The following is a 143,613-nucleotide window of genomic DNA, read 5'->3' as shown; positions in this document are numbered from 1 at the left end:
TTAGAAGTAGAAATTCCACCCAGTTGCAGCCAGGCTGTTGCTGCCCAGGCAGTGGAGGGGCATTTCCACTTTCTAGGAGCTTGTCCTTTCCAACACTGAGAGGCCTTTTGTCACCTTCACAAGTCATCAGATTTATGAGAAATCTTCCCATTCCCAGAGTGGCTCTGCCATCAGCCATTTTACTCTGCTCTTTCCTCTGACTTTCTTCTCTCTTGGCTATAGTAGGAAAATCTGCTCCAATAAACATGACGTTGTTAATATATGTAAAGCATTTAGAAGAATGCTTCCTATGTATTAAGAGCTATTATCATTAATATTATTGTTGTTACTGCCACCATCTTGGATTAGAAGCTGAAACCCAGCCGAGCCTCTGATTTTTCTCTGGTTATGCTGGGTGGCTTAAGAAAATCCAAATTATCTAGAAATGAGGTAGAAAATACTTGGTTTCCTCTCCATTTTGTGGCCATGGTCAGCCCAAAGAGCCTTAAAAAGGTCAAAGTATTATCACTGTAGTATATTTACTTGTTGGAGCTTTAACATCCCCTCTCTGGATTCCTGACTTGGCAGTGGGATGGATAACCCAGAAATCTCTGCATAGAATGATGCACAGCCATCCAGTGTTTACCAAACAGTAGCTCGATGTGGGACAGTAATAAACATCATAGCTCACATTATTGAGCACTTTAGTATGTGCCAAATAGTGTTCTAAGTGCTTTTATATATACTATTTCATCTATTCTTCATAAAAATCCTGCGTGTAGGACTATTATCCTCGTTTTATAAATGAAGAAACAATCATAAAGAGGTTAGGTAACTTGCCTAAAGCCACAAAGATAATAAGTGGAAGAGCCAGGCTGTGTACCCAGGCAGTCTGATCCCATAGCCTTTGCTAATAACCACCTCACTGTGCTGATAGGGAGAACCCTGGATCTGAGATGGTCCAGTTTTGATCTCAGCTCCTCCACTCCATCGTTTAACAAGTCTAATGATCTTGGGGAAATTACTCAACTTTTCTGAACCTGTCTACTCATCTGTAAGATAGGGATGGTACACTACACTGGTGCTCAAGATGGAAGAGGAAAGTTGTGCCTCCTTGGGGTCCTAGTCTGGGGTGGAGAAGGAAGAGAGAAGAGGACTAACATGGGACCAAACCATTACAATATAATATAAGAAATGCCACTGTAGAGGAATGTACAGAGAAAGGAACATCTTCCGAGCTGGGGCAGGGCGAAGTCAGAGGAGCTTCAAGCTTCCAGTAACGTTTGTGTTTGGTATCGAAAGACAAGATGGGGGAGTTCCCTGGCAGTCCAGTGGTTAGGACTTGGCACTCTCACTGCCAGGGACTCGGGTTCTATCCCTGGTCAGGGAACTAGGATCCCGCAAGCCATTCAGTGCGGCCAAAAAAAAAAAAAAAAAAAGACAAGATGGAATTGGATGAGGTGGACAGAGGGAACAAGTTTCCAGGCAGAAGGAATAGCATGAGTACAGGTACTGGAGCCTGGAAGAGCTTGGCAGTCTGTGTTCAGGTAACGGCTAGAGGATCGGTTTGCAGCTGGAGATTGAGGATGAGGTAGGAACTGATGGTGGCGAATACATTGCAGAGCGGGGCACAAAAGCCTTCAGATGTCAGTATGTTCTGCGCCATCAAGACACAGACACAGTAGGAAGAGAGGGGATTAACCAAGATGGTGGAGTAGAAGGACGTGCTCTCACTCCCTCTTGCGAGACCACCAGAATCACAACTGGCTGCTGGACAATCATAGACAGGAAGACCCTGGACTTCACCAAGGAGGATACCCCACGTCCAAGGACAGAGGAGAAGCCACAGTGAGACGGTAGGAGGGGCGCAATCAGAGTAAAATCAAATCCCATAACTGCTGGGTGGGTGGCTCACAGACTGGCGAACACTTATACCACAGAAGTCCACCCACTGGAGTGAAGGTTCTGAGCCCCACGTCAGGCTTCCCAACCTGGGGGTCCGGCTACGGGAGGAGGAATTCCTAGAGAATCAGACTTTGAAGCCTAGTGGGAATTGATTGCAGGACTTTGACAGGACTGGGGGAAACAGAGACCCCACTCTTGGAGGGCACACACAAAGTAATGTGTGCATCGGGACCCAGGGGAAGGAGCAGTGACCCTGGGGGAGACTGAACCAGACCTACCTGCTGGTGTTGGGGGGTCTCCTGCAGAGGCGAGTGGTGGCTCTGTTTCACCGTGGGGATAAGGACACTGGCAGCAGAGGTTCTGGGAAGTTCTCCTTGGCGTGAGCCCTCCCAGAGTCTGCCATTAACCCCACCAAAGAGCCCAGGTAGGCTCCAGTGTTGGGTTGCCTCAGGCAAAACAACCAACAGGGAGGGAACCCAGCCCCACCCATCAACAGTCAAGTGGATTAAGGTTTTACTGAGCTCTGACCGCCACAGCAACAGGGAGGGAACCCAGCCCCACCCATCAACAGTCAAGTGGATTAAGGTTTTACTGAGCTCTGACCGCCACAGCAACAGTCAGCTCTACCCACCACCAGAGCCTCCCATCAAGCCTCTTAGATAGCCTCAACCACCAGAGGGCAGACAACAGAAGCAAGAAAAACTACAATCCTGCAGCCTGTGGACCAAAAACCACAGTTACAGAAAGATAGAGAAGATGAAAAGGCAGAGGGCTATGTACCAGATGAAGGAACAAGAAAAAACCCCAGAAAAACAACTAAATGAAGTGGAGATAGGCAACCTTCCAGAAAAAGAATTCAGAATAATGATAGTGAAGATGATCCAGGACCTCGGAATAAGAATGGAGGCAAAGATTGAGAAGATGCAAGAAATGATTAACAAAGACCTAGAAGAATTAAAGAACAAACAAACAGAGATGACCAATACAGTAACTGAAATGAAAACTACACTAGAAGGAATCAATAGCAGAATAACTGAGGCAGAAGAACGGATAAGTGACCTGGAAGACAGAATGGTGGAATTCACTGCTGCGGAACAGACTAAAGAAAAAAGAATGAAAAGAAATGAAGACAGCCTAAGAGACCTCTGGGACAACATTAAACGCAACAACATTCGCATTATAGGGGTCCCAGAAGGAGAAGAGAGAGAGAAAGGACCAGAGAAAATATTTGAAGAGATTATAGTCGAAAACTTCCCTAACATGGGAAAGGAAATAGCCACCCAAGTCCAGGAAGCGCAGAGAGTCCCATACAGAATAAACCCAAGGAGAAACACGCCGAGACACATAGTAATCAAAGTGGCAAAAATCAAAGACAAAGAAAAATTATTGAAAGCAGCAAGGGAAAAACGACAAATAACATACAAGGGAACTCCCATAAGGTTAACAGCTGATTTCTCAGCAGAAACTCTGCAAGCCAGAAGGGAGTGGCATGATATACTTAAAGTGATGAAAGGGAAGAACCTACAACCAAGATTACTCTACCCGGCAAGGATCTCATTTAGATTTGATGGAGAAATCAAAAGCTTTACAGACAAGCAAAAGCTACGAGAATTCAGCACCACCAAACCAGCTCTACAACAAATGCTAAAGGAACTTCTCTAAGTGGGAAACACAAGAGAAGAAAAGGACCTACAAAAACAAACCCAAAACAATTAAGAAAATGGTCATAGGAACATACATATCGATAATTACCTTAAACGTGAATGGATTAAATGCCCCAACCAAAAGACATAGACTGGCTGAATGGATACAAAAACAAGACCCATATATATGCTATCTGCAAGAGACCCACTTTAGACCTAGGGACACATACAGACTGAAAGTGAGGGGATGGAAAAAGATATTCCATGCAAATGGAAATCAAAAGAAAGCTGGAGTAGCTATACTCATATCAGATAAAATAGACTTTAAAATAAAGAATGTTACAAGAGACAAGGAAGGACTCTACATAATGATCCAGGGATCAATCCAAGAAGAAGATATAACAATTATATATGCACCCAACATAGGAGCACCTCAATACATAAGGCAACTGCTAACAGCTATAAAAGAGGAAGTCGACAGTAACACAATAATAGTGGGGGACTTTAACACTTCACTTACACCAATGGACAGATCATCCAAAATGAAAATAAATAAGGAAACAGAAGCTTTAAATGACACAATAGACCAGATAGATTTAATTGATATATATAGGACATTCCATCCAAAAACAGCAGATTACACGTTCTTCTCAAGTGCGCACGGAACATTCTCCAGGGTAGATCACATCTTGGGTCACAAATCAAGCCTCAGTAAATTTAAGAAAATTGAAATCATATCAAGCATCTTTTCTGACCACAACGCTATGAGATTAGAAATGAATTACAGGGAAAAAAACGTAAAAAAGACAAACACATGGAGGCTAAACAATACGTTACTAAACCAAGAGATCACTGAAGAAATCAAAGAGGAAATAAAAAAATACCTAGAGACAAATGACAATGAAAACACGACGACCCAAAACCTATGGGATGCAGCAAAAGCGGTTCTAAGAGGGAAGTTTATAGCTATACAAGCCTACCGAAAGAAACAAGAAAAATCTCAAGTAAACAATCTAACCTTACACCTAAAGAAACTAGAGAAAGAAGAACAAACAAAACCCAAAGTTAGCAGAAGGAAAGAAATCATAAAGATCAGAGCAGAAATAAATGAAATAGAAACAAAGAAAACAATAGCAAAGATCAATAAAACTAAGAGTTGGTTCTTTGAGAAGATAAACAAAATTGATAAGCCATTAGCCAGACTCATCAAGAAAAAGAGGGAGAGGACTCAAATCAATAAAATCAGAAATGAAAAAGGAGAAGTTTCAACAGACACCGCAGAAATACAAAGCATCCTAAGAGACTACTACAAGCAACTTTATGCCAACAAAATGGACAACCTGGAAGAAATGGACAAATTCTTAGAAAGGTATAACCTTCCAAGACTGAATCAGGAAGAAATAGAAAATATGAACAGACCAATCACAAGTAATGAAATTGAAACTGTGATTAAAAATCTTCCAACAAACAAAAGTCCAGGACCAGATGACTTCACAGGTGAATTCTATCAAACATTTAGAGAAGAGCTAACACCCATCCTTCTCAAACTCTTCCAAAAAATTGCAGAGGAAGGAACACTCCCAAACTCATTCTATGAGGCCACCATCACCCTGATACCAAAACCAGACAAAGACACTACAAAAAAAGAAAATTACAGACCAATATCACTGATGAATATAGATGCAAAAATCCTCAACAAAATACTAGCAAACAGAATCCAACAACACATTAAAAGGATCATACACCACGATCAAGTGGGATTTATCCCAGGGATGCAAGGATTCTTCAATATACGCAAATCAATCAATGTGATACACCATATTAACAAATTGAAGAATAAAAACCATATGATCATCTCAATAGATGCAGAAAAAGCTTTTGACAAAATTCAACACCCATTTCTGATAAAAACTCTCCAGAAAGTGGGCATAGAGGGAACCTACCTCAACATAATAAAGGCCATATATGACAAACCCACAGCAAACATCATTCTCAATGGTGAAAAACTGAAAGCATTTCCTCTAAGATCAGGAACGAGACAAGGATGTCCACTCTCACCACTATTATTCAACATAGTTCTGGAAGTCCTAGCCACGGCAATCAGAGAAGAAAAAGAAATAAAAGGAATACAAATTGGAAAAGAAGAAGTAAAACTGTCACTGTTTGCGGATGACATGATACTATACATAGAGAATCCTAAAACTGCCACCAGAAAACTGCTAGAGCTAATTAATGACTATGGTAAAGTTGCAGGATACAAAATTAATGCACAGAAATCTCTTGCATTCCTATACACTAATGATGAAAAATCTGAAAGAGAAATTATGGAAACACTCCCATTTACCATTGCAACAAAAAGAATAAAATACCTAGGAATAAACCTACCTAGGGAGACAAAAGACCTGTATGCAGAAAACTATAAGACACTGATGAAAGAAATTAAAGATGATACCAACAGATGGAGAGATATACCATGTTCTTGGATTGGAAGAATCAACATTGTGAAAATGAGTATACTACCCAAAGCAATCTACAGATTCAATGCAATCCCTATCAAATTACCAATGGCAGTTTTTACAGAACTAGAACAAATCATCCTAAAATTTGTATGGAGACACAAAAGACCCCGAATAGCCAAAGCAGTCTTGAGGCAAAAAAATGGAGCTGGAGGAATCAGACTCCCTGACTTCAGACTATACTACAAAGCTACAGTAATCAAGACAATATGGTACTGGCACAAAAACAGAAACATAGATCAATGGAACAAGATAGAAAGCCCAGAGAATAACCCACGCACCTATGGTCAACTAATCTATGACAAAGGAGGCAAAGATATACAATGGAGAAAAGACAGTCTCTTTAATAAGTGGTGCTGGGAAAACTGGACAGCTACATGTAAAAGAATGAAATTAGAATACTCCCTAACACCATACACAAAAATAAACTCAAAATGGATTCGAGACCTAAATATAAGACTGGACACTATAAAACTCTTAGAGGAAAACATAGGAAGAACACTCTTTGACATAAATCACAGCAAGATCTTTTTTGATCCACCTCCTAGAGTAATGGAAATAAAAACAAAAATAAACAAGTGGGACCTAATGAAACTTCAAAGCTTTTGCACAGCAAAGGAAACCATAAACAAGACGAAAAGACAACCCTCAGAATGGGAGAAAATATTTGCAAATGAATCAACGGACAAAGGATTAATCTCCAAAATATATAAACAGCTCATTCAGCTCAATATTAAAGAAACAAACACCCCAATCCAAAAATGGGCAGAAGACCTAAATAGACATTTCTCCAAAGAAGACATACAGACGGCCACGAAGCACATGAAAAGATGCTCAACATCACTAATTATTAGAGAAATGCAAATCAAAACTACAATGAGGTATCACCTCACTCCTGTTAGAATGGGCATCATCAGAAAATCTACAAACAACAAATGCTGGAGAGGGTGTGGAGAAAAGGGAACCCTCTTGCACTGTTGGTGGGAATGTAAATTGATACAGCCACTATGGAGAACAATATGGAGGTTCCTTAAAAAACTAAAAATAGAATTACCATATGACCCAGCAATCCCACTACTGGGCATATACCCAGAGAAAACCGTAATTCAAAAAGACACATGCACCCGAATGTTCATTGCAGCACTATTTACAATAGCCAGGTCATGGAAGCAACCTAAATGCCCATCAGCAGACGAATGGATAAAGAAGTTGTGGTACATATATACAATGGAATATTACTCAGCCATAAAAAGGAACCTAATTGAGTCATTTGTTGAGACGTGGATGGATCTAGAGACTGTCATACAGAGTGAAGTAAGTCAGAAAGAGAAAACAAATATCGTGTATTAATGCATGTATGTGGAACCTAGAAAAATGGTACAGATGAGCCAGTTTGCAGGGCAGAAGTTGAGACACAGATGTAGAGAATGGACATATGGACACCAAGGGGGGAAAACTGCGGTGAGGTGGGGATGGTGGTGTGCTGAATTGGGCGATTGGGATTGACATGTATACAGCAATGTGTATAAAATTGATGCCTAATAAGAACCTGCAGTATAAAAAAACAAACAAAACAACTAATACTAAACTTTCATTGGGTTATTTGTATGGAAATATGTTAATATAAATGTTTCAGACATTACATGAAATTTCTAAAAATCTTATATGTTCTGGTATAATGTTATAAGTAATAATCCTAGTTATTACTTTAAAATGTATATCTCAGAAATAATTAATTTTCTTGTCAACTGCATTATTATGAACTTTCATCAAATCTTTAACCGTGGTCATTTTTAAGTCTTTTGTCATTTACAGACAGTTCTGGGTGTACTCTGATGATTTTGCAAATATGTTCCTATAAAAGGGTTCCATCTTCAAGAAATTCATGGAAAAGACTCTGACAAGTACAGGTTTCTGGTAACTGACTGTACTGCTGAACTGAATGAATAAGCATTTTCAGAACTCTAATGAAAAACTGATGAACTCATAAAAGTGCTAACAAAAGATCAAGATAAAAAAAAATTAATTACATGGGACTGAGTGAACTGATGAGGATGAGTATAATTTTTGTGACTTTCTGTCTGAATTTAAAAAAAAAAAAAAATCCCACAAGGACTCAGAGGCAAAGAATATACAAATCAATTTTCACTGCAAAGTAAAGGAGCTGTTACAGTGGAGGATTACTGGACTGAATGTTAATATTATGACATAGTATGAGTGTGTTTCATGTTTGGTAATTGCAATCATCGTTGCTTTTGTTGTGGTCATCCATGTACAATGCTTGGTGTCAGTCTATTTATCTCTTGTAAAAATAAAATACAGTGTGTGTGTGTGAAAAAAAAAAAAAGACACAGACACATTTAAAAACAAAACTTAATGAAATTAAGTAAATTTAACAATAAAAAAATGCTCTACTTTTTTAATTGAACTATAATTCAGGTACCATAAAATTCACCATTTTACAGTGTACAATTCGGCAGTTTATAGTGTGTTCACAAGGTTGTACACCTCTCTCTAATTCCAGAACATCTTCACTCCAAAAAGAAGCCTACTACCTGCTAGCAGTCACCCCCACCCCCCCACAAGCCATCCTGCCCAGTCCTCATCCTCCAGCAACCCCTGCTCTACTTTCTGTCTCTATGGATTTGCCTATTCTGGACATTTCATATCAATCACACTAAGTTTGACCTTTTGTTTCTGGCTTCTTTTACTAGGCATAATGTTTTCGAGATTCATCTATGTTGTAGAGTGTACCAGTATTTCATTCCTTTTTACGGCTGAATAACCTCCTTTTGCATGGTTATACCGCATTCTGTTTATCCATTCATCAGTTGGTGGACATTTGGGTCATTTCCACCTTTTGGCTGTTATGGATAATGCTGCTATGAACATTCATGTGCAGGTTTTTGTTTGATACCTGTTTTAAGTTCTTTGGGAGTGTATACCTGGGAGTGAAATTGTGGGTAACTCTGAGTTTAACCACTTGAGGAACCTACCAGACTGTTTCCACAGTGGCTGCACCTCTGCATCCCACCAGCAACACGAGTTCCAACTTCTCCACATCCTTGCTAACACTTGTTATCCCCCCTCCCCTTTTTAAAATTATTGCCATTCTAGTGGGGAAAAGTGATATCTCATTGTGGTTTTGATTTGCATTTTCCTAATGACTAATGAAAAGATGTTGAACATCTTTTCATGTGCTTTTTGGCCATTTGTTTACCTTCTTTGGAGAAACGTTTATGCAGTCCTTTGCCCATTTTTTAATTGGTTTGTTTGTCTGTATTGTAATAGTTCTTATATATTCTGGGTAATAGACTTTTATCAGATATATGAGATATTTTCTTCCCATCTGTGAGTTGTGTTTTCACTTTCTTGATAGTCTTTTGATGCACGAAAGTTTTTAATTTTGATGAAGTCTAGTTAATCTGTTTTTTCTTTGGTTACTTGTGCTTTTGGTGTTATATTTTGTGGGTTTTTTTTTTTTTTTGGTGTTGTATTTTGCATGTGTATATCTAGCTGTCCCAGCACCATTTGTTGAAAGACTATCCTTTCCCCACTGAATGGTCTTGGTACCCCTGTCAAAAATCAAATGACCATAGATGTATGAATTTATTTCTGGACTCTCAATTCTGTTCCAATGATATATGTGTTTATCATTATGCCAGCACTATATTATTTTTATTAATATAACTTTGTGAATGCTCTACTTTTATTACCCTAGATGTGCTTCTGATATGTAGTACATTTGTGTATTGTGATTAGTATTTTGTATTTTCATTTTTTTTTTTGGAGCATGTACTTCTGTGTGGATCATTTATATAATTAGTACCCTTGTCATTTAAAATAATTATGAAGTGTTTGTTTTATTGCCTTACTGTGCTGTGCTTGCTTTTGTCAAACTCTTATGTCACCCTGTTTTCTGGGTTGGTTTTTACTCTTTTAGATAGCCTTGTTTGCACTGTTTTTTCTGGACCCAGACTCATTAGCCTCACCCCCTGGATGTCAGGGAATGCTGGCTGCGTTTTTTTTTTTTTTTTTTTGGCTGCGTTTTTTAATTCATGCTGACAGAAACTTGGACCACTCCCACCTGCCTCAGCCCAGACCCACTACTTCCTGCCAGTTGTGAATTGAATTTCTGACCTCTTTCTTGAACCAGAGCTCTCCAGAGGTCAGGAGTGGCACCAGCCTTAGGATCTGCTGAATACTTTTTTGTAAATTACTATCCCTGAGATGTCATACTGATGAGGAGACACGTGGGAAAAAACTATCTTTTGAACTTCTCTCATGCTGCCAAAACAAGCACCTACAAGTGCTGTTTCCATATGTAATATGTCCCTGTCTTTAGAAAGGAGGAGCTCCCAGAGAGGATGGGACTTGTTCAGGTTGCCCAGTGACCACACAGTGCTACTAGGAACAGAATTTGTCCCTCACTCCCATGGATGCTCATCTCATCATCCTAACCAAACACTCCTTTCCTATTGGGCAACAGAAGATAGAATTTACATCTCAGTAGTTTCCCCAGGGGAGGTCTTGAGTTTCTTCTTCCCTGCTCTTGTGAATAACCAGGTAAGGAGACCCAGCGAAATGACTTGCACGCATTGTGCTGCTCTTTAACAGATCAAGATCATTGGCTCTGGCAGCAGACCTGTGAGATAAGGGGCAGGAGAGAAAGTCCACAGCTTCAGGGTGTCCTGAGCTCTTTAGGGATTTTGGATGAGCAGAGATGCCCCGTTTTCTCCCATAACAAATAGGATATCTTCTGTGAAACTTGGCTCTAGCAGTTATTGACCAACCTGTTGGTATATATAAACTTTTCCTATGGGAATTTTCAAACAGATGCAAAAGTCGAGAGGATAATGTAATGAATTACCAGGTACCTGTCACCCAGCTTGTGGAATTATCAATACATGGCCAATCGTGTTTAATCTCTACCCCCTTTCGCTCCCTCTCCCCACTGGATTATTTTGAACCAAAATTAGTATATTGATCAAGTTTTCAGTTTCTACTTATTCTTGAAGCGGTTTCCCTCAGATGTTAGGATGTGAGCTCTCATTTAGATTGCTTTTAGCAGCTTCATTGGCCCCGTCGTTCTCTCTCTGGCGGTGTTGTTGTATTGGCAGAATCACAGGAATTTTCTGGCCTCAAACTCTGTTCTTTTGTGCCTCCCACTCCCGGTGTCCTGGGAACCTGTCATGCCTCTTCCCTGTGATCCCAGTGCCTGGACCTCCACTCATCAGCTCTCCCAGGTCGTCATCCCTTACGTTGGAGGCTAAGAATTTCTCTATATGAGGGTCTAGGCTGGCATGTAGAAGGTGCTTAATAACGAGTTGTTGATGACTGACTGGATGTATTCTGTTTGGCTTTCCACTCACCTGAACCTCACACTCAGCTGTTTTAACAGTGCACTTGGTTCTGTGTATCTTAAATGAGGAGGAACTTACCTGAGCCTCACCACCGCTTCTGTCCAGCTGCAGTCTGGATTTTCCTGGCTCCCCCTGCTGGCCGCTCCTGGGCAGCTGCATATAGGTGCCTCTGGTGGCATAAGACTGGAGCCGGAGCCAAGTTCTGCCAAGGGAAAGTAGAACATTGTTGTGAAGTTCCCCGGGCCAGTCCAGGCAGGTGTCAGGAGGAGAAGAGCAGCTTGAGAACCGTTCTGGGAAGGGCAGCTTTCTGGGTAAGGGACAGGGAAGGTGGGCCACTGCCCACAAAGTCAGGAGGGCAGGGTTGAGGCCTCAGCACTGGAAGACCACATGGGCCCGTAAATGAGCTGGTCCTTGTGTGGGGACTGGGGCCTATACTGACAATAGAGATGAGCTCCTTCTCCCCTTAAGACAAAGCAGCCTGGGGTCAGACATGGTCACCAGGCAGGCAGAGGGGCTACAGAGTTTTATCTCAGCCTCTGTGAAAATTGAGGCCAGGAGGGTGGTGAACGTAGGTGGGAGCATCCCCAGAGTTCACGGTCCCACGTGGGATACATGACCCCACCTCCTAGCTCTTAAGACAAGTAATGACTCTGCGGAACTCTGGGTGCATGTTTCTGTGGGGGCTCCTTCCTCCACCGTCTGTAAGTATAATAAATTCCCCACACCTGTCCACCCCTTCCATCACATTTCTTGGTTATTTACATGTATTTGTCTTTTCCACAGCACAACTTCCCAGAAAGTGGGCTGTGGCAGGATGCATCTCGCCTGACTCCAGCCAGCTGCAGGTGTCTGGAAGAGGGTTGAAGATGGTCAGATGCTAAGGGCAGAGCCCCTCTTCTTCTCTCCAACCCCAAGCCCCAAGTGCCAGGGTAATTGCACGCTGAGCTGAACATGGAAAATGGGCTTTTGTTCCCTTTCAGGGTATAGCGTTTCCCCAATACACAAGGAAGGGAACCCAATCCAGAAGAACCCCAGGGCATGAAAATTGCCATTGGACTTGGGCAGGTATAACTATGAAGCAGTCCTTATAATGAAATGTTTGGAAGGAATTAATTTCTGTGCGGGGTGGTGGGGATGGAGCGGTGGACAGTGGACTGCATTCTAATGGGGGAAGGCAGACCATACACTTATATAAGTATATAGTGTGTCAGGGGTGCTAGGTACTAAGAAGGAAAAAGAATCAGGGGAAAGGGATAAGGTAGGAGTATGTCGTTTTAAATTTGGTGGTCAGGGAGAACAGCCCTGCTGAAGTGAGGCAGCAAGCCCTGTGACTACCTGGAGAAAAAATATTCCAGGCAGGGGACAGCAAGTGCAGAGGCCCCGAGGCAGGCACGTGCTTGCTTGTGAGAGGAACAGCGAGGAGACCAGTGTGTCTGGAGCCGGGCGAGGGAGGGAGGGTCAGAGAGAGAACCAGGGGCCAGGTCATGAGGGGCCTTGTACACCTCGGTGAGGGATTTGGATTCGCTCTGAGTGAGATGGAAAGCCGTCAGAGGGTCTGGAGCCCAGAGTAACATGAACCAACTGATGTCTAAAAAGACTCGCTCTGGCTGCTGAGACTGATCACAGGAGGCAAAGGCGGGGAAGGGGGACCAACTGGAGGACGGAGAGAGGTGAGGTGGACTGGATGGAGTAGTAGCAGAAGTGAAGGAGCACTTGACTTGCAGATACGGTTGAATGGACAGCCAGCAGGGCCTGCAGGTGGAGTGAATGTTGGATGTGAGAGGAGGAGAGAGCCCGGGCTGCCTGCAGAGGCCTGGCCTGCATCCCCAGGAGTCCGTGCTACCCTTTACTGAGGTGAGGGGTCTGGAGAACAGTAGGTCTGAGGGAAAATTCACCAGTTCTGTTTTTACGTTCTGCGAGTGAAGGTATCCACTTCAAATAACAGTAGATGTTTCAAAGAATAGGCTCCCCAAAGGAATAATAATAGCTAAAGACATTTACGTTGTGCTTTACAGTTGACAGTGTTCCCAGTCATGTTATCTTACTCTGTTTTCACGTCACCCACATAAGGGAGTTCATTTTCTTTCCATTTTGCAGGTAAGAAAGCTGAGATTCAGAAGGGTTCTGCACAAGAGAGCCAATTTTTGGATGCTGCCACGCAGAGAGAGACAACAGCCAGCCAGTCTTGAAGAGCAGCAGCCAACCAACAGAGAGACGGCCACTTCCCCATGGCCTCCCGGTCCCTGTCCACAGCCCCGCCGCAGACGGGAGCAGGGGGGTAGTGGCAGAGGACAGACCGCCCTCTGCCACCCTCCACTCAGGCCACCAGGGCCATGGCCACGTCTAGCTTCCCTGGGAGTGGAGGCCGAGAGCTTTGAAGGAGAGCTTGACCTGGACATTTTTAAGTGAGTATTTTTATTTGTATAAACATTTTAAATGAATCTGAGAAACCAGAAGGAGACTATTCTAATTTCTGAAAGTAGTTGAGAATCTATGGTGTCCGTCATTAAGCTAGCCAGTGAGAAAGAGGGCTTAGACATGGTGTTACTAAGGGCAGCTATTGAAAGATATAAAAAAGGATTCACATTTATACAGGATGAGATGCCCCAATAAACCAGTTGCAAGTGCATTTTCTTCCACTCTTTTTCCACGCATCTTTTTAACATTGTTCAGATCTTACCACCTAGGCAATTTTATTTTCTCATAACCTGCTGTTTTTTCATAACCACTTTTTTTTTTTAGTTGTTTTGTTTGTTTGTTTTTCTATACTGCAGGTTCTTATTAGTCATCAATTTTATACACATCAGTGTATACATGTCAATCCCAATCACCCAATTCAGCACACCACCATCCCCACCCCACCGCAGTTTTCCCCCCTTGGTGTCCATATGTCTGTTCTCTACATCTGTGTCTCAACTTCTGCCCTGCAAACTGGCTCATCTGTACCATTTTTCTAGGTTCCACATACATGCGTTAATATACGATATTTGTTTTTCTCTTTCTGACTTACTTCACTCTGTATGACAGTCTCTAGATCCATCCACGTCTCAACAAATGACTCAGTTTCATTCCTTTTTATGGCGGAGTAATATTCCATTGTATATATGTACCACAACTTCTTTATCCATTCGTCTGTCGATGGGCATTTAGGTTGCTTCCATGACCTGGCTGTTGTAAATAGTGCTGCAATGAACATTGGGGTGCATGTGTCTTTTTGAATTATGGTTTTCTCTGGGTATACGCCCAGTAGTGGGATTGCTGGATCATATGGTAGTTCTATTTTTAGTTTTTTAAGGAACCTCCATATTGTTCTCCATAGTGGCTGTATCAATTTACATTCCCACCAACAGTGCAAGAGGGTTCCCTTTTCTCCACACCCTCTCCAGCATTTGTTGTTTGTAGATTTTCTGATGATGCCCATTCTAACTGGTGTGAGGTGATACCTCATTGTAGTTTTGATTTGCATTTCTCTAATAATTAGTGATGTTGAGCATCTTTTCATGTGCTTCTTGGCCATCTGTATGTCTTCTTTGAAGAAATGTCTATTTAGGTCTTCTGCCCATTTTTGGATTGGGGTGTTTGTTTCTTTAATATTGAGCTGAATGAGCTGTTTATATATTTTGGAGATTAATCCTTTATCCGTTGAATCGTTTGCAAATATTTTCTCCCATTCTGAGGGTTGTCTTTTCGTCTTGTTTATGGTTTCCTTTGCTGTGCAAAAGCTTTTAAGTTTCATTAGGTCCCATTTGTTTATTTTTGTTTTTATTTCCATTACTCTAGGAGGTGGATCAAAAAAGATCTTGCTGTGATTTATGTCAAAGAGTGTTCTTCCTATGTTTTCCTCTAAGAGTTTTATAGTGTCTGGTCTTACATTTAGGTCTTGAATCCATTTTGAGTTCATTTTTGTGTATGGTGTTAGGGAGTGTTCTAATTTCATTCTTTTACATGTAGCTGTCCAGTTTTCCCAGCACCACTTATTGAAGAGACTGTCTTCTCTCCATTGTATATCTTTGCCTCCTTTGTCATAGATTAGTTGACCATAGGTGCGTGGGTTTATCTCTGGGCTTTCTATCTTGTTCCATTGATCTATGTTTCTGTTTTTGTGCCAGTACCATATTGTCTTGATTACTGTAGCTTTGTAGTATAGTCTGAAGTCAGGGAGTCTGATTCCTCCAGCTCCGTTTTCTTCCCTCAAGACTGCTTTGGCTATTCGGGGTCTTTTGTGTCTCCATACAAATTTTAGGATGATTTGTTCTAGTTCTGTAAAAACTGCCATTGGTAATTTGATAGGGATTGCATTGAATCTGTAGATTGCTTTGGGTAGTATACTCATTTTCACAATATTGATTCTTCCAATCCAAGAACATGGTATATCTCTCCATCTGTTGGTATCATCGTTAATTTCTTTCATCAGTGTCTTATAGTTTTCTGCATACAGGTCTTTTGTCTCCCTAGGTAGGTTTATTCCTAGGTATTTTATTCTTTTTGTTGCAGTGGTAAATGGGAGTGTTTCCATAATTTCTCTTTCAGATTTTTCATCATTAGTGTATAGGAATGCAAGAGATTTCTGTGCATTAATTTTGTATCCTGCAACTTTACCAAATTCATTGATTAGCTCTAGTAGTTTTCCGGTGGCATTTTTAGGATTCTCTATGTATAGTATCATGTCATCTGCAAACAGTGACAGTTTTACTTCTTCTTTTCCAATTTGTATTCCTTTTATTTCTTTTTCTTCTCTGATTGCCGTGGCTAGGACTTCCAAAACTATGTTGAATAATAGTGGTGAGAGTGGACATCCTTGTCTCGTTCCTGATCTTAGAGGAAATGCTTTCAGTTTTTCACCATTGAGAATGATGTTTGCTGTGGGTTTGTCGTATATGGCCTTTATTATGTTGAGGTAGGTTCCCTCTATGCCCACTTTCTGGAGAGTTTTTATCATAAATGGGTGTTGAATTTTGTCAAAAGCTTTTTCTGCATCTATTGAGATGATCATATGGTTTTTATTCTTCAATTTGTTAATATGGTGTATCACATTGATTGATTTGCGTATATTGAAGAATCCTTGCATCCCTGGGATAAATCCTACTTGATCATGGTGTATGATCCTTTTAATGTGTTGTTGGATTCTGTTTGCTAGTATTTTGTTGAGGATTTTTGCATCTATGTTCATCAGTGCTGTTGGTCTGTAATTTTCTTTTTTTGTAGTATCTTTGTCTGGTTTTGGTATCAGGGTGATGGTGGCCTCATAGAATGAGTTTGGGAGTGTTCCTTCCTCTGCAATTTTTTGGAAGAGTTTGAGAAGGATGGGTGTTAGCTCTTCTCTAAATGTTTGATAGAATTCAGCTGTGAAGCCATCTGGTCCTGGACTTTTGTTTGTTGGAAGATTTTTAATCACAGTTTCAATTTCATTACTTGTGATTGGTCCGTTCATATTTTCTATTTCTTCCTGGTTCAGTCTTGGAAGGTTATACCTTTCTAAGAATTTGTCCATTTCTTCCAGGTTGTCCATTTTATTGGCATAGAGTTGCTTGTAATAGTCTCTTAGGATGCTTTGTATTTCTGCGGTGTCTGTTGTAACTTCTCCTTTTTCATTTCTGATTTTATTGATTTGAGTCCTCTCCCTCTTTTTCTTGATGAGTCTGGCTAATGGTTTATCAATTTTGTTTATCTTCTCAAAGAACCAGCTTTTAGTTTTGTTGACCTTTGCTATTGTTTTCTTTGTTTCTATTTCATTTATTTCTGCTCTGATCTTTATGATTTCTTTCCTTCTGCTAACTTTGGGTTTTGTTTGTTCTTCTTTCTCTAGTTCCTTTAGGTGTAAGGTTAGATTGTTTACTTGAGATTTTTCTTGTTTCTTTCGGTAGGCTTGTATAGCTATAAACTTCCCTCTTAGAACTGCTTTTGCTGCATCCCATAGGTTTTGGATCATCGTGTTTTCATTGTCATTTGTCTCTAGGTATTTTTTGATTTCCTCTTTGATTTCTTCAGTGATCTCTTGGTTATTTAGTAACGTATTGTTTAGCCTCCATGTGTTTGTGTTTTTTACATTTTTTTCCCTGTAATTCACTTCTAATCTCATAGCGTTGTGGTCAGAAAAGATGCTTGATATGATTTCAATTTTCTTAAATTTACTGAGGCTTGATTTGTGACCCAAGATGTGATCTATCCTGGAGAATGTTCCGTGCACATTTGAGAAGAAAGTGTAATCTGCTGTTTTTGGATGGAATGTCCTATAAATATCAATTAAATCTATCTGGTCTATAGTGTCATTTAAAGCTTCTGTTTCCTTATTTATTTTCATTTTGGATGATCTGTCCATTGGTGTAAGTGAGGTGTTAAAGTCCCCCACTATTATTGTGTTACTGTCGATTTCCTCTTTTATAGCTGTTAGCAGTTGCCTTATGTATTGAGGTGCTCCTATGTTGGGTGCATATATATTTATAATTGTTATATCTTCTTCTTGGATTGATCCCTTGATCATTATGTAGTGTCCTTCCTTGTCTCTTGTAACATTCTTTATTTTAAAGTCTATTTTATCTGATATGAGTATAGCTATTCCAGCTTTCTTTTGATTTCCATTTGCATGGAATATCTTTTTCCATCCCCTCACTTTCAGTCTGCATGTGTCCCTAGGTCTGAAGTGGGTCTCTTGTAGACAGCATATATATGGGTCTTGTTTTTGTATCCATTCAGCAAACCTGTGTCTTTTGGTTGGAGCATTTAATCCATTCACGTTTAAGGTAATTATCGATATGTATGTTCCTATGACCATTTTCTTAATTGTTTTGGGTTTGTTTTTGTAGGTCCTTTTCTTCTCTTGTGTTTCCCACTTAGAGAAGTTCCTTTAGCATTTGTTGTAGAGCTGGTTTGGTGGTGCTGAATTCTCGTAGCTTTTGCTTGTCTGTAAGGCTTTTGATTTCTCCATCAAATCTGAATGAGATCCTTGCTGGGTAGAGTAATCTTGGTTGTAGGTTCTTCCCTTTCATCACTTTAAGTATATCATGCCACTCCCTTCTGGCTTGTAGAGTTTCTGCTGAGAAATCAGCTGTTAACCTTATGGGAGTTCCCTTGTATGTTATTTGTCGTTTTTCCCTTGCTGCTTTCAATAATTTTTCTTTGTCTTTAATTTTTGCCAATTTGATTACCATGTGTCACGGCGTGTTTCTCCTTGGGTTTATCCTGTATGGGACTCGCTGTGCTTCCTGTACTTGGGTGGCTATTTCCTTTCCCACGTTAGGGAAGTTTTCGACTATAATCTCTTCAAATATTTTCTCTGGTCCTTTCTCTCTCTCTTCTCCTTCTGGGACCCCTATAATGCGAATGTTGTTGCGTTTAATGTTGTCCCAGAGGTCTCTTAGGCTGTCTTCATTTCTTTTCATTCTTTTTTCTTTAGTCTGTTCCGCAGCAGTGAATTCCACCATTCTGTCTTCCAGGTCACTTATCCGTTCTTCTGCCTCAGTTATTCTGCTATTGATTCCTTCTAGTGTAGTTTTCATTTCAGTTATTGTATTGTTCATCTCTGTTTGTTTGTTCTTTAATTCTTCTAGGTCTTTGTTAAACATTTCTTGCATCTTCTTAATCTTTGCCTCCATTCTTATTCCGAGGTCCTGGATCATCTTCACTATCATTATTCTGAATTCTTTTTCTGGAAGGTTGCCTATCTCCACTTCATTTAGTTGTTTTTCTGGGGTTTTATCTTGTTCCTTCATCTGGTATATAGCCCTCTGCCTTTTCATCTTGTCTATCTTTCTGTGAATGTGGTTTTTGGTCCACAGGCTGCAGGATTATAGTTTTTCTTGCTTCTGCTGTCTGCCCTCTGGTGGTTGAGGCTATCTAAGAGGCTTGATGGGAGGCTCTGGTGGTAGGTAGAGTTGACTGTTGCTGTGGTGGTCAGAGCTCAGTAAAACTTTAATCCACTTGACTGTTGATGGGTGGGGCTGGGTTCCCTCCCTGTTGGTTGTTTTGCCTGAGGCAACCCAACACTGGAGCCTACCTGGGCTCTTTGGTGGGGCTAATGGCAGACTCTGGGAGGGCTCACGCCAAGGAGTATTTCCCAGAACTTCTGCTGCCAGTGTCCTTGTCCCCATGGTGAAACAGAGCCACCCCCTGCCTCTGCAGGAGACCTTCCAACACTAGCAGGTAGGTCTGCTTCAGTCTCCCCTGAGGTCACTGCTCCTTCCCCTGGGTCCCGATGTGCACACTATTTTGTGTGCGCCCTCCAAGAGTGGGGTCTCTGTTTCCCCCAGTCCTGTCGAAGTCCTGCAATCAGTTCCCACTAGGCTTCAAAGTCTGATTCTCTATGAATTCCTCCTCCCGTTGCTGGACCCCCAGGTTGGGAAGCCTGACGTGGGGCCCAGAACCTTCACTCCAGCGGGTGGACTTCTGTGGTATAACTGTTCGCCGGTCTGTGAGTCACCCACCCACCAGTTATGGGATTTGATTTTACTCTGACTGCGCCCCCTCCTACCGTCTCATTGTGGCTTCTCCTTTGTCTTTGGATGTGGGGTATCTTTTTTGGTGAGTTCCAGTGTCTTCCTGTCGATGATTGTCCAGCAGCTAGTTGTGATTCTCGTGTTCTCGCAAGAGGGAGTGAGAGCACGTCCTTCTACTCTGCCATCTTGGTTCCTCTCCTCATAACCACTTTTAATATAAACATTTCCCTCTATGATATTGAACATTGTTGTAATCATTTTTAAGTGGCTGTGTATTAGCCAGCTATTTAGGCTGCTTTCACATTTTACGTACATCTTTGTGTCTTAAGCTCATTAGTATCACTTTGTTAGATAGCTTCTCACAAGTAGAATTACTGGTTTAAAGGATATGAACATTTTTAGACTCTTGATAAATTCTAACAAATTATTTTCCAAAAAAGTTCTGCTGTCAGTACAGGAAAGTAAGAGTGAGCCCTGGAGCCGAGATCTGCTGACTCTAAATCTCAGGCTTTTTATTCTGGGCTAGATATATGAGCCTCGGTTTTCTTATCTGTGAAATGGGGATGACTGCCCCATTCACAGTCACGAGAATCAGAAAAACCATGTGCTGAATAAATGGGGGGGAGTTACTATTTTAATGAGAGAAGATTTGTTATTTAAAGCTGGCTGCAGGGACTTCCCTGGTGGCGCAGTGGTTAAGAATCCACCTGCCAATGCAGGGGACATGGGTTCGAGTCCTGGTCCAGGAAGATCCCATATGCCACGGAGCAACTAAGCCCATGCACCACAACTACTGAGCCTGCGCTCTAGAGCCCGCAAGCCACAACTACTGAAGCCCATGTGCCTAGAGCCCACGCACCACAACGAAGAGTAGCCCCTGCTCGCCACAACTAGAGAAAACCCGCACACAGCTATGAAGACCCAACGCAGCCAAAAATAAAATTAATTAATTAATTTTTAAAAAGCTGGCTGCAGTAGTCCTCTTAGGAAAATGTCTTTGTTCAGACGTTGGAGCATGATCTGCCCCGACCAGCTCTTCTTCACTGTCTGATTGCTGGCTGACTTTTTCTAGCAGCTCCTACACAGTCTGAAATGGCCCTTTTCTCGCTTGATGACATGAAGGCATCTGTCACTTTGTCAGCTGGTATTTGGACTTCAAGAGCAGGTTTGCCCACCTCCTCCCTTCTCTGAGCACCCCCGCCCCCCCCCCCGTTTCTCCCACACCCATCCCTACATCTCCGAGTCCTAAGCATGCTCCAGGGTCCTGCTCTAATGCCACCACCTTCTCAGACCTTCTCCAAACCATCGTAGCATTTACTTTCTTTCCCCTCTCATGTCACGTTCTCTCTTGTGGTTCAGACATTTGCTTATGTGTGTGTCCCATGTCCTGTCCTGCTTTGTGTGTTTAAGCTCCTTGAGAGCAGGAATTCAGTCCTTCCTGGCACAGTCGCCCACTCAGAACATCTGTCAAATAAATCAGCAGCTGCTAAGTGCCAAGCACTATTCTAGGTTTTGGGAATACAGAAAACAAATTATCTATCTTTGCACGAACCCCGTTTGCTGGAACACCTGGCCTCATATGGGGAGATAGATCCATAAAAGCATGATGTAAAAGTAATATGTGCAGAACAGGGAGCTGGCACAGAGGAGATGGCACACAGTGATGGGGCCCTGGGACCCACAGTCAGACAGTTCAGGATTCGGATCTTAATTCTGCCACTGCACAGCTGTGTGACATGGGCAATTACTTGACCTCTCTGGGCCTCAGTGAGATTAAACAGTACCTACTCCACAGGGTTGTTGATGTACGTGAGGGCCCTGGCACAGTTCGTGGCACAAAGCAATGATGTGAGGATGAAAGTTGCCTCCTCCTGGAGGGGGCGGGGAAAACTTTGTAGGCAAGGGGCCACTTGAGCTGAATAAGATGAATAAGAGTTCTTCAGGGAGACAGGAGATATGGACTTTACAGGTGGAGGAAACGACATGAAAAAGCAAATAGTTTATCACCATCCAGAGAAAAGCTTAAAAAAAAAGTAAACGCGGGCCCTGCCACGCGTGGAGTTTGTGCTTTTCAGTGTGGACACCAGGACATCCAGCAGGCTCAGGGCACAGATTCTGATTCGGAAGAGGAGAGAATCAGAAGAGAACGAATGCCCTTGAAGGAGGGAGAGGTGAGGACAGCCTCGCAGGTCCGTCCTCAGAGCCGCAGGCCTCGGCCTCTGCCCGGTGCAGACTGGCCCCGGGTGGGGCACCAGGCTGAGTGCAGGCCACAGGCTTTCGCTGAAGCAAAAGTCAGTGATTTTCCTGTTGTGGCATCCACAGCGATACAAAGAGTTTTATTCAGAGGTGCCTACCTCCGCACTGCCTTGTCTTCAAAAGAGTCTTGTTTTCTTAGGACAGATTCATCTCTTAGATGAATGTTTGGTGTTTCCTTTCACACGGTTTAGCGAGAGATGCAGGTCCAGATAGACATTCTGCCCCCCTCGCTCTCCCCAGTGAGCCTCAGGGTCCAACAGGCACCTCGGGAGGTCCCAGAAGGGTCAGGCCGGTGGCCACGAAGAGAAGGGTAGAGGTGGGGTGTGTAAAGACTGGAGTCATGGAGGCCTGCTGCCAGGTGCTGGGCAGCTGGCATGGTTACAGGAACTGGAAGGAACTGGCGGGGCTCTGGGGATAACTTTAGGGCGAGTCTGGCCTCACCACTCAACATAAGAGAAGGCACGCCTGTGGAATTTCCTCCTGCAAGGCACTCAAGAGAACTGAAATTCTGAACTCACTGCCAAAACTGGCAGCTCTCACTTCATCCCTGGTGCCTCTGAGCACAAGCCTTCGGGGAAAGCCAGGAAGAACAAGAGCAGACAAGAACAGGACTCGGTCTCTGACCTCATTCCCCACTTCTCCCATTCCCACATCTGCCAGCTCCCCACCTACCCTCTTCCCTCTGTCCTGCCTCCTCTGCCCCTGACCCCAAAAGAGATATGAATGAAAACAGAATGACCAGCAAACTGGGCAGGCAGTTCTTGTTCTGGGCGCACTAGGCTCTCCTTTGTGTGGGCTCTGGAGTTCCTTAGAACGCCCTTGTTTGGGGGACGTGGCATTGCACTCTGCAGGGATCAATGATCGGCAGACCAAGAAATCACAAGCTCTGGGTGTCAGATCCATTTTACTCACATAAACCGTGAGCTTATGTCCCATAGGTTGGGACCCGAATCTGGGGGAAATCTGAGCTCTGAAGCCAGGAGAGGCCCGGAGAAGCAGAAAGAGAAGCTGGTCGTGAGTGGTGGTTGGTAAGACTCGGGCTGTACAAGAGCCAGCCTGCACCTGGTTTTGTACAGCCAATGAGGTTTATATTTTTAAATGGTTGGGGAAAAAAATCAAAAGAAGAATATTTTGTAACACGTAAAAAGTATATGACATTCAAATTTCAGTATCCATCAATGAAGGTTTGTTGGAACCGAGCCATGTCTGTGCCTGGCTACTCCTGTACAGCAGAGTGGAACTGCTGTGACAGTGGCCACACGGCTCACAAAGCTGATGATGTTCACCCTCTAGCTCTTTACAGAAGTTTGCCTGTCCCTGCTCTTGTGCATTTTTGTGCGGGTGTAGTCTGGTGGAGGAGATAATAATGCGGGCAAAGTAAAAGGGAGCTTTCTGAGTGTTTCCTAATTTGCTTTACAGGTACCAGCCTGTGTAATCCTCACAGCAGCTGCGAGAATAAGAGCTGCACCTGCCAGAGGCCACCCGGTTAGAAAGAGGTGGTGCTGGGATCTGCATCCACTGGCCATCTCTGGAGACCACCATGAGCCAGGGCCCCTGGTGACAGCCCAGGGAAGGGGCAGGTGCGGCGCCGTGGAAGGTCGGAGGAGGGCAGAGGCAAAGAAGGCCATGGAAACGGTAAGACTCAGACACACAGGGCTGTGAAGGAAGAGCCTTCCAGGTGGAGGGTGTTCCAGGGTAAAGGCTTGGGGCTGGGGCCAGGTGGGACTTGCTGAGAAGGGGAGGGTCTGAGTGTGGAGCCGAGCAGCAAGGACATGCCCCAGCGTAGGGTCGCAATGAAGACGCAGACTCTGGGCCTGGGTTCAGGTCCTTACAGTACCACTCAAAGCCATGTGTTTGGGGCAAGTTGCTTAATTGTAATAACAGCACGTACCTCTTTGGGAGATTGGAGGGCAAACAGATTTATAAGTGTAAAGTGTTTAGAAGGGTGCCTGGCGCTTAGTACCATTGTTGTTATGCTTATTGTTGTTAAGCACAGGATGTGACTCCAGGTTGGCCCAAATAAAGGCCTGATATGTGGAAAACAAGAGCACAAGTCGGGGCTTGTGCTTGGGGCATCCCTAGTAGAAAGTGTGGGATTGGAGCAGGGAAATCCAGAGGAGGCAACCTGCTGTGGAGAGTTCATTTTGGGGACCCCCACAGGCTCTGGAGAGAGAAAGGCAGAGACTAGAAACAGGGGGCCAGGGAAGGGGCCGGGGTTCTCTCACGCCCAGAGGATGCACCGGATGTGTGTGATTCAGCCTTGTTACAACCTTGCAAGTCTGTGCTGTCGTCCCCACTTCACAGAGGGGAGGCCAAGGCCTGGAGAGTCGCCACAGCTGTAAAAGTATCTCAGAAGCACCTCCTGAGACTGGCCACAGGCCCACAGGCCCCGCCCACTCCCGGCTGTCAGTGGTCACGTTTCTTTGTAACCATATGTGCCGGGGTCCCTTGGTGCCACGGGGCCTTCCTGTGGGTAATCACTGCCCTGGGGAGGTGAGGCCAGTGCTCCTGCCTTGGCCCAGGCCATGGGGCAGTGGCTGGACAGGCTTCCTGGTGTGACAGGTCTGCCCAGAGCAAGTCAACCAGGCTGCTGGTGGTGCCAGGAACACCTTCGTTCAGTGGGGGCCTAGGGAGGCTCTGGAGCCCAGAGGGTCAGTCTCAGGATGAAGAGTGTGTTCACTCACTCAGCTCTCTGGGCACTCCCTCTGGCACTGACCCTGACTTCCTCTGTGGCTTTTTTCTGCTGCCCTGTGCTGGCCCCTGTCCTGGGGGACTGGGAGAGTAGAGAGCCTGCTCTGCACCAGCCACAGTAGTGGGCATTTTCATGTGTATAGAGACACTGTCACTGGAGCTTGGGAACAGAGATTCTTTAGTCAGAGAACAGACCTGTGTTTGAATCCTGGCTCAGCCCGTTCCTATGTGATGGGGGTGGGAGCCGGGTGGGGTAGGGCTGGGGTAGGGCGAGGGTGGGGCAGGGCAGGGATGCTTCCACCTCTCAGCCTGTTTGCTCATTTGCAGGAGGGGGAGTAATGGAACCCACCTCACAGGCTGTGCTGAGAATTAGGCACAGAGCTTAGCTCAGGCCTCCTTAGTCTTCACAGCCTGTTTTACTGGTGAGGAAACTGAGGCTCAGAAATTTGCCCAGGGTTGCGGGTGGGCAGATGGTGGGGCTGGACAGCCAGAGCTTAGGGCCTTCACCTTTGACCAGGACAAGAGGAGCCGCCCCGCCGTTATGCACCACATTCTGCACAGCTTTTCTCCCCACGGCCCGAGGAGCCCGAGGAGACGCCAGGCTGGGGGCCAGGGGCCTCTGCTTGCTGCCCAGGCCTCAGTGAGTAGTGCTTGCTCTGTCGTCCCGCTCCTGCCAGGTGACAGATACTGTGGATAGGCGCCTGCCTGTCCACAGATGTGACCAGGGCTTTTGTGGAGGCAGGACCGAGAATGTCTCCAATGAAGACCTTGGTTCAAGGCCTGGTTCTCTGCTTTAATGCCCACTGGGTGTCCCCAGCTGGCAGATTCTGTGGTGGTCACAAGGCTGCCCGTCCACAGGACCTCAGCATTCTAGGCCTGCCCTTTCCTCTGACACTCACCCCAAAGGGCCCAAAGCCTCCATCCCGCACGCTCCACAGAGCCCAGCAACTTACCCAAGATTTCATGTAGATGCTTAGAGTTTTAAAAAAAAAAAAAAATCCAGTTGGGGGAAGTGTGGAAGGCGGGGGCAAAATAGCTGAAGGGGATTAAGAGGTAGAAACTCCAGTTATAAAACAAGCCACAGGGATGTAATACACAGCTCAAGAAATACGGTCAGTAATGTTGTGATAACTTTGTATGGGGACAGGTGGTTATTAGACTTATCCTGGTGATAGTTTCTTTTTTTTTTAAGATTTTTTTTAAATTTTATTTATTTATTTATTTTTGGCTGTGTTGGGTCTTCATTGCTGCATGCGGATTTCTCTAGTTGCAGTGAGTGGGGGCTACTGTTCATTGGGGTGCAGGGGCTTCTCATTGTGGTGGCTTCTCTTGTTGCAGAGCACGGGTTCTAGGCACGCGGGCTTCAGTAGTTGTGGTGCATGGGCTCAGCAGTTGTGGTGCGTGGGCTCAGCAGTTGTGGCTTGCGGGCTCTAGAGCGCAGGCTCAGTAGTTGTGGTGCATGGGCTTAGTTGCTCCGTGGCATGTGGGATCTTCCTGGACCAGGGCTCGAACCCATGTCCCCTGCATTGGCAGGCGGATTCTTAACCACTGTACCACCAGGGAAGCCCTGGTGACGGTTTCTTAATGTAGGCAAACCTCAAATTATGCAGTACACCTGAAACTGACATAATGTATGTCAACTATATTTCAATTAAAAAAAAAAAAAAAAGACATCCAGCTCAGTCTTTGCCTTTAAGCCAGAACAATGTTATTACTAATATTAATGTGGGTCTAAATCATTTTGTGCTTTGTTTGCTCCTCCTGGTCTGTTTATTTTTCTCCCCTTTGTCACTCTTTTCTTTTCTACCTGTTTGGAGCTTAAATGCTGTTTCTGTTAGTTCGGGATTTCCCTCGACACCCAGGCTGCCAACAGTCTGTCCGTGCCCTCGTGCTCTGACTCTTGCTCCCATTAGTTCTCCATTGTGCTCACTTCTTGTCTATTTGCTGTTCTCTTTCCCCTTGTCCTCGTACATTCACACTAAGGGTACAGCAGCCTTTTACTTGACCCCTGGGTAACACAGGGTTGGGGGGGACTCAAGTTGCTGAGCTTCTTAGAGCCACCCTGAGAGTTTTCTCCCTGCCCACATCCCCCCTTAGGTCCTAGCTTCTTTGGTCCTCTCTGGCTCCAGGTCTCCCTCCCAGAGTCCCACCCCCACCTCTAACCAGCCTGGTCCACCTACCTGCTCTCCCGCCATCACTATCCCTCCCTTGCCTGTTTCTCTCCTTGGATGTCTCCCTATCTGAACTCTTTGGTTAAATCTGCTTACCGGTTCCCTCTCTCCCTTTAAGCTCCACAAGGGTGTCCCATGCACCACTGTGCCCCAGGGTCTGGGGCACAGAGCAGTGAAGACCAGGAGAGAGCAGGTAGGTGGATGGTGGCAGCTGAGTCTGCAGGGGAAGCACCCACCTGTCAATCCCAGTGGGACTGGTGCAGTGAAGAGGAAGAGAGGTCTCCTGGGATCCCACCCAACCCAGGTGCAGGGGCACAGACTGCCCACCCTCTGGGTCCCAGAGAAAAACCAGACTCAGGGGAGCAGGCAGAGTAACGTACTAACATTTTTAATACAGTCTGATCAGATCAACTCACATCACAGGGTCAACCTGGGCTTGCTCACGTGTGATACAACCGAGGTGTATGATGTCCCCACCTGCCAGCTCTCCTGCCTTCCAACAGCACTGAAACCCCCTCCCTCCCTGACCAGACTGGCATTTCTTAAATTTTGCATAAAACTATTTCTTCCATAGACTCCAAACATCAACTAGCCAAGTTAATTATGGTACATCTAAACAAAGTTTAATCCTAAACCCTAACGTGTGACTGCGGTTTACAAAGAGCTCTGTATCACCTGGGATAACTTTCAGTAGCAATTCACTACAACTGGTCCTAAAAAATAATAACAATAATAATAATAATTAGAGAATTAAAACCCAACAGCAAGTTGAATGGTTAAAATCACCTAAGAACTGGAATTTGGGGTAGGAGTGTCCTCGATTGCTAAGCTTGTCCTAGTGGCAAAATGCTAGCCTTCAAGCGGGGCTCAGAAAGGTCTGGGGCCCTCCAGGTCAAAGGTCAAGCTCAGGGGGCTCTCAGAGGACACTCACCCCATGGTCCACGGGATGCTGTAGGCTTCCAGCTTCCTTAAAAACAGTTGGGCATCAGCATTGTGTAAGTGGGCGCAGACCCTACTGTGGTATCTTTTGAGGGATATGAGAAGGGGGAATGAGGGATTAGAGAAGGGGCAGGGGACCAAAATCACCAAGGTCCCAGAATGCTGTCAGGTGCCGGTGTGGAACTGGGGTCACTTAAGACTGAGCACCAGGGGCTCCAGCTTCCGCCCGTTAAGAGAAACCAGCCCTGGTGTTGCCTTGGAGGCCTGTGTAGTGTTTTCTGCCCTCATCCCATACCGGGTCTCGCAGATATTTCTGCCGAGTATCAGATGAGAATCTATTTCTAAAGACCATTGGGAGATAGGGGTGGGTGACAGGGCTGGAGGGGGAGTTAAAAATGAATAAAAATCTCTCAGCTACAGAACCCAAAGACACCACTTCCCTCCGCATTCACAGCATTTCTCAGCGGTCCCCGGTGGCCGTTTCTGCCGGGACGCAGCATCTGCCTCACTTGCCCTCAGGCCCCATGGGCTGCTGGTCGACCTCGGGATCTACCAGAGATGATGCAAACGCCGACTGAACAATCTGAAACCCAAAGGACTCGAGGAGAGACATGTTCTGCTGGGGAGAGAAAGGCGAGCCAAGGGCAGGGCCCAGGTCCCCCAGGGGACCCCCGAGGGCCCGGACATGCACCTTCTGGATGTGTTTGTTCAAGTAGGACTTGGAGCGGAAGAAGCTCCCGCACTCGGGGCAGGGGTACTTCTTCTCCCCGTCAGACTCCATTTTGTTTTTGGGGACCGCCATGTCACAGGAGAAGGATCCATTGGTGCTCTGTTTCTCGGGCGTCTTCAGGTCGCTGGCATCCGAGAGGTCGCCGTAGGAGTCGGAGCTCTCAATCGGATCCTGATGTGAGCATTTCTGGCCTTCTAGGAGGAAACAGAACACAGAGGAGCGGTGAGGCCAGGCTATGGGGATGCCCCCTCGGAGGGGTCGCCAGGGGCCAGCTCACAGGCTCGTGGAGGGCAGCCGATGGCCAGCCACCGCCCAGCAGAACCCACAGAGGTTCAGCTGGTCAGTCAGGGAGCCTGGCGTGCCTACAGGGGTGAGACAGCAGGGCCTGGGGCTGCCAGCCTCCCTCGCCGCGGACTCTTCATGCAGGCGCACGTGTACTGCTCACCACCATCTCGGCCTGCTTCAAGGAAGGGTATGGAGAGGGGACCTCCTCTGTCTCCACCCAGGACAACCCAAGACCCCCAGCTCCTAGGCGCTCTCTTGGGTGCCTCTGAGGGTAAAACAGCTGTTGTGATGATGCTGAGCAGGTACGTCAGTGGCCTCACCTCTGCAGCAGACTGGCTGCAACCTAGCAAGGCAGAACCAGAGCCGCGGGCTCCTCAACCCAGGCAGACCCTATCGACGGCTGAGTCAGAGCCAGTCCTTTTCCCAACGCTGCAAACACAAGCCCTGCCCTCACTGCCTCTGCCTGCCAGAAGCCTTCCAGGCCAAGTTGCCAAAGCACACAGCTTAGAAGGAACTAAACAACTCAATCGGCCAGCTGTCCCTACACAGGGCCCAGAACAAGCTGGTCCTCGAGACAGCCCTCACTGATCTGCCTTGCCCGGCCCACACGTGAATCCTCCACAATGAGCTCCTTCCCGCCTGGGTTCAGAGCGCCATGCCGGGAAGGGAAGTCGGTGATGGGAGCGTGGAGCATGCCATCTCTGCCATCTGCCAAGCCCCTGGCGTCATCCCCAAGGCAACAACAACTTGAAAAACCACACAACAACCCGAATCACCAAGTGGAGGTGGGGCCTAGGGAGCTCTACGCAAACCAACTCGGAGTCGGCACCATGCATCTCACAAACGCGGCCAGAGGCTCTCCGGAAAGGGCTGGTCACAGCAACCAACCACCCCTACCGAGGGGGAAGCCAGACCTTGGCTCCCCCTGCCCACATGGTCAAAGGAGAAGAAAGCATTCAGCCACAGCTCCACGCCATCCTTAAAGGGCCACAGGCAATGGACAGGCCCAAAGGCTCATCATGCAGGGCTCCTCTTCCTGCCCTGGGCCCGGGTCGTCCCTGCAGGGCTCTGGACGTGGGGGCTGGCCAGGAGCGAGGCGGGTGCTGGGGAAGAGGAGGCGGGGGCTGGATCTCGGCAGGGCCCTAAAGCCTCACTCACCGCCCTGGAGTGAGATTCCCCACTGTGACTTTTGTCCTGGAGGCCACTGCCACTCAGATCTCGAGCCTCCTTGAGGCGGCCAGCAAGCCAGCAGCCTTCACGCCTCCCCACGCCCGGCCCAGCGCCCCCACAACACAGCCTGCGCAGAGAAGCAAAGTGCAGAGCAAGGGGTCGCTTGCCTTTGTTGCCATAGGTCCTGGCGCAGTGGAACGCTGCTCCCCCATTCGGGATGGGCTCCTGGTGCCTGGAGACCTGGGGAAGGGGAACACCGTGGTGGGTTTTAACATGGACCTTTAAGTAGGAGGCAGAGGAGAAACCTAAACAAGACAAAAGGAGATGAGATCCCGCAGCCGGCACACAGACACCTCTCTGCTTCCCCCACGCCTCTCCTCTGGCCGCACTGGCTAGCACTCCTAGAAGGGGCCCCTCCTTGGCTCAAAGGCGCTGCAACCACAGGAGCCACCTGGCTCAGGAGGGAGGGTGGCACTGTCCTCGAGTCGGCTTCTCTGCAGAGCCCGCTCTGCAAGGCTGTGGAGGCTGCCTGGAGGGATGGCCTGAGATCCCACTCCAGCCAGGGCCAGAGGCCAACTGCCTCGGCTCACTTGGCACCTCAGTAACAAGTGGTCTGAACGGATGGTCCACAGCCCCGGACCAGCTGCAGGGACCACGGCTAGAAACACTGTCAGGAAAGTACATGGGGCTCCAGGGCAGCCACGGGACTCCAGCCGGCAGAACGCCGCTGAACACGTGTGAAGGCAAACCATCTGCGCAAGAAGCCAGACAGAGGCAAGATGAAATCCCAAAGAAATGCCTCCGGGAGTCCCCCTTCTTCTACCTGTTAAGACATGCTCTATTTTGCAAACTTTCTCACCTTTAGAATAACTGGGTTTAGTAACTGTTTAGACCTTTTGAAGAACAATGAAAATAGGAAGTTATGTTAAAGGGGGTGTGCAGTCATCTCTTATTCACGGTGGTCTTCTTGGTTCGGTTTTGGAGGATCCAACAGGTTCACTTAAGGGAGAAGGAATAGGCACAATCCTTGTCTTTATTTTGGGGGAGGGGCAATCCAACCTTCTGGGATCTGCTCCAGACCCACCCAGATGCTCCAGTCAGTTTGAGCCTCGAGATGCCTCAGGCTGGGAAGAGTGATCTCGGGCCAATTTCCACAGCAGCCATGAGTCCGAGGAGATGGAACCAGGTGGGCCAGTCAAAGGATTTCCACTTGGGTTTCCGCAGGAAGGAGCTGGGACATCAAATCCTCCCATACTCAAGGATCCAAAAGTGCCTTCGGCAGGAACCAAAACTTTTCGGCAAAAGGCCCACTTGGGGCGCTATGCCTAGATGGTGTTCCTTCAGTCCACTCCAGATGCAGCTGACACATCCTCGGGTACTTTCATTCCCTCGTTAAATTACAGTCACGGGGTAGCAGTGGGATCCACTACTAATGGGCCAGAGGCTGGAGAGTACTGTGTAATGTCTGCACAAGACTTGTTTGAAAAAAGTCTGAATTGGCCTGGGCTTTCGAATGCTACTGGAACTACAATAAAGGTCACCTTCAGCGAGTGACAGAAGTGTGCAGGCCCAGCGCACCGCGTGCATCACTCTGTGCTTTGCAGCCACATGTACAGCTGCTAAATGGCACAGCCTGGACTCTAGCCCCAGGACCATGTGCCACCATGTGGTCCTTCACCACTGGGCAGACTCTCTAATAGTCTCTGTGTCTTGGTCCTGGCCCTAGAAACATCCCTTCAACTTTTGCAGTAGGCTCCATTATCACCATTTACATTCCTGTATCTCTCTGCCATGTTGGTGGATTAGAATGAAAGCTGCTGGTAGACAGGCTGACCTGTGGGAATCTTATTCAACAAACATCCCCCCGATGGTAGCAGCTGGTGGTTCTGGAGGGAAATGGAGGGCTGGGTGAATCTTCCTTCCTTTCCTGACAAAGAAGACCCTCCTGGACCAGATGCTGCTGTCCTGCCCTGCCTGGTAGAGCACGATGTCCTGCGCTGTGACCAACTGGTCTGCCTGGGGCCAAGCAGGGGACAGACTGACATACGAGGGTCCCATATAAACACTCCTCGGAGGAAGACTGTGGTCAGGAAGGAGCAGATGAGACTCACAGGACAGAGGATCTCAGCCCTGCCCCATGGATGGCGCTGCGGCCCTGGCAACCAACAGAAATATCAGGACTTTCCGACTGATGCGATGATACCACTTTAGAAGGGAATTTTTTTCTTTGTTTTTTAATCCCTTGCGGGGCCCTCTGAAGTGGTTTGAAGCTCTCTGCACGGTGCACCACGGCAGGGCCACTGCAATCAAGAGGGACGGGAAAGGAAGGAAGGAGCACGAGGAACTATTATATTTACTCCTTGAGGGAAAAGCTATGCTGGGGAACACAGCAGATGCTCAATGAAAACTCACTGTCTTCTCCCGAAAAACGGTCTGGGGACCACGTGGCAGGGTCCCCTTGACGCTGCCCCAGCTGCAGACTACTTACTATCTATAGCAAAACCACATGGCAGGTGGTAGGCGTGGATCCACAGTTGCCACCTAAAGCCCAGAATTTAAACACAGAGCAGCTCAGCAGCCAAGTTTTGGGGTAAAACAGAAGCCGAGTTTCTGTGAACATATCTCTGAAGCCAGACGCATTTGGCCAGAATTCTAAACTCACCTGCCCGTTCACCACTGATTAACCAAGAACCAAAGAGGAAGCTTGATACAAGCATCAGAGTGATGGGGACACTGAGCACACACGTGACTCCACCACCACCGACAGGCCACCCTCTCTCGTGCTCCAGATACGGAGAATATGCTACCACGAGGCTACTGCTCCTCCACTGCATTTTCTTGCCTGGTGTGCTGTAATTCGCACTCTGGAAGCAAACCCTCCTTGGCAGCTTCCACATCTGTGCAGGCGTCAGGGACGGCTTTCTTCTTGTCCACACCTTGGTGGGGCTGTGCCCAACTGAGCCGTGCTGGAGGGGGGGCACCAAGTAGGCTTGGGTCAGCTCAGTCCAGGGATGGCAGGCTGTCTGCGTCTACCACTGGCACTTGCCTCTGGCTGGAAAGAAGGCTTTCTCTACCCTTTAAGCAGATATTTGAGTGCAAGTGTTGTCTCGGTCAAAGACAGAATCCCAATACGCTTTCCTGCTCCCTCCCTCATACACATCTACACAAAGACCCGGGCTACAGAAACTTAAAAAGAAGGGAAATCGTGGCAATCTACCAGGTCTTTCCCACTGTTCAACTCAACTGATTTCCTCAACTTGAACGTGAGGAAACAGGCTTTTGTTGCCATCATACCCCTCCCACTGCAAGTTATCTTCTCTGCAGATGGGATGGTCTACGTCCTGATATGTCTCCAGGACAAAGACAAGGTCATCTGTCTCCAGTGTGGGGCTGGGCCACCAGCTACATCTCCTCTCCCCCATTCTTCACAGGCAAGAGTTGTTCGTGTGGTTGAAAGTAGGCAGATGGATGGGTGGTTAAGCTGATTGCTTAAGAATTGCTGGGACTGGAGGATCTCAGGGCACCTGGATATTCACCTGATCCGGCCTCACCTGCTAACCGGCTGGCTGAACGTTAGCCTTTGCTTGAACCCTTGTAGAGAGAACATCCATTTATTCCTGCAGCTCCTTCTGTAGTCACAGCCTTGAAAGGACGGCCCAGAGCTCCCTGCATTCTGATTCCAGTGTCTCAGTGTCTTGGCGGCCTATCCTCTTCCTGGAAAAACTGCCTTCCCCTTCCTCTTCTTTTTTTGGAGGGGAAGGGAGGTGTCTTTTCCCATTTCTGCCGAAGAAATGAGTCCAGAAGTAGAATCCTGCTCCTTCTCTTCTGATGAAGACGAAAATTGTTTTCTCTTCCTTCTGAGGATCCAGGGTAGTTTAGACTAGAGCCCTCTTCTGTCTTCTTGGAGGAATGGGACTTCCTGCTCCGACTCTGGTACCCAAAGCTGGGTTTTTCTGTTTTGGCTTTTGGGTTTTTTTTTTTTTTGGCCATGCCACGCAGCTTGTGGGATCCTCCTTCCCTGACCAGGGACTGAACCCAGGCCCTCGGCAGCGAGAACGCGGAGTCCTAACCACTGGACTGCCAGGGAATTCCCCCAAAGCTGTTTTGCTTACGACCCAGATCTAGCGTTGGCTTTTCTGAGGAAAGGTGGGCTCTGGTTTTACTCTCCAGGCACCCCCACCCTGGCCACGTGGCCTGTGGCTGCTGCCCAAGTCCTCTTTACCAGCCCAGGGAAAACAAATCCTGACGTACAATAGTTGTTGGCTTTGCCACATCAGCTGTCTCCTAACTGGGTCGACTTTCCCTGCTATTCCCGGCTGCTCGCAGCTCTTCTTTCCTCCTGAGCGGGGCCCACAGGGGCTGTGGCCCTGGGTCCCCCACTCAGCTCCCCGCCACTTTGTAATCCAGGCTTTATCTCCGTTTCCTCATTGGCATCCTCCTCCGCCCTAACTGGTTTACCGCCTCTGGTCTCTGACCCCAACTCTCAAGCTGAGAACTTCAACCTTGAAACCCCGACAGAACACCCGCTGACAGCACCGTTGCAGCAGGTCTCGAGTTAGTTGGGGGCGCAGTCAGGAAGCCACGGGATGAAGTGAGACAAGGAACCATCTCTTCCTAGAGCTGGGCAGCCACAGCCTGATGGCTCTCTCCACACACAGCCCCACTGCTAGCTCCCCGGAGGAAGCTCCTGCCAGAAAGGGCTCTATTGACATATCAGAAAATAGGACAGATGCTTAAGCAGCTTTTCTGACCACCTCCCTGCTTCCACAGCAGGTTTCCTGGTGGTACAAACGTTGACATCGAATGGCCTTCAAGGCAAACCCCAGGTGTGCAGTCCCCGGGAGGAACCCAGCTCAGGGCACCAAGAGAACACCCAGCCACTCAGCAGGCTCCCTCCACCAGCAACCTCAGGGCATGTGGAGATAGCACAGGACTCAAAGTTTCCAGCCAAGGACTGCAGGGGGCTTGCACCTGGTCCAAATCAGAGTGTCAGCGAGCTGTGTCTTTCCTGACAGTTACGAAGTGTAAGGAGGGCCTCCCAAGTGTGCTGCTGCCTGCAGGGTTCAGAGAACTTTCACCTACCTTGTCTCCCGGGATCCTCACAGCAACCCTGTGAGGTGGGCAAGGGGGATGTTCTCAACCCCGTTTAGAGATGAAGAGACTGAGCCTTCGAGAGGGGAAGGGAGAGTTCAAGGTCACACAGGAGGGTGAGGTGGGAGGGGCCAGCTAAACCCTGGGTCCCCTGCCTCCTGGCTTAGTGCTCAGTCCACTAAGCCACACTCAAGACTTCCAGAAGTGTTGCGACAAGAGTGTCCCAGGAGATAGGACTCTCCAGCCACGTCCCCACCTGGCCAAAGCAAGCACACCATGCAGAAGCATCCTCACGCTCACCAGACAGCTGCCCCAGCTCCTTCAGCATGTAAGGCGCAGCCTCCTCCACTGACGCTGCTTGCAAAACACGAACCTCAGCCCTTCCAGCAGCCAACGAGCCCTGGCAGAAGCTCAGGGACAGGCCAGACTTCATCCAACACAACACCAGGGCCACAGATGCCACCTAGGCCAACCTCGGCCTCAAGCACGCTGCCCTGCTCAGAGCACCTGCCACTTTCCGCTCTCGTCAAGGCCACAATCTACCTGGGCCTGGGCTCTTCTGACCATTTGTGCTAGAAAGTTTCAGCCCTTGTCCATCTCCAGACTCGACGTCCTTACCTGGCTGCTGACTTTCACGTGCCAGTGGATCAGCCAGCAAAGCTCTTGAGCAGGACCCCTCATTCTCCCACCTCTTGGGGCCTAATGACTCCCACCAACCTCAGCAGTTCAGCGCATCCATCCTGCCCCCTGGGCAGCAGGTGTGTCATGGGCCCAAGCTTGGGAACAACACTCTCTGCTGTTCCCACTTGCTGAGCTCCTGGGAACTCCCGTTCCAAGCACCCCAGGTTTCTTGGAAAGGAAAGGGTGACAAACAGCTAGCTGGGGGATAAGGTGTTTATCGCTCAGTGGGAAGGGAGGGAGGGCTGGCCGTGCAGAGTGGAGCCTGAGGCAGGGTGGTCAGACACCCCTCGGCCTCCCACATGGGCTCAGGCCCATCCCCTGGACATGAGGAAATAGCAGGGAGATTACCTCGGTTACAGATACTGCAGAAGTTGCTGGGCCCCTCGCTGTGCTTCTTCAGGTGGTCTGCCATGTACGCCGCCCTCAAGTACTTCCCGCATACCTGGCAGGGCACCTTGTCTTCGTGACAGGCCAGGTGGGAGCGCAGACGGTCTCGGGTGGCAAAAGAAGCATTGCAGGTCTGAGGGCAGAAAGGAAAACGGGGTGAGGTAAAAGCTGGCGTCCACACCCAACTCCCTACCAAGCACACTGTGGCACAAAGCCATTTCTGGCCAACACAGGGACTCCCTGTATAAAGAGAACTTGAGAATGCGGCCAGGCTTCCTCCCCAGATGCCAAGTAAGCCGCTCCTACCCCCCATGGTCTTCCCCACAGGACCCCTGAGCTAGGATCACTGGTTCCCACCGTCCCCCAACATGCACATTACATGGCAGGCTGAGTTCTGCAAAACAAAAGAGCTAGGGGTTTTTCATTCTTAAACATTTAAGAACTGATGTTAGTTGCATTGGCTGTCAGTGAATTTACAGAAGAGCTATTGGCATATAAACGGAACAGTCTTCACCTTCTCCACCCTGGGTTTCCCCTGGTTGCTTTATACAAAGAATCCAATTTACTCACTTTATTCAAAAGCGACATTAATCGTGGCCACAGGGAAATGGAAAGGAAAGGCAGGACAGAACACAGAGATTACTCTTCATAATATCCGTGTGCGTTTGTATTGAGAAAGCAGCCCATAAAGTGACAGTGTCAATTTTGCAAATGTGAAAATTAGCAGAGAATGAGGGCCGGAGGCTCCGGGGGCATCTGTGGAACCCCAGTGCTGGTGCCAACAAGGATGGCACCACCCTGCACTGACCAGTGCCCCCCACCGTGCCAGGCAGGCCCCAGGCTCCACCTTCAGAGGCCTTCGTCGCATGCAGTGCATCCTCACGGTGGCCCTCGAGGCAGGCCGTGCTCTCACCCCACCGGCCAGGAGCTGCAGTCAGTACCACACCCTGGGAAGGCAGCCCCGGGTCCACCCCCAACATCTCTCCCCCAGCCCGGGCCTGCATGGCTGCCCAGCCGTGGAGGTCATGGAACATCGGGAAAGCCCTCAGGAGAGTTGAATCTGGTGACCTTCACTATTTTGGATCTACGGATGTGTCTCAGGAGTTCTAGTCAAGGTTAACTCATTTCTTTTCTCTGTACGTGTCTGTTTACTACTTGAGAGCCACAAAAGAAAGCAACATTCACCTTTAATTGCATCACAGACCGAACATTAACCCACTGAAGACCCGCCACCCCATTAACTGGCTAGAATGGAGGTGTTCCTGCGGCTCCACTGAACAGAAACAGATCCTGAGATCCTGAGACCTTAAGGTAAGTGTCTGAACACTGTCACCATGTACAACGTCTGTCTATTGCTTTACTGTACAATCAGAGCGAGAAACAAATGCATTCGATGCTGTGGAGGTAGAAGACACCGTGGTTGCTACCCCAACCCCAAATGTCTGCATCAGGACCAGCTGAGCTCTTCTTAGTCGTTATCTTTTGAATAAATGTTACACATTTGAATAGAAGAATTTATGCTAATAAAATACAGTTGACCCTTGAACAGTTTTCCAGGGTTTGAACTGAACGAGGCCACTTATACGCGAATTTTTTTTCAACAGTAAATACTACGGTAGGTGGTACACCATCTGCAGTTTGCTGAACCCGCGGATGTGGAACCGCGGACGTGGAGGAATCGCATACACAGAGGGCCGACACTAAGTTGTATGTGTATTTTTGACTGCTCGGAGGGTCGACGCCCCTAACCTCCATGTTGTTCAAGGGTCAAGTGTACTGCTTTCATGTTGTATATATTGGGTTTATTCATCTGACAAATGAGGGAGCTAAGTTTAGAGAGTAATTTGCACAAAGCACAGGGCTCAGCTACTAGAGAAAGCAACACCCTGCCACTGCCAGGCCAGTGCCCTACCAATCCTCCTGGCCACCCTGGGGTATTCCCCTCCACCCCGATTTACAGCCGGGCAGACAGAGGTCCTGAGAGGACTCGGGGCAGCTGGACTGAGAACCAGGCCCTGAGCATGTGTTCTTACCACCTCCAGCCTCAGCAGAGGTAGCTTCTGGTGAAAGGTGTGGATAGGTTTTATCAGTGTACTTGGTAGCCAGGGCTGTCCTGAGAGAGGTGACAGGATCTGTGCAGGGAAACTTGAGCACTTAGGTGACTCAGAAAGCACCATGGGTGCTTGGTCTCATGGCCACAGGTGGGCCCCCCGTCAGGGACCCTGTGACCCAATCATAGGCCACAGTGGGTGGAAAACTGAATCTTCCCCCAGCCCCACCAGACTGTAAACCAGAGTAAGGGGTGCCGTGAACACCTGCGGGAGAGAGGGGTGCACCTGTCGATTTATCTGGGGACGAGAGCCGGCTTGGCTGGACAGCGACCTGAGGACCACCGCCACAATGACAAGAGGCAGTGCGGTCTACACTGCAGAACTCAAAGGAGCCAACCACGGACCAGGTGTAAGAAAATGCAGCTGAAAGCACACATTCAGGATCCCACCTTCTGTGGCCCCTGGGAGAGGGTGCCACTAGAGGGATGTGAAAGAGATGCCTTGTTTCTCTTGCCAACTTTCTTTTGGGATGTGTCCCGTAAAGCACTGCCTGTCATACTTTGCTAACGAAAGATAATGGACAGCCAGACCTCAATTATCCAAAAGTGGATTATCCATTTGGGGGATTAGCTAAGCAAAATTAAAACCGCAGACCAGGCTGAGTTCTCCCACCCTGTCCTCCATTGATTATCTCTCAAGGAATGAAAGCAAACTTTAGCCTGAGCAAACATAATTAGGAATGTAAATCTGCTGCTGGGAAAACAAAACAAAACACAAACGCAACAAAAACTATCACCGTGTTACAAAGCCAAGCTGAAATGGTGGTTGGCTTCTCTGTGCCAGGATTGACCCTTTGTGGCTGGAGTACCCAAGGCTTTCTGGAGGAACTGTGAAAGTGCCCAAGTCCGAGTCTAGGCCTGCCAGAAGTTCAGACAACACCGAACATAAAAGGTCTGGTCACTTAACCCAGGAGAGAAAGGAGAGAAAGGCTGAGGAGAGAGATGGGTCTCAAAGAAGGGGGCGCCCAGAACCTCCATGCTGGGGCCACTCAAGAGAAAAACACTTCCTGTCCTGGAGGCAGGGAGAAGGCAGAGGGACCCTGACGGGATCAGCACCCCAATCGATCGCCGGTGGTGCTGGGAACGGCCGCCTCGCCCCCAGCCCTGCGCACAGGCAGCCTGCTATTGCTGGAAGCACACCTGCCAGGTCCTGGCCCAGCCCCCAGAGAGGTTCATCACCACTCAACACTGAGCCCCAGCCAGGCTCCCTTCCCTCCCTGCCAGTTTCTCCCTGTCCCAGACTTCCGAATGCTTTTCTTCCCAAGGGTTGAACAGCTCAGGAATGGGGCCTCAGTGGTACCACGGGCACCGGTGCACACCTACTCTTGGTGGCCTTTGAGCCTGGCAGCCTCAGGGGGTATCTTAAGTAGTCTTTTCCATAGCCTTGGAAAAGTCTGAGGGCAATGCATGTGGGCTCAGCACCATGGGCCTTGCTGGCCCCCTTCTTCTCAAGGGTGTCAGCTCCCTTATTCGCACTTCAATTCCTAATGAGTTATCCCTCCAGCCCAAACCGCCCCAACCAGCCCCCGAGAAGTGGGGCCACTGGGAGCAATGGGAGAGGTCTGAGCTGTTCTAGCCTCTCGGCTTCAGGCTGAACTCCATCTGGGGTCAATGTCCCAGTCCACAGCACTAACAGATCGAGCAGCATTGGGGCATCTGGGCCATTTAAGGACACTCAGGCCAAACCCCAAGGAGACTTGCGTGTCACTGCCAAGCCTGAGCCCCCATGCCCCCACGTTCGGAGGGCCTTTCCCCTCAAGCTGTGGCACCCGTCTCTATAACTGGCCCCTACTGTCTCCTCTGTGGCATCAGGAGGGACCGAGAGGTATGGCCCATGCCCAACTCTGCCAGGGGCTAAAGGAACCAACTCCCAGAGAGCTGTCTCTTCACCTCTGATACTTTCAGCAGACACACCATGCAAAAGAGATGCCCCTGCTGTTACAAAGCCCAGGCACACCTGGCCAGCCAGCTCAGAGCCTGAGAGGCAGCACGTCTTCACCTGCACCTGCCAGGTCACTGTTAGGGGAGTTCTGGCTGTGGGGCTGGAGGCAGGGCCAGCAGGCTTGTGAGAGTGTGTGTGTCGGAGGGGCAGGGCAGGAGCAGGCTCGTACACCAAGGGACAGTGATGTCAGTGTTATGACACAGACCAAGGACAAAACACACAAAGCCTCAAATGTTAGAATGAAAACTTTTATCATCACTCCTATTATCCCCGCAGAGCCCGCGGGGGCTGAAGGGCACACCACTGGGATCCGACGGAGGTCTACATCTGCTTTATCAGCACCCAAAGCCATATATTGTGATGACCCAATGTAAAGCTACTGGTTAATCTAGTTCCTGAGCAGACCTGCTAATAAACCTCAAAACCACAAAAGTCTAATTCACAAGCCAGAAATGAAAGCGGACCTGTGTGAGTGGGAAGGGACAAGGGCAGCATGGTTGGCCCAGTTGGAGTTGCGCCGGAGTCTCCTCTGGAGGAGGATTCACTCCCAGAGTTGGGGGAGGGGTGGCCAGGCTGCATTCTAGAAACCCCTTAGGGGAGGTGATGCCAGGGGAGGGGAAGCATGTAAGCCGGTGGCTTAGTTCCTAGGAAAGCATCAACCTCCAGGCAAGGACAGACACCCAGGGGTGCCGTCTGCTAAAGAGGGAAAACAAGGCAAGAGAGCCCAGAAAGAAACGAGACCATGGGGAGGACCCAGGAAGGAGCCTTTTGCTACCCCTATTTGGGGTCCTTAAGCTGGGAAAGAGTCCAAGTCACCCAGGGAGGAGCTGGGCATGGTGGGCAGGGACCACTCTGCTGGCCTCTCCCAAAAGCAGGGGGCTCAGACCACTGCCACTGCCGTTCCCCTCCACAGAAAACCCTCTCGGGAGGCCCCGGCTAGCCCACAGGCCACTGGGTAAAGGCCCGGCTGCCCTCTGGGGCAGTCCAACCCTGCCTCAGATAGCCCGGCGGGGCTGGGCAGAAGAGAGCGTTGCTGGAGGGTGCCGGGCCCAGGTTTTCGAGGGCTGGGAAGGATTTTTTTAGAGAAAGGGAAAAGGCGGTGTCAGGAACCGAATGGGACGACCTCCACAAAGCAGGCTGGGCAAAGTCCCATGATGGCAGGTCGCTAGGAAGAGATTCCAGGGGCGGCAGGCCGCTGCTGCTCCCAACCCACACCTGGAAAAAGGGCAGAGAGTGCAGGTTACCCCCCCAGGCCACCGGGCATGCCCCCACTGCCCTCTGGGCTCCTCCTACTCTGCTGGGCTGCTCAGCACACTACCTGGGAGAGTCAGAATGTGCTCCGTGATGAGAGACAGAGGGAGAGGAGGCAGCGAGGCACAGGCGCATCCCAGCAGGCCCACCCCTGGTCGCCTGGCCCCTGGGGGCTCTCTGCCCCACCTACAGCACGTCCATCCCTCCCTATTATCGGTCTCCCCAGACCCTCGTCCTTGCCACCAACAGGATAAAGAGAAGCAGGTCACCCCACCAGACGTTGCAATAAGCACCCCACAACTCTGTCTCCCACTCAGATGGTGGGAACTTGGCCCAGGAAAGGGGGGACGACCAAGGAGAAGATAGAAGTGTGTTTCCCACCCACACAGGAATGCTCAGTGGCCAGGAGAGGAAGCTCAATTTTCTGGGCATCACAGAGCCCCCAGATATTCAAGCAGACAAACCAAGGGTGAGAATCTTGCCCAGCCTCCCCTACCTACTGCTACACAAAGAGCTCTCAAGGACAGGAAACCACCTTGCTTTCCAGTTCTCAGAAGCCCTTGGCTGTGTGCACACGTGGCTCAGGATGGGTTAAGCAGGTGCCAGTGATCGTACCACTCCCTGCCTCCTTCACTCCCACCCCCGCGGCCTGGTGCCCTGAGCTGAGGGGACCCAGAAGGAGCTCCAACTCAGGTCAGGCTGCCGGGCATACAAGGGGAAGAGTTGTTGGCTGGACCACCAGGAGCCCTCAAGAAGCCATTCCCACCCCACGGTGGCCCCTGCAAACTGCTGGGAACCAGAAGCCGGACCCAGTGGGGTGCCAGTGCCCCCAGGACGACACTTGTGCAATGTGGCCCACCATCCAAGGAGCTGGCAAACGCCAGGAGAGGAAAGCCAAGCAACAGAGCAAAGACAGAGACGGGTTGGAAACCAGGACCCAGCGACCAGGAAGGAGGGGACATCAGCGGTGGGAGGGAGGGGGCTGGGGGAGAACAAAGGAGGAGAGCAGACAGACGGTGGGGGGACAGAGGGGGAGGTGTGCACAGCGGTGGTCAGTCAGCCAGCCCAGCACGCACAGCAGCTGGCTCACGGCCGTAGCTGTGAGGACAGCAGCATTCTCTTTCAGCCCATCTCTGCCCCGGCCCAGCCCCTACCTGACACTTGTGAGGCCGCTCAGAAGTGTGCACCTGCTTGATATGTCCGTTCAAGTGATCAGGCCTAGAAAAGAGAACCAAGAGAGACTTTAAAACAAGACCTTAAGAGAGGGGGCTACAAACTTGGCCAGACCCCTGCCCCCACAAGGCTGGAGAGGACTCCCTCACCCCACCCCAGCATGACAAAGAAAAGTCACCACCCAGCTCTGGCTCCTGAGGCCCAGGCCTCTCTGCCCTGGATTTCTCTAGAGGGGGAAGGGGAGTGAGCATTTGTCTCTGACCTTGCCTACCCGCCTCCCCCCACCAGAAACTCAATGATATCTAGGACCCAAGGAGGGGGCTTTAGAATGAGACTGGGCTGCCTTACTGCAGCCTTTCCGGGAGGGGGTATGTGTGATTCATTGTCCAGACTAAAGCCCCTTAGAAACTCAGCATTCCCCTCCCCCAGCCTCTCCCGCCACAGCAGCCAATGAATGCCACCCGGATGGAATTCAGTCCCCAGAGGCCAAGGGATGAAGCCTTTAAGCCTCCAGCTGGGCTGGTAAACCAGATGCCCGACAGAGCAGGTGGGCAGGGGCTGCCTGACCGGTAAGACTGGTTCCTGCTTGGGGCCCCTCTGAGGGAGTTCTCCATCCCTACGTTCATACACACAAGGCCCTCAGTACCCAGGCAAGTTAAAACGAGCCTTTTATTCTGAATATTCTCTTAAGAGGAAAAACAACCCTCTGCTTGCAGACAAGTCTTCAGTTCCTTATCAGGCTCACTAAAAAGTCAATCTAAAACGACATCCTGCTCTCCTTCCTCTCTGTCCAGTGAACATAAAGGGGATCTGTGGGTTCAGGTGGGCTCTGGAGCCACCAGGTCAGAGCAGATCAAAGGCTTCGCTGTTCAGAAGAGACTCTGGGTGCCCAGCTCTGTGCCCCGTGATTCCGGGACTGTGAGAGGCAGGGCCGGAGTCTGCTGACCCAGGATTGCCAGTGCTGTGCGGGGGGACATGGAGGCGTGGGAGCGTAAGGAGTCCCAGATGCACTTGTTTCAGTCCCTCCCCCGGCAGCCATTCAAGCGGGGAAAGTCGCTGGAGGAGCCTGGCCTCCCGCCCCCAGAGGGGGCCCCTTGCCTGGTGCCGGAAACACAAAGGGAGCCCAGGGAGAAGAATGGTGAGGCCCGGTGGCTGCGGCCTGAGGAATCTGGCCCCTTCCCACAGGCCCCAAGGAAGAGAGACGGTAGGGCACGCCTAGTGCCACAGAACTTCCCTGAGGGAAGAGAAAGCCATTCTTGGCCACATCATCTCAAAATCAGGGCCGTTAAAACACTCTCCCCAAACCTGACATGGCCCTGCAAGGTCAAGTGAGCCCCCTGCAAGTGTCACACTCCCAGCTCTTGTAGAGGAGCTATTCCATGAGTTAGGAATAGGACAAGTCATGGGGGGGTGGGCACCATTCCTCACCTGGAGAAGCCTTTCCCACAGCTCTGGCAGATGTAGGGCTTGCCCACGGACCCATCGTGGGACCGCACGTGGTAGGACATGCGATCTTTCCTCTTGAACCGCAGCCCACACACGGGGCAGGAATAGGGCTTCTCCCCCGAGTGGGACAGCTTGTGCCGATTGAGATGGTACACATCACGAAAGATCTTGCCGCAGATCTCGCAGGCCACCTGCTTCCTGGTCCGGCTCCTCTTTCGGGGGCCGTCGGGGTCCTCAGAGATGGGTAGCCCATTCTCACCCAGCCTTGGAGGAGGAAGGTCGATGTAGCCCAGCTGGAGGCTGGTGACACCATGCTGGGCCTCGTGCTGCCGGAGCCGGTTGGCATCAGTGAACACCTTCCCACACAGGCCACATGGAAGGATGCCTGCCTCCCTCAGGCCCCCTGGGGACCCGAACATTGAGTCCAGCAGGTTGGCCTTCCTTGGGCGGCCCCGGCCTCGCTTGCCAGTCAGGGGAGGGGCACTGGATGCCACATTGGGGAATGGGGAAGTCAGCAGTTGGGGGGACAGGGGTCCGGCCACCATGGGCAAGCGGTCCACCCCAGGTAACACAGGCAGGGAGGCTTGGCTCGCAATGGCTGCACCAGCCGCCCGAGCTGCCTCCTCCTCAGGCTGCATGCTGCCTGCGATGCCATTGCTGTTGGCTGCCAAGGCTGCCCCATTGGTCATGTCCAAAGGGAAACCCAAGTCCGAGGTCCCAGGGGGACGAAACAGCATGATGTCGGCCCGGGCAGGGGGCACCAGGATCTGCACATTGGACTGTTTGATGACTTCCTGGCAGATCTCAATGACCGACCTCATCAGCAGAAACTTGGCGGCCGTCATAAGCTCGGGGAAGCTCTCCAGGCGAACCACAATGCGGGAAGTGTAGGCGAAGTCCAGGATGTCCCCGAACACCTTGGAGCTGATGGTGTGCATCTCCAGCTCCCGGCTGCCCCCAGCCCCACTACCCGGGGCCGCCGCTGCGCCCCCCACGTCAGCGGGACCCCCGTCCGCAGCTCCGCCGTCGCCCAACTGGGCGCTAAACACCGACTCAAAGTACTCGCTGCAGGCAGCCAGCACCGCGCGGTGCGCTGGGAAGCTCTCGTCGCCCACCCGCAGGAGCACGTCGCAGAAGCGCCCGCCGTTTTTGCGCTGCTGGTTCAGGTTGTGCAGCATCTCCGTGCTGTGTCTGCTCACCTGGTAGGTGTAGCAGCCCGACGGGCCGCAGGAAGCGTCGTTCACTCGCTCCATGGCCGCCGCCCCCTCCCCACAAACCGGGCCGCGTCACTTGCCAGCCCCACTCCCTTCCCCTAGGCAGCAAGAAGCGGGGTGCAACGAATGTGTCTACACTCCCCACACGTGCCGGCCCGGGGCTCTGTAGTCTCGCAGGTGCGCGGAGCGCACACGCCCCCTGCCCGGAACGGACTGTCTAGGCGGCAGGGCACACCACCTCCCACATAGCTGCCCCCACCCCTGCTGGATCGTGCACTCCTCTCTCCTCTCCGCCCGCCCGCCTCCCCTTCTCGGTCTACCTCCGGGGGGTACGCGAGCACAGAGGTGCGCCCCTCCCGCAAACGCGCCTGCCACCTCCCCTCCCGCCCGCCAGGCGGCGCCGGCGCGCAGCCAAGGGGGCGCGCGCGCGCGCGCAGGGAGGAGGAGGAGGAGGGGTTTGTCGCGCAGGCGCGCGCGCCGCGGTTTTTCCCGGGCCCGCTGGGGGCGCGCGCTGCGTCCCCTGCAAAGCGCGAGCCGGGGCGGGGGCGCCGGAGCGGAGGAAACAAAAGGCTAAGGCTAAGGCGGCGGCGGGGCGCGCACCGGGGCGGCAGCGCGGGCCGGGTCCCGGAGCTTGGCGGGCGGAGTCGGTAGCGAAGGCTGGAGCGGGCGGGCGGCGGCAGCGGTAGGGCGGGCCCTTTCCCGGGCCGAGCGAAGGCGGTGGCGGAGCGGCGGCGCTGCGGCCCCGGGCTCCGTGTGTTCGGAGCGGAGGAAAGATGGCAGCGGCTGCACTTCCTCTTGCACTTTCACCCCTGGGGGGAGGAGAAGGAGGGGGCGATACCAACAACACCCCCCCTCCGCTTGCAGAAAAAAAAAAGAAACGGCGAGCTCGGCTTGGGGGGCCCCCGGCGCCCCCGGCCCTGCACGTGCGCACCCGAATCCCTGGCCCGGACCGCCCAGCGCTGCAAACTTTCCACTTTCTTTGTGCCGAGCGCCCCCCCCTCACCCAGCCGAGGATGCACGTCCCCCCTTCCCTATTTATACACCCCCCCCGCAGCTCCGCTCCCCCCCGCTTCCTGCCCCCCCTCCCCAGTCCCCTGCTCCGCCAATGCTAGCGCAGACTGAGCCCCCGTCCGGCCCCCGCCTCGCCACCCCGCCCGCGGGGCCGGGGGCTGCAGTCTCAGCCCCCCCGGACCAATGCAAACGAAGCGCCTAGCCAGCAAACCAGCTCCCACTGCCCCTCCCTCCCCGCCAAGAGTGGCGGAAAGCGGACGGGGCGGGGGGTGGGGGGAGACCGAGGGGGGCAGATGTGGGCCCCCCAGCCAGCGATGTGCACCCGTAAGTCGAGCGGGCGTTGGCTACCCTTCGGAGACCCCCTTCGATGCCCGAAATCCCCAGAAGTCGCCTGCAAGCGCCTCCCCGCTACCAACCCCAGAGAGGGCTCGGGGTCCTAGCTGGGGGCAGGCCGAACCTTCGGAGCTGCTTCTGGACCCCGCGCACTGACTGAACTGAGGGGGCTGCGCGCCCGGAAGAGCTGGGGATACGAGGCCATCGTCCACCCTCTCCCCCAAACCGCCACACGCCAAGCTTTGTGCCCCAGGGAGCGGAAAGTAACCAGCTCGGGGAGGCGACAACATAGAGGCACGGGCGATGGGAAGGGGCAGGGATCCCCGCGCACCCTAGGGAAATGGGGGTACTGGATCCTCCAGGGAGCACCCTTTGGCCTCCTGAGGTCGGGAGCATCCCTGGCGCCCGCAGCCCAGCGAGTCGCCGAGCGCTCGGGCCATGAGCCCCGCCGGCGGGCCTGGGCGCTTTGTCCCGGCCGTCCGGGAGATGCTGCCGCGCGCGGGTTGGACACAGAGGTTCATCTCTCTGGGAAGAGCTGGCGGCCGCTGCCAGGCAGCCCAACTTGGAGCCCTGGGCTGCAGGCACCGCGTGTACGGGCGGGAAGTTCCCACAGTTGCAAAGAGGGAGCGAAGTATGTGTTCCAAACTTTCCACGGTTCCAAACTGAGCGCTTCCATTAAGAAAAGCGGTGTGCGGGGGAAAAGCATTCTGGGTATTAGCATGCAAATGAACGGGCCAGGCTTCCAGCTCCGCTCGGGATTCCCACCGCCGCGCGCCCTGCTTGCGCAGAGCCACGCGCGCCCACGGGTTCCGGGGGTGGCGCTGCGGGAGGACCCGAGTTCGAATTCGACACCACTTCTCTCTGGTTGCGTGTTTTGGTGACGGTCACTTGGCCTCTCTGAGCCTTAGTTAAACACAGTTTCCTAATATGTAAACCGGGGACAGCAGCACCTGTCTCTTGAAGTGGTGAGGTCTGCACAGCACATAATTCTGGGCTGGGTCTCTCTCCTTACACAACTCCGCCCTTCCTGGGTCGTAGTAGGTACCAAATGCCTGTTGGAGAAAATAAATGATGAAGCTTAGAGGACTGAGGGAAGTTCCCCGGACCCGGAGTCAGGCGATCTGTGTTCTAAGCCCAAACTAGCTGTGCCACCTCGGGCTAGTGCCCTAACCTCTCTGACCCACAGCTCAGATTCTTTGGTGGATTCTGGGAACCGGCAATTTTTGTGTTTGAGAGCAGCCACAAAGAAAGAGGGATCTGATTATTGAGGGCCTACAGTATACACACAGACTCTCTCCAAGGTAAATATATTCCCATTCTACCAATGAAGAAACAGGAAAATGAATGACTTGCCCAAGGCCACACAGATAGTGGTGGAGCCAGGAATCCAACCGGTTAACCCGGGTGTGCCCCTTCCTTGCCAGTGGCTTCTGAACCCCCTCAGTGTCTCCACATGAACCAGGAATTGGTTCCCAGTCTGCCGTGCTTAGAAAACAGGGTGCTGAGATGTTCCTCCCAGAGGGGCCACGCTGTGAACATGGGTTCACAGAGTGCTCTCAGAACACTGATCCACAGTGCTCTGAGGAAAACAGGGAAGATGCACCAGCCCCATTTTGCAGAGAGGAAGCCTGAGGCTCAGGGAGCTTGAGTGAGTGGCCTAGGATCCTACCATGAGGAAGTAGCCAGACACAAATCCAGATCTCAGTCCTGACCGCAACTGGGAGCTTTTTCCTGCATGTCATCTTGGCGGTGTAATTGTGTGGGAGGGCTGTGATGATCTCCCAATTTCATCTATAACTGAACCTTCAGTCTTGCCTATCTCTTAGGCTCTTTCTCTTTCTTTTTTTTTTGTAATTGAGGTGAAATTCACATAACATAATATTAACCATTTTAAAGTGTGTAATTCAGCAGCACTTATTACATTCCCAATATTGTGCAAACAAGACCTCTGTCAAGTTCCAAGACACTTCTGTTCCTAAAAGAAAATTCTGTCCCCAATCCCCACTTCCTCCAGCCCCTGGCAACCACCAATCTGCATTCTGTTTCTGTGGATTTACCTGTTCTAGATATTTAATATAAATGGAATCATACAATATTTGATCTTTTGAGTCTGGCTCTTTTCACTTAGCATAATGTTTTCGAGGTTCATCCACGTTGTAGCACTGTTATTCCTTTTTATGGCTGAATTCCACCATATGGATATACTACCTTTCCTTTATTCATCCGTTGATGGGCTTATGATTATTGTGAATAGTACCACTATGAACATTCGAGTACAAGTATTTGTTTAAGTATCTGTTTTCAGTTCTCTTGGGTATATACCTACCAGTGGAATTGGTATCATATGATAATCTATGATAATTCTGTGTTTAACTTTTCCACAGTGGCTGCACCATTTTATATTACTACCACACACGTCTTTTTATGAGCAATTTTAAAGCTGATCAAACCTCTCATTTTATGAATAAACATGCTGAAGCCCAGAGAGATTAAGTAACTTGCCCAAGGTCACACAGCAAGGTTCAGACTAGAACCAAACTTTCCAGAGTCCCTAGCCTTCCACCCACTAAGAGCCTCCCAACCTCCTTCGAAGACCTGAACTACTTGCCTGAGCATTCACTGATTTGACAAACCTGTCCAGTGAACAACTAAGTTAACTGTATTATGAAGCTCCTTCTCTTCCCTCAACATCTGTTGAAAGAGCCCACCGCCATGTTCCCAATTTCCAGGCCGCACCTTGACAAGATGCAGAGCTCACAATCCCTGCGTCTGCCTCCTGCTGCTGGCCTGGCAGGCCCTCTTCTGTTGCCATGGAAACCACGCACCTCCGTTTTGGCAGTGCACCAGCTGGACAGCGAACTGAGAGCATCCTTGTCTCCCAAGCTAAGTGGAGCTTCAAGGTTACTTGCTCACCAGATCCGTATTTATTGAGCACCTACTAAGCACCAGTTCTTCAGATTTTTAAAAATTTGTTTGTTTTGGATGCTAGGGATACAGCAGTGAACAAATTAGACCATGGACCATGCCCTCAAGGAGCCCACAGCCTAGGGGAGGAGACAGACAAAAAACACAAGGACATGAAAAAGGCTTCTCCTGGCTCTCCTCCCCCATTCTTCAAATTCTCCCATCCTTCCAAGCCCTGCTCAAAACCCACTTCCTCTGGGGTATCCTCTCCACAAGCCCAGATCCAAGTGATAGCTCCTCTCATCTCTCACAGTGCTTATTTTTTTTTCCCCCTGATTGCAAAAGTGATAATGTGCGTTGTAGGAAATTGTAGACAATGCATGAAAACACAAAGAAAAAAAAAAGATTCCTTATAATTTCATCACCAAGAGTTAAGTGCTGCCAACATTTCCTTCTGGTCTTTTTCCCCTTCTACATATGTATAATTTTTTTTTTAAATAATTGGGTCCTATTTTATATACTGCTTTATAATCTTGCCTCATAACAATATATTTTCTTCCCAACATGTTTCGGTGTTCATGTTTGGGAACGGGGTTAACAATAACAGCGAACATTTATTGAACACTAACTGCCAGGTGTGGTACTGAGAGCATTACTTGGTTTACCCTCTGTGATTCTCGAAACTCCCCTGTGAGGTACCTACTCTGGGGTTCTCATCTTACAGATAAGGGCACTGGGCAACTGCCAGATGAGAAAGGGACAGGGATGGCCGAGTGTGCATAAGACAAAGTGGCACCTAGACCCCGGCCACTCCTGGGGCCTTCCCCATGAACCCAGGCTGCCAGGCTTTGGTTGAGTGATTGGCCATGAGCCAGGGACCCAACAGGAGGGGGTGATGGAGGGGCACCCTCTTTTCTGCCGGACAAGAAGAAAGCACCCTTCTCACCTTTATCAGGCTTGCTTAGAAGGCCTGTGACGCCAGTGCCCTTCCTTTGCTGACTCTTCAGTGCTGGGCTGTGTTTGACTTCCTAATAACAATAGGAAGATCATTCATTGAGCCATCATGGCACCTCGTGCAGGAGCGGAGCTCAGGGTTTGGAGCCAGACAGACAGTGTAGCTTTGGGTGAACTGTGCCAGAAGTTTAGTGCCCCCAGCCCTCCTCTGAGGATAGGCTTACTGCCCTCTTTTTATAGGTAAGGTAACTGGGAAGTTAGGTGGTTCGTCCAAGCCTGCACTGGTGGAGGGTGGGGTCCAAGTTGAGTACAGCCCTCCCTGAGTCCAACAGCCAGTCTCTTAACACCGAACCCTGGGCCTCTTTTCTTTCTTGACTATTGGGTTTCCTTTGTGACTGGGAAGTGTGCAAATCATATGCCTGTTCTGGAGGCCTAGCTTTTTGAGCTTCACTGAGGATCCTGAAAGAGGCCCAGGAGTTCCTGCCTCCCCACCCCCACCCGGCTTATCTCGACCCCTCTGTGCTGTGGTCTCCAGGGCCTGACAGGGACCCTATGGGCTGTGGTTTATCATCAGGCATATTTCCTGCCTCTTTGTCACCAGCAGGACTTTCTTTCACTTAATCAGGAACAAAAAAAAGCAAAAAAACTTTCTATGTAATTGTTTTATTTTTTCTATATGCAAATCTATGAGGACTTTCTTTTTTGTTCCTAATTAACTGAAGGAGAGTTATGGTGCCACTGGTGACATGGGGACAAGAAACATGGCAGATGATAAACTGTTGCACGTGCGCACGCGTGCACACACACACACGTACGTGAAAGACAAGTGGCCAACCAAAGAAAATTGGCTCCAGAAGCCAGAGAGGGAGTTAATATCCTTAACATGGAAAAAGTTCTTAAAGTGCAATTAAAAAGTAAACATCATCCCAATTTAGGGTATTTGTTTTACTGTTTTTTTTTTTTTGGCTGCATTGGGTCTTCATTGCTGCGCACGGACTTTCTTTAGTTGTGGCGAGCGGGGGCTACTCTTCGTTGCAATGCGCGGGCTTTTCATTGTGGTGGCTTCTCTTGTCGCGGAGCACGGGCTCTAGGCACGCGGGCTTCAGTAGTTGTGGCGCGCAGGCTCAGTAGTTGTGGTGCACGGGTTTAGTTGCTCCGCGGCATGTGGGATCTTCCCGGACCAGGCATCGAACCCGTGTTCCCTGCACTGGCAGGCGGATTCTTAACCACAGCGGCACCAGGGAAGTCCCTGTTTCACTGCTTTTTAAGCATTTTGTGAACTTGAAATTTTTCAAAATAAATTAATTAATTAAAAAAAGAAATCTGCACTGCACAATATTGTGAATTAGTAAATGTCACTGAATTACGTATGTTAAAACGGTGAGTTTGGGGAAGGGTGGGGGGAAGAGATAGGGAGTTTGGGATCGACATGTACACACTGCTATATTTAAAATGGATAACCAACAGGAACCTACTGTATAGCACAGGGAACTCTGCTCAGTTTCATGTGGCAGCCTGGATGGGAGGGGAGTTTGAGGGAGAATGGATACATGGATATGTATGGCTGAGTCCCTTTGCTGTGCACCTGAAACTATCACAACATTGTTAATTGGCTATACTCCAATATAAAATAAAAAGTTTTAAAAAATGGTGAGTGTTTTTCTAAAGGAACCATTTTTTAAAAATAAATTTATTTATTTTTGGCTGCGTTGGGTTTTTGTCACTGCGCGCAGGCTTTCTCTAGTCGCGGCGAGCGGGGGCTACTCTTCGTTTCGGTGCGGGGGCTTCTCATTGCAGTGGCTTGTCTTTGTTCCAGAGCACAGGCTCTAGGCGCGCGGGTTTCAGTAGTTGTGGCACATGGGCTTAGTTCCTCTGTGGCATGTGGGATTTTCCCGGACCAGGGCTCGAACCCGTGTCCCGTGCATTGGCGGGCGGATTCTTAACCACTGCGCCACCAGGGAAGTCCAAAAACGTTGAATTTTATGTTATGTGAATCTTACTTTAATTTAAAAAAATTTTTTTAAAGAAAACCCTAAAGGAAAAAATGTGCAAAGGGCACAAGGAAGCAACGCACAAAAAGAGGAAATGCAAATGGCCTGTAAAAACCAAACACTATTTCCAGTGTACTAATTGGTCTCTGTTTAAATGTGGCTTCCCCAGACACCATAAGTAGTTAACTCCTCCTATGTTTCCAGTAGTGCCCAAAGCTGCCCCTTTCCCCTTTTCACAACACCTCTGACACCACTACTTCTCAGTGTAATAACTACTCCTTAAATTGTCTTCTTTCCCACTAGACAGAGGCTCCCATGGCAGAGACTCCTCCTATCTTGTCCCCACAGTATCTCCACTGACCAGCACAGTGCATGTGAACTCATAAATACTTGAATGAATCTATGAAAAAATCATTTTTGGCTATCAAATTATCAAATATTTTGCTAACTGCTATTATGGCTGCAAGGGCCCAAAAGGACCCTTATACCCTGCTGCTGAGAGGGTACACTGGTGCAGCTTTCTGGAAAGCAGTCAAGGGCAATATGTTTTAAAAGCGTAGGAAATACACTTACCCTTTGATCCAGCAATTTCATATGTTGGAATGAAATGATGAAATAAGCACAGCTGTGCTCTAAGAGGTATATTCAGGAATAGGCTTCCTTGGTGGCGCAGTGGTTAAGAATCCACCTGCCAATGCAGGGGACACGGGTTCGAGCCCTGGTCCAGGAAGATCCCACATGCCGCGGAGAAACTAAGCCCGTGTGCCACAGCTACTGAGCCTGTGCTCTAGAGTCCGCGTGCCACAGCTACTGAAGCCCGTGCTCCGCAACAAGAGAAGCCCACACACTGCAAGGAAGAGTAGCCCCCGCTCACAGCAACTAGCGAAAGCCCACGCGCAGCAACAAAGACCCAATGTGGCCAAAAATAAATAATAAAATAAAATAAATAAATTTATTTTAAAAAAAGATGTAGGTTCAAGAATGTTCACTGGAGCACTGTTTCTAATAATGAAAACTGGAAATCATCAGTTGGTTGCATGAAGAAAGGTGATGGTGCTTGGGTTGAATTAAGCTTTTAGCTGGAGATTCCATGGTAACATGTGGCCCAACCACCAGCTCCTTTTGAGCACTCTGTGTCAGCGCAACCAGACTATAAGGCAGGATGGTCCCTGGGTCACTCCCGTTCCCCAGCCCTTGGCACAGGACACAGATCCTGGCGCACCCTCGGTGCTCAAAACAAAATATGTTTGTTGAACTGAACTGACCTCAATGGAGAGACCACAGGGTGACTTCCCATGGATCTCCATGCTGGGTCTCTATCTCGGACTTTTCCCACATCACTGACCTCCTCTGAGCCTCAGTTTCCTTACCAACAAGCTGGCTCAAAAAAGGTAACTCTCATTATTATGGCTTGCCATGGTGGTGGTCAGCCTGGCTTGGATGCAGCCAAATTCTACACAAACGGAATCTTGAACTAGTACTGATTCTTGGGTGAAGTAAGATGAAGAAAGAGAAAAGATTCAATCTATCATTTTTATTTTTATTGTTTATTTTTCCCGAAAAGGATTATTTGGAAAATGAAGAAAAGCAGAAAGAAAAGGGAAAAAAAATTACCCACAGCCCCATCACCCAAACAGAAGTACTAAAATGTTGGTGTATTTTTGTCTAGCCTTTTTTCCCCCCATTTTTTTCGTATTGTGGTAAAATACACATAACATGAAATTCGCCATCCTAACCATTTTTCAGTGTACGGTTCAGTGGTTCTAAATACATTCATAATGTTGTGCAACCATCACTGCCATCCATCTCTGTAGCTCTTTTCATCTTGTAAAGCTGAAACTCTGTACTCATTAAACAATAACTTCCCATTCCCTCCTCTTCCCAGCCCCTGGCGACCACCAATCTACTGTCTGCCTCTATGATTTTGACTCCTCCAAGCGCCTCATATAAGTGGAATCATACTGTATTTGTCTTTCTGTGGCTGGCTTATTTCACTTAGCATAATGTCCTCAGGGTTCATCCATGTTGTAGCCTATGTCAGAATTTCCTTCCTTTTTGAGGCTGACTCATATTCCATTGTGTGGATAGACCATATTTTACTTACCCATTTATCCATTGATGGACACATGGGTTACTTCCACATTTAGCTGTTGTGAATAATGAATGCTGCTATGAACATGGGTGTATAAATACGCTTTTTTTCTATTCCAATGCACAGGTTTTAAAAAAAGTGATACTAATGAATACATGCAATTTTATCCTGATTCTTAAAGTACCCGTATATCATGAATACACTGCATGTTACCACTGGGGCTGGAGGCAGGTATGTTTGTGGGGCAGCTTCACCTCTTACCTTAAACGTTTCTGGAGTGTTTTCTTTTATTTTTATAGTGAAAAGGGATCACTTTTGTAGTTTGAAAAGCAATGAGGAATCCATAATATCATGAGTACTTTTCAAGTCATTACATAAACATTAAAAAATAAAATAAGTACAGGTTTTCACTCCCTGCAGAGTTTCCTACTGCGTGGATGGTAGTACCTTGACTCTTTCATCAGTTTCCATGTTGGAAATTTAGGTTGTGTTCTTTTTCTTTTTCTTTGCTGTTAGAGTCAGCACTCAGATGAACATCTTTGCACATCAAACATAGCAGAAGTTTTTAAATGATCAACTGATTTTGTACGTTAGGCTGGAAATAGAGGGAGACAGTTTGTCGGGCCAATGTGCTTTCACAAGGTGTTTTTTATTGGGGGGGAGGGGTGGGATATAAATAGAATTTGGGCAGGGGGCTTACAACAAAAGAAATTTATTCAGAAGTCCAAAACTTAGATTTTAAAAAATTTATTTATTTATTTATTTTGGCCGCACCAGGACTTAGTTGCAGCACCTGGGATCTTCGTTGTGGCATGCGAACTCTTAGTTGAAGCATGCATGCAGGATCTAGTTCCCTGACCAGGGATCGAACCCAGGCCTCCTGCATTAGAAGCATGGAGTCCTACCCACTGGACCACGAGGGCAGTCCCCTAGAACTTGGATTTTAAAATAAGAATTATCATATAAATTACCAGAGTTCAGCTAAATGAGCCTTACCTCCACTCTGGCTCAGAAATTTGGGGTGTCAATCCAAACTGGTTAGTGGTGACTCACCTCAGTCCTGAGCTGGGGTGAGGGGTTGGCGGGGGTGGGGGACAGGACACCTGCAGAAGCTTGCAATCCACCGTCCACATTTACAAAACCCCTGCCAAGCCCCTTGCGGTTCCCTCCTAGGGCGACTCCCAAGCTCCATCTGTGCAGGCCTGACATTGTAAGATTCATGTGCAGAACCTGGAAAGTTGAGGTGATGGGGTAAACCCACATCCTCAGGGCTTCCAGTCTCCCTTGATTCTGAAAACCCCTTTCTAGCAACTGAGGTACAGAAAATAGGAAGAGCATCAGCTTCTTGTCAGGCAAGGAGGTCTGAATCCCCTTCCAGCTGTGAGATTTGGGGTCAATTTACTTTACTTCCCAGAGCCTAGGGGGTTCTTACAGAGATGAGTGAGAGTATTGTTATGCACATTGTAAATGCCTAATCAAATGGTATCTATTTTGTTGATGTCTTTGTTGTTGTTGTTGTTACCTGCAATTCAGTGTTAAATGCCCTGATGAGGGAAGCACAAGGATTAGAACTCATATCAGGGATGATGGAAATCAGCCTTGGGGTGCCAGGGCAGGCTTCCTACAGGGAGCCATGGCCAAATGCTGAGCGGTAAAGAAGGAAGGGCCCAGGGTATTTCTCTTCTGGCAGCTGGACCCTTCTGAGTGAGAATATAGCAGGGATTCCCAAACCTGTTGGGATGGGGGTGGGGGTGGGGGGTTACTTGAGACTCTGGGGACAGCAGCCCAGCGGGAACTGCTACTTCATTCTGTGAGAGGCACCTGGCATACAGTAGGCCCTCAACCTTCACGACAGGCACAAGAATCGCTGGTTTTCTGGTTCCTGGCTTGCGCTCTAAAAGAAACACAGGATTGGAAGTCGGACCTTGGAAACTAGCTGGAGTCTCCAGTCTCTGTGACCTTAAGTCCCTTCCCCTCTCAAGGATTCAGTTTCTTCACCTATAAAACCAGAGCGTTGACCTAGATCAAGGGTCTCAAACTCACGTGCCTCCAGGGGCCAGGCTGACTTGGTGAGGTGTGTGAGGCAAGCGGGAACTGCAGGGTGAGGCAGGCGCCACCACACAGGGGCAACCAGGGTCCAGCGGGTCGTGGGAATAAGGGCCCAGTGTTGTCAGGTCTTTCCATTTTTCATGAGAATCTAGAAATCTGGAAATCTCCCATTTTTAAATGTGTGTCAAGTAGTCCAAAATTTTTAGTGAACATTGTGCTGCTGAAACAGGCCAGAGGGCCTGAGTGGGCCTCCAGTCCCCAGTTTATCATCCCTGGAGTGGGTCCTTTCAGAGGAATCCCGTTACTCACAGTTTGCCATTGGATGTGCCGGGAAATGGCTCTTGGAATTCCCTGGTGGACATTTCTCCCCCATTGGGATGTAATATATGATCTTGGGCCAGGAGGTCAAATGCTTTGAGCCTGCAGGCTGTACTCCCATCTCAAAAGCGTTCTGAGATGGGGCCTGGGCCTCGAAACAAGTCCCTGGTTGCCTCTGAGAAACTTAGAGCTTTCTTAGAAATTCCTAGAAACCCTGCAAAATCTCCTATCCTTGAAAGACTCATCCGATCCACCAGATCCAGGGTGGCCGGCAAACGAAATGTGGTCAGTTGGAACTTAGATTCACAGGATGTAAGCCTAGACTGAGCCTTAGGTATCATCTACTTCAGTCCTCCTTTAACAGACCCCAAGTGGGAAGCAATCTGCCCCAAATCCAAAGGGACCCAGATCCCTGCAAAAGGGACAGTGGTCACTCGTGAGCACGTAGGAGCCAGACAGGCCTGGGTTTAAATCTTGACTTTGTCACTTCCCAACTCCTTTTCTTTTGTTTTTATTTTAATTTTTTTAAAAGTTGGACTTTTTTTGGATGACCAGTATACCTTAACATTTGGGACTGTTAGTCTAATGCAGATTCGAATTTAGAGATGCCAACTCCTTTTTCTAGATAAAAAAGTCTGTTCCATAATCCACTTCTGTTTCTTGCCTCTACACATTTGCTTTTGCTGTCCCTCTATTAGGAATTCCCCTTTCCCTACATTTTTCTCTTCTAGAAAAACATCCTGCTTGTTGTTAAACAGTCAACACAGATTTCAGCTCCGTTGTGAAGACTTTCATGTATCTATTCATTTGCATAGGTAATACATTCAAAGTTCATATGGAATGAAATCTTTTTTCCTTTCTTTTTTTTTAAAGATTTTCTTTTTTTTTGATGTGGACCATTTTTAAAGTCTTTATTGAATTTGCTACAACATTGCTTCTGTTTTATATTTGGTTTTTTGGCTGCAAGGCATGTGGGATCTTAGCTCCCCGACCAGGGATCGAACCCGTACCCCTTGAATTGGAAGGAGAAGTCTTAACCACTGGACCGCCAGGGAAGTCCCCATCTGTCTTTCTTTTTTAATTGAAGTGTAGTTAATTTACAGTGTGTTAGTTTCAAGTGTACAGCAAAGTGATTCAGTATATGTTCGGTATGCATATATTCTTTTTTCAGAGTCTTTTCCATTATAGATTATTACAAGATATTGAGCGTAGTTCCCTGTGCTGTACAGTAAGTCCTTGTTATCTATTTTATACATAGTAGTGTGTATATGTTAAGAATGAAGTCTTTCTTGATCTCTAGCCTTTATTCCAGTATCTTTTTTTTTTTTTTTAATTTATTTTTGTCCACGTTGGGTGTTTGTTGCTGCATGCGGGCTTTATCTAGTTTCGGAGAGCGGAGGCTACTCTTTGTTGCGGTGCGCGGGCTTCTCATTGCGGTGGCTTCTCTTGTTGCAGAGCACGGACGGGCTCTAGGCATGTGGCTCGCAGGGTCTAGAGCACAGGCTCAGTAGTTGTCGCGCAAGGGCTTAGTTGCTCCGCAGCATGTGGGATCTTCGGGGACCAGGGCTCGAACCCATGTCCCCTGCATTGGCAGGCGGATTCTTAACCACTGCGCCACCAGGGAAGCCCTATTCTAGTATCTATGAATTCTACTATCATTAAACTACCACAGTTCCCCGTATGGGGTCTTGCAATGAAGGGGGAATGGTTGTGAAAATTAAGATTCCTCTCTGGGATGAAATACTATGCAGCATTTAAAATGAAGTGGAACGGACTTTGGAAGTGGAAGCTCTTTTGGAAACAAACAGCAAAGACGTATTCAAACTAGCTTAAGTGAAGAGAATATGAATTTACCAGAAGGGCACTGTCACATCTCACCGAATCCAAAAGTAATGGGTGCTTCAGGAGGCTTAGCACAAGACATGGGAGTCCTGAGAATCAGTTAGAGCTCTTTCGGTTGCAGGTAACAAAGTCAACTCAAGCTCCTTAAATAAAAAAGGACTTCACGGGGCTTCCCTCATGGCGCAGCATTTAAGAATCCACCTGCCAGTGCAGGGGACTTGGGTTCAAGCCCTGGTCGGGGAAGATCCCACATGCCACGGAGCTACTAAGCCCGTGAGCCACAACTACTGAGCCCGTGTGCCACAACTACTGAAACCCATGCACCACAACTACTGAAGCCCACACGCCTAGAGCCCATGCTCCTCAACAAGAGAAGCCACCACAGTGAGAAGCCCGTGCACTGAAACGAAGAGCAGCCTCCACTCGCTGCAACTAGAGAAAACCCATGTGCAGCAACGAAGACCCAATGCAGCCAAAAATAAAACAAATAAATTTATAAAAAAAAAAAAAAAAAAAAGGACTTCACTTGAAAGACCCCACTGTGTCTCCTGGAACCCACAAGCAGGAATGCCAGCGGGCCCAGAAGGAGGGAGAAGAGAACTTTGGGGACCAACGAAGGCCTTTCTCGCCATCATTTGTCACAGACATGCTTTTCCCAGGCTGCGTGCAGACCAGATTCTCTGCTTCTTTGGTCTAGAATATGTCTGCTCCCTAGTTTCCAAATGCCACATGTGTAGTTCCAGCCATGGAGAAATTCCTGGGGGAAGGTCTCACTGGCCAGACTTGGATCTGCTGCCACGTGGGTCCAGTCAGCTGTGGTCAAAGGCAAGATCACATGGTGCAAATATGGCTGCCAGGAGCCAGCCCTCATCTCTTCTTTCTCCCAAGCAATCTTGCCCTCTACAGATTGGTTTTCTCTATCTATACAGGCACATGGCACAAGAGGGCTACAGTATGGATCCCAAATTTTGTCATTTTCCTCATCCCAGTCGTACTAGAAACCAACCAGAACTGCTGAACCCCAATGCTTAGTCCCTTGGAAAGAGAATTGGATGAGCCCAATTCAGGTATCTTATTCACCCTGGTACCATGCCCTGTGGCCAGGAGAAAGGAAGGGGTCCTGTCCTAACAAATGACTCCCCACTGTGGGGAGAGGGCAGTTCTCAGAAAATGTGGATTGTTATGAACTGGTCATATACCTTACAAGATGAGGGGTCTTCCTGGTGCAATTACATCGTGTCATAGCTGCTAAGCTGCTAAGCTTGAAAGCATCTTCACAAATGAGGGGCTAGCTTTGCTATGTTGCATTGGAACACCAGAAAAACTGGGGCATCTTTTCCTTTTAAGGACATAAGGATGAGAAACCTTTGTGCACACTGACTAATTCAGTCTGGCCAACATATTGAGTATTTACCTTGAGCTAGACACTCTACTGGGCCCTGACCATCCAAAGACGATCAGATATCATCTCCACTCAGTAGAGCCTGCCCCTGCCCCCAATACTGTGTTTATATTAGTCAAGTTCATTTAGAAATCTGTTATGTCCGACACAGCCTGCTTTGCAACTTCCATCTGACTGCATTAGGAGGCACTAAATTGCATGAATTCATCTGAGAGTTGAGATCACAGGAACTAATAATGTACTTGATCTTCTTACTTGGAATCATCATTTTTTAAAACAAAAATATTATGAAGGCCATTGACGGTGGTGAAATTAATATCCGGTTGGGATTTCCCAGGCAGCTGCGGAGGCCTGTCATCATGGAGCAGAATCTGGGCCAGACACACTCGTGATCCTCTCCAGTGTCTGCCTTGGCTCCTCGTGTTACTAATGGTTCTGCTGAAGGCATGAGGGGAACACACTCAATGCAGGACGCAGACCCATCTGGATACCAGTCCAGATCCTTCCATTTATGAGCTGGGCACTGTGAGTGGCTCATCTCCCCTCTCTGAGCCTCAGAGAAAAGGGCGCAGAACCAGGGACTCGCTGCCACAAGTTCTGGGTGGAGCCAGGGATTTCAGTGAGCAGCAAAAGGAAATTTGCACATATTGCTTCGTTAGATAGTTTCTGAATTAACTACGGAGAGCTTACGTATATCTTATGATTTTTAAAACAAATTTTAAAGATTCTGAGTAGAACGGACAAAGACAAATTAAAAAAGAAAAATTGATGGGACTTTCCTGGCAGTCCAGTGGTTGAGACTTTGCCTTCCAGTGCAGGGGGTATGGGTTCGATCCCTGGTCAGGGAGCTAAGATCCCACATGGCTTGTGGCCGAAAAACCAAAACAAAAAAAAAAACAAAAAAAAAAAACAGAAGCAATGTTGTAACAAATCCAATAAAGACCTTTAAAAAATGGTCCTCGTCAAAAAAAAAATCTTAAAAAAAAAAAAGTTGAGCATCAGCTTTTAACATATGTAGGTACATGTTGCTGCTAATATCATTTTGAATTAAAGCTAAATAAACTGTGCTGCTGTCTCAGCCAGGTTTTTTTCTCTTCTTTTATCTCATGTGCCTCACTCGGAAGCCGAGATAGATCCCCGGGTTTTTCTCTAGGCTGCCTCCAGGGCCAGCTCTCTAATCTGCAGGAGCCGGTGCAAAATGAAAATTCAGGGCCCCTTGTACAAAAGACAGGAAGAAAAGTGCTGTTGAAAGTAATAGCATGTAAGGCTTTCTCCTTTCTTCTGTGGTCTCTCTATTATCTCAACTTGTCATGGTGTTTTTCATTTGCTATTTAATGTTGTTCTAAGGAAAGAAAAAATAAAATTGTAAATTATCAGCATGAATTTTACCATTTGTGTTCACATTGTGCAATGCCAGTTTTATTTTATTTTATTTTTAATATAAATTTATTTGTTTTTTTGGCTGCACTGGGTCTTCGTTGCTGCACGCGGGCTTTCTCTAGTTGCGACGAGTGGGGGCTACTCTTCATTGCGGTGCATGGTCTTCTCATTGCGGTGGCTTCTCTTGTTGCAGAGTTTTAGGTGCGCAGGCTTCAGTAGTTGTGGCATGCGGGCTCAGTAGTTGTGGCTCACGGGCTCTAGAGCGCAGGCTCAGTAGTTGTGGGGCACGGGCTTAGTTGCTCCGCGGCATGTGGGATCTTCCGGGACCAGAGCACGAACCCATGTCCCCTGCTTTAGCAGGCAGATTCTTAACCACTGTGCCACCAGGGAAGTCCCTCAATGCCAGTTTTAAATGCAAACATCTATAAGAGTTTAGCTCACGTGTGGAATCACTGAATTACACAGTTTGCATTTTGTAACTTGTCCATGCGTTTGTATCTTGTGCTTGCCACAGCAGTGGAAGTGCTGCACAGAATATACTCAACTGTTTTTATTTCGCTTCTTGAGACGTGCACGTTCCAGCCACAGCTTACTGATGAGTCAGGGAAGACTGGAAGGAAAAGGAACTCTGGGTTGCTCTGTCTTTTCTTTTCCTTCTGCTGTCATCTTCAGCATAAGTAGTTGGCTAACACAAAGGCACATGAGTAAGAGAGAATATGATAGGGTTCTTTGGTCATTCATCTTTCTTAGAACATTGGCGCCTTCTTTCTGCATTCAAGCAAGTCCCAACTCAAATGGAAGGCATGGCCTCTCAGGGCTATGTCTCCACTTATTCTCAGAGTAACCCTTTTACCTTGTGCTTGCCTTGAGTCTCGCTGAATTCCCATGCAGCGTGGGTCCACTGCAATCTGTGCTCACCGGGCATCGAGAATGCTGGGACAATTCTCAACGTATCAGTATACATCCTTATACATAAGCAAACCCATTGTTGTACTTCTCTCCTCTGCTGACTGTCCATGGGCCTTCACTTACAAAACACCAGTTCAAAGATAAATTAAGAATTTCAAGACAGTGACAGCAGAGCATTAAACTCCAAGTGCGAGGCCCTTCTGGGGGAGGGCCCCGTGGGACTATATAGGTCGCACATCCGTGATGCCAGTGTGGCTGTTCCCCACCTCAGCGCAGTGGAGCCTACACTAACCACAGCAGTCAAGTGCAGAGAGCTTTGGATGGGGAGCTAGGAGTCGTGTTCTGGCTCCAGTGATGCTGCTAGTTTGGGCAGGACCTCACGAGGTTCCAGATACACCTATAAGATTATTTTCTGCCAGTGCCAAAGCCCACCCCAGCCTCCTCTCAGTCTCAGGTCTCAGCTTAAACACCACCTCCTTACAGAGGCCTCCCCTGACCACCCCAACAAATCCCACCCCCAATATTTTTTCTATCACTATCCCCTCTTTATTTCCGTCATAACACTTCTTCAAATTGTGATTATATATTGATTCGTGTGTTTGGGTTTTTTCCTGCCTCCGCCACCAGAGTGTCAGCTCTTCCAGGCCAGGCAATACGTTGGTTGTAGCACAGAGCAGGTGCTCGGAAAACACCTGTTTGAAGGAGAGGTGAGCTCCAGGAGTATATCCCCGCAGGGACTCTGATGAACCACGATTGTCAATGAAGAGAAAAGGTGCTCATGATATATATTGAGTTCAAAGAAACAAGGGAAACAAAACTGGATATAAAGAATGATTCCCGGGACTTCTCTGGTGGTGCAGTGGTTAAGAATCTGCCTGCCAATTCAGCGGACACGGGTTCGAGCCCTGGTCCGGGAAGATCCCATATGCCGTGGAGCAACTAAGCCCATGAGCCACAACTACTGAGCCTGCGCTCTAGAGCCTGCGAGCCACAACTACTGACCCCGTGTGCCACAACTACTGAAGCCCGCCCACCTAGAGCCTGTGCTCCGCAGCAAGAGAAGCCACCGCAATGAGAAGGCCACGCACCACAACGAAGAATAGCCCCCGGTCACAACAACTAGAGAAAGCCCGCGTGCAGCAAGACCCAACACAGCCAAAAATAAATAAAATAATTTATATATTTTTTAAAAATCATTATTTAATTATTAAAAAAAAAAAACAAACAGACTCACAGACATAGAAAACAAACTTATGGTTACCAAAGGGGAAAGGGCGGGGAGGGATAAATTAGGAATTTGGGGTTAACAGATACACACTACTGTATATAAAATAGGTAAACAACATAGCACAGGGAACTATATTCAATATCTTATAATAACCTATAATGGAAAAAGATCTGGAAAAGAATATGTATATATATGTATAACTGAATAACATTGTTGTACTGTGAAACCTTGTAAATCAAGTATACTCCAATTAAAAAAAAAAGAATGAGTCCCAATTTTGTCTAGAGAAAAGTAAATGCAGAGAAAAATGTCTGCAGGATACATGGATAAATGCTAAGTGGTGGGATTATATGTGATTTTCATTTTCTTCTTTTTGTATATCCGTGTTTTCTGTTTTGAAGATTTGTTTCTGTATTGAATATTTATTATTTTTGTAATGAGAAAAAAATCAAACTACTCCATGTGTGCATTGAAAGAAGCCCTAGAAGGAAATTAAAAAATAATCAAAAAATAATGATAGTGGATACTGGAGCTGTAGGTGTTTGATATTGTTTTCCTTATACATTTTTGTATATGTCTGCAAGAAGACTTTTTTTTTTTTTTGACCCTGCCTTGCAGCCTGTGGGATCTTAGTTCCCTGACCAGGGATTGAACCCAGGGCCCGGCTGTGAAAGGGCCGAGTCCTAATCACTGGACAACCAGGGAATTCCCAAGAAGACATTTGTTAAAATAATAATTTAAACATAATTTAAAAAATTAAAATCAGTTAATTAATTAAAAAGCAAACAAAGAACTGATGAATCCTACCTTTTCCAGGGATGTATTCCATTTCATGGGTCTAGGTTCAATGGAGTCGTGTGTTCCTATTGAGATAGATTTGGGAAAGAGAATGGTCAGGCGACGGTCATAGGATTTTACACTTTTGACACAGAAGGGCAACACGGGACCATCCATAGAGGCATAGAGTCAAAATCCCTCATTTCAACTGACTCCTTAAGATGTGTACAATTACAGTCCATTGGTATTTCTATTACTATTTTTAATATACAATTTTAAATTTCAGAAGCAATATTCTGTACATACTTGTTTTAACAGGTGAAACTATCTTTTTTAAAAAATATTTATTTATTTGGCTGTGCCAGGTCTTAGTTGCGGCACTCGGGATCTGCGGCATGCGGGATCTAGTTCCCCAACCAGGGATCAAACCCGGGCCCTCTGCATTGGGAGCAAGGAGCTTTAACCACTGGACCACCAGGGAAGTCCCCAGAGGTGAAACTATCTTAATCATCTCTTCCCACTAGCCTCTCTTTCCACCCCATGAATGTAACCAGGTTTTGCAGCCCAGTGTGTGTCCTTCTACCTCTTTCTCCACACCCATACACATATCTGTGGATAAATATAACTACATGTATGTATAGGATTTTTGAAAAACAGACTTTAACTTTTAGGACCGTTTTAGATTTACAGAAAATCTGAGGAGAGAGTATAGAGAGTTCCCATATACCCCACACCCAGTTTCCCCTATTATGAACGTCTTATATTAGTAAGGTACATTTATTACAATGAACGAACATTATTGATACATTATCATTAACTAACGTCCATGGTTTAAGATTTCCTTCATTTTTACCTAACGTCCTAGATCCCATCCAGGACACCACATTATATTGAATTGTCATGTCTCCTTAGGCTCCTCTTGGCTGTGACAGCTTCCCAGACTTTCCATGTTTTTGATGACGACAGTTTTGAGGAGTATCTGTCAGGTATTTTGTAAAATGTCCCTCTACTGGGATTTGTCTGATGTTTTTCTCATAATTAGACTGAGGTTATGGCTTTGGAGGAGGAAGACCACCATTCATCACATCATATCCAGGGTACATACCATCTACATGACTTATCACTGTTGAGGTTGACCTTGATCACCTGGTTGAGACAGTGTTTTCAGGGTTCTCCAGGGTCAAGCTACCACCTCCCTCCATATATGCTATACTCTTTAGAAGGAAGTCAGTATGTAGAGCCCACACCTAAGTAGTGGGGACTTCTCGTGGACAGAGTACCTACGTAAATCATTTGGCATTCTGCACAGATTTGTCACTTCTCCCCATGTATTTATTAACCAATAATTTATACCAGTATGGACTCATGGATATTTATTATTTATACTTTGGCTATATGCTTCTTTTCCTTTTTTTTAAATAAATAAATAAATGTATTTATTTTTGGCTGAGCTGAGTCTTTGTTGCTGCACACGGGCTTTCTCTAGTTGCGGCGAGTGGGGGCTACTATTCGTTGCGGTGCGTGGGTTTCTCATTGCAGTGGCTTCTCTTGATGTGGAGCACGGGCTCTAGGCACGCAGACTCCAGTAGTTGTGGCTCGTGGGCTCTAGAGCGCAGGCTCAGTAGTTGTGGCGCACAGGCTTAGTTGCTCCATGGCATGTGGGATCATCCTGGGCCGGGGCTCGAACCTGTGTCCCCTGCACTGGCAGGCAGATTCTTAACCACTGTGCCACCAGGGAAGCCCTATACTTCTTTATTTATCTTATTGCTCAAATTGTTCTAGCTTTGGCCATTGGGAACTTGTATCTGCAGGATTTTATCTGAGGTTTTTTGTTTGTATTTTCATAAAAATTAGGTAAACTGTACCTATTACTCTATAAATTAATTTTCCACCTAAAAATAAAAGTATCATGTATATCCCACCTAGTTAAAAAAAATAAAGATCTTACTCATTCCTTTTTAGTATCTATGTATAATTCTATATTGTTCATATACAGAATGGATTCTACTGTTTTCTTACTGATGGACTTTGGATTGTTTCAGGTTTTTGTTGTTTTTTTTTTTTGGGGAACTGCCAACAGTACTGCCATAAACATTCTTGTACTTATTCAGGAATTATATGATAGATTCCCCAAAGTGGGAATGCAGGGTCAAAGGGCATGTATGTTTTAAATTTTAGTAAATACTGTCATTTTATTTCCCAAAAGGATTATAACAATTCACCTTTCTGGTAGCAAGGAATGAGAATGCTCCTTTTTCCCACATTCTCACTAGCACTGGATGTCATTTCTCTATTTTTATCAATATAATGGGGACAAAATGTTATCTCATTGTTTCTTTAATTGGAATTCCCCTGGTCAGTAGACAGGGTAAGCAGTTTTTCCTATATTTACTATTTGGGTTTTCTCTTCTTGGAATTGCCTGTTCATATCCTTTGCTCTCTCCTCTGTTGGATTGTTCATCTTTTTTTCACAACAATTTGTAGAGGCTTTTTTGTATAGTAAGAATGATAAACCTTTGTCTTTCATATGTGTTGTAAGTATTTTTTACCAGTTGGTTATTTATATTTGATGTTGTTTTGAGTGTCTCCTGCAGTCCAGGAGACATGCAACAAAATATGTTGTTTTGTAGTTAAATTTGCCAGTCATTTCCTTTAAGGCCCCTGGGTTTGTCTTATTTTAGGAGGCTTCGCTCACCTAAGGTTTTATAAATGTTTTCCTAAAGTTTCTTCTAATAGTTTTGATTGTAGTCCTTTTAAAAAGATTTAATATTGTACCATTTCATGTAAAACGTGACACTCTTATAATAATATAATGCCATTTACACCCCCAATATTGTCCTTTGTGCTAAGAGTCTTATGTTTCATGAGCATATACAAAACTCACAATACAGTATTACTGTTTTTGCTTTAAATAGTTGTCTTTTTAAGAAAATGCAAAAGACAAAATTTTCCAGTTTTACTAAGACATAATTAATATGTAATTTAAAAGACAATTTTAAAAATATTGATCTACATATTTGTTATTTCCAGTGCTCTTCATTCCTTTTTGCTCATCTGAGTTCCATCTGGAGAATTTCCTTGAGCATTTCTTGTGGCTGGCAGTGAACTCTCTTCAGCTTTCGTTTATCTGAGCACGTCTTTATTTCACCCTCATTTTCTTAGAATTTTTTTTTTTTTTTTTGCCTCACCACTCGGCTTGCGGGATCTTAGTTCCCTGACCAGGGATTGAACCCAGGCTCTCGGTAGTGAAAGTGCGGAGTCCTAACCACTGGACCGCCAGAGAATTCACTCCTAGAATATTTTTACTGGATAGAATTCTATTGTATATTCTAGAGAACACTTTCTCTATTTCAGCACTTTAAAGACCTTGCTCTGGTGTCTTCTTGCATCTGTTTCTGATGAGAAGTGAGTTGTCATTTGTATTGTTTTCCCCCATATGTCTTTTTTCCTCTGGCTGCTGCTTAGACTTTCTCTTTATCCATGGTTTTCAGCCCTTTGGGTATTATGTTCCTAGGTGTGTGTTTGTATTTATCCTACTTGAGGTTTGCTGAGCTTCTTGGATCTGTAGGATGATGTTTTCTGCCAAATTTGGGAAATTTTGCCCCTTATTTCTTTGCATGGTTTTTCTACCCTATTATCTCCCCTTCCCTTCTGGGCTCCTGATACAGGTATGTTACAGTTTGATATTGTCCTGTGGGACACTAAGACTACGTTCATTTTTTTCCCCCAATTTTTTTCTCTTTGTTTTTCAATTTAGATAATTTCTATTGATTCTTCAAGTTTAAGCTTTTCTCTGCACTTTTTAATGTTCTGTTGACTTTATAAGGTGAAATTTTCATTTCAGATATTATACTTATCTGTTTTATAAATCCCATTTTTAAAATATTTTCCATGTCTCTGCTAAGATGTTCCCTCATTATGTCCACTTCTTCCTTTAAATCCTCAAACATGTTTATAATAGTTGTGTTAAATCCTTTCTGCTCATTCCAACATCTAGGTCCTCTTGGGGTCTTTTTCTATTGATTTTTTTCTCTAGACTATGTATCTCACTTTCCTTCATCTTTGCACAGGTAATAATTTTTTATTGCATGGAAGACATGAATGATACATTGTAGGGAGTCTGGATTTTCCTGCATTCTTTTCAAGGGTTTTGAGTTTTGGTCTGGCAGGTAGTTAAGTTACTGATGGAGCCTCTTGTTCCTTTCAGGTTTGGTTTTAAGTTGTGTTTGGGAGAGTCTCTTTTGGTTTTGTCTTTGGTCCTTGGGCATGGCCTTTACTCTAGGACTTAGTTCTTACTCCTAAAGCGTGGCCTTTTGGGAGTCTCAACTGAATGCCCCAAATGTTCAGCACGTCCACTGTGGCTGGGCTTGAACTCCATGTTCTAATATTGAGCAAACTTCGGTATCTCTGTTCAGCTCTCAGCCCTGAGCAGTTGCTCTCTGCTGAGCCTCACAGAGTCTCACTCTGTACACACAGAACCCACAGCCCAGCCTTCTTTGGCCAAAGAATCAAGAGGAATTCCTGTGTAGACTTTTGCCTCCTCCCACCCGCTGTTGTGCTGCTCCTGTACCCTGACCTGCAAATTCCTGGTGCTTCAGCAGCCCCAAATACTGATGTCTGCCTTTTCAGCTCAGGGAGACCACTCCTTTGCTTGGGATCCACTGCAGTTGGGAAATTGTCACCAGGCAGAAAGCCAGGACAAACATGGGGCTCATCTTGTCTATTTCCCTTTTCTCAAGGATCACAGTCTGTGTTGCCTGTTTTCCAAAGCCTGAAAGCAATCGCCTCTGATTTTGTCCAGTCTTATAGTTGATTAGAATTAAAGGATTAGTTCCTCATCATTGGAAGTGGAAGTCCTACTTTCCCTGTCTTTTCGTAAACATATTTTTGGAGGTATAATTGACATACAGTACATATGTAAAGTGTACAGCTGATGAGTTTTGATTTATGAATATCCCCATGGAACCATCACCATAATAAAGAAATGAAGATAATGAACATATCTGTAACCCCCAAGTTTCCTCTTGTTTTTTAAAATTGAAGACGTCTCAGCTGTAAAACCATCTGAACCTGGTGCCTTCTAAAATGATTGATTACTTTTCCAAACTCTTTAGAGTTACATACTGGTCTATTTAGGTCTTCTTTCTCTGCTGGGGGAATTGTAGTATTTTATTTTTTTGCCAGGAATGACAATATTTCCTTAGATTTTCTAATCCTTTGGTATAGAGTTACACAGAATAGCCTTTTGTAATCATTTTAATTGCTATTATTAGTGGTTATATGTCCTTTCTGACTCATGGTTACTCTTTATTATTATTTTTCTATCCTTTACCCATGTTTCAGGCTTGCCAGGATATTTTTCCTTTCTATTTTATTGGGCCTTTCAAATCCTTTCAACTGTTTTGACAAACTGTTATTTTATTAATTGTTTTTAGAATTTTCTTTCTACTTTACATTGTTCTTGTACTAATTTTAAATTTTGAATATGTTACTCATTTATCTTTTTTAAAATAATTAAAACCAATTTCCTCTGAGTACAACTTTAGCAGTATTCCTATGGTTTTGTATGAAACGTTTTATTCATAAGATTATAGATAATTTGAAATTTCACTTTTTATTATTTATTTATTTATTTATTTATTTATGTATAGTTGAGTTACAATATTATATTAGTTTCAGGTGTACAACATAGTGATTCAATTTTTTAATAGAGTATACTCCATTTATTTATTTAATTTATTTTTTAATTTTTTGGCCACGCTGTGTGGCTTGCAGAATTTTAGTTCCCCGACCAGGGATTGAACCCAGGCCCCCAGCAGTGGAAGCATGGAGTCCTAACCACTGTACCATCAGGGAATTCCCAATACGCTATTTAAATTTATTACAAAATAATGGCTCTATTTCCCTGTGCTGTACAATATATTTTTGTTGCTTACTTATTTTATACATAGTAGTTTGTATCTCTTAATACTATACCTCTATCTTGCCCCTGAAATTTCACTTTTTAAAATTTATTTAGGAAAGTGTTTCTTAATTTCCAAGTGGTTACATTTTCCTCATATTTTTGTTGCTGATATTTAGTTTAATTGGATTCTGTTCAGAGAAAACAGCCTATATACTCTCTACTATTTGGACTATTTAGAAAATTAAAAAAATACAATTCAATGGTTTTTAGTATATTCACAATGTTGTGCAGCTATCTCCACAATCAAGTTTATAACGTTTTCATCGCCTCTAAAAGAACCCCCTTCCCTTTAGCAGTCATCAACTCACCATTCCCACCCCACCCCCAAGTCCTAGGCAGCTACTAATCTACTTTATGTCTCCATAGATTTTCCTGTCCTGGACATTTCATATAAAAGAAATCTTATAATATATGGTCTTTTGCGACTGGCTTCTTTCACTCAATATAACGTGTTTAAGGTTTTGCGTATTGTAGCATGCACCAGTACTTCATTCCTTTTTATTACTGAATAATATTCCATTTTATTGATATATCACATTTTATTTATCCATCATCAGTTGATAGATATGTGGATTATTTCCACTTTTTACCTATTATGAACAATGCTCTTTTTCTTCTTGTTTGCATTTATCTGGCACATCTTTAACCATCTATGTATCAGTCTATTTTCATTCTTTTATTTTTAACCTTTCTTTGTCAATTGTTTAGGTGTTTTTTTCATATTTAAGATCCAGCTAGATTTTTTAAAAATCCAAATTTCTGTTTTTGAAAGGGGAATTCAGTCTCTTTATTGTATGATAACAGATATATTGGATGTTATTCCTTTCATTCTATTTTGTGCTTACTATTTATTCTACCTTATTATTTTCTCTTTTCTTTTTCCTTACTTTTGCTGCCTTAATCACATTCCTTATCCCTCCTGTTATTTTAGAAGATCTCCTATACTTTTCAATTCTACCACTGTTACCTTCCCATTGCTTGCTAACATCAGAATCGAATGTCTATTTCTTTATTAACATACCACAATTAAATATGAGTAAGCCTTTGGAGGCACATTTATTTCTCTATTCTACATCCATTTTGCTAAACTAGGTTGACATTTCTAGTCCAGGGTTTTCATAAGATTTCTCATTAGTTCATTTATTCAGTTTTGAGCATACTTAGAACAAACAATACACATTTTGGGATATTTTTACAATTTTCTCAGAAGAAGGTTAAGGAAGGAAAGTGAATTATCTTTTAGCAAAGCACTGTTTGCTCTTTACCCAAAAAATGACTGCCCATGCTGACCGTATTCACAATCTCAGGTGAGCAGGCTGTCTGTTGATGTTTAGGAATGATTTCCTGTTTTGGGACATCCTTAGCACACACACTCGCTCCAGCCCAGTGGCACTTGTGAAGCCCACAGATGTGTGCTGTGCTTCCCTCTTCCCTGCCTTTGCTCATCTGCCTGGAATGTTCCCTTTTTTTCATCTCCATCTTCCCGGGCAAATCTCGTGCAGAGCCGTTTTCTGACCCAAACCAGATGTAAGCACTTCCTTCTTTGAACCCCACAAGGTACCTTGTTTGTATCTCTTCTGACACTTGCCTCACTCACTGGGCTTTGCATTACTGAGTTTTGGGTATCTTCATACCTTTACTCCTCTCCTGGGGGTTAAAAGGCATCTTACCTTTGTATCCCCAGTGCCTAGCACAGTCCCTCGCACATAACATGTACTGAACTGAAATGACTAGACTATTATATGGGTCAAGGAATCACCCACTTGAATGGCAGAAGAGGCAGACTTTTACTTAGTGAAGACTTTTGTGTATTTTCATTTTTTTGCATCTAAGAGGCAAAGTGTTTGTAGAGAATTGTCTTCATCATGCCCTAGATGTGCACATTCTTGAGAATCCCCCATCTAAAAGCAAAACATACATCACTCACTAGTGGTATTAATACCTATCCTTCATGGAGGGCTTCCCACCCTCTACTGTTAGGGTATGTGGGAATTTCGATCTGTTTAGAAGCTAAGCTTAAAAAAGTGGTAACATGGATTTTTCATGTATCATTATCCTGTTATTTCTCCTGCCACCAACCAGACACAGGTGTTTAGCTCTCAATTACTATGCTGTCTGTAATAAGGTATAAATGCTCATTTAGGAAAGAAAAAATATCTTTCCTGCTTCTTCTTAAAAAGTTTTTTTTCCTGTCCCCTTGCTTTTATTTCCATTTGTTTAATAAATATGTTTCAAGGGCTTGCTGTAGCTGCCCCAATGCTGGTGTTGGAGATTTATGCTGCTCCTCCCTCGTGGGCTCAGGGGTTGGTGGGAAGTCAGAGGAGTAACCAAGCAGGGTGATTGTGCTCTGATGGGGTAAGAACCTGGGGCAGCCATCGGTGGGCCTCTACCCAAGCTTGAGTTCCAAGGAAAGCATCTCAGAGACTGTGTGGATCAGAAAAGATGTGGGTGGTAGAAGGAAAGGGTGGGAGAAAAGCATACTGAGCAGAAAACACAAGTGCAGAGAACACCTGCCCATTTGAAGAACCAGTTATTTCAGAATGATTGGAGTGTCCTGGCAAGAGACAAAGCTTTTCTCTCTGTCCTTCCTCTGTTTCATTAATTTTTTTTTTTAAGAAATACAGTGCCAAGGCACTAGTGGTTTAGCCCTACGGCAAACAGGCCCTCTGTTGTGGTTAGTGCCCAGCAGACCTGGCTCTGGCTCTTAGGAGCTGAGCTTAAAGGCCTGGCCTTGGCTTCCCAACCTAGATACTTCTTAAGTGCAGGGACAGTGTCTGATTAACTCTCTGCTCTGTTCTCAGACCTGGTACAGTGCCAAACAGCAGTAGGAGCTCAGTCAATATTTGTTGGATGAATAAGATGGCCACCCAGGGCCCTGGGGGAGGTCAATATTACCCTTTGGCACAATCCTGACAGTTTTGGGCCCCTAAGGTGGGTCCTGGGGTGTCTTTGAGCAATGAAGTGGTTAACTTAGCCGCAGGCTTCCTGTGACAGATTTGCTAAGTAGAACCTACTCACAGAGCATCATACCCTTGATATTGTCAGCCAATTAATTCCTTAAATACTCTAAGTTAGCAAAGTCCTGCTGATTTGATTTTATCTGTCTTTTAAGACTGATCTTTGATCATATCCCATTCCAGCTGGACTTCCTCTCCTCTCCTTCCCTCCTCCATTACTGACAGTGTGGGATCTAATTACCTCATCACTCCTTAATTTATTTATGAAAAGACTGAGGTTAAAGAAAAGAAAGAAACTCCTGAGCCCTTCGGGACCTTCTGTAAAAGCTTGACTTTTCCCATTCCCTCCCTTGTGCCGGATATAACCTCCTTTTGTGTCTCTGGCAAGTTGGAATTGGTCTTACTTACAAATTTAGATAAATAAACTTCCCTCCCAGGGCTGAGTGGGGCCCAGCCCTGCAGGTTAAGCCTGGCCTGCGGACTCCCGATGGATCAATCAATCTATCAACAAGAACTCATTGATCCCACAGGAAGCAGCTTTCAAAATCAGCACACAGCTCCTGGGCGTCCTGGCATCCTCTTCACAAGACACTTGGGGAAGAGGAGTCTTTTGAAATTTTAAATTCTATTATAATTATTACACAAATAATACATGGATATGTTAATCTTTAAAAAAAATTGAACGACACAGTAATATGTGGAATAACAAGTGAAAGGCTTTCTCTGCCTTTCCTTGCATCCTATCCCACTGTCAACAGTTTGAGATTGTATCCTTTTATTCATACCATTTAACAATGCGCTTTCCGACATGTACACCTATATAAATAAACATCTAATTTTAAAACTAACATAAATGGGATCACAACCTAGTGCAGTTCTACCATTTTTTTTTTTTTAAACAATATGTCCTGGACATCCTTCCAGTCAGACCACACAGATCTATTTTTTAACGGCTGAAATAATATTTCACAGCACAGAGGTACCACTATTTATTTATCCTTCACATAGTTTCGAATTTTTCAGTATTTCAAGGACCAGTTCTCTGGGAATTATCCAGTCAATCATGCATTTATTGTGGGCTCACTATGTGCCGCGCACTCTACTCGGGGTTGGGGGTAAACAAGACAAACACCTAAAAATAGTTTTGAGTGATGGAAAGGGGGCATTTTCTTTTCCCAAGAAGACAGGCTGAAGATCGGTCTCTACATCGACCCAGGAGGCCGAGGAGTCCCCCGCCGTGTCTTCCCAGCAGTGAAAGGGGCCCCAGGACCCGTCGGTGCCGGCGAAGAAGACGGGTGGACGCCGCGAGTGCGCTTTTCAGGAAGAGGGCCAGAGAGCTGCAAGCCTGCAGCGAAGAGTCGCTCATCACACACTACGCGCCGGGGGCTGGGCACGGAGCAGGACGCGGGGCGCAAGTCCGGCGGGGCGGGGCCGAGCAGCGCGCGACCCTCGGCGCGCTCTGGGAGGTAAGGACCGGGGCGGCCTCTCTGGCCCCGACTCCCGCGGGCTCTATGACACTGCGTTGGCTCGCGGGACGGGGCGCGGTTGGCTGAGGAGGAGGAGACCACTTCACGCTGTATATGTCTCAGTAAGCCTCGCGCGGAACTCTCGCGAGAAATAGGAAGTACCGCGCTTGCGCACTGCTGTAGCGTCTGGTGGCTGTTGAAGGTGCGCCGGCGGGTGTGCGAAGGGAGACTGTCCGTGTGGAGGCCGCTGCGCCCCCCGCGACTCACCACCATGAGCAGCACTTTAGCTAAGATCGCGGAGATCGAAGCCGAGGTAATGGGCGCTCGAACACTCCGTCCGAGCGTTCCTCTTCGGCGGCGTCTCTCCTGCCTGAACTTCCCTCAGCCTCCTCAGGACCGGGCCCGCGTTCCCCGACTCCCCTCAGCCCGGGCCAGCGTTCTACACCTGTGCGCCTTAGTCAGTGCCCCTTTCCAGCGTTCTGCTCCTGTCTGAACATTGTTTCTCTCAGTTTTCTCTTTTTATGTGAGCAACACTGAATCCTATCCCCCCACTTCTGCCCTGACCTGCTCGCGTACTTCAGTATCTTTCCTTATCGTCCCTCGAACCGCCCTCCCCTTCCCCAGTCTCTACTTTGATGACCCCCTTTCCCAGAGTATTGCTCCCGGGAATATGATCTGGATGTAAATTGTCATCTGCGGTGGCTGTTGATTCCACCTGGATTGTTGTGTGATTGTATGGTCTGAAGTGCTCAGAGCTCTTTAAAATCGGTTGGGGCACACCAGGTACAAGCAGTTGAAAAGGAATCAGCAACTGAGTTTTAGTCTAATCTGTGAATGCTGATTGTAATGACCTTGGTCATGTTTCTTCTGTTTGGGCCTCAGCTGTTTGCTCTGTAATGCGGGGAATGGTCTGGGTGATGGAGAGAATGGATTTTTACTCTTTTAAGTCTGACTTAAAATGGGTCTATTGAAGTTAGTAGGACCTAGATAAAAAACATCATTCTCTCAGAGCTGGGGGAGCATTCATTCTGGATGTTTTAACTTGTAGGAACTGCTTCTGATTTATGGCTGTGATTCCTCCCTTATAGATGGCTCGGACGCAAAAGAACAAGGCTACAGCACACCATCTAGGGCTGCTTAAGGCTCGCCTTGCTAAGCTTCGCAGGGAGCTCATTACTCCAAAAGGTGGTGGTGGTGGTGGACCAGGAGAAGGTTTGTGTTTTGCTTCGACTTTCTTTTTTTGGTGTAATTTTTATTAAAGTAATAAAGGCATATGGTTTAAAACTAATTTAAAATTTTATATCAAAGTTGATTTGTGTTTCCTAAGCCTAAGTTCTTGAATTGTATTTATTTTATTTTATTCTACTGATTTCTTTCTTTTTCTTTTTTTTTTGGCCATGCCACGCGGCTTGTGGGATCTTAGTTCCCTGAGCAGGGATCGAACCTGGGCCCTGGCAGCGAAAGCACTGAGTCCTAACCACTGGACCACCAGGGAATTCTCAATTTTACTGATTTCAAAGGCGAATGAATATTCTCTAAGTGAACTAGGGTTTTATTTATGTATATCCTGTACTGATCCAAAATAGATTTACGTTGGCTCACTGAAATATGTAAATAAATAGTCAACAAGATAAAGGAAATTGATACAAAGGGAAATGAAGGTAGAAAGAATAAGTTGAAGCCAAGAGATAAAGTTAGGATGAAAAGTAATGTCATAAGGTCTGTACTCTTCTTAGAGAAGGGCCACAAATTTGGCTTTGAATTTGTTTGCAACCCATTGTAAGAAAAGAAAACTCTGTCAGTGACACAGTCCCCAGAGTTTGTAAGAAAAAAAAAGAAACCGATTTTTTAGATCAGTGGTTATATAATATTTGGGCCCTAAATACTGTGGGTACTAGAAAGGTATATAACATGTAGAGGTGTAAAGTTTTTACATCAAACACTCCATTAAATATTGTGAATTGCTATGGGGGAATTTTGTGTGCTTAAGGTCTACCCTAGAGATAAACTGTAAAAAGTTGGAGAAATAGGTTCTAGAGGGATAGGCAACCAGAATGTAAAAGGAATTACATGAGTCTCAACACTCCCAAGGATAACTTTCCTCCTCTTTTTTATATTTGTTGATGTTTTAGGATTTGACGTTGCCAAGACAGGTGATGCTCGAATTGGGTTTGTGGGTTTTCCATCTGTGGGGAAGTCAACACTGCTCAGTAACCTGGCAGGGGTATATTCCGAGGTGGCAGCCTATGAGTTCACTACTCTGACCACTGTACCTGGTGTCATCAGATACAAAGGTGCCAAGATCCAGGTGAGTCAGGCCTGCAGGCCAAGGAAGGGAAGAAATCAATTCTTTGTTTCATTTAAAAAACACTTATTTGGAGCTCTCTATACGCCAGGCCTGATCTTTGATCTACCAGGCCCTCAGTGTCTAGTAGGGGAGATAGAGCAGTACATAAAAACAATAATACAGTGGGATATCGTTTGTGAAAACACAGAGAAAGGAAGGACTCCTTTTTCCACCTGAGGATGGAGGTGGGGGAAGGTCTGGTAAGACAGAAAAAGCTTCATGTAGAAAGTGACAATGGGGTGGGTTTTGAAGTTCAAATAGAATTTCACCAGCCGGAGAATGTAAAGGACAGTTTTAAGCAGCCGTAACCGTGAACAGCCTGCTGTGGTGTGAGCTTAGCTGTGGGACAGGGAGTGGTAGAAACTGAATCTGGAAAGGTAGGTTGGAGCTGAATTATGAAGGATCTTATGTGCCTGCTTAGGAAGTTGAATTTTATCTTGTACATAGCTAGGAGCCATCAGAAACTTTAATAAATACCATGATCAGACCCTTTTTAGAAAATAATTCTTATCTGTGAGGCTTAATGAAGTTGTCGTCTTCAGAAGTTCTCAGATAGATGATAGATTTAGGGCTCCCAAATGAGGAGTCCGCTTGGGTATGAAAGAAGGTATGTGTAAAATATAATGGAACACATTCTGTTTTGGTCCACAGCTAAGAAGGTAAGGTTCTGAATTTCATGGCATTTGAATCTAGACTAGAGGTTCCCAAAATTTCTAGGTTCACAGCACCCTTAGTGTCTCAGCAATTATTTCCTGACAGCTTTTCTGGTCCCAGTAATTTTTTATGGTGCTCCAGGCCAAAAGAAATAACCTAATGGTTCTGTTTGTTAAATAGTTAGATTCAAACAATTATTTATGTCCTTACAGCTACAGTTATTTACTAATGGGATATGGGCACTGTTGGGTACCATATAACTTCTCAAATTTTGGAATCAGATTGGATACTGCCACATTTGTTTCCTTTTCCACACTGATTTTTGTGTGGTGCTTATTTTTTACCATAGTAATCGCTGAAAAATCCAACTTCCCAAAGATTCGGATCTGATGTGATTGAAAGCAGTGTAGTAGGATCTAATGGTGAAATTGTGAGCTTCTTGGATTTAGTAGTTCCCTTAGTGCCTGACAGATATTAAGAACTGCTGTTTCTCTTGAAAATTTAGAACGCCCCGAGTGCCTTGGCACATCGTTTGGAAACTCTTGGTGTAGGCATTTGTTTTCCCTCTTGCTGAGCTACACAGTGAGTTGTGAAGTACATTCATCTTCTTTATTATAGAATCTGAAGTAGGGAAGGACCAGTGTCCTGGTGGTATTTTCAGTGGCTTTTTTTCTTTCTGGTTAGGTACCCATGCAGATACTGTTAGGACATGTACCTTTCTAGGACTCCATGTCCAAATGTATATAGTAACAAGAATGAGGACACTTGGGCATATCTGGACCATTGTTTAATTTCATCTGGTTTCAGAGTCTTTGGCAGCTCAGAGAGTAACCTCTTTCCTGATGAGATGTTATGGCACCTCTCTCAGGGCTTCTGGGTATATCAGAATAAATAGCCACTTAACCCCTCTCTTTCCTTGTCTTTTCCTCAAAACCTTCATTTATTTCAGTCTCTTGACCTTTTCAGGTTTTTTTCTTCCTTTTTTCCATGGTACTTTCTTTTCCGTCTGTGCCCTCTGCCTCTGTTTTTCCTTCTGACTTTCTCCAGAAACCAAGTTAAGTAAACATACTAGTAGGTGTGTTTAACTGGATTAAAATGCCCTCAAATGTTTTTTTAAAAGGCTGTTTTGTGGCAGAGGACTCATTATCTGTGACTTGGTGAGGAATGGTGTACAAAATTAGAACCGCCTAATAAGAATTATAAAGAGGTAGAGTTCTGTTTTTTTTGTTGTTGTTGTTTGGAAAGAAGATCTTTTTAACAATAAAGGTGCCTAAAAATGGAATGGTACCTCTTGAGGTAATTAATTACTATGTCTGGAGGTGTTCAAGTAATGGCTGAACCACCACTTAACCAGGGATGTACATATGTATACATATATATGTGTATACATATATATATGTGTGTGTGTGTGTGTATATATATATATGTATATATATAGACTTGTACATGTACCTGCTTTAATCTCTGAAGGCATTTGAGTTTGAAGTAGATTAACATACAATTCTTAAAATCCTACAGTTACATGATTTGAAGAAATATTTTTTATTTTCTCATCTCTTAGTTGGTTGTAATCTGAAATTCAGAAATGTAAAGCATAGACTGTTTTTATTGGATGAAATTTAGTTGCCACATTCAAATAGTTCAATGTAATTTTAAATATTTAAATAGTTTAATGTAATTTTAAATATTTCCCTCTCAAGAAAAGCTAAAGTTAACTTGCTTTTACATTTGTAGGGGCTTCAATAAATTTCTCCACCATGGTCAGCTGCCATGGTTAGAAAGCTCGTGCTCTCTTGTCTCAGTATAAAGCCTTTTGCTGATGGAATACTTTTTTTTTTTTTAAGCAGACAGGGATTTACAAAGTGATGGAAGTAGATTACAGAGTCTTTGGGAGGGCTGAAGAAATACACTTTAGACTTAATTTCTTAGGAACAACTGATGATAGACTTTTTGTTTTTTCAGACATCTTTATTGAAATGTAATTCACATACAATAAACTGCACAGGAAGTATACAATTTGATAAGTTTTGACATATCTATACACTGGTGAAAATATCACCACAGTCAAGATTGTGAGCATATCATCCCCAAAGTTTCCTTATGCCCCTTTCATCCTGTAGTTTACATGTTAAGAGTTTTATATAAATAAGACCATGTGTAAATATAAATGTACTCTCTTTTTTTTGGCTGGCTTCTTTCACTTAGCATAATTATTTTGAGGTTCTCTTATATCACCCTGCTTCCCCTAATGTTAGCACCTTACATAAACGTAGAATAATTATCAGTAATAGATTAGAACTTGTTTGAATTTTTACCAGTTTCCCCACCAATGTTCTTTTTCAAGATTCTATTTGCGATCATCCCATGTTACGTTCGTTTCTTTCTCCTATTCTCCTGCCATCTGTAGTAGTTCCTCAGTCCTGTCCTTCATGATCCTGACACTCTTTCTTATTTATTTATTTATTTATTTATTTATGGCTGTGTTGGGTCTTCGCCGCTGTGCGTGGGCTTTCTCTAGTTGTGGTGAGCAGGGGCTACTCCCCGTTGTGGTGCGTGGGCTTATTGCGGTGGCTTCTCTTGTTGCAGAGCACAGGCTCTAGGCACGCGGGCTCTAGAGCGCAGGCTCAGTAGTCGTGGCGCATGGGCTTAGCTGCTCCGCGGCATGTGGGATCTTCCCGGTCCAGGGCTCGAACCTGTGTCCCCTGCATTGGCAGACAGATTCTTAACCACTGTGCCACCAGGGAAGCCCTATCCTGACACTCTTTAAAAGAGTGCTGATTAGTTATTTTGTAGACTGTTCCTCAGTTTGGATTTCTCTGATGTTTTCTCATGATTATACTGAGGTATTATATTTTTTTGGCAAGCATACTACAGAAATGGTGGTATGTCCTTCTCAGTGCATCTTAGGGATTCATGATGTTAGTGTATATTATTAGTAATGTTTACTCCCATCAGTTGGTTAAAGTGGTGTCTGTGGGGTTTCTCTACTGTAAAGCTATTATCTTTCTTTTTGTAGTTAATAAATATCTTGGGGGAGATACTTTGAGAACATACAAATCCTGTTTCACAAACTTGCCCACTCATTTTAGCATTCGTCTGGATCTCATCTGCAAGTTATTACTGTGCTTCTTGCTTAATGGTGATTCTCTATTTTTCTCTTTCCTACTACATTTGTTAATTGGAATTCTATTATATGGAGGAGCTGTTCCTTCTCTCCCATTTATTTATTGAATTTGTGTCATTGTGGGCTCATGGATATTTATCTTATTTTATGGATTATAATCCAGTACTACCATTATTTTATTACTCAAATTGTTCCAGGTATGACTATTAGGAACTCCTTCAGGTTGGCTCCTTTGTTCTTTCCAGAGACCCCCATCTTTTTGTGTGTAATTCCTTATTTTTTGGTACCACATGATGTTCCAGGCTAATCTTATATTTTCCCTGCCCCAGCCCTGGAATCAGTCACTTCTGAAGGAGCGCTCGTTCCTTTTATTGGAGACAGATGTTTAGAAATCAAGATCTGGTGTGCTCATTAGCCCCCATGCAGCCTTTTAAATCAGTGTAACTAAAGTTTCCAAGTCAAGGCAGGTGTATTGAACATAAATTATGTTTTTTGAAAGAGAAAGGGTAGCTCAATTTAACTGATGTATCAGTTTTAGAGGAGGTAATGTTATTTATTATGTAGTGAGGAATAGGAAGGACATTTTGAGCAGGTTCTTGAATGGAAAAGTTGAACTCTCTAAGCACCTCCTGAGTTCGTTCTTTTTCCTTGTGGTTTATTTAATGTGAAGTTTATTTCTGTAATATCAGATATGCTTATAGCAAAGGCTAGTTATTGTTGTTGTTGCTGTTTTTTGGCCTTGCTGCAAGGCTTGTGGGATCTTAGTTCCCAGACCAGGGATCGAACCCGGGCCCTCGGCAGTGAAAGCATGGAGTCTTAACCACTGAACCGCCAGGGAATTCCCCAGCAAAGGCTAGTTTTAGATGATGTTTTGATAAGCTGCAACTATATACCTGTCTCTTCATGTGGATAATTCAGTATTGGCCATACAGTAGTATGGCCCTTGGTATTTTCAGATTTTACATGTGCTCTTAACAGACTCTCAAGGGCTTATAACTATAGTTTGTGAATTTGAATCATGTGTGCTATGGATTTGGTTTTGATGTTCTCATCATTAAGTACATACACTGTGACTTCTGTGAAGTTTTACTTTATTGCATTTCCTGGGCAATTGAGTGGTCATTTTCAACTGGGGACACCTATCAGAGTCACCCATGGAGCCTTTTGAAATACAGATCAATATCTGAATCCTACTTTGACCCTTCCAAATCAGAATATACATGGATGAAGCTCAGATATCTGCATTTTTAATTGTTTTATAGGTGATTATTATGTGCTTGCCTGATTAAGAATGGCTGCAGAAATTTTTGTGAACTGGAGGATTCACAAAGGTCTCAGGATTTATTGCTTGTGAATGTCATGATCCAGTTATTATCTATAGTAAGGAATTTGTATGGAGGATCAACCTTCTGAAAAGTGGGGGAATATTGAAAAATATTAATGTAGAATAATGGATTCAGGCCCCCAAAATGTGGATTATAATCTTGTTTATTAAGACTGTGACTTTGGGCAAACCACTTAACCTCTATGAATCTCAACCAGTATCCTTATTCACAGACTTACTAGGCATTTTGAACTAGATAAAGTATGTAAGAACCTTGCAGCTGACATTTAGTAGATGCTTAGTAAAAGTAAGATTTACACATTCACTTATAAGGAAGATTGGATTTGGATCTCCTAAATTTTGAATACTTGAGAAATAAATCATTCTGTTTGATCTGTTCAGATTTATAATCAGTTTTTCCTTTTCTCTCCTTAATCTTCCAGCTTCTGGATCTCCCAGGTATCATTGAGGGTGCCAAGGATGGGAAAGGTAGAGGCCGTCAAGTCATTGCAGGTGAGTGTTCCAGGGCCACCATCCTGGGATATCATCCCTTTGCTGGGTACTGTTCCTTTAGATGGGACTGTTGGGCTTGGAGTTGGTACCACAATGAAGGGCATAGTTTTACCTGACTTCTCACTGGAGTAGAATGTCGGAACTTGAAGGGACCTCAGAGAGTAACAGTCCAGATCCCCATTTGCAGAGAAACACTAAGGACAGGAGAAGTGAAGTGCGTTGGTGCAGTGTTGCACTGTTGTGGCAGATTCAGAGCTAGAACTCAGGTTTCCTGACTCCCACCTATGCCTTTTCTTCTTCTTTCCTTTTTATTTAAAGTAAAATACTATAAAAGGATAATCATAGGGGAATTCCCTGGCAGTCCAGTGGTTAGGACTCTGCACTCTCACTGCCGAGGGCCCAGGTTCAATCCCTGGTCGGGGAACTAAAATCCCACAGGCTGCAAGGCACGGCCGAAAAAAAAAAAAAGGCTAATCATAAATTGCAATAATCTGCTGTCCCACCTCTTTTCACCTTTACTGTCATTCCCCATTGGTAGGTACTGTCAAGTCTTCAACTGTTTCTTCTATTTCATATTTTAAAATGTTATGCTTATATTGCTATTTCATGATTAATTAATTTTAGATACCATCTATTGGTTTCATGTTATGGTAGGAAATTAGCTCTCTCATACTCCATGTCTCTTTTCCTGTTCTTTCAAAGAAGTTGTATCATAATTTTTAGTTAACTCATTAGTCATGGTATATATTATTATGTAATGACTGTCTGACTTTTGTTGTGCTGAGATAAGTAGTGTGTTATGACTTGGTTTCTTTTCTGTTGATACCTGTTTTTGAAGGTTGTTTTGCATGGAGTTAATAATTGGTTCTTGTTTTATTTTGTTTACTTTTCTGTTTGTTAATATTTTTCAAATGTTCCAATACATCAAATGCCTATTAATCAATAGTTTTCTAGATACTTGAATACAGTTCCAAATACAGTCTTACTGATTTCATTATCTCCCCTCAACCCTGACACTACTACCTTCCTTTACCCTTTGTCTTTATGCTTCAATCTGGATTGGTTGCTTTCTAGACCAACACTGTCCAGTAATGGAAATGTTCTACAGTAATGGAAATGTTTTGAATTTGTGCTGTCCAATATGGTAGTTGTAGGCATGTGTGGCTGTTGAGCACTTAAAGTGTGCCTGGTGCAATTGAGTAACTGAATTTTAAATTTTATTGAATTTTAATTAAATTTGAATAGCCCCAGGTGGCTAGTGGATGCTGTATTGGATAATGCAGCTCTAGGCTTTTGGCATGGCTGTCGTCCTGAGATTTTCTTTTCTGTTCTTGTGTGGGATCCCCTATTTCTTGGAGTCAGCGTCTTACCTTTTTTGGGTTATTTTCATGTTCTGCTGAAGCACATTCTTTAGAAACTTACTGAAAAAGAGTGAATGATAGGTACATTGTTCTGGTTTTTCTTTTCATGTTTGAAAATATTTTTATTCTACCCTTATATTATTAATTTAGCTATTTATGGAATTATAGGTTTGAAGTCATTCATGGATGACTATCAGAAACATTATGCTAAATTAAAAGAGCCAGGCACAAAAGACTAGATTTTGTATAATTCAATTTATATGAAATTCTAAAACATGCAACTTAATCTATGGTGACAGAAAAGCAGATCAGTGGACTTCCCTGGTGGCGCAGTGGTTCAGAATCTGCCTGCCAATGCAGGGGACACGGGTTCGAGCCCTGCTCTGGGAAGATCCCACATGCCGCGGAGCAACTAAGCCGTGCGCCACAACTACTGAGCCTGTGCTCTAGAGCCCATGAGCCACAACTACTGAGCCCGCATGCTGCAACTACTGAAGCCCACGCGCCTAGAGCCCATGCTCTGCAACAAGAGAAGCCACCGCAATGAGAAGCCCGCGTACCGCAACAAGGGAAAGCCCGTGCACAGCAGCAATGAAGACCCAACACAACCAAAAATAAATAAATAAATTAAAAAAAAAAAAAAAGAAGGAAAGCAGATTAGTGGTTGACTGGGAATTGAGGGGAAGATTGATTGCAAAGGGGTATAAGGGAACTTTTGGAGGTGATGGAGATACTCTGAATCTCAGTTGCTGTGGTGGTTATACAGGTATATACATTTGTCATCAAACCATGTGCTTAACACTATTTATTTTTTATAAATTATATCTCAAAAAAGTCGACAAAAAACATGCTAACTGGATAATCTTATTCTTTTAGAATTCTTACTGTTTTAAATCTTTCTGAACTTTTTCAGGGATTCAGGTTATTGCCTGGTTTGTATCTTCATTCCAAATTATTTTTCTACTAGTGTATCTAGAAGTTGACACATCCTCTAGATACACTAATAGAAAACAGAGAATACATTGCAGATTGACTTCTGGCATAAATCTTTGGAAAGCTTAAGAACTTCATGTGTGTCTGTGTATTTATTAAAAAAAAAATCCTTTGTCTCTTAAGTGTAGGAACTCTATACCACCCCCTCCCCCTTTTGGAGTATTTGAATTATGTTAAGTCTTTAATGAGCTTTGAAAAAAATTTTATTTTCAATCTTTCAGTGGCCAGAACGTGTAACTTGATCTTGATTGTTCTGGATGTCCTGAAACCCTTGGGACATAAGAAGATAATAGAAAATGAGCTGGAAGGCTTTGGCATTCGCTTGAACAGCAAACCCCCCAACATTGGCTTTAAGAAGAAGGATAAAGGAGGCATTAATCTCACGGCCACTGTAAGTGGAAAAGGTGATATGGGGCAGGTTGCTGAAGGGACTGGGGTGGAGAGTGGATTGTGGTACATGGACATTGACATTTGGAAATTGCCTGGCTTCTCCCAGCACTAATTGAGGTAACCAATGATGTCGTAATGACTGAGAGAGTAGGACAAGAGTCGGTCTCAGACTGACTTACCTTTGTGACTTTATTTCTTCCTTTGGGTTATTTGGGGTGGTATGGGACTAAAGACCAATATTATGTTTGCATGAAGTAGATGGCTGCAGATATCATCTATTTTCATTCATTCAACACAGATTTATAGAGCACCTACCATGGGCCACACATTGTTTTAGGCTTTCAGGGGGAATGGAAGAGGGAGCAAAATAGACAAAAATTCCTGCCCTTATATTCTAATGGGGAAAGTAGCAAACAGAATTAATGAGTGATTATAGTATATTAGATAATGATAAACTAAGGACAGAAGTAAACTAGGGAAAGAGGATGGAGAGTGTTGGTGGGAGGGTTGCAGGTTTAAGTAGGTTGATCAGAGAAATCTTCACTGGGGTGACATGAAGGAGTGAACCAAATGAATATCTTGAGGAAGAGTGTTTCATGTAGAGGGAACATCCAAGTGCAAGGCCCTGAGGTAGAGGGTTCCTTTGCACATTTGAGGAACAGCAGAGTGAGCAGGCAGGAGAGTGGTAAGAAACAAAGTCATAGCATAGGGCCAAACATGCTTTTATTTTGCAGGAGATGGGTAACTTTTGGTTGGGTTCCAGTCTGTGGAGTAAAATTGATTCAGGTTTTAATGGAATCAATCTCACTGCTGTTGAGAACAGACTGAAATGGGTTAAGTACAGAAGCACAGAACCCATTTAAGAGGTTATTGCAATAATCTAGTCAAGAAGTGATGGCTTCTTAGACCAGAGTTGTAACATTGGAGGAGATGTGGAGTGGTTGATTGTGGAAAGATTTTGGAAATAGTTGGTAGGAATTACAGCTGGACTGGATATGGGTTGTCAGAGAAGGAGGTGATGGTGAGTTTTTGTCCTGAGCTAGAAAAATGGACTCTCATGACTAAAATAGGACTTTGTGTAGAATAGGTTTGGAGAGGAGGGGAAGATCAGATGTTCAGTTTGAGATGCCAGTAACACTCAAATTAGACCTCCAAGTGTTACTGTCAAATAGGCATTGAGGAATGATCTGTGTTGGAGCTGTACATTTAGTGGTTATCAATTTTAAAGCCATGAGCTTAGCTGACATAACTTAGCTGAGGAAGCAAGTATAAATAGAAAAGAGGTTCAAGGATTGAGGTTTGTGACACCTCCCTCCATCCCCCACAATGATTAGATGCTGGGAGATGGGAAGAATCAGCAAATAAGACATCTCAGACAAAGAAGAAGGAAAACTGGAAGAGTTTGGAATCCTGGAAGCCAATTAAAGAAAGTGTTGCAGATTGGTAGAACGATCAATTCTGTCAAATGCTGCTTCTAAGTCATATAATTGAGGACTGAGAATTTCCTACAACATTTAACATTCTAGAGGTCCAGATTATTTGACTGGCATAGGTTTAACCTGTCCTGCCCAAAAGATCTTTTCTATTATCCTGTCATAATGTTTGAACATTCTTTCTGTATTTTTGCTAAGGCTGCCATAATAAAGTACTATATAGACTGGGTGGCTTGAACAACAGAAATTTAATTCTCTTTATTTTGGAGACTGGATATCTGACATCAAGGTGTGAGCAGGACTGGTGCCTTCTGAGGCCTCTCTCCTTGGCTTGTAGATGGCTGTCTTCTCCTCTACTTCGTATGAGCTTCCCCTCTGTGTCTGTGTCCTAATCTCCTTTTCTTGCAAGGATGTGAGTCACACTGGATTAGGGCCCACCCATATGGCCTCATTTTAATTTAATTACCTCTTTAAAGACCCTATCTCCAGTCACATTCTGAGATACTGGGGTTAGGTCTTCAACATATGAATTTGGGTGGGGATGGGGACACAATTCATACCATAGCACCTTCCTTTAAGAAGGAAGATTTTTAGTGTTTTTTTTTTCTCCAAATGAAAGATTTTTAGTTTTTGAGTATTTCCTACTAAGAGTCAGATACTCTTATCCAGGATAATGGTCTTTAGAAATAAGTTTGCACCTTATCTAGGATTATCCAGGTACATCAGTAGATACTCTTAGGAGGTTTTTTTTGCTCTCTGACCAGTCATTGTCTTCTATGCCCATTCAGTGCCCTCAGAGTGAACTGGATGCTGAAACTGTGAAGAGCATTCTGGCTGAATACAAAATCCATAATGCTGATGTGACTCTGCGTAGTGATGCCACAGCAGATGACCTCATTGACGTGGTGGAAGGAAACAGGTACTGACTAAATGTGCCTGAGTTTGAATTTGAAGCCTTGTAATAGAAACAACATTGGATTATGAATCTGGCAAACATTGATTCTAACTCCAGTTGTGCCGTTATCTTAAATAATAGTGGGCCTTGCTTTCTTTAGCTGTAAAAATGAAGGGTTGGTCTTGATTGCTGACATCCTTCTTTGCTCTGCAATTTGATCCTGATAATCTAATTGCTTGTTTCAGTTACTTGCTGTGAACTAGGCTATCCCCTAAGCTCTGTGTCATATGATGGTCGAAGAGGGTAGGTTCTCAATCTGCTCTCACAGAATTAATCCATCTGAGAAATCCTGTAGGCTGTTCTGCAGAACTGAGAGCAGACTGGCTGTGTCTATTTTCTCTAAGGGAACAGAGCTGAAACCCTATTCCATGAGACATTACTATTACTAGTATTTGAAATTAAATAATAATTGAAACTACTGTTAAAATTATTTCTGGCATTTTAAAATAAATAAATAAATTTATTTATTTATTGCTGCATTGGGTCTTCGTTGCTGCACGCGGGCTTTCTCTAGTTGCGGCAAGTGGGGGCTACTCTTCGTTGCAGTGCGCGGGCTTCTCATTGCGGTGGCTTCTCTTGTTGTGGAGCATGTACTCTAGGCGCGCAGGCTCAGTAGCTGTGGCTTGCAAGCTCTAGAGCACAGGCTCAGTAGCTGTGGCACATGGGCTTAGTTGCTCCACGGCATGTGGGATCTTCCCGGACCAGGGTTCAAACCCATGTTCCCTGCATTGGCAGACGGATTCTTAACCACTGTGCCACCAGGGAAGTCCATTTCTGGCATTTTGAAAACAAATAAAAGCTAGTGCTTTGAGTTACGTGTTTTGGAAGTGAGGTAATTGAAGCCTGAGAAGTTGTGGCTTGCCTAATTATTAGTAACCTTAGCTGCCCTATTGATTGAACATTAGGATTATGACATTGCTAGATGTTGTATTAAAAAAAATTTTTTTATTCTTTAAAAGTTATATTATTAGAAATATATTTACATTCTTACAGTTCATAAAACAACTCTGGGAACTGGACTCTGAGACTTGCCCAGGGACACATGTCTAGAAAGCGACAGAGCTGGGAATAAATTCATTCTTTGTGACTCCAAAGCTTGTGTTCTTTCCACTGCAGGATGCTTTCTCAGTAATTAGTTGCATGACTAGGGACTACGGCTTGAGTTTTGTTACTTCTCAACCCATAGTTCACTTTTTGGATGTTCTGCCTTATTTTGGTAGGAAGCTTTTTCTTTTTTTGGCTGACTTTCTTATGATCCCATTTAAGAGTCTCTGATTTGGGGTCCTGGGTGAGAGGGTGCTGATAATCAGACTGACAGTCTTGTCCACAGCTCCAGATTCACATACTGTTTTTCTTCTACAGAGTCTATATCCCCTGTATCTATGTGTTAAATAAGATTGATCAGATCTCCATTGAGGAATTGGATATCATCTATAAGGTGCCTCACTGTGTACCCATCTCTGCGCATCACCGCTGGAATTTTGATGACCTGTTGGAAAAGATCTGGGACTATCTGAAACTAGTGAGGATGTAAGTCTTAGTGGATAGGGTAATATTACTGTAGGATTTAAATCAGACTGTCCTAAAATGATACCCTCTGGAGCTCATTAACATAATCTATTTTTGGAGATATAAATAAGTTAATTCCTATCATCTGCGAGGCTATTTTGAGGGCACTTTCTTCCTCAAGATAGAGGTTATCTGGGTCTGATCTCTGGGGTGATGGAGGGTTGATTTGCATTCACACATGAAACATTCCAAGAAGTAGGCAACCTCTGTTCCCTCTGTGTTCTAGTTACACCAAACCCAAAGGCCAGTTGCCAGATTACACATCTCCAGTGGTGCTGCCTTACTCCAGGACCACAGTGGAGGATTTCTGCATGAAGATTCACAAAAACCTTATCAAAGAATTTAAATAGTAAGTATCGTGGGCCCATGGTGCCTTCTTTTCCCTGTGAGGTACTGGTTCTACTAATAATTCTTAGGATAGTATTATAGAAATTAGGCATCAGGAGATGCTTGCTTGGTTAGAACTTTGCAGTGTCTTCTTAAAACCATGCCAGCTTGGAGCAGGAAGAACCCTAAAAGCCTTTTCAGGTTGGGAGGGCTGACAGTACAAAGTGCTCTGACTTTCTCTTTTTAATTCGTCTTCTTCTTGGCAAACACAAAATGTTAATTCTTCCTGCCAGCATTATACTGGGCTTCACTGGGTAGTGAGGGCCTCTCTAAACCTTTTGCATGACCAAATCCCCCTGATCTTTCTCATACTCCTCACTGCTGATACAGGTGGAATTTTTTTTTTTTTTCCCCCACAATGTGTGGCATGTGGGATCTTAGTTCCCTGATCAGGGATTGAACCCATGCCCCCTGAATTGGAAACACGGAGTCTTAACCACTAGACCACCTGGGAAGTCCCGAAAAATACTTCTTTTAACATCTTATTTTGAACTAATTTTAGACTTACAGAATAGTTGCAAAAATAGTAATAGAGTTTCCTTATATTCTTCACCCTACTTTTCCTAACATTATCAGCTCACATAAGCATAATACAATCATCAAGAACAGAGGTTAGCATTGGTCCAATGTTATTAACTAAACTATAGACCTTATTTGAATTTTAATACCTTTGCTACCAGCATCCTCTTTGTGTTTCAGGAATCTACATGGGATTTTAGCTGTTACTTCTCCCTAGTCTTCCAGTCTCCCAGTAATATTTCCTTAAGTCTTTCAGTGTCTTTGATCTTGGCCCTTTTGAAGAGTATTGATCAGTTATTTTGTAGAATGTCCCTCACTTTGGGTTTGTCTAATGTTCTCTCATGATTGAAGTGAGATTATGCATTTTTGGTAAGAATACCACAAAAATGATGATGTGTCCTCAGTTTGCATCATATCACCGGATTCATGATGTTGATGTATCTTATTTTTTTTTTTTAAAAACTTATTTATTTATTTTTGACTGCGTTGGGTCTTAGTTGCTGCGCGCAGGCTTTCTCTAGTTGTGGGGAGTGGGGGCTACTTTTCATTGCAGTGCACGGGCTTCTCATTGTGGTGGCTTCTCGTTGCGAAGCACGGGCTCTAGGTGTGCAGGCTTCAGTAGTTGTGGCTCGTGGGCTCTAGAGCGCAGGCTCAGTAGTTGTGGAGCATGGGCTTAGTTGCTCCGCGGCATGTGGGATCTTTCTGGACCAGGGCTCGAACCCTTGTCGCCTGCATTGGCAGGCAGATTCTTAACCGCTGCGCCACCAGGGAAGCCTGATGTTGATATATCTTATTGATGGTAATATTTACTTTGATAACTTGGTTATGTTGGTGTTGGCTGGGTTTCTCTACTGTAAAGATACTGTTCTCTCTTATTTGATAAATGTCTTGGGGAGGTACTTTGAGACCATGAAGATCTGTTTCTCTTCAGATGTTTACCTGCTGATTTTAACATCTATGGTGGAGCTTGTCTGTACATATATTGCTGTGTTGTTTGCTTAATGGTGATTCTTTATTTCCCTCTTTCATTTTACATTTATTTATTGGAATTCTATTGTGAGTTACAGCTAGCTCTTCTCCCCTGTTTATTAATTTAATTCATAATTTATTTGTATTAGTATGAGCTCTTGGATATTTATTCAGTGGTGTTATAATCCAATCCTGTCATTATTTTGTCACTCAAGTTGTTCCAGCTTTTGCCGTTAGGAGCTCCTTCAGATTGGCTCCTGTGTTCTTTTGATAGGCTGCCATCTTTTTTTTTTTTTTTTTTTAATTTATTTATTTTATTTATGGCTGTGTTGGGTCTTCGTTTCTGTGCGAGGGCTTTCCCCAGTTGCGGCAAGTGGGGGCCACTCTTCATCGCTGTGCGTGGGCCTCTCACCATCGCGACCTCTCTTGCTGCGGAGCACAGGCTGCAGATGCGCAGGCTCAGTAATTGTGGCTCACGGGCCCAGTTGCTCCGCGGCATGTGGGATCCTCCCAGACCAGGGCTCGAACCCGTGTCCCCTGCACTGGCAGGCAGACTCTCAACCACTGCGCCACCAGGGAAGCACAAGCCATCTTTTTTTTTAAACATTTCCTTACCTTCTGGCACTACTAGATGTTCCTGATTCATAGTGATCTTTCCTACACCAGCCCTGAAATCAGTCACTTATCCAAGAAGCCTGGGTTTACGAGATCTGTGTGCTAGGCATCCTCATTGTTAGTGGGCTGTTGTTGCTTGTAGGCCCTCTTAGCAGACAGAGGTAGGAAATATATGTAAGGATACTAACCTGTGCTTACAAGTACATCTGTATTTCTTTATCTCTCTTGTTTTATGTATCTATCTATTTAATTTACCCATCCATCCTTATCTATCTATATTAAGAACCATCAGTTTATTTATTGTTACCTCTGATTCCAGTTCAACACCACAGGGTTCATTTTAGCCTTCTCCTTTTTCTTATTTTAACTTCTCTCTCCAGCAGTGAGAAACGTGGCTGTCATTATCTATAATCTACTTATTTAATTCTAGTATATATAAAAAGTAGTTCAGACCTGCAACCTATAATTCTGTGAGAAATATTTTAACTAACTGAATTACAGTATTTATGAATAATTCTTTTTATCTTTACAGGCTGAAATTTTAAAAATTGTTTTAAAAACAAGAGAAAATAGAAAATAATTGTAGAAAATTAGGAAAGCATAGAAATAGTTTTTATTTTATTTTATTTTATTTTATTTTATTTATTTATTTATTTTTGGCTGCATGGCATGAGGGATCTTAGTTCCCTGACAGAGATCGAACCCATGCCCCCTGTAGTGGAAGCGTGGAGTCTTAGCCACTGGACTGCAGGGGAAGTCCAGAAATAGTTTTTAAAACATTAATACTTGTTTCTGACCCTAAGAATACTGAAAGAGTGAAGTCCTTTATTAAGCTTCACATTACTTTTATCAAAAATAACTGTATCCACACACAGGTGCTAATTTCTGCTGCCCTCAAATCATTATATTTTGGCACATACTTGAATCAGTGAAGGAGAATCTTGGGAGAAGTTAGACATTTTCTTTTTTCAAAATTTATAGATTTCTGGATAGTTCCTGCCTTCCATAGTAACAGAACACTGTTCAAAGCCTCTGAATTGTAGCTTAACCAAGGAATTAAATGAAAGGGGAGAAAAATATTTTGGAGAAGAGACATATGAAAGCAAATAGAATTTTATTTGGTCACTATTTTCCTGTTTTTGTTTTTAAATTATTGCACAAATAGCATTTTAACTGTCTTAAAAATAAAAAGAAATTCAGCTTTAGGCCTACTAATTATGACGTGTCCCTGTTGCATTCCCTTTGTGTCCTTGACCACATGCACACATCCTTTGATAATTTACTATATAAACGTTTCCTCTGTGTTATAAGATTTATATATATAATTTTTATAACCATAGTTTTCCTATCTTTTGCTACTTATGTAAGTTTCTAGTCTTAACGCACAGACCTTTCCCTTTTTATTTCTTTAATCCAAAAGTAGGATTAATGACTATATGGCTTATTATATGTTTTGCTGCATTGCTTTCCGAAAGGGCTTGAACCTGTTTACATTTTGCCATCAGCAAAATACAAGGCACTGACTCTATTGCAGGCATTGAATTTGACTGCTAAAAATTAGTTTTCTAACTTTAGATAGTAAAATGGTTACGTTGCATTTATCTTGCTTGTTAGTACATTTGAAAGATTTTATATATATTTGTTTTACTAATGGTGATGTATCTGTTCTTGTTATTTGTTTATCTGTTTTTTAAAAAAGTGAAATCTTGTTTAGTGATTATCTTTTGGGGGGAATATAGATTTTTAAAGCAAAGACAATATAAAAATAATATGGCCAACGTTTTCTACCCCTTGGTACATAGTTCTTAGTCTCCGTGAGGCTGGTCTCAGTGTCTTGTTCACTCATTGAAGCCCATGGATAAAAATTACCTTCCTATAGTCTAAGAAATCAGGAGACCTATCAGTTATGGTTGCTTGATAGGGAAGGAGAGTTTTCCTAGTTTGGCTGAGGAAGGAGGTCCTACATTTCTTATCAGTACCCACTGATGGTTTCAGTAGACCCCATAAAAACTGGTATTCTCTAACAGTCTGTAACTGACATTGCATTTGTAGGAATCAATTTCCAATCAGTTATTTCAGGGTTTTTCTCTATTACAAACCTATGCTTTCTCCTTTTAATTTTAAATTAGTCTTGTCATACTTCTCATTTGTATTTTTTCTCTTTGACTTTCATAAGTTGGCTTTGGAGCAAGAGGAACCACACAACTTGCGAAAATCTTTGCCACTTTTTATGTGAAGGCTCCAGTGTGCTACACTGCTTGGGAAGCTAAAGCCTTTGGGCTTTGACTGGGGACAGGGGACCTTGGATATTGCAGGCCTTTGGCTCTTAAGAGCTGGAATGCTAAATCTGAGCAGAAAGTGGCACCTAGGTAGATAGAAGCTAGGTGATTATTTACACTAACTGTTCTTTTTTTCCTTCCATACAGCGCTCTGGTGTGGGGTCTCTCTGTGAAACACAATCCTCAAAAAGTGGGTAAAGACCATACGTTGGAGGACGAGGATGTCATTCAGATTGTGAAGAAGTGACACCATCCCCTTCACCATCTGCCGGGCCAACCATGGCAGCTTTCTCCATGATCAAACACCTGACTCCAAGCCCCTCCTGGCTTTGGCAGCCACTGGATCAGGATACAGGGGAGGGAGATGGAGGCACCCAAATTGGAACTTCACTTGGCTTAACTTGGTGTCACCGTGTATGTTGAGCTGCATAAAGGATCTGGTAGGCCAGCCAACTATGTACAGTTCATGTGTCATTGTCAGAATTTGTTTTGAGAAGGACTGAATGAGGATGGGTATGTGTAGTGAGGCAGCTGCAGAAGGAGTACTTGGGAGCTTGGTCTTCTATGTGAAATGGGTAAAAATGTGACTGCAACATCTCACTTGATGGCTAGTTGTGAGAAACCCTTCCAACTCAGTGTGGGGTTTGGTCCTTTCAGGTGGTCTTTCCCAGATGATACTGGAGAAAGGAAGGACTTGATGTAAGTTAACTGATTATTCCCTGCAAGGCTAGCCATTTTGGGAGATGGTGTAGTGTGGTGGTTGAGTAAAATACTCTGACCAGGCACATCAGGCTTTGAATGTCAGGCTCACCTCTAATTAACTGTGGAATCCTGCATAAATTACTCAATCTCTATAAGCTTCAGTTTTCTCATGTAACATGGAGATGGTAATAACACTTACCTTCTAGAGTGGAGATTCTTAGTGTTAAGAGAGATGGTACTTGTAAAATGCTTACTAGCACAGTATCTGGCATATACGTACTTGGTGAATGTTGGTTCTTGTTTTCACTGGTTCCTTTCCTTTAATTAGGGCACAGCTGTGTATCAGTGTTGGGCTGAAAGTTGAGCTGAACCATGCTGCCAGCTGGGCGCCACTAAGTGTCTCCCTTCCCATAGCCCAGCCCTTCTCCTGAACTCCCATGGCAGCCCTGGCCCCAACCACATAACCCGAGTGAAAGCATGGAGGCAGAACATTGCAAGTGAGGCAACCAGTGTGATCAGAGCAGGTTTGTGGGTACACATATGTATGGAGGTGGGAGGTTAGGTTATAAGGAGGGGTGGGGTCAAGACTACTTGAGAGGGTACTAAGGACATAATTAGAGGTTTTAGACTGGGAATAAGGAATTTAAAGGGATTGCCTTGATAATGCGAAATTGACTGGCAGAAATCTTTGTGTGCTGGACTGGACTAGTGAGAATATGGGGAGAGGGAGGGAGTGGGCATATAGCTATAGAGGAGAAATCTAAACTCGGTAACTGACTGACTTGCTCTTTGGAAGAGAAGTCAAAGATTATTTCAGTATGGATTACAGGGATGATAGAGAAGGGTAGTCCCTGAGAAAATCGAGAAGGGAAACAGATTTACAGGAAGACAGAGTTTGATTTTAGATGTAGTGAGCTAGAGCTTCTAGCAGGTTGTGAGGAATGAGGATGTGGGATTTTCCACATACTCAGCCTTTTCCAGTACTTGTTACTCCTATTACCTTAGTGACAGTTTCCCTCTCATAGTCTTCCTAGAGCCTGGGTTTAGCACTGTCCCCACAGCCAGGAGATAAGCCTCTCAGGCCTGGTATCCTAGTCACTTTGCAGGGCGTAGACCTTGATATCACTGGTACATTCATGATAGAGGCCATAATTTAGAACCTACCCCGGCTCTTCAGAGAGACATTGGCTTTCTGAGCTATGGGATTTCCAGCAAGGTTTACTTTCCAGCCAGGGCATATATTGGGTTTTGGGGGAATCCTCAGATTCACTTCCATTGGGCAATGAAATGCCAGGATGTTGGGGAGAGAAGGATGCTGAAATCCAAGTTCATCCAAGGCCTCAGGATGTGCTTTGAACAGGCCTTGCTTCCATCATTCAGCACCCTCCCCTTCCCCCATCGGTGGCCCCTGGTGTTTGAGGAGAGCATTACCCTACCCCTCCTTTCTCTCCCTTTTGGGCTCAGACTTGGGAGTTCTGGGAGAGAGGTACAGTCTTGTATTAGGAATGCTGCCTGGGTAGGGCCACCGAGGAGGGTTATTCCTATAGCGCAAAGCTTTCTCTTCATGAACTCCAAGGCTAGAGTTGTTTGGCTATCACAGCATGGCTTGAATTTCCTGTGAATTTCCATTTTTCTTTCCTAATCTTTTATAGCACAGCTAATCAGACTCACTATCCTGTGCCATTAACTAGTTAGAATGCTTTTAGCTGTGTTAAATAGCAGACGCTAACTTATTAACCAGCTGCAATGGAAGAAAACTTGGTCTCTCACATAAGTTTTCTGGAGCTCAGATGGGCTTATGGTAGCTGGTATGTCATTGAGGATCCCAATTCTTTCCCATCAAGCTACTCTTGTCCACTGCAGTTTGTTGGCTTTGCTGGGCAGTTGGCTCCCCTCACTGTCGAAGAATGTCTGATCAGTCCCAGGCTTTATATCAGTATCCAGAGGATACTAAAGAGGGCTGAGTCTTATCTTTTGGGGAAGCCATTTCCTAGAAGCTGCCCAGCCTATTTGTCTCTGCGTCTCATTCCCATTCTTGAACCAGTTGTTGATAAAGGGAATAGAACTATTGAATCAGTTTACTCCAATAAGTTATCTTCATTCCTGGAGTTTGTCTCTTTCATTCAGGCCAGTGGACCTGACCTCCCTTCCATCTTAAGAGCCTGGCTTATAAGATACTTAACAGCTGTCTCCTAGAAGAAGGCCTGGCTGTACTTTCCCATTTTTTTCCCCCTACTTCTCATTGATTACTACTAACTTCCCAAGTACTGGCTGCTCAACTGCTTCCTTGGGGGCGGGGGCACTATTCTTTCCTACCTGACCCCCCTCCTTAACTTCCACGAGGTTCTCTGTGGCCCTCTGCCTTTTTACTTTGAGGAGGCCTTGCACATCCTTCCAGTCTTGATTGCTTCTAAACTCATTTCATGCCTGCTAGACTTCCCAAAGTTGCTCCATGTAAGATATCTTGTTAGCTGAGACATCATGTCATCAAGTCCTCCTGCCCTTACTCTATATCTGGCTTTTAGCTCCTGAAGACTGCATTAACTTCTTTTGCCTCTACTCTTCCATTCACCAAAAGTTTTAAGATCTGTGCCGTTTAGCTTCTGCTGTGCTATTCTTAGCAACACTCCTTTATTTCCTTCTGGCTCCATCTCACCAGTTATTGGCTAATGACTTTGCCCTCTGCTTGGTGCCTGCATTTGTTCATTTCTGTCACACCAGCTTCTAGTCTGAAAAGGAGGCCCTCACTGGCAGCTTCAAGCCAATCCTCCCCACTCTACACCTATTAACTATTGGTTCAACATGAAAGGTAAGGTGAAAGGACACACAGGAAAGATGGAATTAGATTCAGGTGTTGTGTTCTGCCACTGTTACTTGAGATTGTTTTCCAGCTTTTGTTTATAGAAACAAAGCATTTGTGAGAATTCTAAACAGGGCTTATTTCTGAAGTTGAAGAATCACTCAGCAAATCCTACTGCAGGGAGGGAGGGCTAATGAAGTTGAAGTACTAGGAAGAGACAGACCTCATGCTCAGTTCACAAAGCCAGGTTTGGTTGAAAAGCAACCTGCTTTCTTGTGTTCCTGGAAGACTAGGGCAGGGTGGGCAGCTCCAGGTTTATAGGCTGCACCCTTAACACTCAGGCTATTTTTCACCCTTGTACTCAAAATCCACCCATCTTGTTCATTTCACCTGTGAATCAGAGAATGGCCTCATTATTTGATCCTCTAGTATGAAGTCAAAGTAGCTTTGATGGCCCTAAATAGACAAGTATCGAGATACTGGGTGAGTTAACTTGAAGAGCTCAAGAAGATTTGTCACCTCAGATTGGTGGGACTAAAAAACCTTCAGCGAGGAAAGGGGACTTGAGGCCATAGAGTATTATAGTAGAATCCTTTTCTCCAATGTTGTGCATGTAGTTAAGATGAATAATTAAAATAATTGTGAGCTGAGGAATGAGGTAAAGCACACAAGAAATCAGTTAACACAGGCACCAGAGTCTTGAGGGAAGTTTTATATGGAAAAAAATTATGGATTGAATCAGAACTCTAAGGCCCCATTTTTCCCTATAGGGGACTTTGACCTGGAGAACAGGAAGGCAACGAACTGTTGACTTTTACCCCAGTAAACAAATTGTTTCATAGGTGGGTTTAATTTTAGAAATTGCACACCATCATCTGGTATTATTAGCCACAATCAATACTACCTGTAAGGTCAGCCCAGCCTAAACTGGCCCATTGGGGTCTTTAAGGCTCAAGAAAGAGGGCCATAGCTCCTTCTCCCAAATGGGAGTTCAATTCCATGAGTTTTAAAGAAAAAACTTTTAAGATAATTTCCCTCAAAGAACCTAGTGAAGAGGAAGGGATTCAGGAAGAAATAAACACAACAATGCCATTCACTTCATTCACACACTTAGCATATGCAACTTTAATCAACCAAAAGAAAAAGTCCCAAATGTACAAGTGAAAAAAAATCCATACTGTTGACACAGGCTTAACTAATATCAGCTACTTTTATGTACAGCTGTATAAGTTCAAAAAAGCTATCCTATATGTATGTACAAAAGTTGTTTATACACAGGTCTGTACATAAGGGTCTATACATTTATTTCCTCAGAACCCTTAAGGTGCCACCTTTTGGTGAAGACACCAACACTTCATTCACATATCTTACAAAAAAAGACTGTTTCCTGTATTCAGGACTGACAACACTGCATCCTGTATTCAGACCATGTAGGCGCCACTCGATTGGTTAATAAGTTCCTTCCATCATAATGCAGACAACACCAGGTGCCTGGGTGCCCTTAAACAGCTTCACACAGAGTGCTACAAAGTAAAAGCCCATAAACCAACGTGAGATGAGGAAGCAGAGTCCTGACCAGGGTGCCACCAAAAGGTCCAGGCTTAGACAAGCCTGCTGCCCTGCTCACTGTCGGTACTCCAGTTCATCTACACTGATGACTTTGGCAGGCATGGAGGGCAGGGGCTGCTGTAGCACATCTGAGCCAAACCATTTGGCAAGGCCCACGGGGGAGCTGCTCCTCTGGCTGGGGCGGTGCTCTAGCTGGGAGTGCATATGAGGCAGGCCTGACCGGCTGGGCACATTCTGAGGCGTCGTCTGAACGCTGACAGCAGCTGCCTGGGAACCAGACCCTGGAGGATGAAGAACTGTGGCGATAAGAAAGAAGGTTATCATTCAGAGCACAAGGAGGGGAGGTAGTTCTCCAGCAGGCCCTGCTTCACTCAAATCCTATCCATGAAACTCCAAACAGAATTCTTTACCATGTGATTGATTCTAGGCTTCTTTAGGAAATTCCTTTGCAAAATGCCAGAAGACAGTACCTTGGAAAGCTGAGCTATTCAGAAGCAATCCATATTGAGAGCCCATCCTAGATGACATGCCTACTACTTCCCAAGACAAGCAGAAGCAATGACATAAGCTGGTGAGAGAGCATCTACTCTCGGCAGTCCCTATGCTGAATCTGTCGGAAGGATTCTCAGCCTCCTCTCCCCTAAGAGGCAAAGGGACAAAAGAAAAAAAAAAAGCCAGAGCACACCTGGCTCTCCCACTGGCTTCACAGGAATTCCAAATCCCACAGAGGTCGGTTTACTTCATCCTATTCTCTGATTACACCCTTATCCCAGTCTTGCTAGGGTGAATGGTCAGTGTCATTTTATCCCCTTCACTGGAAACTGGTTCAAAAACTTTAAGCCTGAGCCCATCCTCAGCTCACCTGGCCCATTTCTGAACCTACCTGAGCGCTGTAGCTGCTGTTGCATCATTGCCAGATGCAGAGGTGTCCCAGGACGAGGGTTTAGGAGAGGGTGACTAGTGGCAGGTAAAGGGTAAAAGGGTTGACCCAGGATTGGGCCAGACAGTCCCTGTAAATGAGTCAGGTCCATCCCAGGAGGAAGCACACCTATTGGGCAGAAAGAAGAAACTGGTGAGAAATAATCTACCTGGAAATTTTCAAGCCTGACTATACAGTTTTGCTAATCAGAAAGTTTATTAAGAATGAAGAATGCTCAATGCTAGGTTCCTGATCTTTTAATCGACTAAGGGATAGATCAGATTGGACCCACTGGTTAAAATGGAAAAAACCTAGTAACATCTTTTTAGGGATGAAAACCTTCATCAGTTCTAGCAACTGTCATCATGCCAGGTCAGAAACTCACCAGCTTGGAGCAAACTTGGAAGATGCTGTGGATGTACTCCCTGGGCCAGCATCCTTTGGACCAACCCTGGGTGAAGCTGGTGAGCAGGCCGAACGATGGGGACATGGGGGACAAGGGGGACTTGGTGGACAGGGCGGAGAAAAGGTGTTCCTGGAACTGGAGATGCCAAGGTGGGTGTTTTTCTCCCAGTTGCTTTAGGTCGATAATCTTGTTCTTTGGTGTAACGATTGGTCTGGGATAGTGGGGTGGAACATGAAAACCGCTGTAGGGTTGATAGTTTGGGATTTGTAGTGGGAGAAGAGTCTCGATCAGCAGTGGGCATAGAGCTGGATGACAGGAGGGTCTCTGTAAGGATCCAGAAAGAGAATATTTTGGTATTGGCAAACTTTTCTCAAACACATTTTCCTCCCAATGATCCAGTAACTCATTTCTTAGAAAGCTCACAATCCTTATTTGATCCCCTCAACAGATTTAGAGGATTGCATTGTAGGGACCATCGTTTGGCCTTATGAACAGGCCTAGTCAAGGTCATGGGTAGTTAAGGACAGACCTGGGAGTAGACCCCAAGTTTTCCAGTCTTCCAACACCTTGCTGCAAGAGTTTATTTTTGCTACACTCTAAAAAACCAAAGACTCTGAAGTTGTAAATGAGATAACTTTTAAGAAGCCCACATCTTTGTTCTTATAATCTTCCCAATCCAGGAATAGCTATGGGCAAGCAAGCCTGGCATATCAGGTCTGGTGGTCTAACTCAGTTGGGCACCCTGGTCTGCCCATATGCCTGTGGTCTGCATCTGTGTGGGAGCTAGTCCTGTCCTAGTCAGCTGCTTGGGATTAACACGCTTTCTAGTCTAAGGGGAAAATCAAGTGAGTAAAATTATGCAAATCCATCACAACAGAAAGCTTAAAGAGTAATTATAGTCTGGTGAAGGAATCTGAACTGCCTTTTAGTAGGACCAACAGGATTTCCTTTTTTTTTTTTTTTTTTTTCTCAGAAGCTTTCTCACAGGCAAAAAGCTCTCAGACCAATACTCTAGACCTATGTAAACCTCACTCATTAGAATGTTTCACTATGTCCTTAAAATCCCAACTGTGCAACCCCTAAAAACCTCTTACATTTTCTACATATTTATAAAAGGCTCTCACACACCTCCCATATGCTTCACCCATCGCACAGATTTTATTGGATGATTAGTCTCCACAGACTGGAGAGAACCTTCCAGAAATAAACCTGGTTGAACTTTTATTAATTTGCCAAATAAATGTACTAATATTTCAAGCCAAAATAAGGATCCTAAACTAATGCTTGTTCTTCCTAATACCAGCACTCATGCCTGCCACTGTTAGATGGGTCAGAATTTCAAGTGGCTGAAGTAACTGTGAGCTGGTCCAACCCTTCTCACTGTTAGTCTTGCCCAGGGCTTTGCAGGCTGATGCTCTGTCACATACTTTATTGGGCAGTACATCCTCAACAGCTCTGCAGTACCTTCACTGGGCTTCTGAGTGTCCTCTTTACTGTCACCAAGAGCTGCTTTTCCAGATGCTGGCTCCTCCTTGCTTTTCTCTTTGCTCTCGTACATCTTACGAATCACTGAGGTAGGAGTGAAGGAAGGAGAAAGCTGCAGAGAAAAACAGTATTAACACATTCTTTAAATGCCTTTCCTAATCAACTGGCCAACTACTGAAGCTGAAGAGTCCCCTTCTGGCTACATGTGGCAGAGGCCAACTCCAACGTTCTGGTCTCTAGCTGCTGGAAGAAAAGCAACAGGATGGGCCAAATAGGCGGTGGCCCAAGTGCACCATCCCATGCTCACAATTTCATCAAAACCTAGATTTAGCTCTAGCATAAAGGTAGTTGAAGCACAGAAGCTTCAACCTACCTGTCTGCGGTGATGGGGATCTGCCTATGCAGCCTCTGCTTCAGGATTAGGCTGGAAAGGGGGAAAGAACATGGCCAGAAGTATACCCTGAAACAGCAGCCCTCCCAGCTAGGAAAGGACATTTCAGCGACAACCACAGAACCTAAATTTCTCTATACTCCTAATGTTTCCCATCAACCTGGCTACCAGAAAATCCACAATTATCTTCTTAAAGGTCTCCTCAGCCACCAGTACTCACTATTTGGGGTCATTTGTTCCCACCTCTTTATTGCCTACTTTTACATTGATGATTTTATTATGCATGCAACTTTTCTCATTAAACAACCCCAAATCCTCGATGATAGGAGACAGGGCATGAATTATGAACAGAAAAGCTCTTAGATCCTGCCTTCAGGGTGCTTGGTGCAAAGACCCACTTGAGGTCCTGAAGTACAGAGCAATAGTCTTTTCCCCTTACCAGCTTTGACTAGGTGATTAAGGTCTGTGGGGGGATGAAACCTAAAAAAGGTAAATAATGCTGGTACACGAGTCGGCTGTAAAACTTGAGTTGTCACCACAAATAAGCAAACCTCTCTATCCCGGCCTTAACTTGTATTGAGACCTGAATCTGAATTTGTGAACTCCCACCACGTTTCTCTCGACTTCCCATGCTCCAAGCCCAGTCACCTCACCTCCCATCCTTACCCCTGTCCTCCCCTGCTCCCCACTCCAATTCTTCATTCGTTTGAACATATCACACCACCCTGTATGCTCTGGCCCTTACTTGTCTATCTGCTGGAACACACTTTCCCCAAGGTAGGGGCTTCACTAGAACTTAGAATCCTAAGAGTTAGACTGTATCCTGAGAGGGGAGGACCTAATAAATAGGCAGGTATAAAAGTCTATTAAATCACTGACTCCTGTGGAAGGCACTCAAGGACATTTTGGGGTACACAGTGATCCAACATAGGCACAACCAAACAGGGAGAGGCCTAGGAGTCATTCACAAAGGCAAAGGTCACTGACCATGCTTGTGATGGAGGCGGCTGGGGCAGGGGAAGAGGAATTCCCTCCGTGCACAGGTGCTGGTGACTTGGTCACTCGCGGTTGCCTGTGAACAAATCAATTATCAGTGTGAGCCCCAAGCTGCTCAAACTCCAAGTTCTAAAACCACATAAAACTCAAGGCCAGCCTAGGAAGCATCCCATTTCCTTTCTTCAATTCAATTTCCCAAGCATTTAATAAGTGTTTAACATATGCAAAACCATGTGCTAAGTTCTGAGGAAAGACAAAAGCTTAATGATACATGGTCCCGGGCCTTGTAAGAACTCTCATCTAGTGGGGGAGATACTTAATAACCTAGGGCAAACAAGGCATGTCAATATTAGGGTACCAACAAAGTACAATGGGAAAATGAGGGGTAGAAGGAATGAGAGGGTACCCCTACAATGCAGGGACTTTGCAAAAGCTTCTCTTGGAAGGAGCTGCATTGAGTGTGCCAATGAGAAACTACGGACGGAGAACAATGATTCAGGTAGAAGGAACAGGTACAGGGACTCGAGAAGGCCTTGGGAATGTAGGGTTATCCAGGGCTAGTGTGTAGTTTACTTGCTGACTATTCCAGTGAGGTAGGCTAGGGAGGGCCTTTATTCTGTAGGGCAGGCTGTGCTCCAGAAGGTAGGGAGCAACACTGAGTAGGCACAGTGCCTGGCATAGAACTGAGGCTCTGTGAGACACTGGTTCAAGTCAAATAGAGCACCAAGACTTTGAGCTATTTTAGGACCCAGTTACATGCAGCATTTCCCGCTACTCCTGGTCTACACACAGGGTTGGTCCCAGGCTTCCCAAATAAAGTTTAAAAGAGCAGACTTCCCTTCTCTCCCCAGACATCCTACTTATTCTCTCTTAACTTGGAAGAAAACAGGAAACAGTTGATCATGACATAAACAGGCTGAGAGAAGAATGAACTATGTGAGCTCACTGGCTAATCAAAGCTTCACTGCATTTCAGCCATGTCAGACCTTGTACTGCAAAGGCCAAAGCTCCAAGTACAGTCAATGATTCTGGAAGTTCTCTGACTCATAAGCAGATGGGAATCCTAAACTCATGGCTTCTTTCCAGTCTGTACCAGGTAAGCCCCAGTGCTGCCACCCTGAGACTCTGAGTATGACGACAAGGGGAGAGAGAGACAGTAGTACTCTGGGTGACTAAAAGGTAACCTCCAATCTGGTGGTTCTGCACGACCTATCATTTATTCCTTCTGATAAACATATTTGAGCACCTACTATGTGCTAGACACTGTTCTAGGTGCTGGGGATACAGCAGTAAACAAAACAAAAATCTCTGGCTTCATTACATTCTTGTGTTTGCAGGGTAGAGGGGTTACTATGGGCAGGGAGACAGAAAAAAAAAAATAATATGTTAGAAGGTGATAGGTTCAATAAAAAAGTAAAGCAAGGCAAGGAGAAACCATGTCTGTTGGGGGACACAACTGTGTACAGGGTATTCAGGGAAGGCCTGCCATTTGATCTAAAAATTGAAGGCTCCACCGACAGTGACTTGGATCTACCTGCTAGCTTCAAGTTAAGTCACATTTAAAAAACCTAAGTTCCTGTATCTGTAAAATGCAGTTCTTTACCCCATCTACCTCACGGAGTTGTTGCCAAGAGCAAATTAAATTGTGGATATCAAAAGTGCTTTGAAGGTCAACAAATCGTTATGTTGTAGAGAGAAGTCCAGTGAAGGGGCTTGGCAGACCAGTCCTGAGCTCTCTGTTTAGGCTGAGGGCTATAGATCAGATACATTTATGCAAGGGAATGGGGTACTTACTGGTCCCAATGTTTTCTGAAAGTTTCAACATACAAAACCAGCTAAAGGAAGACACTGAGACAGCAATTTTAATAATCACATCAAAACAAATACGGCTTAAGTACCAAATACTATATGGGGCAGGAGTATAGTGTTCAAGGATGCACATTTTGGTGATAAAACTAAAAATACGAAGGTGGTGATTACTTTTAAAGACTGGACAATGGTCACTTCTGGAGAAAAGGGGTATTATTGAGATAAGGCACAAGGAGGGCTTCTGGGTAGCTAACAAGAGTTTACCTTACAATAAGCCATATATTTGCTTCATGCAGTTTTCTGCTTGTTTTATTTTACAATAAAAAAGAACAATATTGCTACCCTTTCCTCCCCAACTTATGGTTCATTTCATTTCACTACTTGTTGAAATTAGTGGAGAGAATGAGAGGAGAGTGAAGTCAATAATCATCTGTTAACAGCTCTGATCAACAAACCTGAATCAAGGCACAGTTTGATACTCAACAAGGAATCTGAGGGGGAGGAAGCTAGGTATAGTTTTACTTTTCATCATTTCATAAGCATAACTGCAAATAAGTAGCTATGCTAGCTACATATGTAAAAAGGAATCCGTTAAATGAAAAATATAAATAAAATTATATAGGATGAAAAGCCTATGCCCCTGCACTAGAATTCAATCATACAATTTCCTCTACTGAACATTCGGGAGATGGAACTGTCACCATATATTGTATAATACATCAGTGTGTAAAACAGAAGTTATACTATGGATAACTAATTTGCAAATCTCCACAAGGGTAGGATTAATAATTTACCTGTTTCTGAATCCATCTCTGGTTCTGTCCACCTGCGGTTTGCCAAAACCAGGCTGGTAGAAGTTTGCTGCCTGTACTGCAAGGTCATGTGGCAGGGCCAGCCCCTCCAAAGCTGCCTGTTGCAATTCTAGCTGGCTCATCTGCTGAACAGAAGTGGCAGAGGTGGGGTCAGCAGAAGAATGACAGTCAGTGCACTTTCTACAAAGGTCTCTCTTTGCTCTTTTGGAAAAGGTATGTTTAAGCAGCAGCTGAGAGATACTGCAAACCTGACTAAACTGTGCTGCCATCCACTGAACAGAATTTTAGCTATTTAAGTATGACATAATTTCACCAATTTTCTAGCCTTCACTGGGCTTGAGTTATAATTCAAAACCACTTCCAAGCATTGCAGCAATTTAATTCTCTATCCCACAAGCAACAATAAGGGTAAAAAGCAAGCAACAGATTAAGTTTGAGAAAGAGCTCAGCCAGACCTGGGCTGTGACAGGGCTCATGGGCTTGCGCATGCCTTGGAATGGATCTCCGAGAAGCTGCTGTGGTCCTGGTGTGAAACCTGTTGGGAAGGTTAAAGATTCAGTGCATGTCAAGACAGCACCTGTCCCTCCAAGAGGCATTATCACCAATGCATGCTGCTCCTCGCTGAACACCATCTCTTTCAGGAAGTACTGATTTCCTGGGCTGATGATGTCTCTCTTCTTCTGTGCCCCACAGTGGGCTATGTGGACCTCAATCAGAGCTAATTAATGACTCAAACTGCTGGTATCTATCTTCCTAGCTAAGCTGTCAGCTTTGTTTCTTTCAGAGGCGAGACCTCTATCTGGGAGAGAACAGCTTTTCTAGCCAGTGATTTGGCCCATTGCAACCACACCAGCTGATACCAAAGCAGAGAGGCCAGTGCTCTGAGGTTCATACTCTTTCCATTATATCTCCCTAATTGTGGAAAGATTACAAAAACTTCCTCTCAAGGTATGACTGGCAGGGGCCAGAGCAGCCAGCAGCTTAAAGTGGTCACAGGTGCAGGAACACTGAGATTCTGTACAACACTTTGCTAAGACAGCTTTGTGGAAGTGCTTCTTCCATTCATGTTCTGAATTAGCCACAAGACCTCCCATTTGGTCGTGTACAACTTCACCAGGTTGGTGGAGAGCCACTACTCTGACTGATCTATTAAGGAAAGACCTAAGGAGCCAAATTAACTTTTCTAGATTGAATTCCCAAAATAAGGAAGATGACTAAAAAGCTGGATCCAATTTAGATCAACCTCAAGAGAAAAAGTACAAAACTGCAACATGAACCTATTTATCTAGAAGGGCAGCTGGATAATAAACTATCTTCCACATGTGTCCTTACCACCCCCTGAAAAAAGCATAACAAATTAACACATTTCTTTTTAAACTCTTCAAGGATACCCATGAAAAAGACTTTGCCAGTTTTAAGGGAGAGGTATAACCTAGGGGAAGGGAAGGGGAAATGATGACAGATAGGCATCTACGCACAAAAGCATTTACCAATTGGTGATGGTATTCTGGGACGAAGGTAGTCTGCTGAGGCTGCTCTCGTCTGAAACACCTGTGACAAGGGAGGAGAGGGTGCTCTTTGGCCCAGTAAAGATGTCGTAGGCTCCAAGCTCCCCATAAGGCCACTCAGAAGATTGGAAGAAGCAGGTCTCTGAACAGGTGGACCCAGAAGTTCCTAAAGGCAGAAAAGTCAAATCCTTGTGAACAAACCTAGTTCTTCCTCCTAGTCAGAGGTTGTGGATTAAATTCTGGAAGCCAATGATGAATCTCCCTCCTGCTGCACTGAAGGACTTGGCACATGTACATGCAACAAATTTCTCTGAACGTTCAGCTACCAACATTTCCTTTAAGTTAGTGCTACAAATATAAGTTAGATACTTTAAATTTCCATAGAAATTGCAAACCTGCAAACTGGAAACCAAGCGCTTACTTCATCATCTTTTTTAGCCACCTCCCCACCCGACGTTGAGGTTAACAAGCGACACAGAACTACGTCAGGCAGCAACATCGTATCCTTCTTTGCCGGGCAACATGGATCATTCTCTAAGGCCCAAAAGTGGACCACTACACAAAACCAGTTCGGAGGACTACTGTTCAGGACTCCAAGGCCTCGGTATAAGATTGTGAAGTACCTGCAAGATGTTCTTAGGGACAGGCTGGCCTGGAATCTCAGCAGGGGACATCAAATGGCTTTCAAGGGTTCGCTAAAAAAATCAAAGGAAAACTGGTTTTAACCTTCTTACATACTTAACTTACAGATTAATTGGGGACCACAAGAAAACATAAAAACTCCCCAGGGAGTTGGCACTTAACAGCAGAATGATGTCCATATCACAGAAAAGTCAGATCAACTTGTCCCACTCTCTCATCACACAGGTCCCAAAGATCTTGGAACCGAAAGAATTTTCACATGTACGTGCAAAGTCCACTCAGAGACCCTCAGACAAGCTCTTTTCTGTGGTAACCCTAAGTCCATTTTACTATTTCTAACACTGTGACCAAAAGAAGGGGAAAAGAAAATGGTGAAACAGGGGAACACTTATTTACTGAGAAGCCACAAGTAGGAAATTTTGATAATCTATAGATTTTAATTTTCGAGGCAACCTTTGCTACCCATTGTCTTTAACAAGATTTATAGACCACAGATGGTATGAAAAACCTAGTAAACAACATGTGAGTTTGGCCAAAATTGTTATATTTCAGAGTTTCATATTTCAGGAAATTTAAACTTTATTATTTTTTAACAAGCTACTCCAAATGGGTCTCATATACAGGGCAAAATTCGTATCCTCCACTTTTAGCTCTTTTAATGCAGCAGCAGTTATGTTTTGCATCGAACTTGTATTACCTCTGGTGCTTCAGGACATCCTGTGTCCATTTAGCTCTGCCTGAAGTGCTTTCTCTGTCAGTTTCCCTTCCACAAGCTGAACTGCCAAGGTCCACAGCAATGTCCTCGGGAGTGACAAATAGCCCAAAGATATCCAAGTGTTTCATTGCTGGTTTTGGAATTGGAACTGACTGTAAATGATTTTAATAAGATCTCCTCAAGAGTCATTTAATTCCATTTAACAAAAACAAATAGGCGGGCTTCCTTGGTGGCACAGTGGTTAAGAATCTGCCTGCCAATGCAGGGGACACGGGTTCGAGCCCTGCTCTGGGAAGATCCCACATGCCGCGGAGCAACTAAGCCCGTGCGCCACAACTACTGAGCCTGCGCTCTAGAGCCCGCGTGCCACAACTACTGAGCCCACGTGTCACAACTACTGAAGCCCACGCGCCTAGAGCCTGTGCTCCGCAACAAGAGAAGCCACCGCAATGAGAAGCCCGTGCACCACAACGGAGAGTAGCCCCCGCTCGCCGCAACTAGAGAAAGCCCACGCCCAGCAACGAAGACCCAACACAGCCAAAAATAAATAAATAAAATAAATTTATTTTAAAAAACCCAAAAAACAAAAAAAACAAATAGGCAACTTTATACTACATGGCTTACTATATTTGGAGGATAGCGCCTACAATTTAATTTGAAATAGAGTTTAGATTGAACCAACATGTCCTATTTTGGGGATAAACAATATGATTGAACCAAAACAGAGGCAGATCAGAAATAGTATACATAACACACACAGTCACAGTAACTAAAAGCTTGGAAGAATTCCATGACTTAAACAACAACATGCAAATCAAGTAATATTTTGGGATAATGCCCGGTGCACTTATTACATTATTTCCTTGTTGCTTTCTTTTCTAGGTTGAGTTTGTGTTACTCTTTGCCTAGCACCTTAAATTATATCATCCATTCCTTTACGCGTGTTCGTTTGAGGCTCATTCCCTCAGCTGAAGCCAGATATATTTCAGAGCACTGAAACCCCAACATCATACCAGTTATCCTCACAAATCCAGGTCAACTGTGTTAATATCAAACCCTAGAATCATATCTGAAACAAGATGTTCAAAAGCATCAGGTAAACTGTTGAATTCCCCTGCTCCCATTTCTTTACTTACACTAAAAGTGGCTATTTACAAGATTTGACCCCTACCACTGTAGTCAGCATGTAATCACCATGACATAAAGGTACTGGGTTGGCCAAAAAGTTTGGGTTTTTCCAATAAATCACAGAAAACCCCGAATGGACTTTTTGGCCAACCCAATAACAAGAAAGCAGAACAGGATAGTTTGCAGTCCTGTAATCTGGTCCTCATTTGAAAGCATTTATATCTAGTAATTCTTTGCATGGAAATTATCTAAAGCAGCTTACCTAAGGAACACTCCCCTATAACTGGCATGGTGTGGTCAGATACACAGAAATAAGTCTACCTATCTGAGATGCCTCCTTTCAGAGGCAGAGAGTCAGGTAGGTAGGCCAGGAACAATGGCGTCTGTTAGGATCTAGCACTAACAGCTGGTCAGAAAAGAAACATCAAAAATCAGCTGCCCTCTACTGGTACAAGGCACAATGAAACAGCTACTTCTCCCATGGTTAACCTGTAGTTCTCAGACAAGAAGGTGTCAGGAAAAACAAGAGGCAAAACTCAGTTTGGTAAATTTGCTATAACTTAGCAACTAGAGTAAGTCTATGTTTTTATTTATTGTTCAGATTTACCATTTCCCTTTCACTTTGTATCATCAAGGGTTAGCAACAGTAACACACAGACCATGGCTGAGAGGAGACCTCTAAATGTGTTATGACAAAGACCAGTATGTGCTACACACCTGCATTTACTGACATGCAGTCACCTTGTAACCCAACTTCATGTCTAAAGGTGTTTTATAAGTTTGGAGTCACAGCTTTTTTTATTAGTAAATTAACAGAATGCAACTGTCTTGAAAAATTCATCTTAGATACTTTACAAATGATATGTATACCTGTCAACTGCCTAATCAAGAAAGCAAGTAATCTCAGGTATCTGGGAGTAATTAGAAGTTGTGAAAAGATTTTACTCTAAAAATATGGTAAGTTACTTTAACTTAAGTAGCTGAATAAACAGAAAACCTTCTCTGGAGCTCACCCCAAAAGGTATGTTTACACCTTATTTTTTTCAGCAGTGAGTTAAGATAAGCAAGTTATGTCTGAATCTTTCAATCGCTGTACTGTCATGCACAGTAACTACAGATTAACCACAAGCCTGCTTTTGCAAGTAACAAACAGTATAGTGATAATCAAAGAACACACAAAAGTAGGAAGGACCAACTGACTACTAAAGAATTTCCAACTTACTCGGAATACCTTTTTTAAAAGCCATTTATTGGGTGGAAAGTGGAATAGAAAGAGGGAAAAGGAGAAAAGGTTGGGGTTTGTGCCAAATACTTACGCTGACTTTGGGCTGAGAAGGCAAAGTCCCACTTGCCTTCATGGTGCTCACTAGCTTGTTGAACGCAGTCATATCTCCATCTTTTCTGAGCTGTCGATTGCTGGTCACAGTACTCAGGGTCTCCTCTAAATGCTCTGCCATAAAGGGAGTTGAATTCTTCACCTGCTGGTCCACCTTCAAGCCCTTGAGCCCTGCTTCTACCTCTTCCACTGAAAGCACAACCCCTGAATGTGCTGAAAGGTTGAGAAAGTCCAGGTTAAGAGAAGCAAAGGAATATGTGGTAGGAATTCTCTTTGTATACCATGATGGTTAAGGTGAAAATAATTTATTTCACAGTTGAAGTGAGGTTGTCAGAAAAGGCTGACACCAAAAATAGACAAACTGAAGGCACTGAGATCCTGCAGGAGGACTTCTTATAATGAGTCTTTTGGAGACTTATTACCAGGGACAGGAATCCCAGATGGCCCAACATAAGCAAGAGTGCTACCTGCACTATGGTTATTATATCACGAAGGTTGTATGTTGAGGGCTTAATAACCTAAGCAAGAACATAGCAGACTGGGGCAGAGGTGTGAGGAGCTGCCAAGTTATGCTCGAGAGGACTGCAACATTCACGGGAGTGTTATACTCAGGCTCCAGGTAAGGAGGACGTAGAAGAAAAGTTCTTACCATGGAGCTCGTGATCCAGTGACTACCAGATTCTCAAAGAGGTGGTACTGTTTAATAAAAAGTTTTTTTGAACATTAAACAAAACCCACCATCTATCTGACTTTTGATGAGATAGCAGTCTGTTAGAACCAATTCTGCCATTAAGACAGAGCATCCAAATGTTTCAAATATCTAAAGCTGACTCTAATAAAAACTTACAGCTCTCTTTAAGCTTTTCTTTATTTGCAGAAAGGCTGGAAAGGAGAGGTTTTAAATCCACTTTGGCTTTCTGTAGCATTTCTAGAATATCCACTTTATTTTCAGCATGGTCTTCTAATGGTATAGGAGCAAAATAATTCCCCGAGTTCTGTCCAGGAGAGAGGATGGCTTGTTCCAGACCTAGTATTGCAAGTAAATATATTCATAATTAATTGGTCCCAATAAAGCACAGAAATATATCTTCAACAGTATTAAAAGGACACAAATTGAAGGGTTTTTTCAGTATCCAGAAACCCTTTAATGGACCCCTGACTAATGAAGACAAAATGAACCATATCAGGGAAAGCTCAAGTCTACATCCAAGACCAGAACCTGAAGCAATTTTACCTGCAAGTCTCTCCAGCTCTTCATGCGGTGTTGACCCAAGACTGCTGGATCGGCTTCCTGATCGGCTCGGGTTAGAGAACCACCTACTGAATCGACTGGCAGAGACTGACCCTTCTCCCAAAACATCTTCTATCATCTAAAGGGAAAGATAAAAGAAGCTAAGACAATAGTTTCTAGGTGAAAAGGACAAGAAGGTTCAAATTTTAAGAAAGGGTCACTTACTTTGAAACTTCCTTTGATGCTGCTGACCTGAAGGCAAACACCCTCAGAACTTAGGATTCTGAACATCTTTAACTTTTCTTCCCCTCCTGGATCATTTCTGAGTAACCCAAACTTGGGCATAACCAACCATGTATTCTCTAAGCATATAAAGCAAAACCTCTGTGCCACAGAAAGTGTTCTGGTTTTCTATCTTTGCCTCATTAGAAAATCCATGAATGTTCTAAGAGGGTATAGTTTCAAAATAAAAATCAGTACCAGAGTAAAGCATTCCATTGCCAAGCTGATGAGTGACCTTCAACTAAGCATCAGGTATGGAGAGCTGATGAAAGAAAACCCTTGCTTCAGACTTCAGCATCCTCAAGGTTGTAATGAACATCATGAAATCCAATGCTGACAATTTCAGAACCCAAAAGCTAAAAAGTAGAGCTCATAAAGATCATATTTCCAAGTCAAAGTCCAAGTCAGAATGTGAAAGATGAACTTTTAATTGATCTCTAATATCTGTTTGAACTTAATAGAAAGTTTTCAGGTGTTTGTTTTCTTTTAAATCTGACCTCCATAGTTTTTGGTTTAATAATAAGAGCAATTAAATGATGCACTATGATCAGAAGTAATTTCTTCAATGCTGTTTCATAACAGTAATTTCTATTACCAATCCTTCTTAAAAACTAAATTTAAGCATTGAAAATGAAATTTTCAGTTGTACCCTATTATAAATTAAATATCCAAATTGATCTTTATGCAGTTCTCTTATCAATATTTAGAAAAGACAAGATAAAGCAAATATCAATCCAAAAATGAGGCACATCCTTGACAATAAGGCATAAACAGAAAACAGGTTTTTCTGAAGGCTGGTACATAGATGACAGAGTTAGGGACTTTGTTTTATCTGAAGTCTAAAACCCCCAGTTTCTAGTCAAAGTTCAGCAGTGGAAGGTTAGATTTATTCTTTTATTCTTATCTGGAAGAATTTTCTCATAACACATACCCAATCTAAGCCACAAATAATTCTCTTGAACACAAGAATGAGACATTGATTACTTGTGGTACTTCTATTTTCTTAGGTATTATTCAACAGTTTCAATCACATTCCACTTGTAGACTCTCATACCTTAAATAATGCTGACTTTTTTTTTCTTTTTTTTAGGGAAAAGACCGATTTTTTTTACTGGATTTGGCTTTGACAAGTACTGGCAAACCCTGCAGACACGAATACAAAATGATTGTAAACAAACAGGCCGTGCCAGCAAATGCTGACTTTCAAGTCCACTAATTTGCAATCATTAAATTATAGGAGAAGCATTATAAAGTGATGTTTCACTGTGAAAAATTGGGAATTGTACCCAAAACACAACCACCTTGGTGATAAACAGGAATTTTTAAAAGTAAAAGCTAGAGCTGTTTAAAATATTTTAATTTTGAAAAGAGTCTGAAATTTTAAAAATAGTAAAAATAGCTTTGCACTTTGTTTTTATTTCCTCTGATCATATTGTATAGGAAAAAAGCCAGAAGATACACAGGAGGAACATGAAAAAGTAAAGGAAGTGAATATAAGGTATCTGGACATTTTCTAAAGATTTGACAGTAAGTGTTAAGAAAGTCATTTCCATATTTTAGATCAGTGACCAACTTTGTTTGTTAGAGAAGCTAAGTTTTATTATAGCTAAAACATAAGTAGAGACAAAGTCGCTTTTACACACCACTTACTAGAAATGCCAATTTCAAGAAGCTAGAGCATTTTGAACCCAAAAAGAATCTTAAGAGTTTATCTAGTCAGTCATTTTTTACCACAGAGCCAGCAGGGATACTCTAATACCAGTCCCTCCCTCCCCTTATGCACATTGGTACTCAGCTGACTGCTGCTACATCCCACAGCCTAAGCTAGTCAAGAAGAGGAGGCTGTGAACTGCAGTCTGGTATGTTTCAGCTGCTCTTTCTAGACTACATTTTTAATAGCATTTTTAAGGTAACCTATATGACTGTTAGTTTGGTCCGTCAAAGGTCATTTAGACTAGTCATATCCTAGGATTCATATTATTCTGATACAGATATTGTGAAATATTTTTGCTCTTTGACAATTACTAAGTTTTACTGATCAATGCTTTTCTTTTATTACTTTCCACTTTTATGGAAATTTCCATATTTTTGTATTTGTTTCACTCTAGTTTGATTTTTCTTTGGATTTCTAATGAATGCATTTAAGGCTACACACTTTCATCTTAGCACACTTTTGATTATTCCACCAAGGTTTTTCTATGTCATGCTCCTGTTCATCACTCTACATAGTTTAGGATTTCTGTTTTGATTTCCTTTTTCTTCATTCAAAATACTTCTATGTACCTGTTATGTGTCAGGTACTGTAGTAAGAGCTGCATATCTAAAATCAGCTTATTTTTAATTACGTAACTGAAATTATTTGCACATGTGATCTAAATTTTCATTTTGTACAGATTTTCGTGGCTGTCAACTTCTAATGTATTGCAATGCCAGTAAATATAGCTTAAAAGTATAGGGTGTAATTCTGTTTATGCCAATTAATACCCAACATCTGTGGGGCCTAAGTGCCAGGTACTATACCTCAAACACTTTATATCATTTGTCAGTTGATATTCAAATCTTACATATAGCCCTTCTTATTTTTCCCAATTGACTGGTCATTTTCTGAGCATAATAATAGAGTCCAGCTGGTTATACAGCACAACCAGAGCATCTCTTTTTACTGATCCCAGCTTTGCTTTTAAGTGAATCTATTATAGAATATACACCTTAATGAGCAGTACCTCCATGAAAAACATGGAGAGATTTCCTAGCTAGGTACCTTCTCAGAATTAACCAAGTTTTGGTTGAGGGTGAGGGCCAAAGGATAAGATGGTGCTGAGTTCCTATTCCTCCCTTTTATGCTTTATAGGCAGTATAGTTGGGGGGAATTAGGAGTAAAGACTGTTAACTGAAACTACAAAAATTAGAATTCAGTTTCCACTACTAGCTAGCTATGTGACTTTAGGCAAGTTATTTAAACCTCTCTGTGCCTGCCTTCCTCATCTGTAAAACAGAAACAGTAGTAATCTAACTTACAAGGGTTTTGTGGGGATTAAATGACTTATTGGATATAAAGCCTAAAACGATCAGCACTGTATGCATGTTACCTATTATTAAAAGTTTAGTTTTGAATTCTTCCTTTGCCTAGGTACACAGGTAAGTTTCACAGGTACTCACATTTGGAGCCAAGTACAGGCCTCTAAATTTTGACCTTTTGCTGTGAAAACTTTTTACAATAAGATTTCCATCTGTCTTCTAAGAGAATGCAAAAAAAAAAAAATGTCACTAAACACAGCTGGTATAAAAATAAAAAATTACTGTCCCCTCAAAAGCTAAGAATTTGAGAGGATCACTCAGTTTTACATCAAGTAAATTAAACTCATATCTGGATGCAACCCTTCTGCTCATAGTGAGCCAAAGGACTACTGGCCAGCTCACTGTAAGTGACGTATCTGGCTAGAGGACTTACAGTTAAAACTGTGCTAGAACTTAAGGAGCAAAACCATGCAGCTTCCGGTTGATCTGCAGCTGCCCTCCACATATTCCTGAACAGCGCTGTAGAAAAGTGTGGTCTTGGGCCAAGCTGGTCCACAATGAGGTAAGTTGAGAGTTGGAGTAAATGCTTAGCAACTTTTATAGCAACTGAGCATTGCTGTGATATTTGTACTTTATACTAAAGTACTGGTGTTCAATGGATTGGAAATAAAACCTGGCCTTCACCATAGAGAATTTGAGAAGTACTGCCCTAGAACTCACCTGTGGCCCTGTACCTATCAGTGCTATGCAGCGTCTGCTCACCTATTCCGGGTGGCCATCTTTTAGGCTTTTGGGGGCAGGCAAATGACAAAGGCATGCCTCTCTGTCATGCCCAGCTTTGTCCACTCATGCAATGATCAAACAAGAAGCAGTTACAGTTAAGGAGTAGAGTAAGTTAAGTTAGAACCACTAGTTCTAAAGGACTGGTCAAACTTACTTGCTGTATTTCATGTCCTGTAAAGGACATCTGGGACGTACAGATGCTTTTGGTCAAATGGTTTTTAAAATTCTATTTCATCAGTCCTATGCACTCTTTCAGCAACCACAGAAAAATCTCAATTCTGGGGGCATAGGCCATAGTTTCATCTTTTCTCCAAAAATTTGATGAGGCATTACTAATCCCTAAATGGCCAAAGGGGACAGGAGCAAGGGCAGGTACCAAGTGAAGATTTGGGATGTCTTACTGTTTCTACTTTAAAAGTAGAAAGATTAGACCTCGACAGTTCAACAGCAACAGTGATAGTATCCCACACTCCTTTTCATGAAAGGTTTTCGGAACCATCACATCACACAGGTACCACCTAACCAGCCTTACCCAAGGAATGCAGATCAGTATGATACTGATCATCAGTTATAAAAATCCACCTCCACAATAAGGCTCTACAACAAACACTTAACTACTTAAAAATAAAAGCAGACAATGTTCTTAAACATCTGCAGAATCCTTAGTCCAATGCTAACAACCTGGAAAAAGAGTTAACTGGTATAGAATTCTCACTTAGTCATTTCCACTTAGCCTCTCAAAACAAAGCCAACAAAAGTTAACATAATATTTAAGAATAAAAGCCAAAAAACTCCCAATCATCTAGCAAAACAAAACTTTAAAAAGAGGTATCTTAAAGACTCAGGTCAAATCTAACCCTACAGTTGCTCCATCCATGTTTATAAGCATGCTGCTACACTCACCGAAGCCAAGCATGGCACCTTATCAAGGTTAAAGAACTCATTAAAGTCAAATTCTCCTGGGGATTGCTCGGGCAAGACGGCATCCCTTGGCACTTCCTGATCAGCAGCAGGCTCCTGTTCAAGGATGACCTCCACCTCATCCTCTTCGGCCACTCCTCCATTGCACTCGACCATGCCTGAAAGCAAAACCGGACAAAGACAGTCTGATCATGTAAACTGCTCCAGACATATTTTGTGGCCTCAGCATCATCACACATGAAGAAGAGCCACCGATGACTTTAAAAGCAGACTTCTTGTGCCAGTGCAGCACTTGCAACAGTAAAACAGTTCCCTTCCTATGGGAGCTAGAGGAGGAAAAAAGACTTAATAACAAGCCAGAACACCAACATGATTTAGGAAGGATTATGATCCCTCCTCTGCCCATTCTTCAAGTTTTCTATAATGTAGTGGATTTTTTTCTAATTTTTTATTTTAAAGGACAATTTTTGAGCCTCTCTTGCTGCTTAAAAATGGAATGAAATTAATTTGGCTCCGCTTTCACCCATGCATCTGCATCACCACTTTAAGTCAGGGTTCAGCAACCTAAGGTATTTATGTGAAACCTAGTCCAAGGGCAAGTTTCATTTGCCTACTGATTGTAGTTCATCCTTCAAGGCAAAGCTCAAATGTCACCTCCACTAGGAAGTCTGCACTGCCTACCCATTTTTACCCTACCAAAAAATTAATCACCGCCTTCTCTATAATGTTTGTGTTATCTCTCACAGTACTTATCACACTATATTATAGGAACAGTCTGGTGAGACCGAGCTTTCTGAGGCAGGAAAGCTGCTCTCATCAGCTTTGTCTTACTCTGCAGTGCCTGGTTCATTTAAAACTGAGTTATGTCTGGTTGTTAGGATGGGAAGATAAGGTCTAAGAGAAGCTACCAAGTTTCCATTTAAGGAAGCTAACATCTTAGTTTTAGCCAGAGGATGGGCAAAAGGAAAAATCCTTCAGATACAAACAGACTTTTTTTTCCTTTTAAAATAAGTGCACTGAGATACTGGAAAATCAACTTTTTAATTTGAAGAACAGAACTCCTAAAGCCCCTTCCTGCAAAAGCACCGATGTAAAAGCTGCCTATAGTTTCAAGATCACAGCAGACGTGAAGTCCTCCTAGGAAAAAAAAAGTGCCAAAGCCTGGACCCATCCCTTCTCAAAAGGCCCCAACAGGACTGCAGTCTCATTATTCATCCAGGATATTCTAGACCAAGAGAGGCTAAATGCTATCATCTGCTTTCATTCCAATAACACTTCAAAAAGCTAGACAGCAAGGCAGGGGACAACAACTGAAAGGTTAAGTGGCTTGCTTACCCAAGGTCTCAATACTAGCAGGTGGCAGAAATTTCAACCCTAGGTGGGCCAGCAGTGCTCTTCTACGCTGTGCTGTGTGTGTAAGGCAGCACTGCCCCTCCACAGAGGTGCCTGCCGCCTCAGAACCCTGGGCCTTCTGAGGGCCTAAGGCAACTGGCGAGATGGACGTTTATGAGCCATGGACAAGGCAACGGGCAGCCTCTCCAGTGGGTCAGCACACACTTACTGCCAACCAGCAGAGGTAAACGATGTTCCTTAAAGACTGACATTTAACTAAAACGACTACTTTGGTGGAGGTATTTTCCTCATTTTACAGACAAAGAAACCGAGCCCTAGAAAAGGTAAACAACTTAATAGCCTAATCAATGCCAAGTTTGTGTCCTTTTCCACTAGAGCAGTGCTTCTCTCTAACTCATTTAACCCACCAGAACCTGTCTACCTACTTTAGGATGAGAGCCAGAAGACAGAGTCTGTACTTAGTTCATACTCTTACAAAAAAAACTTTAGTATTTCTCCTATTCTCTTTTATTTTGTGTTGAGATGAGAACATCTCTTAACAGAGATGCAAGCAGCAAAAGTGCCCCATGTGTAATTTTATGCCAGCTTGAGAGCAAACGGGGCCTGACAACTGAGAATGGGTAGGAACATGCATTAGCAGACAGACAAACACAACTGGCCATTTATTATGATAGTCTCAGAAGCCAGGGACCCAGGAAAGATAACTAAGGGCAAGTGTTACCACATTTCAGAATGAACATATAGTTTTCTTTTTTTTTTTTTTTTTTGGCTGCACTGCACGGCATACAGGATCTTAGTTCCCCGACTAGTGACAGAACCCATGCCCCGTGGAGTCTTAACCACTGGACTGCCAGGGAAGTCCAGAATGAACATATACTTTTCATTAGAGAGAATACAAATTAAAATTTTCTATCAGTGGAGGGTTTTAACCATTTCCTCCTTCTACATAATTGTTTTTTCTGTTTATAAGTGAAATACATATTCAGATTGTTTCATTCATCACCATATGTACAATACCTAGCACTGGGCCCTGTAGAGTAGGTGCTCAACACACACTTGTATTAAAATCATGCAGGCAAGGAACACTTTTGTCTTGTCCATGGCTATACTCCCAGCACTATTACATGCCTGCAGAGAACTCTACATACCAAGTTCAATGGAAAGCTGGAACACAGACATAAATGGACTCAAAGGCACTCATCATCCCTCCCCGTCCTTTCGTTCTTGCAGCCAAGATGCAACTAGAGTACCTGTTTATCTTAAACACAGTAGCTAGGGCAATTAACCAATGGGGTGAGAGAGCCCGGACCTCTGGATTCTATTGATACTTGAGGTGCTGCCATTAAACCCACGGGACAGGGTCTTGGTTGTCACCTCTTTCCAGTCCTGTCTCTTTGCATCTGTAAGGTGAGGAGGTGACACTACTGATATATTTTGCTACTTTTGGCTCCTCCCGTGTTGATACAAGAATGGTTGAAATTCAGATTTCATCTCAGTTAAGAAAAAGATGGGCTTTTTCTCATCAGAAGCCTGATCTTTACCATGAGGTGAAAAGACCACACTTGCTGGTGCTGCTTTAATCTGAGCATGAGACAAAGGCATCTCTCAAAGGCAATTTAACAGCAAAGTCTCCCAAGTTTCCCACCTGCCTCTTCCCTGCTTCCTCCCAAGACCACCAGCCTGGTCACTGCTCTGAACACGACTAGTGGGCCCCCACCCTTCACCAGGTACCCCTCGCACATTAGCTCTGGCTTCTTCGGTTTAGCAAGGAGGATACCTGAGAAAAGTGAGTTTGGGAGAAGCCAAGTGACAACACTAGGAACCCTAACACCATGGTGAAGGAGGTGGGCTCTGAAGCACAGCATCCTGTTCAACTCCCAATTTCCCTACTCACTTCTTCAGTGTCCACAGACAAGTCACAAAAGCCGCCTGCATCTCCATTTGCTCATCTGTAAGATGGGCGCAATAATATCTGCTTCACAGGGTTGTTAGAAGTAGGATTACATAGACAAAACACTTACCACGTGTCCAGTACATACATGCTCAATAAATGAGACCCCTCATTATTTCTATCACATGCTCTTACCTCTGGGGAACACTTTCGTGTACACAGTGCTCTTACTGGGTAATGGGAGACTTTTCTGTTTAGCACTGCAGGCAGGACAAATTGAGGAGACAGTACAATCTACACACAGTGAACTCACAGGAAGAAGTTTCAAAATCAGGCTTCAACATTAAAAACTTGCCACTTTTAACACTGGTGCCTATTCCTAAGTGTACAATTAAGCCAATTATAAGCACATCTCATTTCAGAACAGTGAGCTTTCCTCTGAAAGTTTCTGCTGACCTTCCTTCACAGAGGCTGTCCGTCGCCTTGTTCTTTTTCTCCCCTTATGGTCTTCTTCCAGTATCTTATCATCAAAGCCAGTCAGCTCAATGGTTTCAGACTGACTTGTGGGTCCAGCTGAGAACCATTCTGGTTCTTCTTCTGTGTAGGAATCATTTCTTCTACGCTCAAAGACACGCTTACTATCCACAAACTCCCTCTGGAAAAGTACATAATGCAAAATAAAAAACAGGATTCTAGTTACGGCATTTCTACCTCAATCGAGGACTGATGAATTAAATAACGCTCAGTAGTACAATGAAGATGCTATGCTATAGACCTGAAGCCCCTCCCCACCCCCAGCTCTCTGTTCCTCCCTCTGGCTTAACAATGGGCTATGTTCACCCAGCATTTCAAGGTAACCCGGTATAAACGAAGTGAACACACAAGGTGCCAGAGGATCTAGAAGACAAACCCTGAAACGCTTGTCCTTGTAGTCCCTCTCTCGGTCTCTGTCTCTCAAGTCTCGCAGGTCCTTATCGCTAAGACGGTGATCCTTCTCAAAGGTCCGAGCAGAGATTATCCTCCCACTGCCAATCCTTCGTCCACCAAGCAGGCGGAGCCCATCACTGTCTTTCTCCAATGGGCTTCCTGAGCGCCGGGAGCTAACAGCAGCTGTCACGTGGCAGCCCCCTCCAAAGCTTCGTCTCTGTGGGCTGAGAACAACATCTAAGTCATCTTCTTTCACACGCTCTCGAGGATCTGGAAAGATGCCGGAAAGAAAAGTTAAGCAAACCAGCAAGGGTATTCTTCCTCTCTAGGTGGTCTGTCCATGACTGGTGGCCATGGGGGTACTGGAAAAGAGTCACCACTAAAACAGCTAGAGAGTTCACATATTTAACGAAGATGAGCAAACCTTCATCTCTTCGGAGGAATAAATGTACTTTATAATCAATAATTTTCCATGATTAATCTCCATAATCCCTTTGTTTTGACTAAATCCCTTTTTTTTTTTTTTTTTAATTTGCTGCGCAGTGCGGCATGCAGGATCTTAGTTCCCCGACCAGGGATCGAACCCGTGCCCCCTCCAGTGGAAATACGGAGTGTTAACCACTGGACTGCCAGGTAAGTCCCTTGACTAAATTCTTATCTATGTAATTATTAGCAAATGTTTTGTCAATTAATAAACTACAGTAGGTGTCAGTATTTGAAACAGTAACCACTTAAAAAGTTAAAGTATTGAACAGCTGAATATCCACATGCAAAAAAAAGACTTAAATTCATACCTACCACCATATACAAAAATTAACTCAAAATGGATCATAGATCTAAATGTAACCCCTAAAGCTATAAAACTTCTAGAAGAAAATATGGAGGAAATCTATGACACTGGGTTAGCACAGTTTTCTTAGGCATGACACCAAGAGCACAATCTATCTTAAAAAATGATAAACTGGATTTGATCAATATCTAAAACTTTTGCATTTTGAAAGTTACTGTTCAGAGAATACAAAAACAAGCCACAGACTCAGAGAACATATTTCAAAGAATATATCTGAGGGAATTCCCGTGGTTAGGGCTCTGAGCTCTCACTGCCGAGGGCGCCGGTTCGAACCCTGGTTGGGGAACTAAGATCCTGCAAGCCACAAGGCGTGGCCAAAAAAAGAATATATCTCATAAAGGACCTGTATCCGATACATAAAAAAAAAAAGGACAACTGGTTTGAAGAGCCACTTCACCAAAGATGATATATGGATGGCAAATAAGTATATGAAAAGATACTCAACATTAATCATTAGGGAAATGTAAATCAAACAATAATGTGATACATGCCTATTAGACTGGCTAAAATCAAAAAGACTGACCCTTCCAAGTGCTGATGAGGATGTGAAGCAAGTAGAACTTTCACACACTGCTGGTGGAAATGTAAAATGGTATAACCACTTTGCAAAACAGCTTGGCAGTTTCTCAAAACATTAAAGATACATCTACTATAGAACCCAGCCATCCGACTCTTAAGATATTCAGCCGAGAAAAGAAAGCATGTCTATAGAGAGACTTGTACATGAATGTTCAGAGTAGTTTTGGTTAACAGTCAGAAACTTGAAACAACCCAAATGTCTATCAACAGATAAATCGATAAACTATGGCAAATTCACACAATGGAATACTACTAGGCAATGAAAAGGAACGAACTTTTATATACCCCAAAACATGAATGAATCTTAAAACAACTATTTTGAATGGAAGAAGCTACGCAAAGAATACGTACTGTATAATTCCATTTATATTAAGTTCTAGGAAATGTAAACTAATCTATAGTGACAGAAAGCCGACCAGTGCTTGCCTGCAGGGCGGGGGTGGAGTGTAAGAAGGGACACATGGGGTGCTAGGGAACTTTTAGCTGTAATGGAAATGCTTATTACTTTGATTGTGGTAATGGTTTCACATTGTATTCACATGTCAAAACATCATATGGTACACTTTATGTGCCATTTATGTACCAGTCTATTGAATGCCAATTTTACCTCAATAAAGATGTAAGAAAAACATATCACCACACACAAAAATTCTTCCTAGGAAAATCAGAAAACTAAAGATAAGTCCAAGTGAGGAACACCTCCTTTAATCCTCTCACTAGAAACATTTCCTAAAATGTTTTGGTATGCACTTTTCCAGAATTTCCATGCAGTGTCTGTTTTCTTCCAAAAATAAGACACAAAATAGACAGTTTTGTATAACTTGGTGAACATGTCTCCAACATGTTTTTACAGCTGAACACTCCTATATATGGATATACCAAAGTTTACTCAACTTCATTTCTACTGCTGGACATTTAGGTTGCTTCTAAGTTTTCATCTGTGTAGAAGGGTCTTACAGCTCAAGCTACAGTCATCACCCCATCTTCTTTGCTCAGTTCCAAGTTGGTTTTATGCGTGTTCCTCTCATCTCAAAAAGAGATCCCTCTTGCAACAAGTTCCTTGACTAGCTTTTATATTGCCAGCTATCCATTTCACTTTTCTAGTTTAAAGGGGGAAAGGTATGGAAGATCAAACTTTACTCCAGTCGCAAACCACATCGAAACCCAGTATTCAGATCATACTCTATTGTGAATTAAGAATTGCCAGAACTAACTTATACCTGAGGAAAAGTCTCACCTGAGACTGGGCATAACCAGCTCTCCAGCGCAGCTTTAGGGTCCCCACATCTAACTCAGTTATCCACTTCAATGAAAGACCTGGTACTTTTAATTCAAAAGCACATAGCCTAATACAGTCTACTCACCACTGCTACATAGGAAGGCTATGATTTTACTCTGCTAGCTAATCAGAAATGAACTGTTTAAAATAATAAATAAAATAAAATTCAAAAAAAAAAAAAAAGAAATGAACTGTTAAGTCAGTTTCCTGATAATGATACTTTCTCCCAATGCATAAAACTCTCACAGCTAAGAATGAAGCCAGCAGCAAAGAGCACTGTCTACAAAATCGCTGCCCCCACTTCTCAGAGACTGTGCTCACCTACTATCCTGCGCACCAGGGAAGGCCGATCTGTATCTAACTCTTTCTTCAGACTTTCCATTGGCGAACTCCGTCCTGAAGCCGGGTAGAGGGAGGCATGCCACTTCTCAGGGTCCCAGACACCATCACTGCAAGTCAAAGGGCACCTACAGTTAGCACTTACACCACGAATAACATATGTAGTCTAATTTCTACTACTTCAGGTGACAGGTTATGGAAACCCCTTTTCAATATAAAACTTCATGGTTGCCATCAGAATGGTTCTCTCTTTTAAAATGAAAACAAAAACTAATAAATTCAGCAATACATCATTGTTGTTCACATAATAGCAATAGTCACTTGAAAAGCAGTGGTTTGTGCATAAATGAAACATCCAGACCACAAACCTTGGGGTGCATATGGATTATAGTACCTATGCCTGTCCTATACAAAGAAATGCTCCATAAATATTGATTACTCAGTTTACTGAAGATTAGTACAGGGAGGAGAAAGCCCCTTAATCCTCTTATTGGAAGCAGCTCCTGGAATGCTTAGTGTATATTTTCCAGAATTTCTATGTACAGTCTCAGTTTTTCCCACAAGTAGGACAGACAGCTCTTTAAGAGCCTAAAGTCTGTAGTCTGGGTTTGACTTTGTTACTCCCACGCTAATGATGGGGTGGCAGGTGGTGCAGTGTGCAGAGGAGAAGCTTTGGAGCCCAACGATCTGGTACCTAACTCTAGCTCTGCTAGGATGAGAAACTCTTTCCTCCATCTCTCTTATTTTCATTATTATTATTAGGCACAATGTCTCCACTTCAGAATCAAAGGGAATATGTGCCCATGATAACTATTTTATGCCAAGAAGAAACAGCTGTAACAAGAAAATTGAATTTGAGGCATAAAAAACCTTTACAGCTTTAATGAAGAAAAAACGAAACAAAAACAAAGAAAACCCCCAGCTAATCTGAGACTTAGCAAAAACTCCTAACTAATTAGAATCGCCATTATTCAAGTATCACCCTCACCAGGGGAAAGTGGTGAGGAGTCCAGATTCAGCAACCTTCTGAACTGTCCATGTACAAAATTTAAAAAAGCGTGTGCTATTCTACCAAAAAATTAAACACTATATATATGAAAAAAATGTGGGCCAATATGAACCATCTACCTTGATATTTAAGAAGTGACCTTAAAGTCTTAAGATAACCATAAGAAGTGCAATGTAGGGTTATTCTAAGAGACTTTCAGACCATTTTTAGCTATAGCCTTCTCAAACCAAAGCTTTCTACCTTATGAAAGAGCCCAAGATGCAAAACGGCTAATGTGGGGACTTCCCTGGCAGTCAAGTGGTTAAGACTCTGTGCTTCCACTGCAGGGGGCTCGGGTTCCATCCATGGTCAGGGAACTAAGATGCTGCATGCCGTACAGTGCGGCAAAAACAAAACAAAACAAACCACCCCCAAAAATCGGAATGGTTGAATGGTTCTCTTGTTTGGGGGTGAGGGGTGGGGGACTGATAAAAGGCCCAGAGTCCTCCTGATCGTCCTGCCCCAGGCAGGCCCTTGAAGGACCCTCAAAGCACAGTGCAAAAAACCACTGGTAGAGAGAAGACTCTGGTCAGGACTCCTGTGTTCAAGTCTTAATTCTGCTTTCTGACAATGTGCCTTTGACCAATGTGTCATTTTCTAGTTTTAGTTTCATCACCAGTTAGTTGAAAGAGAATTGGTTCAGTTGTCCTTAGAGTTCCTTGCAGCTTAAATCTCTGAATTTCAGCTAATTAATAACAAAGCTGATGAAGACAGTGCAGTGAGATGCTATTTAGTCATGTTCATAGCTTACGTGCAATTTATTTGTGTGGAAGCCCAATGTCGTTACCCCTGAAATCTCCCCACTCGTAATTCCAGCCAAACAATACAACTCCATTTATTAAGTTTGGTGTAACAAGAAGTTGACCCCCCAGATACCTGTCGTATTTCTCAGAGAGGCACGAAGGCCTTTGTTTGGAATGAGGGCGTTCTTTAATATCCAAGAGCTCCTCCTAGAAAGAGAAATCATATGGTGATTTTGAACAATATTTCTTGGGCCACATATTTTCAACTTATTTTTGTTATCAGTAACTGACTGTCTACCTTAAGCAGTTCATACAGTTCTTATTTATTTACACCCTGACTTATTCCAGAAAGGATCAGAGTCAGCTCAAGGTTCTCACCAGAAGCTCAAGCAGAACTGGCAAATAACGTAAGTGATCAGTTTATTGCTAAAATACACTCTCTCATAAACTTCTGTCCAATAATATACCCCACAACACTGAACGCTGATCAAGGCATGGTAGCTTCAGGCTTACATAAAACCTTCAGCTATTCTGACTGGTCTTAAATGCATTAGATGCCAACTTACAAGGGGATAGTTTTTGGTTTTTTTTTAATGTACATGGTCCTTTACCCCTAAATACTTCAGTGCCTGTTTCCTAAAAATGAGCATATTCTTTCACAGCCTTTTTTTTGTGGCTCCATGACAGAATTAAGCCCTATAGAAAATAATTTGAATGACTATTTTTCCATTCTCCCAAGGATTATACTTGGCCAGTATCATTTTAGATGCACAGGAGAGAAGAGAATCTATTACATACAATGGATGCCTTAGGGCATAAGGGCTCACTTCTGCAGAACCTGGTTGAGAAGTGCTGTCAGTTTTATACAACCAGTTATCAATAACACTTTATCCCTCTGGATTCCAATTTTGTCAAATGACCCAATAATGTCCTTTGTATTACCTTTTATTAGAATCTAACACAGGATCCAGTATAGAACCAGATATTGCTTGTCATGTCTCTTTGGTCTCTAATCTGGAACATTTCTACAACTTCTTTTGTCTTTTATGACATTAGCATTTCTAAAGAATAAAGCCTACTTTTTTTTTTTTTTTTTTTTTTTAAAGAGAACATTATTCATTTTAGGTTTGTCTAATGTTTCTTCATGATTAGATTGAGGCTAAGCATCTCTGGAGCAGAATACTAACCTAAGAGATGTCCACCTCAGAGCATCACCTCTGGATGCTTATGTCACCCATCTGCCCCTCATCAGTGATGTTAACTTGATGTAAACCACCTGGTCAAGGTATTCTCCGGTTTTACTCTTTAGTTACTACATTCCCACTTGCAATCAGTATGCAATCTGTGGGGCAGACACTTTAAAATCATCCAAATATACTGGCCTTCATCAAAATTTCCCCCTAAATTTAGCATCTACTGGTGATTCTGAGCCAAACCAATCTTGATTTTTCAACTGTAGGCCTCCCTCCATAATTACCAGTCAGGCACTTGGCATTCCACTGTAAATACAAACCCTCCCTTCTCCCCCTTTTATTTACCTATTTATTATTGACATGGGCTCACAGATTCCCAGCTTTTCCAATGGTCTATAATTCATTAATGTCCTTAATTATTTTGGTGCTTAAATTGAGAGTTTCTTCAAGCTGGCTCCTGAATCCTTTAGACATGCCCCATCATTTTTTAAAAGCACTTTCTTACTTTCTATCTTATGTTGTACCCATCCTGTCCTAACCCCAGAGTCGGCCATTTCTTGAGAAATCCAAGTTCCTTTAAGTGGGGAATAGTATAATAAATCAAGATTTGGGAACTGGGTATCCTCATTTGCTTCTAGGCCCTCTCAGCAGAACTAGGAAATATGTGCGGTTATATATGCACACATGTGCACACACACACACCTGCTCATACACATGCATATACACAAAACCATTGCCTCCTTTTTATATAAACATTTTCATAGTAAAGTTAAAAACAGCAATTCCCAAACTCTCAGTACCAGTAAAATGCTACAACTGCCTTGCAAAAAAGCCTATACCACTGTGCTGTGGCCTCTCCAACACCCCCGTCACAGGCCTCACAACAGAATGCTTACTGCTTCTCTGATCACTGCTTCCCATATCTTGGGGTAAATATGGAGGGATAGAGTTACTCTCTCAGCTTACAGGAATCACAGCATATAAGCATGCCATGAAATTACTCAGTATCTTCAGATACCTGAGGCATCTAAATGTTTTCTCCATTAGGTGAGAAATAGCAAAATGCCCTAGAACAAGATGACATTTTAGTTTTAAAACCAGAATATCAATTATTTACATTTATTTAGGATTCATTTATGAATTATGTCTTATTAATTGGGTAGAAATACCTAGAAAAATTTGGAAGTCTGAGATAAACAGAATTCCAAATATAAGAAAATGTCTAAAGGCTACTCAAAATTCTGAAAAAGCTGTCAAAGTACTGACATACCACCTGCAAATTGCCAGTAGAGACTGAGTCCAGTGAAATCTGCATGGTGAACACAGTGTCAGAAGGGCAGGAGTGACACAAATTTGGTGGTGAGGGCTGGGTAAGATGGACCAATAGTAGTTATGACGATTGCAGATGCAACAATACAGAAATCCTAAGAACAGTAGGGCTTAAAACATTTTCCAGTAAAAACAGGAAGGACCTTGCAATATAGGAAATACTTATACACTACAGGAAAAAACACTGCAAAGCAATCTTCTGCTATTAGAAGCAACCCAAAGATTATTACATATCCCCTCGCTCCACCACCCTCAAATCTGAATATTAAACTAAGAACCCTAGTATACTATTAAACCAATGGCAATATATTTCATACTTAAATATGTATACTCTCAATATACAAAAAGTTTCTAAACAATGAGGCTCTGTTTGAAACTTTTAACTCCAGATGATAATAGGGAGCCCAAGTGATAGGTGTTCTCTATTATTACTACAGCTGTTTGCTGAAACGCTAATGATTTTATCTATTTATTTAGGAGTCAACTTGCAAAGATTAAAATTTTAACACAGCCGCAAAACATGTAGATGGACCAAAATGTTCTATTTGCGGGGATCAAAAAATATTTGAACAAAGGTAAAAAAAAGCCTTACAAAAAAGGGAAATGAGGAGGCTAAGGAGAGATGACAACTAAATGTAATATGGTCTCCTGGATGGAATCCTGGAACAAAAAAAGGACATTAACTAAGGAAATGTGAATAAAGTATGGACTTTAATCACAATGTATCAACATTGTTAATTGTAATAACTGTACCATACCAACATAAGATATGTTCCCAGTTTTTCTGTAAATCTAAAACTGCTCAAAAAAATAAAGTTTACCCCTGTCTCATACCATATACAAAAAGAAACTCAAAATGTATCAAAGACTTAAACATATGAACTATGACTATAAAACTCTTAGAAGAAGACATAGGTATAAATCTTCATGCCCTTGGATTAAGCAATGTTATTTAGCTATGACAACAAAAGCCTAAGCAACCAAAGAAAAAAGATAAATTTGACTTCAAATTTAGAAATTTTTTTGCTTCATATGACACTATAAAGAAAGTGAAATGACAACCCACAAGACAGAAAAAAATATTTACAAATCATGTATCTGATAAGAGTCTAGAATATAGACAGAACACATACAACTCAACAACAAAAAGACAATAACCCAATTTAAAAAACAGGTAAAAGATCAATAGATTTTTCTCTAAAGATACACAAATGGCCAACAAACACATGAAAGATGTTCAACATCATTAGTCATCAGGCAAATGCAAGTCAAAACCACAGCGAGATACCATGTAATGTCTACTAGGACGGCTATTTTAAAAAAAAGGGAAAATAAGTATTGACAAGGATGTAGAGAAACTGGAACCTTCTAACATTGCTGATGGGAATGGAAAATGGTGCGGCTGCTGTGGAAAATGGTGGCAGTTCCTCAAAAACTTAAACACAGTTACCACATGATCCAGCAATCCCACTCCTAGGTATAAACCAAAGAAAAATGAAAAATTATGTTCACACAAAAACCTTGTACACAAATGCTCACAGCATTATTCACAACAGCCAAAAAGTTTAAACAACCCATGTGTCCATCAAATGATAAATGGTTAAACAAAATGTGATAAACCTATACAATGGAATATTTAGCAACAAAACAGAATAAAGTACTCATACATGGTACAACATGAACCTTGAAAACACTATGTTAAGTGAAAGAAGTCAGACACAAGAGGCCACATACTGTATGACTCTCTTTATATGCAACGTTCAAAATGGGTAAATCCATTGAGTCAGAAAGTAGGTTAATGGTTGCCAGGGCCTGGGGGAAGGGAATAAGGTGGTTGTTAATGGGTAGAGTTTGTTTGCCAAGATGAAAATATTCTGGATTAGATAGTAGTGATGGTTGTACAAGTTTGTGAATTTACTAAAAACCACTAAATGGTACACTTTAAAAGGGGTGAATTTTATGTATGTGAATTCTATCTCAAAAAAAAAAATTTTAAGTAAATTAAACTAAGAGGTTTAGTTACCAGAGGTTTATGTTTTGTTTAATTTCTCTTGTTACAGACTTACTACTCTAATAACAGATTTATAAATGCCAACTACTCTTGGATACAAAAGAGTAGCTCAGGTTGGTAAAAATGTTTTAATTTTCCCTCCCATATTATTCCAGTTTTATTTGTTGACTTTATACGCTTGGCATATTCTAGTTGTGAATGCTCAATGTACAAACTTGGCAGGCCTGTAAGAGCACAAAGTGGAGCAGTGGGCGAGTTGCACACAGGCATCAACCATGCCAGCAGCACCGACTGTGCCACGGTATGCCTCTGACCAAATGCAATGTCCAAAACACAGCCCACTTGTCTACAGAGAATGAAGAGCAATTTTCTTTATTAGTAGGCTGAGAACTGGGGAAACAAAACAATTCTTGGATTGAATAGCTCCTAGGAATAACTTTAAACATCTAGGTCAAACTACAGGTACTGTTCTTGAGAGCAGGGCTTCTTAAACCAGTTTCATGGCATCAAGGAAACCATACACAAAACGCATTTGTGCAATTTCTGCAATGAGTGTTCATCTCCAATGGTTATCCAAAGACCTCCAATGGACCCCCATAGAGGTTAAAAAGTAGTGCCTTAAACCAATCACGTTTCTCAAAATGTGGCCCAAGGTCCACCCCAACATTTAGGGAAAAATGAGATCCTCCTCATTGGGTTTAGAGAACTAAACCTGTTACCTTCAGCAATGTCTTAAGTTGCTTAAGATGGTATCCCAGCCTGAGAGGATCCCCCAGTTAAGTGGGGAGGAGAGAAACCATAAGCTAAGTCAACACAAAGTTTGCTCTTTCATAACTGTCCACAGAACACTTCCTGTGTGCCATGCTTAGTGGCTAGCACAGGCAGATGACTGTGGTCCCTGGCCCCACTGCTCTCCAATCTCTCAAAAGAAGTCTTCTTGAACTTGCCATCTCAAGAGTCCCTAACAGCAACTATTCCTGGAAAGGAATCCCTTTGGGATATTTTCAAAGAAAACCTTCAAGTTTGGCTAAAGGCAAAATACTTCAAAGTGCCCATTTTGAACTGGGAGTGCTCCTTCCCTATGAGTATTTCAGGAGGGAATGTGAGATTACCCTTTTGTAGAGTCCTGACAATCCACAGAAACTTACATCGTGAACAAGTTTGCTAAAATTATCATCTGGACAAGAGAAGAGTTATCAACAGAGACCTTAATTTTTGCATAGGTTACTAAAACCTGACCAGGCAAGAACAAGCTGCTAATTGGCTAAGAGTCCCACACCAAAGGAAGTATAAACACATTTTCTTAGTTTTAGCAGCCTTCCTTAAAGAAAATGTGTCAAGCCTTCCCAAACAGTCTATTTGGGAATTACTAATATGGACACCCACTTTCAGTGATCAGAATTAAAACAGAAAGCAAATGATGTGAGTATAAGCCCAAAGCAACAGTGGTTAAATCCTTATACAGTTTCTTTCTGCAGAAATCCCCTGCAGAAGCAGCTATGCATTCTGATGACAATCTGACGTTATAGAATTTCACACAAGTCACTTATATAAGGAGATGAAAGGGGAAATGTTCTTTACCTCCGTGAGCTGAATTCAATTCACAGAGTAAAAAGCCCAATTTTTTATGATTACCGTGGATATTTTTATTTTACTGTTAGTGGTCTGAGCACCCTAGAAGTGCCCCAGTATCTCACCTATGTGTGCCTGGCTCTTCCTAAAGAAGGCAGATGTCCCTGAAGCAGTGCTTGGGTTGGGTACCCCTTTGACCTCCTCTTCCAGACCCCACCCTCCACACACCCACTAACATTGGGCTTGGCCCATCAGGCTCTCAGATGGTTGCTGACCGACCTGATATTTCAATCCATGAGTCACATGACTTTTCTGAAAAGCTCAGAAAGCTTTTAAAAATAGATCACAATGGGGTAATGGCATTCATAGATGACAGCCAGGGCAATGGTGAACGAATGACACAGGGGGTGCATGAGATACCTTCCACCATCCCCCATTCATGAGGTTTGTTGCCAAAGTGGCACCATTTAGAACAGTTCTTACAGGCAGGTCAGGATGCAAACTGGATCCTGCAGAGCTGATAAGCAGGACTCAGCACCTGGATTCACCCAAGCCTCTAATGGTGGCTGATTTGATGCAAAGACTTTCTTCTATTGAAAGGATTTATGTGAAGCTAAGAAAATGGGAATATTAAAAAAAAAAAAAAAAAGGAAACCCTGCTTTTTCTGTTGATCTGGCCAACACAATAAAAATAAACCTTGGCTTTTAAATGCGTTCACACAACCGATAAAAGCAATGTAAAACATGAAGCAAGCAGGTAAATAAGTACCAGAAGGAAACTTATGAAAATCATTTTTAGGGTGGTAGCATTACATCTTCATAGTGCTTTCTGGTTTCATATTAAAATGGAGATGGGGACTTCCCTGGTGGCGCAGTGGTTGAGAGTCTGCCTGTTAATGCAGGGGACACGGGTTCGAGCCCTGGTCTGGGAAGATCCCACATGCCACGGAGCAATGAAGCCCATGAGCCACAACTACTGAGCCTGCGCGTCTGGAGCCTGTGCTCCGCAACAAGAGAGGCCGCGATGGTGAGAGGCCCGCTCACCGCGATGAGGAGTGGCCCCCGCTTGCCACAACTGGAGAAAGCCCTCGCACAGAAACGAAGACCCAACACAGCCAAAAATAAAAATTAATTAATTTAAAAAAAAAAAAAAGGTCTTACTTTAAAAAAAAAAAAAAAATGGAGATGGTTACTGTGACATTTAGAAAATAAGCACCTTGATCTAAAGTTGGTATCTAAAGAAGCTATCTTTCAGTATCTCCCCCTACCTTTATTACATCATAAGCAGTTTTTAACACTTATTGTGTGCCAGCCACTTTTCTAAGCACTTGATATTCATTTTCTCATCTATTCCCCACAAAAATCCTATGGGTTAGATACTATTCTATCTGCATTTTACAGAGGAAAAAGATGAGAGTCAGAGAAGTTGAGAATACGACTGAAGGCAACACAGGTTAAGTAGGTGGAAGAGTGCGGGATCCCAAACCAGGCAGTGGGGCTCAGTGGCCCCTTATCCTCTCCTCTCCAGTGATTCTCTTGAGAGGACAGGGGAAGGTGCCCAATCCTTCCCAGCAGCTTTGTCACTCAGTGTTGGGTTTGTCCCAGTCCAGTGGGACCGCTGGGAACCCTGAACAAACTGCCACCTCCTCAGGCAGGCTTCCCCTAGGCCAGCTCCTTTTACAGCACCCATTCCTGAACCAAAGATTTAGGAAGGGGTGCTAGAACCACAGATTTCTATGTCAGACATTCCAATTGTGAAATGACTGGCTCCTTATCTAGCTAGAAGTTTCCACCATGAGGAAGGAAGAGAGGATACCCAAGGGGGCAAGGGCCCTTAATCACAATTTTTCAAGATGACTTAAAATCAGAACAGGTAGGAAAGAGTAGTCAGAAGACAGTATCTATGGTGTTGCCAGCCAGACCCCTCTAAGAACTTCCAGTTAGGTTTCTGGAAAGCTGAAACATTAACATGGTATCATGATTTTTTGTACCATAACTCTGCCTTCCCCCATATAAACAGGCACCCCTATTTTTATACTAGCTTAGAAGTTTATAGCTAAGTGCCTCACTGAAATGCCACCTGTTAGAGCCTACTACTCAACTCAGTTTATGAGATACCCATGAAGTTATCAAACGAGATCTTTGTATAGCAAAAACTGACCATCAGACTACTGATTTCAACCTAGAATTTAAACCAAAGAGTATTCTCAAAGGATTGACTTCAAGTCTTGCAACTGATTCTCTCCAAGAAGGCTAGAAGGATTACTCAAATCAGTCCGCTTCAGTTGCTTGTCTGTTTTCTTAATGATTTTAAAGCAAAGACAGGGAATTCCCTGGTGGTCCAGTGGCTAGGACTTGGTGCTTTCACTGCTGGGGCCCGGGTTCAATCCCTGGCTGGGGAACTAAGATCCTGCAAGCTGTGTGGCATGGCCAAAACAAACAAAACAAAACAAAGAAACAAAGCAAAGACACAAACATGGCTGTACCACTGTGACCAACTGCCCATCAGCCACAAATTAGGGGGACCTCCTTTAAAGATCCCTACAATGACAAATAAAACGGTGCCAATCTATAACTAGTCAAGGCAACGAAGAGCACACAGGTAACTCAGATAATCCAACACCTATTTTTCAGCTGGTAGATTTAACATGCGTGGTTAACATTGGTCAGTACCAAGCTGAATATTCTGAGTGTCCTCCGCTTTTATTCCGTGTCCAACTGGCAGGTGACAGCATTAAGGAGTCAGTGGCAAGCTACAGGAGCAAAGGAGAAACAGAACAAAGTACATAATACTTTGTGATCTAAGAAAATCAGTCTGTTCGCTTGAAGAAGAAACATGGATCTGAATAGTGGGACAGGCCAAAGCATTTCTATTTTGTACTTCAAGCAGAAGATGGTATCACTAATAGAAGAGCAGGTACTACATCTCAACTACTGGTAAACAAGGACCACTGATGAAGGTAAGAAAAAGCTGAATGAGTCCCAAACTTTTTCCACTAATAAGCCTCACTACCTCCTGTTTTCTAAACTAATGGTTCTCAAACTTGAATCTGAGTCAGAATTCTCTGAATTACTTGTTATTCAGCCGGTGATGGCTGGCCCTAACCCTAGAGTTTGATTCAATACCTCTGAGATGGGGCCCGAGATTTTGTATTTCTAACAATTTACCAGATGATACTAAATCGTAGTTTTGAGGACCACACTTTGAGAACCGCTGTCTAAACCATTTTTAATCCATGACTTTTGATGTGAGACCCCACTCTATAACCTCCCAAAGTCCTTCAACATAATGCAATCACTTTAGAAAAATGCACATTTAAATACTACCAAAACATAGCTTTTGATCTTAGGAATCTGGCCTGGCAAAATGGACCTGAGTGGGTTTATAAATTAAGGGCTCAAGACCCTCAGGATAGCAGGTGCATATAATAAAGCTACTCATAACCATCCAAATTAATAATCACTGAGGCTTAGGAGCAGGCCTGAAAATTCCCAATGTGACCCTAACTTGAGTTCCTGAGACATTCATGGAAGCACAATGGACACCAACTGAACCCTGGGGAGTAACTATGCACCTGAGTTGCTTGACAACATCAACACCATATTTCAAGTTCTCCACAGAAGACTAAAGCCTTGCTACTCAAAGCATGGTCAGTGGACCAGCAGAATGGGCACCACCTGGGAGCTGGTTAAAAGGCCAAATTTTCAAGTCCACCCCTACCCTAACAATCAGAATTCACACTTCACCAAGGTTCATAGGTGATCCCCAGACACATTAAAGTTTGAGAAGCAAGCTGGACTAAAGGATGTCCTACCACACAGGAAACTCTGGTCTGTTACCTTGAAAAGCACTCGCCAAACATCTGAACTCCTCCACCTTCATGGGAAAAAAAACCTCGAATTCTGAACAGACTATTCACATTATCCCATAAAACAACTGAATACTACTAAATGGAGAAGGGTCAAAGCTTAAGAAACCCTCTCATCTGGCCAGTGGTTTTCTGACCCTGTAGTTAATTACAAATCCCTCAATTACAAAAGTTTTCAGAAAAGACATCACTTACAAAAACCACTGAGGACAGTTTCCTTCTACTGCTTCTAAACTTTCTAGCTTGTGAACTTGAAGCGGCAGAAACATTACTAAATGCTTTATTTATTCCAATAGTTTGATCCCAATATGTAAAAAGGGAGTACGATGGCTCAAATATTATTCCAGTTGTGAAACCAAAAAACATTTATTATAGTGTTCAGAACATAGGACTGTTTCAAACTTCCTTCAAAAGGAAAAAGGCTTAGTTTGCCTCAAATCCCACATAAAATTACCAGAGTGTTGAGAAACATATATATGAAAGCACTACCCTAATACTCCAACACTGCCTAAACATGACCCTAAAATTGCCATTAACTAAGTACTCTTGAATGAAGTGGAAAGTAAAACTATTTCTAACTAAATTGGGGAGAGAAGACCATTGAATGTAAGCTCAACTGTCAACCTAAAAATTTCTTTAAGGCACATTTATCTAAGCATGGCAGAATTCTGAGGTTGGATTGTCAAAAATGGGCAATACTGAGTTTCTCAGTCTTTACTGTAGACATATATAAGTTCTACACTAAGAAAGACTCATAATATCTTCCTAAAAATGACTTATGCATAAAGATGGATATACATTAAAGATGAAATGTACATGCTACCCTCTGATGAGTGTGTGACAGTGATTCAAAAGCCTCTATGCCTGGACTCTACACGTAAAGTACCAGTCAGAACTTTTATTCAAAAACTGCTGGGAGACCTGAATTCACATGAGCTTATATCAATAAGAGCAGTTCAAATCACTTTCCCTTCATTTAATAAGCTTTTCTCCATTCAGATTTCACCTGTCAACATTTTAGGTAATGAATTTAAGTTGTGAAATACTATACAATCACTCTCAGGTTTGAGAGAAACTATAATATATTTGGGAAGACCAAATCTAAATGAAATAGTAAAGTGCTTTCTATCAACTCACATTCTGTCATGCCAAAACAGATTGTATTAACACAGCAATTAACCAAAACTCTTTTACACCTGAAAACACTCTTTTCCTCAAGGTTTTTTTTTTTATGCTAAAAATGAATATTACTCCAATAGCATCGGATAGTTTATCAAGCAGTTAAGAGTAGTAGCATCAGTACATAAACAAGGCCCGAGTTTAAAATACTAACCAATCAGTATCTTGGGAAGCCAGGGACAATAACCACGTTAGAGTCCTTGATGGGGTTCACACCAGGGAAGTAATAGATATGGGCCCAACTAGGACACAACCCTTCCCGTCAAAAGTCCCACGCACATTTTATGTACTCCAGCTCAACACAGTTCAGTGGACTAGGAAAGAATTCACTGCTCCGGTCAACCTCTTCAGAAATGTTCAGTAGCCCACAGGACAGTGAAACAATAGCTTCAATAAATATACAACCTTGAGGTGATTCCTCCTCCCCCACCCCCCTGAAAGAGCAGATATCTGGAGGAGTTTTAAATCACCACAAGTTTTTAGCTTGAAGTCTTAACTTTTGTTGAGTCCATATGCATTTTATAACAGGAAGTAAAAAAAAAAAAAAAAAAAAGAATTAAAATATCTGGTTACCCTAGGCAAGCACACCAAAGAGTATTCCTGTGGGGAGTTCACCTCTCAAGGAAACATCAATACAGAGGACACTGATTTCTGTGAGGCATCCCAGAGCTGAAATCCTTACTCTATGGAAAGTAAGTCAATAACACACCAATTACACAGCTGTTACAGAATTTGTCTGCCAACATATACTGATCCACAAATTCACACAGGGAATATCGAGCCAATATTCCCCTCACCTGAAGGCTACTTAGAGGCAAATTCTAGTTTAAACTCTGGGTATTCACACTGCAGAAAAAAGTTCAAAGCAATGCTTTACTAAATCTAGTTAATATTTAGTTCACATAGTGAGTCAGAATGAGACTACCGCTTTAAATAATACTAATGAAATTCCTACACAATGTTACTAACCTCCTCACCTATAAAGAAACACTATTTCATTAATAACAAAGCCTACTTTTGTATAGCGATGCGGGGATTTGGAGGCCGGTTGCTTCTTCAGGTCAAGGAAGGCATCTCCATTTTCTGTTTCACCCACACTTCTATCCATGGCTCCTTGGTCTACAGTTCTTTGCATCTGGAAGAAATCAGCACAAAACTGTCACCGAGAACAATAAATTTTCACAAGTCCTGACTGTTTAAGAAATGGAAATTCATATCTCTTAGACTGACTACCTTTAAAAAACCCTCACCCAACAATTACGCTATAAACCAGAACCCACTTGGAAACAGAAACACTGGTACTTATATACCTCTTCTAGCAAAGAGCTCTAAGCATCAACAGGATAAGGAAAGCAGAAGTACAACATGCCCAAATCAGGGTCCAGCCTTTAAGCAGTTTTAATACAAAAAGAAACCAACATTAGTCGCTGCCACCCGTGAGGGCCGTTCAGGCAGTAGTGGGGAAGTTTCTCGGAGTGGGGGCAGGTAGGAGACTAGCTGGAGCTGGGGATCCGGGAAGTCGGGCAATGGTAAAGTGCCTGTCACTTGCCAATGGACGGCGCCAGGTGCCCCTTGTTACCGGAGGCCAGGAACTGGGGACGGGGCCCGAGCGCCCCTCACCAGGCCAGCCGCACCTGTGGACATGTCAGGGGAGCCCCTGGCAAGGAAGGGGCGAGCGCCAGCTTCAGCTCCAAAACTCAGCTTCCCCTGGCCGAGACCCAAACCCCCGGCCTCTCGCGCAGGCCCCGGCCCAGCGGCCTCCTTCGGAGGAAGGGCGGGGACAGTACTCACGGAGGGGAGGCGGGCCGGAGGAAGCGGGGAGGCCGAATCCCCCGGCCCGGGCGCTCCGAGCTGGAGCCAATACAGGCCCGCCGCCATCCGCCCCGGCCCGGCGGCTCGGGCCCCGCCAGCCCGCCTGCTGCCAGCCGGCCGCCCCGCTGGCCTCGCGCCCCTGCCCGGCCCCCGCGCGCGCCCCGGCGCTCGCGCTCACGCCCGCGAACCCGGGCGCAGCGCACCCGCGCCCCTTCTCTTCCCGCGGGCCCAGGCGCGCAGCGCCCCAAATCCCGGCACCCCCGCCGCCACCCGGCCCTTACTCGGTGCCTCGGCCGCCGCTCCCCTGCCCGCCGCCCGCGCCGGTCCGAGGGCTGCTCCGCGCGGCCTTCGCTCTCGCCCCCCCCACCCGCTCGGATTGTCTCCCTTCAGCCGCCGTAACCGCGGCCCAACCCTCCGCCCCTCCTCCCCGACCCCTTCCCCCTTAATAACTCCCTCCACGCACCCGGACCCCAGCGCAGCCTTCGCCGACGCGCGCCCGGATGTGAGGTGTCCGCGGCGGTGCCGGCCGGAAAAAGGAAACATCGCGGCGCGCTCCCTGGGTTCCGACCCCTGCGTACGCACGGCGGCGGGGAGGCGGAGGCCGGGAGGGGATGGCGGCAGGGGGAGGAGGCCTGGCCGGGTGCCGCGGAAGCCCTCCCAGGTGTGCGCAGGCGGTCGTCGTGGGCAGCCCCGGGGAGGACGCCCAGTTCCCACGCGCGCTTCGGGGCGGGGCGGAGCTTGAAGCCCGCGACCCCCGCCTGGCGGCTCTCCAGGGAGGGTGACCGCGGTCGGCCGCTGCGTTTGCACGGTTCGCGTCGGCGGAGAACCCTGGGGCTTCGGCAGCGGGAATCTGAGTTAGGCGAACTTGAGGGCTTTGCGCCTTCCGGTTGGGGTTCGAACCTTGGCTCTTTTTTTTTTACTCGTGGTGTAATCTTGGGCAAAGTTCTGACTTATGAGTTTCGCTCTTATTAAAGTGGTCTCTATGTATGAGGAATAAGCGAGATTACGCGTTGCTGCATTAATAAGCAAACTTGCCACGGTTGCTTTTCAATGAGCTACTGGCGACTGACAAATTCATTGAAATGTTCTTTCCCGCCCCATAGCCTGCATGGGAAGAAGTGCAAGTGCGTTTGGGTGAAAAGATGAAACTGCGAATGTCAGGCGGTTAGTATGTAGTGCTGAGACCGGCTGACGGCCACACAGACGCGCATATAATTTCCCTCCTCTGTGAACAAATGAGAGTAATTGCCATTCGGGGAGGAAAGGTTTGACGGAGATCACGTGTGAGCCGGTTTCTGCCCCGTGGGACCGTGGAATGATACATGGCTGTGGAGGAAAATGTAATTTTTCACGCCAAAGTATAGCGAAGTCTACATTTCTTTGAAGGGGCCTACTTTCTTTGAGCTTCACTTGTGAAATCAGCCGATTGGGCAGTGATTGAGCACTAAGTTCCCGTCCTTGAGTATTGGCAACGGACAAAACAATTATGAAAACTTTTTCGTCTGTAATGATGAATAAAATGAGTTTCTCACAACTATCCTCTCTCTGCAAGCCACTGTGGAGAAGTGGAGAAGGCCTATTTTTTTGAAGCTCTTAAATCCTGGCTCTGCCACTCAGTGTGAAACCAGAGCCAGTCACTTCACTTTTTTGAACCTGTTTACTCATCTATCAAAAAGAGATAGCAGTACCTACTTTTCAGGCTTTAAAGAGATAACATTAAAACCACTGTTATGGTTATCTTTTGCTGTGTAACAAACTATCCCCAAACTTAATGGCTTAACCCAACATTTATTTTGCACCAAATCTGTAATTTGTGGTGGTCCTAATTGGGACAGCTGGTCTCTGCTCCCTTCAACATCAGCTGGAAGGCTGTGTGCTAGGAACATCTAATGGCTCACTCACTCACATGTTTGGTGGTTGGTGGTGGCTGTCAGCTGGAACCAATGGAGCTACTGCTGGAACACTTAAACCTGGTCTCTCTGTGGCCTGAGCTCCCTCATAACATGGTGGCTAGATTCCCAGGCAAGTGTCCAGTTAGGAGAGGGCCAGACAGTTGCACAGCCTAGCCTCGAAGTCACTCTGTTCTGCCACATGCTGTTCCTTAGATAGGCATCACTAAGGCTGGCCTATATTCAAGGGAAGAGGACTTAGACTACACCTTTATACGTGAAGAGTGTCACAGAATTTGTGGACATATTTTTAAATTACCACCAGCCATATATGAAATGTGCTCAAGGCACTGTAGCTATTATGATAAAGGCCTGGCCTGAAGCTCATTTCCTGGGTCCTCCGGTCTCTCCTATGGAGGATGTACTCTTCCCCCAGGATCTTCTTTAATGTCTTGTAGAACCGTGTTGTCAACTCACTTCTTACCTCTCAAAGCCTTAATCTGACCTTATTAAAGGAGAAGACAATTATTACCTAGGAATAAAGGTAATCATTTACTAAGGGATGGCATCTGTGAACTTCTTTCACCTGTGTCATGTAAAAGCTAGATGCTTGCAAATCCTTGTTTCATTGTCACTTTTGAATGTTATTCTCTTTGGCAGGAATGATAATTTATAATTCTAAATGCCCCCTTTTGCAACGAAAATGAATTTTCAAATATCAGTATGGGAACCCCTTTGAGAGAGTAAGAGAAAAAAGATTCTACTTCTTTACTAAATATTTGTAAGATCTTGGTTTAGGTTCAAATTCTTGTTTCAAAATTTGGCATAAGGGGACTCCCAACTTTCAGTCAGTTGGGGAAATTAACAGTCCAAGAACAGCAGAGAAGCAAATAGAAATCAGAAACCTAAAAATTTTGAGAGCAGCCTCAACTCAGATCCCCACTGCTCTCCACCTTTCTAAATGAGCTTTTTCCTACTCAGCTTTTCTTTCTCCAAGGGTAATCCCTACTTCCAAGAAAATAGGATTTGAACAGTTTCACAGTTGTGGCATCATGTATTCAACGACTACAAAGAAATTATTAAGAGACTTCTGTAAGACCATAGAGCAAATTATTTGCTGAGCCTAAACCCTTTCTGGCACTTTACATCTTTGATTTTATATATGCAAAGTAGTTAAAAGAGTCTGACATCACCAAGTGCTGCTGCACTAGCTATTGTTATTCTATATATATTGTTATCTAATCTTACCCAATGGGACTAATTATTTTCATTATAATTCAAATGGAAATGCCTTTAATTCCTTCCTAAATTAGTCAAAGCTGATGGTGGTAAATGCACACGACAAAGTATCAGCAAATAATTTAGAAAGCATGCTTACTGATTTATCATCCTGGATTGTCATAATTTATTTAAATGTAATTTAATAAAGTACTTATAAGAAAGAGTAACATTACAGTAAGTAAATATTAGTTACAGTGTTAATCAGGACTTTGAAAGTAACTAAATTATTTAAAAACTACTTTGCCACATAACTTCAGATTAAAGATTGGTTCCCATGTCCCGCTAAAGTGGAACTTCTTTTAAACTTTTAATTACAAAAATTAACAGGTAAAAAAAGAGCAAAAATGCAAATTACCTGTGATTCTAATACCAAGGCACCCAACAACAGTTTTTTTCCCTCATGTTTTTAACGTAAAATCTTTCAAGCATTTAAATGCATAATGCTAGCCTTTGTTTTGCGCTCTCCACCAGAAATCTCAAGTGCTTTCAAATAATGCTTTACAAAGCACAGGAGAAAAGGATATAAAAATGCCCTACCTTAATAACCTATAATGAAAAATAATCTGAAAAAGAATAGTGTATATATACATAAAACTGAATCACTTTGCTGTATACCTGAAACTAACAGCAT

The 143,613-nt window shown here is 44.3% G+C and overlaps 3 protein-coding genes across 10 annotated transcripts; 1 reads left to right on the top strand and 2 right to left on the bottom strand.

Moving 5' to 3' along the window:
• Positions 1-27,328: 27,328 nt before the first annotated feature.
• PATZ1 (POZ/BTB and AT hook containing zinc finger 1) lies at positions 27,329-46,267 on the bottom strand. 4 transcript variants are annotated; one of them, XM_068563393.1, is made up of 5 exons: positions 44,144-46,262; positions 42,697-42,760; positions 36,201-36,372; positions 30,248-30,385; positions 27,329-28,819 (listed from the first exon to the last, which is right to left on the bottom strand). In XM_068563393.1, the coding sequence occupies exons 1-5, from the start codon at positions 45,412-45,414 to the stop codon at positions 28,401-28,403; spliced, it is 2,064 nt and encodes a 687-aa protein (XP_068419494.1). In that variant the 5' UTR covers positions 45,415-46,262; the 3' UTR covers positions 27,329-28,400. The 4 variants fall into 4 exon arrangements, with proteins under 4 accessions (XP_068419494.1, XP_068419495.1, XP_068419496.1 ...); XM_068563395.1 differs by having other exon boundaries at positions 28,643-28,819; positions 30,248-30,320; XM_068563394.1 differs by lacking the exon at positions 30,248-30,385 and having other exon boundaries at positions 44,144-46,260.
• A 28,863-nt stretch (positions 46,268-75,130) lies between these two features.
• On the top strand, positions 75,131-94,847 carry DRG1 (developmentally regulated GTP binding protein 1). Its single transcript, XM_068563587.1, has 9 exons — positions 75,131-75,266; positions 76,042-76,165; positions 77,086-77,261; positions 82,846-82,915; positions 85,491-85,660; positions 87,881-88,011; positions 89,410-89,577; positions 89,843-89,965; positions 94,533-94,847. Exons 1-9 carry the CDS (start codon positions 75,225-75,227, stop codon positions 94,630-94,632), a joined length of 1,104 nt encoding a protein of 367 aa, XP_068419688.1. The 5' UTR covers positions 75,131-75,224; the 3' UTR covers positions 94,633-94,847.
• A 4,151-nt stretch (positions 94,848-98,998) lies between these two features.
• Positions 98,999-140,375, bottom strand: EIF4ENIF1 (eukaryotic translation initiation factor 4E nuclear import factor 1). Of its 5 annotated transcripts, none has more exons than XM_068563768.1 (19): positions 140,276-140,375; positions 139,016-139,135; positions 126,981-127,054; positions 125,039-125,166; positions 121,993-122,279; positions 121,539-121,737; positions 117,821-117,996; positions 112,838-112,973; positions 112,451-112,630; positions 111,584-111,816; positions 108,406-108,477; positions 107,765-107,948; positions 106,730-106,809; positions 106,257-106,399; positions 103,645-103,729; positions 102,246-102,378; positions 100,761-101,105; positions 100,340-100,504; positions 98,999-99,752 (listed from the first exon to the last, which is right to left on the bottom strand). In XM_068563768.1, the coding sequence occupies exons 2-19, from the start codon at positions 139,133-139,135 to the stop codon at positions 99,511-99,513; spliced, it is 2,982 nt and encodes a 993-aa protein (XP_068419869.1). In that variant the 5' UTR covers positions 140,276-140,375; the 3' UTR covers positions 98,999-99,510. The 5 variants fall into 5 exon arrangements, with proteins under 5 accessions (XP_068419869.1, XP_068419868.1, XP_068419866.1 ...); XM_068563767.1 differs by lacking the exon at positions 140,276-140,375 and adding an exon at positions 140,094-140,171; XM_068563765.1 differs by lacking the exon at positions 140,276-140,375 and adding an exon at positions 139,792-139,914.
• Between the last annotated feature and the right edge of the window lie 3,238 nt (positions 140,376-143,613).

The sequence above is a fragment of the Eschrichtius robustus genome, chromosome 14 (assembly GCF_028021215.1).
Source record: "Eschrichtius robustus isolate mEscRob2 chromosome 14, mEscRob2.pri, whole genome shotgun sequence".
Lineage (NCBI taxonomy): Eukaryota > Metazoa > Chordata > Mammalia > Artiodactyla > Eschrichtiidae > Eschrichtius > Eschrichtius robustus.
This window is presented reverse-complemented; position numbering and strand designations above follow the sequence as displayed.

What these genes read in the sequence shown, in the direction of transcription:
- PATZ1 (XM_068563393.1), bottom strand. Translation starts at nt 45,414, where the DNA reads ATGGAGCGAGTGAACGACGCTTCCTGCGGCCCGTCGGGCTGCTACACC. An exon ending in CTGCAGTATCTGTAACCGAG is followed by an intron (nt 30,386 to 36,200) that starts GTAATCTCCCTG and finishes TGTCTTGTTTAG; the next exon opens with GTTTCTCCTCTGCCTCCTAC. An exon ending in CAGGACCTATGGCAACAAAG is followed by an intron (nt 28,820 to 30,247) that starts GCAAGCGACCCC and finishes GTTTCCTCCTAG; the next exon opens with AAGGCCAGAAATGCTCACAT.
- DRG1 (XM_068563587.1), top strand. Translation starts at nt 75,225, where the DNA reads ATGAGCAGCACTTTAGCTAAGATCGCGGAGATCGAAGCCGAG. An exon ending in TGGTGGTGGACCAGGAGAAG is followed by an intron (nt 76,166 to 77,085) that starts GTTTGTGTTTTG and finishes TTGATGTTTTAG; the next exon opens with GATTTGACGTTGCCAAGACA. An exon ending in CTTATCAAAGAATTTAAATA is followed by an intron (nt 89,966 to 94,532) that starts GTAAGTATCGTG and finishes CCTTCCATACAG; the next exon opens with CGCTCTGGTGTGGGGTCTCT.
- EIF4ENIF1 (XM_068563765.1), bottom strand. Translation starts at nt 139,878, where the DNA reads ATGGCGGCGGGCCTGTATTGGCTCCAGCTCGGAGCGCCCGGGCCGGGG. An exon ending in TCCCTAAGAACATCTTGCAG is followed by an intron (nt 107,949 to 108,405) that starts GTACTTCACAAT and finishes TTCTGCCTTTAG; the next exon opens with GAACTTCTGGGTCCACCTGT. An exon ending in CAGAATACCATCACCAATTG is followed by an intron (nt 106,810 to 107,764) that starts GTAAATGCTTTT and finishes CCTTCCCAACAG; the next exon opens with GTTTCACACCAGGACCACAG.